At 36.0% G+C, this 120,053-nt stretch overlaps 6 protein-coding genes and 1 non-coding gene across 7 annotated transcripts; 4 read left to right on the top strand and 3 right to left on the bottom strand.

Annotated features, from left to right (window-relative positions):
• Positions 1 to 1,260: 1,260 nt before the first annotated feature.
• Positions 1,261 to 19,380, bottom strand: LOC146138216 (WD repeat-containing protein 3-like). The gene is made up of 23 exons (XM_083393189.1): positions 19,152 to 19,380; positions 18,734 to 18,943; positions 15,286 to 15,404; positions 14,557 to 14,635; positions 14,310 to 14,408; positions 13,965 to 14,052; positions 13,612 to 13,727; positions 11,639 to 11,768; positions 11,446 to 11,527; positions 10,887 to 11,120; positions 10,362 to 10,489; positions 9,876 to 10,023; positions 9,035 to 9,179; positions 8,583 to 8,716; positions 8,268 to 8,403; positions 6,344 to 6,532; positions 5,824 to 5,919; positions 5,569 to 5,628; positions 4,382 to 4,432; positions 3,699 to 3,742; positions 3,030 to 3,158; positions 2,409 to 2,502; positions 1,261 to 1,435 (listed from the first exon to the last, which is right to left on the bottom strand). Exons 1-23 carry the CDS (start codon positions 19,320 to 19,322, stop codon positions 1,274 to 1,276), a joined length of 2,844 nt encoding a protein of 947 aa, XP_083249315.1. The 5' UTR covers positions 19,323 to 19,380; the 3' UTR covers positions 1,261 to 1,273.
• LOC146138217 (small nucleolar RNA SNORD61) lies at positions 2,715 to 2,793 on the bottom strand. The gene has a single exon (XR_014501534.1). It is a non-coding gene; the product is annotated as a small nucleolar RNA SNORD61 (small nucleolar RNA).
• Positions 19,381 to 19,383: 3 nt separating the features above from the next.
• On the bottom strand, positions 19,384 to 20,677 carry LOC146138215 (uncharacterized). Its single transcript, XM_083393190.1, has one exon. The coding sequence runs from the start codon at positions 20,578 to 20,580 to the stop codon at positions 19,861 to 19,863; it is 720 nt and encodes a 239-aa protein (XP_083249316.1). The 5' UTR covers positions 20,581 to 20,677; the 3' UTR covers positions 19,384 to 19,860.
• A 10,603-nt stretch (positions 20,678 to 31,280) lies between these two features.
• On the top strand, positions 31,281 to 43,234 carry LOC146138214 (putative inactive caspase B). The gene is made up of 13 exons (XM_083393319.1): positions 31,281 to 31,465; positions 32,098 to 32,210; positions 32,549 to 32,685; positions 32,866 to 33,080; positions 33,362 to 33,397; positions 35,850 to 35,947; positions 36,065 to 36,235; positions 36,299 to 36,392; positions 36,896 to 37,036; positions 37,105 to 37,158; positions 37,254 to 37,358; positions 37,773 to 37,882; positions 42,014 to 43,234. Exons 1-13 carry the CDS (start codon positions 31,387 to 31,389, stop codon positions 42,128 to 42,130), a joined length of 1,470 nt encoding a protein of 489 aa, XP_083249445.1. The 5' UTR covers positions 31,281 to 31,386; the 3' UTR covers positions 42,131 to 43,234.
• Positions 43,235 to 63,711: 20,477 nt separating this feature from the next.
• Positions 63,712 to 67,830, top strand: LOC146138213 (SPRY domain-containing SOCS box protein 1-like). Its single transcript, XM_083393387.1, has 4 exons — positions 63,712 to 63,856; positions 65,559 to 65,924; positions 66,119 to 66,708; positions 66,941 to 67,830. Exons 2-4 carry the CDS (start codon positions 65,689 to 65,691, stop codon positions 67,069 to 67,071), a joined length of 957 nt encoding a protein of 318 aa, XP_083249513.1. The 5' UTR covers positions 63,712 to 63,856; positions 65,559 to 65,688; the 3' UTR covers positions 67,072 to 67,830.
• Positions 67,831 to 85,430: 17,600 nt separating this feature from the next.
• On the top strand, positions 85,431 to 99,708 carry LOC146138212 (pre-mRNA-processing factor 19-like). Its single transcript, XM_083393328.1, has 12 exons — positions 85,431 to 85,554; positions 85,747 to 85,895; positions 88,071 to 88,206; positions 92,127 to 92,294; positions 92,735 to 92,874; positions 93,407 to 93,486; positions 93,650 to 93,770; positions 95,015 to 95,117; positions 95,478 to 95,600; positions 98,195 to 98,280; positions 98,467 to 98,637; positions 99,098 to 99,708. The coding sequence occupies exons 1-12, from the start codon at positions 85,536 to 85,538 to the stop codon at positions 99,302 to 99,304; spliced, it is 1,503 nt and encodes a 500-aa protein (XP_083249454.1). The 5' UTR covers positions 85,431 to 85,535; the 3' UTR covers positions 99,305 to 99,708.
• A 2,459-nt stretch (positions 99,709 to 102,167) lies between these two features.
• Positions 102,168 to 118,628, top strand: LOC146138211 (furin-like protease kpc-1). Its single transcript, XM_083394776.1, has 18 exons — positions 102,168 to 102,601; positions 102,670 to 102,783; positions 102,854 to 102,958; positions 103,096 to 103,242; positions 103,387 to 103,552; positions 104,087 to 104,212; positions 104,718 to 104,880; positions 105,402 to 105,498; positions 109,476 to 109,798; positions 110,446 to 110,631; positions 111,222 to 111,347; positions 111,544 to 111,641; positions 111,978 to 112,135; positions 112,519 to 112,648; positions 112,792 to 112,879; positions 113,450 to 113,668; positions 114,436 to 114,545; positions 117,065 to 118,628. The coding sequence occupies exons 1-18, from the start codon at positions 102,353 to 102,355 to the stop codon at positions 117,322 to 117,324; spliced, it is 2,865 nt and encodes a 954-aa protein (XP_083250902.1). The 5' UTR covers positions 102,168 to 102,352; the 3' UTR covers positions 117,325 to 118,628.
• Positions 118,629 to 120,053: the final 1,425 nt, after the last annotated feature.

Here is a 120,053-nt window from a genome sequence, read left to right as displayed (position 1 = left end):
GACTGCTATCGCCGCAAAATTGGAATTGTAAAGGTGAAATAGCATATGGTGTACTACTTTCCAACCAGGTATTGTGAGTGAATAAATTATACGACACCCCTATAAGTTGATTGCTGAATATCCACGTTATTTCAGTTACGTAAATTGGCGTAATACATGCTATAGAGTCAGGGCTGGACTCGGGACTCGACGAAATTGCACATTTGACCGGAGTCGGACTCGGGTTTATTTTTTTCGCCGGAGTCGGACTCGGGTTACTTTTAACCGACTCCGCAGCCCCGTCACTAACTCCTATAATTTCTATTATATAATAACCCAAACCCAATTTATCACACCACCCATTACCAACCACTAACACCAAACAGGTTTCAAAACAGTGGAGCCATATTCCGATAAATGTTGAAGTTATTCCGACATGGTCGCATTCAAATTTTAGACCTTATTCTGTCACGGATATACCTGCGTATTTTGGTTTTATTGCGACCTTGGTCTTAATACTATGGTATTATTTATTATTATTTTGTATGAAGTGTTCCTGTCGCAACTACCGTAAATGTAGTGAATTTCAGCTTGTCTTAAGGCGGATTAGAAATGTCCAATAATATCGAATCAGGCCGATACCCGATGCCAACTGCCAAGTTGTAGTATCGGTACTCCTCCGATATTAAGGTTGTAATGTGGCAATCCGATAAACAATTATTAGGTAATTTCAAATAAGATTTACGAACAATGCAATGATCCACCCTGAAAGCTAAATTTATCAAAAAATGGAAGGTTACGAACTGGTCAGAAATATACTTATTAACGCTAAAACACGTTGTGGCCTTAACAGGGAAAACATGCCTTTAAAAACGTTCGATCTATCTCGCGTGTCATAGTAATGGCGTCATTAAGAATAGGATGGCATAGACATTTTTGGCCTAAAATATCGGGTATCAGATTAAAATGTCAACTATCGGACATCCCTATTGCCGATTATGTATTGTAAATGAAGTTTTTTTCAGAACATTTTTTACACGTCAACGGGGTAAAAGTGTATTTTTTTGATTTCAAGCAGATTGACCAAAGATATAGTTTCGAACCGTAAAACCTGTGTTTTGCAATTTCAATTCATCACTAAAGAAATATGTTATTCACAATACCATGATGAAATTGCCAAAAATATATGCTAAGCTGCTAAAACATTCATCAAGACATCTGTTGAATTTCCAAACAGCAATCAAAAAAATTTAAAAAACGAACACAATATACATCGACGAAACTGTTTTATTTATCAAACCGCAATAATGGCACGCTGCAACTTTTCACGTTTGCGTTTCTTTTTGCTTTTTTCTTTCTGCAGCTGGGTGGCGTCAGAGAAGAGCGTGACGTCATTGCGAGCCTCGATACGTCGCCTCACGTGATCAAGGCCGGCCAAGTTAAAACCGATGCGATCCTAGAAAGCAAATAACAAATGAAGTTTAAACAGTACTTAGATACAAGTTACTTCAAAAACAATGTGTTTGTTCGAAAAATTGAAAATCTTGGTCACCACTGACAACAATCAAATACCTAATCCGCCAGAAAGTTTTAAGTGCAAAAAATCCATTTTGGGCCATTCGCCAAGCATCTGTAAGCATTTAATGCAGTGTTCGGCAAGCGTTTTATGAAGCGGCAAAAATACTCTTTTAAGAGCTATTGAAAGCCCACTACGTAAAGTTTTGTGAAAACAGGGGCGGGGTATAGGAATTTTGTTTGGGTTGGCCTGACAATTTTTAAAATGACACTACAAGATATGTCGTAACCAAAAAGGTAATCCTAATAAAACCGGTTGTTCTCTAGAACTCTCGTGCGCTGCTATTCAGCCTTAAGGCCAGTGTCATAGCGCAAAAAATTGCATTTATTCGCTTTAAATTCGAAAAGCTATAATTATAAGGGCATAAGTGAAGCATGAGGTACAGGAAAGAGATTAGCCATTTGCTCGAAAAAATGACCTTTATAGTCTAATCTAATTTAAAAAAAATTGCACTTCGTACAGAGGTTACGAGCCATGCAGCGCAATAAGCCACAGAATGCGTAGCGCCTTTAGGCTGAAAATAATTAATTAAAATGGAGAATAGTTTTGCGAGCTTTTTTAGATGGGAGGGGTGCATAGCTTTGTTAGCCCTGCAATGAAACAGTGAGCCAAGAAAACTCTTAGGTACACCAAATTTTACAATAGTTCAATGAATGAACGGCTCTTAGCAGTCCACAACAAACTGAAATCTGAAATAATAAAAAATAGCTCGAGGTTTACTAAAAATTGCTGAAAGGCAGACATTTGTGCCGAAGCCCACAGTTTGCCGACCACTTATTTAATGTATTCAACTTTTTAACGTCGTTTTTTTAATTTCCAAACAGCAGAAACTCAAAAGCGATAAATAAATTACCCTCAGTTGGCCAACTTGACGTTCTGTGTTAATTCTCAGATCGTCCATTACGTCGATCAGCATCTCATTTGACGTGATTCGACCATGATGAATTCTGGTTAGAAATTTAAACATAATATGAGAGTTATTAAGTCAGCAGGTAAATGTAGTCTTTAACACTTGAAAGCATTAATACGAGTTGCAAAGCCAAAAGGTCGAGTAAAGGTCGACATCATCTCGATACAGATCCGTGCACACTGCACAGTGTACCCATGAAAGCATTGAAATATCAGAAAACTTTTTATTATAAGTTCAAATAAATTCTTGGAGCTCAGAACTTCTTAGAGGAAGGATATTTTTTGCATCATACGTTACTCAGATGAGTAAGGAAATTGGTCATCATTGCTCCGCTAATTAACGCGAAAGGCTTAGTAGTTTTTCCTGGGCAGTAGTTAGGCGGTATTTTATAGATATTGAATTTTTAGATGATAACGGGTCAATAAAGACTCGATAATAAACGGGTGAATAAAGACTGGATTGTGTATTACTACGGCGACTTGAAGTGCCAGTAAAAGTGTATTTGGTTCGAAACGTAAACAACACGACTTTAGGATAAAGCAACATGTGGCAAACAAATCTTACCGGAGCAGAAAAAACATCGATCGGCACACGAGCTCCACTTCACGCCCTCTTGTGACGAACTTGTTCAGCAAGGTCAAAAGGTCAGGAACGTATGAGAAGGGAAGTACGAGCAGAGATTCCTCCAGTTCACTGGATATTCAACCGTACAAAGGAACAATTATAATACTGGGTAATGTTAGAAAAGAGGTTAACAGCAAGAAATTGATATATCTGTAAAATACGCCCAGTGTCAATAAACCAAGACGTATTAACTTTTTCGCTTCCAAGCTCCGATTAAGATTACCGTTTTGTGGACACTATTATGTGTCTCTTTAGATCGCATCTTTGTTATCATTTTATACAACAGACGCTCCCAGCTTTTCGGGAGTGGTGACTAATCATAACATACTATTTCGCGTTAATTTTTCAAAGGTCTTTACGTCAAATAATATCTTTTGCCTTGTGTGCAGGTCGGTTTTAATCATACAATATGTATACTGGTAAGTGTTATGGCAATTTCGCAAAGATAAATCGTATGTGATACACTAAATAACGTAAAACTAAATGTTGTAGTATTCATAAAGCAGTTTCGGTAATGGCACGATATATTGATTAAATAAAAATATATTTAAAAAAAAAGAAAAAAAAAAAAATATATATATAGCCTATTTAAAATAAAATAGAGCGAACCTTGATTTGATTTTGCGCAGGACTTGAAGCGCGTAACGATCCACCTGAAATATATTTAATAGGCAGTATGAAGTAACTCAATATTTAGTGCTTATAGTAAGCCACTTAGCCAGGGGTTCCCAACTTGTGTTGCGCGTACCCCTAGTGGTATGGGAAGGTTTTTCAGGTGGTACGCGATTAGCTTCCGTTTTTTTTCACAAAAACCAAGGTTCACAACTTTTTATTTTGTTAACAAGAACAAAATTTTCGAGGCCTAGTCTTCTGTTACGTAACACTGTTTCGTATCATTACGATCTTCAAAATACAGGTCATGTGATTTGTCAACAAGGAGCACAGTTGCTTTGGAAAGCCGTAGAACGCTTTGGGACAGTGGGCGTTAATTATGTCTCAAATGGTTGCTCTTGATAGATACCATCTACTGTTTTATGGCGTAAGCTACAAACAGCGTTGAATAATGCTAGGTGTAAGCTATTTTTAGTAGGCCAATATGATTCTTCTGAATAAAATATGATTCGATCAATTAGTTTTTCTGCAAGAAGTGGTACGCGTGGCAGTACAGAGCGTCCAAGTGGTACGAGATCGTAAAAAGGTTGGGAACCCCTACACTAAGCAACACCAAGAAACAGTTAGCCGTTAACCAATGCATAGTTCGATGTCATAAAAAAAGAAAACAAACTACTTACAGAAATATTTCCGTAGGCTTTTAGGATCGGGTGCTCGGAGACGTAAGGCACCTGCCAAAGAACAAAAGTAAGGGAAAATGCTAATAGACAGTAGGGCAAATGCTGAAAGATGTTGAAAAATAACATTAAGATTTCGATCGGTATTTTGAATTTTTTTACCCGACGCCATTACTAGTCATTAACAAGTTAACTATAAACTTTCACGAAACAAGGAAATTGTGACATGGGCCGATGTCCACATTTTAGCTGCGATTTCGAACTCAGGCTGGTGAGCAACACACACATTTAAAAAAAACTACTTCCAAAGAAGTCAGTTTTCTTTTTCAGCGTGTTTTTCACCAGTTTCGGCGGGAAAAAGCACCGCTGGCGCTTGCGTAGGTTTACAAAACGTGGTTCACTATTATGCCTATAAGGTTGCATTCTGTGTGTATGCCGCTAAGGTTTTGGAAAGTCCTATCTACCAGAGCTGTGGAGTCGGTTAAAAATAAACCGAGTCTGACTGCGACCAAATGTGCGATTTCGTCGTTACCCCGGCTGCGACTCCAGGTGCGACAGCCTGTATTTCACCCATTTACGTAACTAAAATCAGATGAATGTCCAGCAATCAATAGGTGCATGTCATTTAATCCATCAATTTACAATACATAGCTGGAAAATATTCAACCATACACGATATTCAGCCTTCACAATTTACAGTTCGCTGCCGTATCAGTTTCGAATTTCGGTACTGCGCAGGCGCACTTCGGATTCGGGAATCCGGTAAACTAACGCTAGTCCCGAACCCGACACAGACTTGCATAGCTTGATAATTCTAGTCTTCTTATTTAATGAATTAGAGCAAAATGCGACCAATTCCAATTCTAATCTAATACAGCCTAAAAGCCAAAACCGTAAAAAGAGCCGAGATATATTTGAAATTTACATTCTGATTAGAATAAATTGCGATTTAAACTAAATTTAATGTGAATAATTAAATGTAATCCTAGGTCAAATTCTAGTTTATAGGCCTCCTTAGTTTTTTGCAAGAATTCAGTAATTCTAATTCTAATCTAATTTGAGAATACTCAAAATGATCTAATTTTAATTCTAATCTAGTTTTGAAAAGTTAAAATAAATCTGGTTGTCTTAGTCTGTTCGCCGTTCCGCTATTTTCACAGATTCATTTAATAATACGAATCGATTCTTACGTCGTGGTCCTTGTGTTCTTTCTTATGCTCGGCTTCTCGGTCGCATTCATCACGGTAAAGCTAAAGCAAAAAAACAACATGAAAAATCCATTAAAGTAAATTGCATAAAAACTGTTTCTGCTGGTTTAGTTACAATTTCATATTAAGTAAAGCAGTCCACCTATAACTGTTTTGTTGAAAATCTTTAATATATGCGTGTCCTTTTATCTTGTGAAAAACAGCACTAAAATAAAATATTTGAAAAATGTAAGGGACCTCGATTGATTCCATGATCCTTTCGGCCCCTTTGACGCTCTCAATTGTTGTCATGCTTGGAAGACCAACTTCCTGATCCACTGCTTCTCCGGGAATCTAAAGGGGTTTAAAAAATGAGCTCCTATTCGTGAATTTCTAGTTAAAAACTGGAACTTTAATCTTTAGCAAATTTTAAAAATCGGACTAAGGGTACTTTTCGTAATTGTACCTTAAGAGTTGTGCACATTATATTTGTTCAAAACCTGGACACTTTAATACAAAAAGACTTGAATGAGCAAACTCAATATCTCAGATGCAAATCTTTTAGACGTCTCGTGTTTTGCTTGAACTCGTCGGATAAGTTAACATTCGTGTCCTCTTCTTAATATCTTTAACGTACAGTAACAACACACCACGGTACAGAGAAATAAAAAATCAACCAGTGGGTGAGTTATTCAGGGGTTGTAATTTCGGTTAGAGATCGACCGATATCACTATATCTCTAATTTCTGCCAAACAAAAAATACACTTTAACATTTACTTGCGCTTCCTGACTCTTCGGAAGCACAGTCTCCTCTTCGGCCTCTTCTCTTTCCCTTTCGCGCTCCTCATCCGGGATCACAACTTCAAGCGACCTCTGCCAGAAGCGAAGGGATCGATCCTTTCCGCTCGATGCCAAATGATCGCCATCATGACTCACTGCAAGCGCCAAAACGGGTCCGATGTGACCCTGGAATAATGAATAGGTTAAAAATATTTTTTCTACTTTTTATGTCAGCATGAACACTAAAAACTAATGGATCTGATCCGATACTGAAGTCTTTATCAGTGTACAGGAATTTATTAAAACACTAGAGCTTACACACGTGGATTCATATATTAATTCGAATGAATACAAAACAATGTTATTGAAACAGAAACAGCATCATTAAGCCCGTTTATACGCACCTTTCGCGAAAAGATTATATTAAGGTTCAATCCGGATTGAAAAGTAATCCGTTCCAGAGACGTAATTACATGGCGCAAAATTCAAGCCAGCTCCAGCTTGAGTGTACAAACTGCACTGATACGCATTATTACGTAATTTTCTAGTAAACCTGACGCACAACCGATTTTTCGGTTTAAGCTACTCCTTACGGTCTATTGCTGCTTGTTCGTTTTTATTAACCTAAAATTGAAAAAACAAAAACAAGAATCACTTGAGTTAGGTTTGCCGATTAAGTACGTTTTTTACTGAATAGTGCTTCTGTTTACCTGGCACACAGAATGCAAGAAAGTTAAGCTTAAGTGTGCTGGTCAACGCTATATACAAGGCAGAGTGGACAAAAGAAGGTGATAAGATGTACCAACCATGGCTAATGAAAACGATATTTGGCGCTGGCCTAGAATCCTATCACAGCGTTGAGACAATTATTAAAGCAATGTACAACATTTGGGTGAAGTTGGGCCAAGTATTACTATTTAAACCTACCCAAACCCGCATCCTAACCCAAATAATGTTCGATTTTGATTATTTTTTTTTGGATTCTAAACCAGCGCCTCAGTCACAAATTAGTATCTAACGAGTGAACGTAATAATCTTTCCTTATGCGCTAAACTTGTTGTTTTGTTTACGACTAGCCGTTCGTGTTACGTCATAATGTCCCAAAAGTGGCGTGATGTTTACTGCGATAAAGCAGGTCATTCTACATTAAACGATTTCGGCCGTCAGCGAAACGAACAGATTCAGCGGCGAACGGATTGAAATCACTCCTTTTGACCGATTAAGAAACGAGAGAACTTAATTCATTCCAGCGCCAAAACGAGAGTGAATGAAATAACGAAATACATTCGAATCCGGCCTAAACGTGCATATAAACGGGCTTTGTTAAGCATAATCGCCCAACTCCTACCATGAAAATGTAGAAAAAACAAATGCCGTAGAGACAACTACAATGTCAAGGCACCATGTGTTCAGTGACCTTTGACCATTTGACCGCAAGTAATAGAATGCTTACACAATTAAATAAAGCACTTGCATCAAAAAATCCTAAAGTAAGAAGGCTAGCATTTCGTCGCAAAACTGTTTTGAAGCTAGGCGCGTGGTTTGACGTTTTGGTAAAATCCTAAATAAATTTTAATATTTTCGAAACGTTCAAATATACCACCTAGTTTTGTAAGGGATTTATATTTAAATACAACCTTTAGCGGTTATGCTCAAATAATTTGAAACTGCTTCTCAAACTGTGAGGATATTATATGTCTTACTGTGAGTGAGTAAAATGCATGTTATCTGTAAAAATTAGCCGGATTTTATGTTGAATTTAAGCAGAGTTTCCTAAATTCGAAGTCGCCAGAGGGTCACGCAAAAAGTTATAGGGTCGCACCGTCGCAAGCGTGCATTAGTTTCTAAATAAATACTTTTTGTGAGTCTTTTTGCAGCAACAAGAAAAAGTGATTAACAATTCTACTTTAAAAAATCAAACCTTCAAAATCTGTATCAATGTAAACTTGTCTGCATCCCATTGTTTGATGACGCCATCTTTGCCAGCGCTGAAGAATAAGTGAGTGTCGGGAACAAACTGCACGCTAGTGACGTCATCGTCATGAGCGAACAATGACCTGCAAACCAGATATGTATTAAAATACGCTTAGTTCGTATTTTATGATTTTTTTCATTATACAATAAACAACACTTCTCTGAATGGAAGAAATATTTTGAGAGCACTATTTATACAAAAAGCACGACAGATAAAACTTCGAGTCAGATAAAGTTAAAATGTCACCTCCTTAAAAGTTACCTGTGGCAGTCACCAAAGTCGAGACCCCATATCTTAACATTACGGTCGGTTGAACCGGTGACGATAAGGGTAGAGTCGGAAGAAATACTGATGCTGCGAACCGGAAGAGAATGGCCATACAACGAGAGAAAAAACTGTAACAATAATTCGAGAGCAGAATATTATATTTCTCCTGAATCTGTCTATATAAAACGTGGTAACGATTACACAACACAAACTAAATGTTTCACAACTTTTGGTTCATAATGTATATTGTACTTGTGCTGTACAGTCAAGTCTCGAACGTTTGCTTGTATGTCTATTTGTAATACAAATTGGTCACTATTGCAAAATTACAAAAAGTTCCGCGGCGGCGGCGGCAGCATACTTGACAATCTTTTGAGGCAGTTTGAGAATCACTGGCATAGCATATGCCTATAAGCAAGCAGAAATATCTGGTAAAAATGTTTTACCTTAAGCGTGTCCACGTAGAATATCGTAACTGTGCAATCTAACAGGGCGACCGCTATGTGCTTTCGGTTTGACGTCATTGCCACATCAAGCACTTGATCATCCAACTCCAATGTACGAGTGTGGCTCAAGGTCAGGCGCTTTGACCTTGACAAATATCAAATTGGTTTCTTCGAAGTTCAATTTTTTTATTTTTTTAGAAAACAACTTTTAAACACAAAATATTTGAGTAATATTGTATTCATAGCGAAGACGTGCTTTTTGTTAATAGCTGTAAGCACTAGGTAAAATATTATTAATAATATTAAAACATTTTAGTGTGTAGCAATCGAGTCAACGCATTAAGATTGTAATGCGGCGCTCGAGTTGCCCGCAACTGCCTAAAGATTGTGTACAGCAAAACGCTGAAACACATTAGAAAGTTGCTGATTTGATTTTGCAGGTACTGGACGAGGCCAAATTCACTGACGGGGATCTGGCCAACCTGGTACCCTGCGTGAAATGTAGTCAGCATGATTTTTTATTTATTGGTTGATGCGGCAAACTTCGTATGTTGGCAACAAATTCAAACGGATCGAACACGTAGTCCCTTTTATATTTTATAAAACCTGATAAACGAACATTTTATAAGGGATACGCACACCGATAACCTTTGACATTGGGGTACGATTTCACTATGAAGTATTAAAAACAGAACAAACAAGTTTTAACATTTAATCTATATGCAATTCTAAATAAAATGGCAAATAATGTAATGCAAGATGCCAGTAACACCCCAGACGAGGACTCACTAAAAATCATAAAAGTAACCTTTTTGTTTGCTATAATCAACAAACGACATACCCGGGGCGGTTTTCGTCGGCAAGAAGATCGAAATCCCAAAATTTAATGGTCTTGTCTTTTCCGCCAGTCACAACTCCACTTCTGTCAGGCGCAAGACACATACATGACACACTACCATTGTGTGCTGCAATCGACTCCAGCAAAGCGCCTGAAAACATTATCGGTTGAAAGAGAAAACGGAAAACATTCAAAATGCGATTTATTACAACTGTAAACACATTTTTCGGTAACTGCAATAAACTCAGCAAATACATAAACCTAACCATGCGAATTGCACCAAAAATTTATCCCGATGTTAAAATAAAATCATACCAGAATAGGGTACTACGACCAAAGGTTTATGCTCCGTGTTACACACAGCAAAGTAATATAAATAAAATTATTTTTAGAATAGATCTGTATGCCATTAAGTTCGGAAATGGGCTTTGGGCATTGTTTGATAAATCTCCACGTCATCACAAGTATAAGGTACAAACCGTTACTCACCAGAGGCCACGTCGTGAATTTCAATAGAACCACTTTGCGAGGCGAGTAGCACTTGTCGATTGCCAGGAACGATAAGACAGCACTGAACATGGACACTTTTCACCGTTCGGATGCATTGGTTGCTATTCCTGTGTAGATTGATTCGCATTATGTTATGTATTTTATGTGTGATTGATTAATCATTAAAACAAGGTTTAAATCAGGTTGAGTTGCAGATTAGTCGACAACGTTCGGTTGGCCATCTTCAGAATATTAAAAAAACGTTTTCGCCTGTGGTATTCCCTTATTAATAAATGGTAATTGTAAACTAAGAACTCTTACTTTTATTAGAAAAAATAGTGTTGTTCAAACCTAGTGATGTTTATGCTCAAGTTACATATTAGGAAGTTTCAACCTGTGATGAAGTGTAAAATTATGTCCACTTCTATCGGTAAGGAAATTTTAGAGCAACTGGACAACGGTGGTAAAAAAGGAAACTACTGGTTTTAATATCCTACGAAAAAATAATAGAATACTTTCAAACACCTGTTCCACAACTTGGCACTTTGTGCAGCAGCCGAGAGCAGAGCCAAGCCGTCTGATGTAAAGCACAAGGATCTGCTCTCCGACCGATGGCCAGGCAATGCAAGCCGCTTCAAACCGGTTACAACTGGCTGCGCCGACTGGGTGTTGGCCACAAAAGTTTCGGTTTGGTTGTTGCGGAGCAGTACGGACAAAACCACTTCATCCTGTGTTTTGCCGTCCGCAATGTCGATTGAGCTATAATACATTTTATTATATTACATCTCTTAACAAGATCTCAAGGTTGTGCTTCAAAGATACTGTTCAAGCTAACCTCAATATCTATGCTGTCTATAGTAAGACAGTCCTGCGTCAAAATTAATAACATATACAGTTTTTGGCCTGTTACAGTAGGTAACGTAAATTTATAAAAAAAAGCCTTACAATACGACAAACTAAAACTGGAAACTTTTTGACTTCTTCAATGTTTTACTAATTTACATGAAAAGTACAACATGTCTCCAATGCTTATTAGTTATCGAAACTAAATTATTTTCAAATTTAATGGGTTATATGAAATTACCAGATTTTTCCTGCACATGTACACATGCCAGAATGTGTCATTTCATCTTCAAGCTCTCTCTCAACTACAATATCCCCAGAAACTGAAATAAAACACTTATTTAGTTTTGGCATTTGATTGTTGGCATGTCTAATACTTTAGCCATAGTTGTATTACAGAGAAATATTTCCAAATACTATTACAAATATTTCACCTTCCATTCCTTCAGCCGAATTGGTAACTTGTTTCATTTTTTTTCTTGCCCTTTTCAGCTTTTTTTTAAGCTTAAGTTCAACTTCTGCATCCGAAAAAAGGTGAAAGAGTTCCACAAACTTGTCATTTCCCTATAGAACACAAAATATGAACAAATTTTATTAGACGATGTGCAGAACTATTTATAAACCAACAGTAATTCCATAAAAACCTAGCAAAATTCAAATCATGCGGGTTTTTCTGGTCTAAATGTAAATCAATGGTTTTCCAAACTTTTTTAGGTTACAGCCCAGTCCAGGGGCGTATCCAGGAATTCAAAAAGGGGGGGGTACGAGTTTTCAACTTAGGGAATTCCCCGTTGTTTTTTCGTCTGACGTTAATGACGTCATAAAATAGTGACGGATAGGACGTCATAAAATAGCGATGGTAATGACGTCATAAAGAAGAAAAAAAATCATCCGAAACAGCCAATTAACGTCCAGCAAAAGCGAACATTTAGACGGAAAGCGAACACGTGCGTTATCGACAATCCTGCCAGGCGCCAGCTGCGACACCGCTTTAGTGTGCAATCGTAACCTCAGGCGGGTCCATGTACGGGACTAGGCTATATTACAAGCACGTCTTTCGCCATCTGCAATACTAAACGGAGATCGTTTTTCCCGGGTGTTTTTTCGATTAGCGCGATATATAAAACTATTTCGAAAATACGGTCTAACTTTAATAGTTAGTCAATTTAGTTCAGCGTTTGATAACCGTTTTAAGTTTGGGCGCACCTGGCGATCGAAGCGAGCGTGATTTTTTTTTGGTTATGACGGCGTTTCTTTAAATTTCTTGCAAGTTTTTATTACAATGCCGAAAATGAAAAATGTTAAAAAATATATGTCAAATATTTTTGAATACGTTTTTGGTTTGTCCGCGACGCAATTGGTAGCTTTCCATGGCGCAACGGTTAAGAAGCGCTGATCTAGTTCAAAATACAGCAGTAAAACGTTAACAAATGGGACGTAGTAAGATCACGCGCGAAGCGCGAAAAATTTTCGCACTTGCGTAGTTAAAATAGTCAAAAAGTATTTGAAACAGGCCCGATACAGTAGGTTGCCGACCCCAGTCTTACACCAACATCTGATATTAACGCAGACAACAAGCAGCGAGAAACATCAGCACCGTCTAACTCGATGTTTTCAGAGAGAAAAAAGCGGAAACCGCTTGATTTATATTATTAATTGTCAAACACACACTTGCTGATTGGCCAACCCGAACGAATAACGAAAGGCGAAAGAGAAAAACTATCTAGCGTTTACGGTCGACCAAACAAAAGACGAAAAACGGCGTTTTGCTTTTGATTTTGGTTTCGCAATAGCTTAAGACGCGTGACCCAATTACATTTAAAAACACGCAGCTTCGGACGGTGAGTTTAAACGCTGACAAAAACGAACAAAAAACGATATTGTCACTTACGAAAAGGGTGGGGGGGGGTCCGAACCCCCAACTTTTACCTTTTTTATTATTTAATGCGTCAAACAATAAATGTGGGAAGTTCAATAAAGTTTCAAGTTAGTAACTCTAAAAAATTATCCATATTTGCTACATTGGTGAAAAAAGTCTAATTTAAATTGGTATCGGATTGGCAAATAATCCTACATTTAAAATATTTGGTTTATGTTGCAGTTCAACGTCAAAAGTACAAGTAACAGGGTAATAAAAATGTGATAATGTTTTTTTATTTTCTAAATTTCTGTGGCACACAGTTTCTAGCATCGCTGATCTAAGTCATGGATCTCCGTTCAAAATATAGAGTATAAATTTAAATGATAAAAACCCTGCATCGCTGATCTAAGTCATGGATCTTCATTCAAAATGTAGAGTATAAATTTAAATTATAAAAATTCTGCATCGCTGATCTAAGTCATGGATCTTCGGTCGAAGTATAGAGTATAAATTTAAATCATAAAAATCCTGGTAAGTTCATCTTACATGACATGCAAGGTGTTTTCCGTCTTTACTTATGGTCAGGCTGACAACTCTATCCCGGCCTTTACGCATCAGAGAACCCAGTTTAGTACATTCCACATATCGTTCGCTGGTTTGTTCTGCAACAAGTTTAGTAGAATGAATTCAAATATCGTTCATAAGACCCAAATTTTAAGAAGGATAGTCAGCATGTGTGACTTATTAAGGGCAAAATCAGTAGTAAACTTGACGGTGTGTGCAATATCTGGATATATTGCCAGTTCTGCCAAATACTAAGGTAAAATATGTATATGAAAAAATCAACACATTAGTATGTGATAGACAGTTTACTACAAAAAGCAACTTTGTCAACAAACCATCATTATCGCTGTCAATAGTTACTTCCTTGTTCTCTGCGTCTTCAAAGGTTTTATGGATTTTAGGTGCAGGTGGGGCTGCTGGATCCTTAATAAATAAAATTAAATTTACAATTAAGCAAACAACAAATAATTATGTTGATAATAAGCTTTGTCTAATGTTAACAAATATATAATTAAAATACATTCCATTGAAAATAAAAACTGGTGATGTTGTTATTATACAGGAAAATATCTAAATTTGTTCGGAACGGTTCCTTGCCAGTTCCTTAAATTATTAGCGATTGTGCCACTGAAAACATCCATCAATTTTATAATCATCAGATTGAAATATAATGTTCTCACTTGGTCCTTCAATAATTCCAAACTCCACACACGTAGTTCACTGTCTGCACTTCCCGTTATTAATCTTCTACCATCTGGGGTAGTTACAAATGCCCAAACCTTTGTTAATCGAACAAATTATTGTTACAATTTTTGTGAAAACAACGATAAACATGCAATAGAGAAAACTTTCTTAGAAAGTATATTTTATTATACTAATCACATATAACAATATGTTTTGTAATGTTGAAAGTAAAAAATAACTTACTTCAGCTCTGTGAGTCACCATAGTTTTGAAACAATGTTGTGTGTTCAAATCCCACCATTTAATGAAAGTATCTTTCGAACTGGTAAACATAGTTAAAATTGAAATAAATACTGAAGTGATTTTATATCAAATCACCCAATTTGAATCACATATCTGACCTGGCCCTTTTTAAATTAAATGAGATTTACAGCAGGTCAGGGATAATAAAATAAACTAACATTTAAAATTAAAAAAAATATTGGTCAAATAGTTTTTAGGATATCGCACTTTGAAATTAACATGAATTTATCACTAGCATGCAATATTCATTTGTTGTTTTTGCTAATATCTTACATATTTAATATCGGATTTTTACAAATTTGTGCTCTTTTTGAAGGCAAGTGCAAAGTCAAACTATTTGTACTGTTGGTCATTTACAGGATTACCTAATAAAATTGTATTTGCACCAAAGTAAACAAAATTTTATTATCAACTTTTCAGGGTTCATAAAGAAGAAGTATCATCTTAAAAATTAATCTTTTTTGACAAAATTTTGACTTATCATATTAATGCATGGCACACAAAAAATTGAGTGGAATAATAAAACCTTGATAAATAAGAAGCAAAGTTATCAAAATTTTTTAACAATATATATGTTTATACATTTAAGTTTACTATTATTCACATGTTATGCAAAACTAAGTAGTAGTAGTACTACTATATACCACTCTACCAGTATTAAGACCATACCTTGATATCAAAATATTTCTGCTATTAAGAAAAGCACAATGTGTAACAATTCCTTTGTGTCCCTTTAAGCGATAAAGCCCACTTTCATTGACCAAATCCCAAACCACGATTCCTGTGTCCTAAAAAATTTACAAAAATGGCATTTAAAATATAAAAAATAGCATACATTTAAATAAACTCCATATTATCATAATAGTTAATGTATTAAGATTTAGGAACTACCAAAATTTGGAGAACATGAGCGAAATATTTGCAGAAATGTGTGATGTAAAGTAAAATACATAACACAATACACTTTGTATGATGAAACATTTTAACCAAAAAAAAAATTTCCCAACAGTATGATTAAAAAGTCCCTAAATAATTTGTCCCAACCAGTGTTCCCGCTATTTTTTTACTGTGTGCGCAGGTGCCCAAAATTTTGCGCACAAGCCGAAAATAAGTGCGCAAAGTGCCCAAAATTTTCAACAAAAAAATGGTGCCCAAATTGGATACGCGGGAGACCTTTTTTTTCTTTGGTCTTCACTATTTTCAGTCTGTTAATATTGCCAATTTACGTTCCTTAATAATAATTAGTTGTTTTGTTTTTTTAGTTTTTAAATGTAATCTGTAATTATTTTCCGCTTGCTTTGTCGGACGGATGCTTTCGTTGCAATGGAGAGGAGCAATCTGCGCGGGAGAGCACGAGAGGCGTCGCAATAATCTTAATTCATTTCTCCCAGACACAAATATGAGTCTCTTTATTTGGAGAATTGCGCTCGCTTGATACGCGATTTCGCTTGGTAGTTTGTGTGGCGGACTTAGCCAAGCGTAGCGCTGTGTAACCGCCTAATGGTCGAGGTAATTATCAGGTGTAGTACAGCCTTTTAAACGGGTTACGCATTTTTTTAAAGTGAAAACTTTAATTAGAAACCTATTTGGCCTTCACGTCTTTGCTGTTCATATTAACATAACTTTGCTTATTCGGGGTATATTGTAATTTGCTTTGTCCTTCACGTCTTTGCTGTTCATATTGACATAACTTTGCTTATTCGGGGTATATTGTAAATTTGCTTTGTACACTGTTTTACCAAAAAATAAGCCTATCTTCAAATTTTACAGTTACCAAACTACCACCCGATATGTCAGGAATTAGTGGAGTTCTTTGCAAAGGTATACAGCAATTAGGACATCCAAAGAATGGAAAAGTCTGACTTTGAGACTTTGAAGTCTTGGGACAATGTACTAATTTGACTTAACAAATCTGCTTAAGAAGATTAAATTTAATAATACCTGCCAGCCGAGCCCATACGCTAACGAGCACCCTAACCCAAATAATGTGCATTGATTTAGGTATGATATAAACCAGCGTGGTCCAACTTCTTTTCATCGCGGGCCAAAAACAATTTTTTTTATCTTGCGGGCCAAAGTTTTTAAATAGCGATTCTGAGGCTTATTGCTGGCAAATTATACATAGCCTATGGCAGTGGTTTTTAACCTTTTTTCAGCCACACCTCCTTTGGTAATTTTCCAATGCCTTTCGCCCCCCTACAAAAAGCAATTCGGAATTTTCACTTAGACAATTTGAAAAAAGGAAAGCATGTCGTAGGTGGCGCAAAGCGCGAAATTCTTTTTAGTTTAATTGGTTGAATTCGCGCTAAACTGTAAATTCAAGAGGCTTTTCGTATTGGCCACACAACAAATTGCTCGTGCTCGACACATTGATTTAAATAGTACGTTATCTTGTTTCAAAACATGACCACTGACCAGGTTACGAACCGCTGGCCTATGGCATATATACTAACTTTATAGATGTACACCTTTGTTCAGCTACGGTAGTTATGAAATCACAAAGGATCATTCACGAAGTTTTTTTGTTATTTACAATAACAAAAATTGAAGTGATATTGCTAGATAGAAGCAAATATGGCTATCAGTTTGCGGGCCAAAAAAGCGGTAATAAACACTTTCGGTCCGAATACATCAATGTGTGACGTAACAATCCTATATATATAACCTGGACTAGAAATTATCTTATGCCCACCAGAGTTTGGGCTTTTTCCTAGCATTTAAATAATTATTAAATTAACGCACATTATTTGAGTTAGGGAACTGGTTATCATTTGGGTTCTGGTGGGTCAAGTATTATTAAATCTATCTCATAGTTTTTAGTGAGTTAATATTTATAGCAGAACTTGCGACGCGAGAACTTGGGCACTTTTTTGTTCCGTACGTAGCTCAAACAAAACTAATTTAGGCCCTTTTTTGGTCGTATGTAGCTCAAATAAAACTAACTTGGGCAATTTTTTGGTCGTACCTAGCTAAAACAAAACTAATTTAGGCACTTTTTGGTCGTACGTAGCTTGAACAAAACTAATTTAGGCCCTTTTTGGTCATATGTAGCTCAAATAAAACTAATTGGGGCACTTTTTTGTCCGTACGTAGCTCGGATAAAACTAATTTGGGCAATTTTTTGGTTGTACGTAGCTCGAATAAAACTAATCTGGGCACTTTTTTGGTCGTACGTAGCTTACATAAAACTAATTTGGGCACTTTTCTGTTCGTACGTAGCTTAAATAAAACTGATTTGGGAACTTTTTGGTTTGTACGTAGCTCGAATAAAACTAATTTGGACACTTATTCGAAACTTTCGTGAAGCAAAAATGGGGTACATAAGGTATTATATGTAATAATCTTGCAAAATAGTGATAATGGGGACTTGAGGAGACGACTGGAGGTCGAATTGAAGTAAAAAAACAACTTTCAATTTTTTTTTTTGCTTGCACACTTCCGTGAAAAAAAGTGCAAGTGCCCAAAATGTTGCGCAAAAAAATACGCTTAGCGGGAACACTGGTCCCAACTACATATGATAAAAGTGCCCAAAAGAAGTTTTATTTGGGGCATGTCCATATACATATTAGTTTTATTTGAGCTACATGAGGTTTGAGCTACTTAACAAGCAATTTGCTGTGGTTTTTTGATATCATACATACATGTTATATGTGGTTCTATTGAAGTTTTTCACATATACTTGGTCTTAAAATTTGTGACGTACGATAAAGTCCTAAGTAGACCATTAACTCTATGTTAAGTCACAATGCTGCCAATTAAAGAATCTGGCAAAGTTCTAAATTTGATGGATTAGCGCCCTTCAACATCTTGTATTTTGCAAATTAGACATAAAATTGCAATATATTTGGCAGACCGGCGGTTAAAAACCACTGAACTAATTATTTATGTTAGTGATTGAAAGAGAGTAAATACCAAAAACAAAAACTATCCTTCACGCACTTTTATGTTTGTCAAGTTGAGCAAATACCCACTGTTTTAAGGTTTAAGCGCTTTTGGGCAGCTTAACATACAGTCAAAACAGAAGGGTACCAAAATCTATTAATTATTTAGGAGGGGTTCCGCAAGCCATAAAAGGTTGAGAACCACTGGTATAATAGATAACAAATTTATATCTTACATGAGACCCAGAAGCTAATCTCATTCCATCCTTGTCATACGCCAAACACGAAATTGGGGAGCGGTGCCCCGTAAAGGTGACATTTGACTCTCCTGTTATAAGATTGAATATCTGAATTGATCCATCAGTGCATCCAACCGCCAACTGGCCACCCTTCGGACTTGCTGCAAGTTGGGAAACTTCATGGTTTCCACATTGTAGAACTAAGACCTAAAAACAAGCAATATGTAGTTTTTCAAAAGTAGTCGATGAATGCAATTAGGTAGTATCAATAATGCAAATGAAAGTATATATATCACATTTGCTCTTAAAAACTTTTTAAAAAATTTCAATTTTGTCCAAAATTTATCAGGAATATAAACTGATATATGTATTGTCCTTATTGTTGAGATAAGGTTAATTTAGCTAAATGTTGTACCTTTTCTTGTGTTCTTGTGTCCCAAATATTGACATTTTCACATGCACCAACGGCAACATATCTTGATTGTGTGTTTCGGATGTTTAAAAATACAATGTTTCCACGCTGACTTGCAACCACACCAAATTGAGCAGATGGATTGTAACGAAGGTATTGTTTTGTCAAACCCATTACTGCAACCAACTAGTGCAAAAATCTATAGGGGTCTTATGATCTATCTATAGTTTAAATCTCTAAATCAGACAAAAGTTAGTGTAAATGCTGAAGGATTTTGTAATGAATTTTAAACTTAATCAGTCAATACACAATATATCATTTAATTACAATGTCAGATATCAAAAACATTGAACAAAAACTGTAAGCAGCATATAATGTTCCTTTTCACAAAAACAAGGCACCAACAGTTACACCATAGTTACTATACTTGTCAGAAAAAAATGTTGTAATGCACAACATTTAATAAAAGAAACAAATAAATATCATTACTTATTAACAAACGTTAAACATAGAAAACACATCCAGAGCTTAACATAAAATCAAAATTTATATCTAGTATATCTAATGTTTAACTCAATGAGAAAAAATTGTTAAGAATACATATAGTTTCATAAAAAAAATATTTATGAAATGATTGAGGTTTTAGTTTTACTTTTCTTTATTCAGTTAAACATTGCATGAAAGAAAAACTGTTCTAAAAAACAAAAATCCATCAGTTTAAAACTGCAACACATTTAGCAAAGGTATTAGATGATTTTTTTGGATCAATTCCAGTAATTCTTGACACAAGTGTTATTCGTTTCTTTCCCTTTTGAATTCGTTTTTTAACTGAAGGTACATAACCAACCTCGTGCACTTTCATGTGTTTTTCAAGGCTGTGTTTGTATGCAAACTTCTTATCACAATCTTCGTTAGGGCAGGGAAACAGCTTTTGCTGATCATGAACAACCCGGATATGATATTTTAAATTACATTTTTTTACAAAAGTTTTACTGCAGTTTGGGCACTTAAATACACTTCGTAGTTCATTGTGAACTTCTTTGTGTTCTTTTAATCTGCAAGCAATTTTAAATGTTTTTTCACATTGAGAACATTTGTATTGTTTTGGATGCGTGTTGGCAATATGGCTTCTTAGGGCAGTCCAGGTTTCCAACACGAAGTCACATTGACGACAAGGGTAGCCATTGTGCACTTTTGTGTGCCTGTTTCGGTGACTTTGCGTTCTAAATCGTTTGTCACATTTTTCACACTTAAAAGGCAGGCGACCAGTGTGAACAATTGAATGTTGAGTTAAAAACCGACGTTTGGCAAAACTAGCATCACATCCTTCGATCGCACATGAGTAGTGGCATTTCGTCTTTTGCGAAGATTCGTAAGTCAATTTGTTTTCCTGGCGAGATTCTTCAGCGCAGACAGCTGGACTAGGCAACATGACGGACACAGAAACATTAAGATAACAGTAATAGGCCGTTAGGAATTAGAATTTAGCGTTTATACGTTCCATTCTTCTTTTTATTAAAAAATAACAAGAGCACATGTTTACACGCTTGGGTGGTTTATCATATAACTATGAATCCATAGAGATCAGTGTTTGACGCCCAGTTTAATTATGGAAACCTTTTAATAATTCAAGTGTGCAATAAACAAGGACTTATCTAAACGAATAGAAGACTGCAACCAGACCCGTAGAGTTGATTCAATGACACACGAGTCGGAGCAGCAGTCAAATAAAAAAAAAATTTTACTTAACTCTCTCGACTGCGTCATTGAGCATTAAAGAATAATCCAACTAATCGGCAAATGGAAACTTGTAAAAAATTTGCAAAAATACTAACGATAAATATACGCCACCACGATCTTGTAGGCCAACAATGCAAAATTTTCTAACTTGTGTTCTTCCAGAGACAAAGGTTCCTAAGTGTGTTATTGAGTATTATGTGTTTTGATTCCATTAGCCTACAATATTGTATTTGAAATATTGTAATTTAATTTTAACTTTTATGCTCCATTACAACAAAAACTAAGTCTGTAAATGACGTCAAAAAAACACTAAATGACGTCAAAAAACGCTTTAGGATCCATCTGTGTTCCGAACCGAGCGCCAATGAAAACTTTAATCAAATTACGATTCAGTTTAGAACAATGATTCTCATTCTTTTGCGTTCCATTAACCATACTTTTGTTCAAATTACTCGATGGACCACTTAGCTGCGCTGACACCCAATGAGCACTACTACACTGTATTGTACATATAGAGCAGTGTGTAGCACAACAAAGTAAAAGTGTATAATATAACATGTAATGGAACATTTATCGTATCGCGTTAACTTCAAATGTGTTGCTGTTTACGCCCTTTCGCGCTGTAAATGACCACTTAAGCGCTATTTATGCCACCTTTGGATGCTACCTGATGGAAAATTACTGATAACTTCTATAGAGCAGCGGTGGACATTAATTTTCAAACGCGGGCCGCATGAGACACTTAAAATATTGTGGCGGGCCGGGTCAAAAATAGGATCTCAAATACACATTAATACTCTGACGGTATAAAACAAATAAGCTAGCGACCTCGTTATTACGTTTGTAGTTGTGCGAAAATGTGCAAATATACGTCAAACTTAAAGAAGCCCACAAGACGTCATTGTTTGATAAATCGGCGTTTATTAGGTTGCGGGGAACGTTGACCCAAAGGTTAAGATTAAAATACATAAATATTTCGCACAAAAAAAAACGAAAAATGTTTTGTACCGGTATAACTTATAAGGCTTTAAGTTACCGATTTGTTTCTTGCGGAACAACGGCCATATTGCAAAGCCGGTATATATCGGGAGAAACACACATAATGACATTGAATAATCGGTTTGACAAAATGTGAACGACGGTACATTTAAGGGTTTAGAAAACCGTCGGTATTTTGTTCTTATTTTAAAGATGAAACACTTTCAACCGAAGCGCTAAAAATGTAGACAAAGTTTGTACCGGTAATACTTTCGTTGGAGAGAGTGCCATAGTGCATAGGGCGCTGTTTGTCTTTAAAGCTACTAAAAAATCGCGTAAAATATACGAGAAAAACAAATTTCCGTTTTAGTGTTTAAAAGTTAAAACAGTCTTAACATAGAGTTTGGCGGGGTCATGACTAGATCCCTCCCTGAAAAGAGTGTTTAAGATACAACCAAACACAGAGAAACTTGCTCTTGTTTTTGCTTAGACTATGTATTTTAAGAAAAGTAGGCAGCGGGCCGGATTAAATTGCTTGGCGGACCGGATCCGGGAACCCCTGGCACGCGTGCCACGTGTGGACCATTTACATCATTACTACATCATTAACATTAATATTTCATCACTAATTTCGATTTGCAGTGTCCGTGTCACAAATTAGTGTCTTAACTGTTGTATTTAACATTATTTTTGTGGGCGTAAAACTTGTTGTTTACGACTAACCGTTCGCATTACGTCACAATGCCTAAAAAGTGGCATGATGTTTACTGTGTTAAAGCAACTGATCTCTATTCATAAAATCGTTAAGCTAAAAGAGTAACTGATAGTAAACACTTAGGTATCGGCTGAAACGCGTCGAAGTACATTCCAAAATAGCGGGCAGCACAGTATTACATGCCTACCATATTTATTTTACCACTACGAAACGAGGTGTCAAATGTAAAATTATAAGAAGGCGCAAATATGTAAGAATAAATATAGGCCTAATAATAATAATACTGGACCCACCCAAACTCAAATCCAAACGCTAACTCTCACCCTAACCCAAATATTGTCAGCAATATAAACCCCCGGACAAAATGTGGTATAGGATTCTGGTCCAGCTCCCAAAATTTTACTTATGAAATTTGGTGGCGTCTCCCAAGAAACGTAAATTAGATGTCAGATCACTCGTCATTCGTAAATTAGCAGATAACAGCAGGACTACGGAGTCGACCTCAAGTAATGGAGTCGGGCTCGGGTTCAACCGAATCCACAGCCCTGTTTGCTAGTGCAAAACCAAACGTAGAAAAATGTTTGAAACGCGAGTTTTATATTTTGACATTATTTATAAACTGGCATATTGCATACGAAAGGTTGCCGATCCGCTTGCTTTTTTTTTTGCTCTTATTTCAGATTTATACCAATTTTAATAGTTTAACGATTTATTTTATGTAATAGACTTGACTTGAAGTTGACTTGCTCTATAAATGACTTGACTTCGCGGTGATTGACGCATTAAACTAGTACTTGACTTGCTCTTTTTGGCAAAAAGCTTAGACTTACATATTTTTTTTAAATTATACTTGACTGCGACTTGGATCCTTTCCAAAATGAGTTGTTTGCAATGTTGATTACGTGATATCCTCTATAATCTATATCGACAAGTTTCGGGGAAAAAGAGATATTTTATTTGCACGTTTATAATAGTTTTGATCAGAGCTTCTTAAACGTTTTTGCTTGTAACCCACCACATGTTACAAATGGCATAATTTTAAAATCCAGATGTCGTTTCAAAAATAATAGACCAAATCTGATTTTTTTTCCTTAAAAATCATCACTTTATTTTTTTGCTGAGCAAATACCAGACGAGGAACTTAAAACTGAGCACCTTACGTTCTGGTATCTACCGCACAATACCGTTTTTAACCCACATAAACCAGATAAGCTCCGCGTGGTTTTCCACTGCTCCACAAAAAGTATATGCAAGGGCCTCATCTTGCAACAACCTTGTGGGTGTGTTGACTCGATTCCGGAATTAACAAATTGTCTTGGCGGCTGACATCGCGTCAATGTTTCATAAGTGTCCGTGGAACCCCGCGAGCCCCGCGGTGCCTTAAGGTTTCTTTGGTGTCCGAATGGAAACTTGGGACCCAGCAAACACAAAACGTTATACAACCATTTTACAGCGTTACCAATTGGTTGTAAAGCGGTAATACGTCGAAACACAACATAGTAAATGTTATATATTGGTTTTTCCCGAACGTTGTTCTGTTTACCAAGCAAAAACTAATGTTCCAACGTTATTATAACGTGAACATAAAGTTTTTAAAAAACCGAAAAATACGCTTATGTAACGTTAAAACAAGCGTTTAAAATCGCAAGTCCTGAACATTTATTAGGACGTTAACGTTGCGTTTTTTATGACGTTATTGTGACTTTAATAGGCAACATTTAAATGCAAATTTTTTAACATTTTTTCCATAACGTTTAAAAGTCGTAGATTTTAAAGGTATTTAATCATACGTTAATGATAAGAATTTAATTATGTTATGTCAACGCTATAAAGCAACACATAAACAGTAGTTTTTGTAACGGAGTGTTGCTCTTCCAGCAGAATATATATAATAGATCGACGTTTTTGACGTGCTATGCAGAACGTCTTCATCAGCCGTTATATATTATATGTTATAGTTTTTATTTTTATTTTATATTACTTGAAAAAACGTAACACACTATAGGTTTTACTAAAGATCCCATTTGATTAGACGTTAATGTTATAAAAAACGTCATGTAAACCTTAATAAGTAACTTTAAATTGATATAGCTTTGTTATAATCGTTAAAAACATTTAAAATCCGTACCTTTTTAACAGAGTTGTTTAAACGTCTGAGTGAGTTGTGAATAAAATACCGTTACTTAAACGTTTATATATAACTTATACACCTACAAAATAAAGTCACGCTTATAAACGTTTTACTTAAGACCTTATTTACGTATATCGTTCAACGTTAAAGTTTTGAAAAAAACGGACTTTATGTAAACCTTGCTGAGTAATGTTATAAAATATAATATTATTCTAATTATAAATACGTTTAAAATCCGTACTCTTTCAACGGAGTTATTTAAACGTTTAAGTTGTGAATAGAATACCGTTAGCTAAACGTTTACATAAAATTTATAAATGTATAATGTAAAGTCATTCTTATATAACGTTTTACTTGGACTTATTTTACGGATATCATTAAACGTTGGAATTTTGACAAAAACGTTATTTAAACCATCGTAGGAAACATTTAAATATATTAGCGTCATTTTAACGTATGATAAACTCTTAAAAACGTTTTGCTTATGATCCTATTTAACGTATATGATTAAACGTCTATATTTTGAAAAAATATGCGTTATTTAAAGCGTTTCAACAAACAGATTTCAACCTCTTTGTTCCGAAGTAACATTTAGATGTGTAGCTCACTTTAATTTTGGGGCAATTACGTTTAGAATCCTAACAGTTGGAATCGAGTTAATTTAACATTTAAGGTGCGAAAAAAACATTACCAAATTGATTGTTTGAAAAAATTTACGTGCCATATAAATTGTATTTTTCTTATTCAAGTGATTTGTCAAACAAACACTTATTTGGTAAGTTTATGCAGCATATTGCATATATTCTGACAATAGATATATGTTGCTGTATTTAAAGATATTATATTCGTTAACCTTGCCTTGACATCAAACAAATCGCATGTAATTTTGTTGTGCCCCGCGGGAAACGGCGCTATTGGTATGAATGGCCTCCTGCTGGCTCGCAACGACCTCCCATCCCGTCCCGCTTCGCTGCCGCGCATATAATTTTACTCCACACGACGTCCGATTGGCCGATATGCGGATGACATCATCACAATCAAGTTTGAACGTGTTTTGCGCGAACATTTGAACTTTAGGGAAGTGTAAGTTAGGGCAGCTTCGCGCTGGAGTTTGCTGTCAGCGGTTTATCTTATTCGCCTAAAACTTAAACTTTATTATCAAATACGTGTTTAGGTTAATAGGCTAAGTTGTATTTCTTAGCTTCCTTTACAGGTTTCTAGGTAAAATGGTGAAGTGTTTATTGAATATGATGAATTTTGTGATGTTTATGAAAATATTGGGCGCTCTTTCACTATTGTACGTAAAAATTAATAAAAATTTTTTTTTCTTCAAATGCCGCATACCGCAACACATATTGTTTGGGTTAGGGTGCTGGTTAGCGTTTGGTTGAGGGTGGGTCAAGTTATTATTAATAATAAACATAATATTGCTTGACCCACCCTCACCCAAACGCTAACCCGCACCCTAACCCAAACAATATGCGTTGTGGTATTTTTACGTGTTTATCAACACGTTAAACACCCACATTGATTAACTGCCATAAGCCAAATCTTAGAGTTCATTAAGTGATTTTACGATGTGATAAATAGGGTTTTAGATTACGCGTTTCAGCTTTCGTTTGCTAAATATGTTCTTCAGTTACATAATATCATATTTGACGATGTAAAGTTTTCCGTATTGTTGTGTGTAAAATTCCTAAGTTTTTCTGCTTTAGTTCGCCTCGTTTCAAACTTGACATGTAACCTTTAATCTCGTAATCTATAACTGTCAGTCTTGTGGGCGATATTCTCACGTTCTGCAAAACAAGCCACTTGTTTTGCTGGCCTCTTACTCCCGCTGCAATTTGGCCTTAGAATGGCCGCTGTCATCCCTAGCCATGTTTTAGAGTGCCGGCCAGTCTTATTGGCCAAATATGACGTAACTTTTCGTGTTCTTTTTTTTACGTATTGGCTATATACATGTCGTTTCTTAACGGCTTTGGGCTTTTTTCTAGAGAAGTCTTTTGCGAAGTCTTAGCCGACAGTCGCTGCAATAGGCGGTGGCTGTCTGTCTCACATTAACTTGAAAATAACGTTCACTAATGCTATTTGATAACGTTTTAATTCGTTGTAACAATATACTTTTGATTGGAATTTTAGTTGTGGTTATGACAGATAGCATATCTGACCAGAAACCTTTGCAAACAACAAGAACTCACGCGGTTGCGTCCCGCCGGGCAACTGTATGGGGTCAGAGGCCAGGCCCCACTGCACAGGTCGCGGTGCGGCGCAACAGGTATGCAGTATTATTATTTTTTTTAGCATAACTTTTCACGTACAATAGTGAAAGAGCGCCACATATTGCAACTAGATCTAACGTTTGAAACAAGCTTTATTATATCTGTGGAAAGTTTGCATATCTGTGATATTGACAATGGATATATCGGCAAAAAGTGTCATTAAATAGAGATTGTTCTGTGGAATTTGAAGACACACATTTTAGATGTTCTTAATTAAGTCGGCTGCTAATCAAGGTAATGTTGTAATATTTTTTAATCTTCATTTACCTAAATAGCATACTTAATAAATTTATTACATAACATGTATGATTTTTATTCATTTTATATGGGCAACAGATTTTTTTAACACTTTTAAGACTTTATTCTTATATTTGAGTTGTGCCCTATTATAAGACACATGTTCATTGCCCCTTTCAGAATTTTGCACGTGCAAAATTTTTACACACACAGCATCCCTACAGCATTTACTTTTCTTTATTTTTGGATGATCCAAGCTCTCATTTTTAGTAACAGGCACAAAATGTCACCAGGATAGAAATCATGGGATGCCTTCACAAACTATGACAAATTACTTCATTTAAAATATTTTTTAATGTAAGCGTGAAGGATGCCACATTTGTTTAACTTTTACCCACAAGTAAACGTTAGGATTTTTAAATATTATATATAAATGCAGTTTAAATATTGAAAAATATACACATTAAAAGCAATCTTGTATTGCACTATATATTATAGATTTTAACTAAAATTTAAGGCAGATTTACAGGACTGCTTAACAGATTACGTTTATAACCAAGTATAGCCTACATCACAGATTACGTTTCTTACCAAGCAGCACAAAAGGCTTGAACAAAAAAAATGTGTTAATTGTGTTGTGTGGCACTTTCTTATAATAGGACAAAATGTATTTGACAACACCTAGTTATTTTTTTGTGTATTTATCAGATGATATGGCTTAAAACTGCATTTTAGTATTTTAACATTTATCCCCCATTGACCCTATTATTTAACATTTTTTCCAAATTATCAAGATTGACTTAAACCCTGACTTGAGCAAATAAATCGTAATCATATAGAAATGTATATCTAACAGATATATATTTCCGAATTTCGTTATTTTATTTGCATTATAACACAGAGTTATTTTTAGGAACATCGAGATGCCAGTATCCAGCAGCGACATGTCCTCATCCTGCACAGCAGTAGGCTATTATTCCCTACGTTGGATGAATCCGATTAAAAATGCCATTGATGAAGATTCGTTGGGCGAGACTAATATCTTTTTAGTTTACGTCAGATGTCACCTAATATGCCATCCAAACACGAATAATACCTCGGCTCTACTGTTTCGTTACTTTTCCCAACTTTGATTTGTAATAAAATTTTGCAAACACAACGTTGTGAGTACGTTTCTGGTAGTCGACACATTTACACCTTACAACATTTTCGTACAACGTTAAGGAAAGTCAGTAATAAACGTTTGCGTTTTACGTTTGTAATATTTATCGTTTTACAAACGGTAGTTAGAGTCTACACAATTACGTCCATACAACATTTCTGTACAACGTTATAGGAAAGTCAGTAATAAATGTTTTTAGAAAGGTAGAATTGACGTAATATTTATCGTTTTAGAAACGGTAATTAGAGTCTACACAATAACGTCCATACGACATTTTTGTGCAACGTTATAGGAAAGTCAGAATTGACGTAATATATGTCGTTTTAAAAACGATCTTGGGAGTCTACACTTTACGGCAAAACAACTGTCCGGAACAACGTTATTGGTAGTTTAAATAGTCCAATAAAAAACGTTTTCGCAACGGTAAATTGTTTGCTGGGTACAGCCTATTCCGCATCGAATGGGGGTTCATTTGTTTGGCGCAACGTCTTAACCAAATTGTGCTGCGTTGGCTCTGAAACAAAACACAAAACAATTTGGAAGTGACATTTTTCCCACCGAGAGTAATTTTGTTAACCGTAATTTTTACGTAGACAATTGCCTGCTATCTGCATGCTTTAAATAAAGCGACTGCTGTTGCCGTTTCCTGGAGGTCTGTCGAGCTGGAGGTATGTCCCACAGCTGAATCCTGTCGACTCCAACAAATAGTTTGTCGTGTGATACAACTTATCTAAAACCTAATTAAACGGTAGTAAAGTCAACTACGACAGCAGCAATACCGATAGGCTGCTACTGACAAACTGATCGACCACTTCGAGCATCAGCCACTAAAGGCAGTGACCTGGCTAACTCGCTGTTAATCGGAACAAGGCTTATATTCGTCAGAATAAGACCTAAACGGCCATAATGAGGCCTAGACAACGTTTTGCCTAACCCCAAACGCCACCCCTAAGTACATCACTATAACTCCTCTAATAAATTTTACCATTTAACCTAGTTTTTAGCCACTACTAACCACAAAACAGGGGCAAACAACCCAGTGCTAAAACGACGCCCCCCGATCGTCCAATAACCTTTCCCTATAGTTCAGGCATTATTTTGGCCATTTAGGCCTTATTACGATGGATTTAGAACTTATTTCGACAGGTTTAGGTCTAATTCAGAAGATTTAGATTTTATTCTGTCGTGGATATTATTGTGCATTTGGCTTTATTATGTTGTTGGTCTTAATACTATGGTATTATATTTATAGATTATTCTGCCTTAAATATTGTTGCCTTGTAGATTTTTGTGTGTTCCCGCCGTTTCAACTTGATAGCTTAAAACTCTCAATTGCCAACACTTTATTGAAAATCAAACAAAGTGAACGGTGTTGATTGTTATTGAAATTAAAGGGAAACCATTTTGCAAAATGTTTCGATATTCATTCTCCTTTTGGTATGACTTTAGCCTCAATTTCTTGCTTTTGTGCCTTTTACTGTGCAAGTCGGTGATGTATCTGCCTCTACCGCTGCTGAAAAATGAACAACAGCAGGTTTATTCCGTTTTTGTTCAAATTCTTTAACCAGCTATCCATAAATTGATAATTTTACTTATTTAGCTGTAGGATGCACAATGCACATGCACTTCTCAATTAGCATAAACTCTTAAGCAACTTTGACGTGATATGCACAAGGAGACATTTTATCCGCTTTCGATTAAACAATCTCACTATTTAAGACTTGGTCTATAGGCCTATGTACGTATACAACCTATACAGTTTAGTTAAAAAATGTTTTTAACAACTACAACAATTTTAGGAACTGCCTTTAAACTTTTTTTTATATTTTGACGGGTCAAAAAAAGTCACAATTTTGTCAAAATTATTTTAAATGAAAATCGATAGAAAATACATATAAATCGCTAAAATTTAAAAACAAACTATATTCATTGGAGCATAATGGTTGGAGGTTGTAGTAAGACGTAATAAGAATATCAAAGCCCATACAGAAGTAGGTATCATTTTGGACGTTTCGAATAACTCTTTATTCATTTTGATGTTGAAAATGAATAAAGAGTTATTCGAAACGTCCAAAATGATACCTACTTCTGTATGGGCTTTGATATTCTTATTACGTCAAACTATATTCAGCTTTTTAAAATTGTCTATCAGAAAAAAATTCGGTTTGATTTAAATTCAATGACATTTTAGGCGTATTCAATTTTCACTTAAGTAATTTACGATATATGATTCGTTTTTGCTTTATAGTATAATAAAGTTTATACAGTTGTTCCTATTGCAATTTTTTTGTGGTTTATCTTTTTGAAATGACAAAAATATTAACTAAGCATTTTCATGAGTTTTGCATAAACCTGAAATATAACTGATTTGTGTTCGACCAGTAGCCAGCAAAGCATCAAAAATGTCTTTAAATCAATGTATATCTCATAGGTCAAAATTTTGTTAAAAAAATATTTTTTAAGGTCAAAATTTGTCAAAATTTTAATTTTTCAGTTCAAAATTTCTTATTTTTTGGTCAAAAAATAATTGCCCTACTTATGAGTAATAAAAGTAATCCATGTTACCCACGTCCTGCGAATAAAATGTGACCAATCTCTTAAAATGTGAACCGCTGTATGCTAATAAGGTGAGTCGCCAACGGGAAATATTAAATGGGGAAGCCCCTTATCGTACTCTCCCGTTTTGACTTGTATGTTGCAAAGAGAGCTTTGTTGAAAAACACTAAGAGGAACCTTCAGTTGTTTTTTGTGCCAAGTTATTTGGTGCTAGGATAACGAAAATTAGTTCAAATTTAAAAAGTATAAACCTTAATTTATATGTACTGTATTCATTGTAGATAGGCCTCGTCTTTAAACTTTAAAAAAATAAAAAATAAATGTTGGCTTTCTTTTGGTTTAATACAACAATAGGTTGTTTTTCAGTTCCTTTTTATAATACCGTTTTTGAAGCCCTTGAGTAAGTTAGTGTACAAAATTACCAAGAATACATCACAAATATGGATGTATCCCTTGAGTTTTCCTCATTTATACAAAAGTTGGGTGTTCGTGGTTGTGCAGCACAACAGTTATGGCAAGGTAATATATGCAAACTATATTTTGGAGCAGGGTTTAATTTCCTAATGTGTATGGCTTTGTGTAACCATTTGTATGTTTAAGTTTAAATTTTAGTAAAATAAGCATTTGTATTTTGTAGCCATTATGTAGTTCCAATGTAGTGCAAGCTATCTAAAATCACAAGTTATGCTTAAAATCTTTGTAATATTATTTGCATTTCCAAATGGTGTCATGTAACTTTCTTGACAGCACCCCAACCTTGTACCCATGGCTTTATTGAGTTATTTTCCTTTTTTAAATTAAACTGAAAGCTAAACGAAAGTTAGAAATTCTTGTCATAAAATATTCTTTTTTTTAGCTCGTACATTACATTTATTAATTAAAGGCCAATCTTCTCACATTTTAAGAAAATATTATTCTAAAAATAGGACTTTTGATTGACTTTATATAATTGTGTCAAATACAAGGTTATTTTTACATTTTACACCATTTTTTCTATTTAATGTATAGAGACTGATAATGCAATTGGGTGTGTACAAAAAAAGTTTTTGTTTTCATAGATAATAATGAATAGCCAAATGTCTATAATGCAAGTTGTCTAAAAATATCTCAATAATCTTTGCGCTAAATTTTCTTATCTATATATTTTTCAGAGAACATAAGGACTCCTCAAGAACTTGCATGTGCAGATATCAATACAATTGAGAGAATTGTGGATAGTTCATCATTCAACATCTTTAAGCTGATTCTGCCAGTGTTGCGAAAAGTATGAATATATACAGTAATGTTAAGATCCTACAGAACAAAACATAAATAGACATTTAAGCTCACAAATTTATAGGCATTCAGTCCATATCTTGTAGCATTTACTAGAATCTAGGTGTCTTTCTGCAAAGTTTAAAAAATAATTTAAATTATAAATTGATAAATGCAATTTTACTATCCATTACTTTAGTTGCCCACAAATTTACAAACAACCATATACACAGTATTATATATTGGTGTAAAAACAATAAGGGTATTTAATTGATTAAGTTTTATATTATTAGTTATACTAAATTTAACTAAATATACATTTCCAATGGTGAAATACAATCTTGACAGGGTGCTTTTTCCATACTTTCGGCATCTGACCCATGTAAATGTGCCTTGGAAATAGTTAAAAAAGAAGGAGGGCACATGGCTACACCTGTTTTAACTGGAACAATTGCAAGTGATGCTACGGGTTTTTATGATACTAAGTAAGATTTTATTTTTTGTTTGTCTTACATTTTGCATCCATGACTAAACAACTCAGTTAGTACCAATATATAATATTTATTTATATATAGTGAACTTATGGATAATTATTCTAGACTAGATAAACACTTCTGATTAAATATAGTACACCATGGAGTAGTAAAATTAGTGTAATTGTTAAGTTCCAGTGGACCTGGAAGCAGTGTCAGGGCTGAAGGACCAGCATCTTTTGGTGGAAATGTTCCAACACATGGACAACAACATACAAAAGAAGTGTATGGAACCAAAGCTTCTGTTCAAATATCTGGTGGTACTTTTGTCCAATCCAATATCATGCCTACACATGAAGTGAAATATGACAACCAAAATGCCAAGCTTTCTATTTCCACTGTTCAAGGTAGGTGTAATTTTCTTAAAATGTTTAATCTCTTAGGAATACAATATACACTTTAGGTTGAAAACACATAAAATTTATCTAAAATTAAGATAAAATTTATCTAGAATTAAGATAATTAACAAAAAGTCTTAATGTTATTTTATTTAAATAATTACCGAAAACACAAAGTTTGATGTTTTCATAACGTTTTTTAAGGTGTGAGAAAATGTTTTTAAATATATAAGTCAAAGTCATTAATAATTTATTTGTTAATTAATTTATAAAAACTTTTTACACTTCAGGGAAACCAAAGATTCTTGAAAAACTGGATATGAATGGTAATGATTTTGTTATTTTTAGTGTACTTTTTTGTAACAAAACACTGAATTAGATTTAAAAATGCTTGAATTTATTCTTGTTTTAATGTGCAGTCTGGCTTTTATTTAAATTTATTCTTGATTAATGTACAGTCCCTAATCAGCAACATAAAAAACTTCTATATCTGAATGTTGGTGCACTTTTTTCATTACTGCTGGGTACACATATTTCTACATTTTTTTCAAATCAGTAAAGGATGCCGCCAATTCCTTCTCCAACACAGAAGTCTGTAACCACCGTTGTAAAATCAATGGCAATAAAATCTAAAATACATAGTATTAGTACTGGAGAAAAAAATGAGGTTTTCTTACATCCAGTAATTAGTTGATGAAATCCAAAGTTGAATATTATCTACAGATAATATTGTTGTTCTTTCAAAATTTACATCTAACTTTTTCAAAATTTACATGTAATTTTATTCTGTTCAAGTTAATTAGTGCTGCATTTACACGGTTGGTTTATTTTATGCACTTCAACAAATCATGTCTCGCTCTGTCCAGGTGGTTTCTTTTGTTATTGAGAAGAATTGTTACGGCACTGAGCGCACGCTCTATTAAGTATGAACTGGAAAGTGCATTTATTTCGCGTTTTGGTTTGAGTTCAAAATCATTTGCAAGGTTATAAGTTCCTCTTTAAACATCCCTTCGAAATACCAATGAATTTGCAGTCAGGAATCTCCAATTGTATTACACCCGAAAAAGAACTACCATGTCTTCATACAATTCCTGAATATGAGTTCTGTATGTCTTAAGATCAACAGTAGAAATTCCTTTGTCGCTGATAGCAAGTTGTTGCTGGAAAACTGGAAGAAAAAAAAAGCTGGAAAACTGGAACAATTCGCGTCTGGCTAAATTTTGCCAATACATCGCAAGCTTATTTTTGAATCCACACTATGCTGTGTGGACTATCTAACAAGTTGCGACATCAATTTTAAAGCAATAGTTTCTTTGGCAAATCCAGGGTCATACATTTCAAGATTCCACAACAGTATCTAACAGTGCAGGCAGTTTTCCTTGGAGAGCCATCTTACTTCAGTGTGTAGAAGAAAGCATTCAAAGGCCTTGTCGTTTTCTTTAGACAGTTGCTTAAACAAGTATGTATTAAGTGTATTAAGACCGCATGAGCTTTAATTTAATTTACTGCCTTGATGGCAGTCTTTAATAAGAGGTTAAGACGACCACTGATATGCTGGCCCATCAAATGCTGCCAATGAATCACACAATGAATTGTAAGCACATTTGGATTCGCCGCTTTTAGGAATGCCATAAAGCCACGGTAACGGTCCATCATAAATGGGTCACCTACAGTTGCACACACTGCGACAATGATAAGTGGATTGTTTTTTCAAAGTCTGGTTTAACTTCTTAAAATACTGTTTCACCCCATGTAAAACTCATCATTACCAAAACCCAAGTAATGACTCATTTCCTGGCATTCTTGATGATGCTACATAAGCTATCTTCTTTATCGGTAGCCATCTCCACCCGCCTCTGAATGACTCATTTCCTGGCATTCTTGATGATGCTACATAAGCTATCTTCTTTATCGGTAGCCATCTCCACCCGCCTCTGTACAGTATTATCACTCAGAGTCAGAGGAACAGATTTAATACTTGTAGAAGAGGCCTTGTGATGCATAACACTGTCTAAACTTCCTTCACTGATGGCAATATCAATTCTTCGCCGATCGTATGTTGCTTGCCTTTACTTCAAAGATCAAGAAAGACAAATTGTAAGATGCACAACATACATACTCCATTATTACTTGTTTAGGAAAGGTTTAAAAATATCTTGCCAACGGATTTCCGTTAAATTGTCCCAAAGCATTTGAAAAAATGTTGCATTCTTACCTACTTTCTCTTGGTGAATTTTTGTTAAAAGCTTTGAAAGTCTGGACCGCTTTATCGCTTCATTATAAAACACCTTAGAGCATACCAAATGCATCCGCTGTAATTTTGGGGCTGGAATAAATCCATACTGGTTGGGGCTGGAATAAATCCATACTAGCGATAAATTGAACTGTATTGCCTGCATTTTGGTTTGGCTGAACTCAATATTTAGCACTCTAATAACTGAATAAAATAACTATACCTAGGTACCGGTTCACTAATAAATATGACACAATAGTGTTGGAATTAGTCTACTGACGTAACAATAGGAATTAGTGGGACTGATAAATGTTATATAAATGTATTATTATTTAATTATAGGATTAACCAAAAATTCTCAGACTATGCAACCGTAAAACAGGAATGTAAAATAAGTAAATCGAAGCATGAAACTATTATCCCACACCTCAATCGCCCATTGAGATGCCAGCACCCCCTTGAGAGGTGAAGCCCTTACATTGGGAACCACTTCCTTAACCTTACATTAAAAAAGGTCTGAATAAAACTTACTTTGGTTGTTTTAGATGTGTTTTTTTCTGGCACAAATGAATTTAAATTGGACAAAGTTGATGTAAAACCAGTTGATGCTGAGCAGTATGAAAATGGATCCCGTGACAGCAAGGTGGGAGTTTACTTTTTTTCAAAAATTACTTTTTTAATAATGAACAAATTAATCACATGGCAATAGGTTTCTAATGTGCTCATAAATGGCAACACAACCAAATTTGATTTTATCAAGGTGTATCCAGTCAAAAATTGGGGAAGCAGCCGTGCACTGATTATAAACAATGTACAGTTTGGTCCACGTGTTGCAGCAAGGGAAGGTGCTGTCAAGGATTCAATAAATCTTAAAAGTCTTCTTCAACAGCTGGGCTTCAAAGTGGATTCCTATGAGAATCTTACTGCAAACGTATGGATTTCCATAGTGACCAATCAATTAAATACAAAAATCTAAAGTGTTAACTATTTCCAGGATATTCGTCAATGCCTAAAAGAATTTACATCATCAAGAGAAAATAAACTTGCACCTATGTTCTTGGTTTTCATTGGCAGCCACGGAGATCGAGGTAATCATATCAGTGTTTAGTTGCTATTTTTACAGTTGTATATATATTTTTTTGTGTTAGTTAATCGATTGTTGCCAGAGCGTTTAAGAGTGGAAAGTAATTTATAAAAATAAAATTATTTAATTTGTGTTTAATTTTCTATCACTATGCTTTTGACTCGCCAAGCCTCAGTGTGCAAACTTGTTTGACTTATTTTTTCCTGAACTGTTCTCAACTTTTATGGGTAGGCCGATATAGAAGACAATTAGCCAAAAGACTGTGGTATTTTTAGACACTCTCATAAACAAACCAGTTTCTGCCATACTGTGATCGGTTGGTCTAAAGTCCAAATAATACAAACATTCCTGTCTACAAGCTATTTTAGTAATAGTCCTACTGAATTCTTAGCCAAGGGCAGTTTTTGGAGAAATTTTGTCTGAAGTTTTTCTTGGTAGTTAGGAATAAGGACTAATTCTAAAGATGATCACTCAAACAACCAACATACAGCAGTGTTATTTACACAGATCAAAACAAAGATTGGTTTGTTGGTGTTGACAACAATCGTCTTTGCGAAGCAGACGTTATCAGTTACTTTGAAGAAGAGAATGCTCCACTCATCCAACGAGAAAAACCAAAGATGTTCTTTTTTCAGTTTTGCAGACAAGGTTTGGAATTTTTTTTCAACCGATTGCATGCTCTTTTTTTATTTGGAATACCTATTATGTTTGTTTAGTGAGGAGTGCTGCATCTGATTCCACTGTGGAAATAGAGGAGCCAAGACACTTTGGTAAGTTGTTAAACTAGACAGTGTTGTGTTTAAGCAAGTTAATAGCGACTTGCCTTCTTGTGCACTAAAATTATTTTTACCTTTATGCTATGCAGGATTTCTTGGGGGTAAAACGCAGCATGATGCTGGTCTGTACATGGATGATAAAGCAGACGCCCAGAAGTGGGCCAACATGCTGTTCGCTTTTGCTACAGCTCCAGGTAATTGAGATGGTCAGAATAGAACAACATGTTAAACAATATTTTGTACAAATCACATTCTGCTTGTACACAGAATGGTAATAAAATGTTTTGTTATGACCTATTCAGTTCATTTCCCTGACATTCAAGCAGTGTTTTTATATTTTGTTTTACCGATTCTTAGTCTTATGCATGCCATTATAAGTAGAACATGTCCAAACAAACTAGCCTTTTTTACTGTCAAAAATGAGATAAATCATAGTATTATTGTTTTAATTTTCTATCAGAGAATCAGTGCTACATCATTTCGATGAAAACGGCACCTTTCGCTACAGTCTAAATTGTTTTAATATTGAAGCTTTATTAGTCATAAAAAGACAGTGGGGAAATGGAAAGTTCCCGGGAACTTTATATTTCTTTTTTGATCCAAACTAGGCACAAAGGCATTTCGTGACACCAGTGAAGGCTCCTGGTTCGTCACGGCGCTTGTCAAGGTGTTCAAAGATAACGCCAGGTCAGAGGATCTTCAAAGCATGCTCACCATGGTAAGTGGACGTTGGCGCAGATTTCTTTCGTATTCCTGAAGTAAGTATAGACGCACTGAAATGGAAATTTTAGTCGGCTAAAACGGCGCGTACGGGTCTTAAAATCTCTTGCAAATCACATGGATTTGCCGTTCGGCTTAAATTTAAGCCCGGAAAGATCGCAAGGCCTTACTCCTAGCTATTGTGCGCCGATTTTTAAATTTCCAGAAGCCAGACATTACCAAACATTACCAAAATTCACAAAGTCATTCGGTGTTTAAGCCAGGATTAATGAACCTTTTACACGTCGCGGCCGACTTTTACCAATCTTTTAACCTACCTGCACTTATATTATTTCATGGTTCATATTAAGGTGGTAAAAATGCACATCATACTGATGCGAAACTTAGAGCTTTTTAAGCCCTAACAGTCTAGAATGCAATAATTAGCCAAAAATTGAGTTATACTTAACACACACAAACAACTTGTAGCTTATATTTTTCACAACCAAAATTAAAAAAGTTCAGTTATAGCTTCGCAGCCTAAGTCCATCCGTAGGAGCTTTAGTTTACAAGTCGATTCTACTGTTTGCCAATTACCGCATTACAAGGTGTCCAGTGGTTTTAAATAATTTCGCATAGCAGATAGCTAAATTTCAACCAAAAAAATAGTTTTGTTTTGAAGCATGCGTGTTGATTACAAGTCTCATTAAACTAATTTGCCTCGACCAATCAACCACACTATTACTTCAAGGTATTTGCTGTAGTCTGATTACAAATCCACACAGTTTTTGTTGGCTGGTGTTGAGCTGGCCAGCCAGAAGCCGGCAAGCAACACAACCGCTTACTGTATTAACTAGACAAGACTGGTTATATTGATATAAGCTTTCGCATATATAAGTTGAAAGTTTGCATAAAAGAGGAAAGGCGACACCAAAAAGCGGAAATGATTTCTAACCCGGAGCCTTTTTGGCAGCCGGGAACTTTAACAATAACGCGTTCACACAGGTGAAATACTTTTATCTATAACGGAAATATGTGTCACGATATAACATTTATCATGTGTGAAACAGTCGAATGCTTTGTTCTCAGAATGACAGCGAGTGTTTGGTAAAAGGCGTGAACAAGTGACAAATCATAAATTGTAACATATTTGATAAATACACAATACAATAAATTCCAAATTATCCACTAATTATTACTTATGACGCTACAGACACTCCAGCACAAAAGGAATTGCCGTCGTGAATGTAACACGGCGGCTGCTTTTCGCAATATTCCCGAAAGGTTGCTATTTTTAACACAATTGACTTTTGTTAGAAAGTGCTTCATACGATTTGAGCGACATGAACATGAACAAGGCAATGAGTCACACGAGTTGTAGCTTTTAGCAACACGTTCAACAACAAGATATTATTCTTCCGTCGATAGGCCAACGAACGACAGATGTCTTGTTGTTGTCTCTTTGTCTAGCTCACGTCCTATCGTCATACATGGTGAAACGTGAAACTGTGAAGACAAAAGAAAGGAGGGGCAGTTATTTGTTAGGAATTAAATTCTATTGATTTTTAACATTGAGCAACATTTCCTTAAAAGTTTGCATTTTTTTTAGTTTGCACAATTCGTTCAATGTAAGTTTTAAAATAACGACGCATCACAAGAAAATACGCTTTGAAGTTGCTGCTTATTCACTATTGCTTTCAACAAAAGGCAGGAAATGGTGTGTTCCTAAAGTTGTGATTTGAAAACTAATGTTTCGCGTGTGGATAAATCATCATGCTTTTTGATACGAGGTATTTAAACTCGTGTGTAAACGCGGCTGCGTGATGAGAGAAAAACAGAGAAAAACCCAAAACGTACCAAATGTTTAAAAGAATTCGGAAATTTAACACGAAATTATTTCGTGCACAACAAAATTAAGTCGTGATTCACAAGTTTAACGCGTTGATTTCAAACTATTGAGCTCCAAGCATAAAAATTAAACTCTTTTAAAATTTATCAAAAGATTCTGCGATCGACGTTTAAGCTTAGGCTTCATAGATATATACCCCTTTTGAGTCTTTTCATAATTTGGGGGGCGCTGAACGCACATAAGGGGCGTTACATAAAAGTACTTATATCAAAATTTTATAAAAAGTTCACATAAATATAGTAACAAACAGCACTGTAGGACGTAGGTAACTTTTAACCTTAAATGGCAACTTCCGTACTGCGAACTGTAGTAGTTTCCCGACCATTGTTACGTAATAATTGGCTTTCTTATGTAAAGCTGTTGGTTGCTGTTGCGTTCACCGTTTAATACGCGGCAAAATGTTTGTATATTTAAAGCAGGGGTCGCCAACCTACGCCCTCGACCCGCCGCCTCTTTGACAACTAGACACGAGTCCATTTTAAATACTTTTTGACTATTTCAACTTAGTACGGGTGAAAAATTTTCGCGCTTCGCGCGAATTATGTTTCTACGTCCAGTTTGTTTACGTTTTGATGCTGTCTTTGGACTAGATCAGCGCTTCTTTACCGTTGGGACGTGAAAGGCTGTCAAGTGTGTCGCGGACAAACGAAAAACGTTTTCAAAAATATTTTTTTAATATTTTTTTGCCAATGTAATAAAAACTATAGCAGGAAATTTGAAAGAAATGCCGTTATACCCCAAAAAAATCGCGTTCGGTTCGCTCGCCTGGTGCGCCAGGACTTCAAAAGATTAACAAACACTATTACACTTTTCATTAGTAGTTTGGAGGAAAAAAATCCGGGGCCCGCCTGATTCACAGTTGTTCTAACATTTTTCTAAGTTAACATTTTGTGCGGCCCACAGGGACCTTTATGAGTTTGGTTGGTGCCCGCGACTAGAAAAGGATTTAACGTCTTGGTGCAGAAAGATAGGACTTTTTCCTGGTAATAACATAACCTTGTAAAATAATGTATGTATAAATTCCAATAGTGAATGTATGTTAGACAGCCTTAACTATGACTGACAGCTTATCGAAACGAAAGTGAAGACAATATGATGTTAGGCAACGATTATTATAATACTTTACTGGGCAAGATTAGGGGGCGATATGAAATAATATTGAGCCCAAGGGGGCACTAGTGTAGAAAAGGTTGAGAAACACTGATATAGACTATAATAATTTGCGAAATGCGATACATAATGGTTTAACAAAAAGTCACATAAAAGAAACTTACAGACCTTTCGGTCGGTAATTTTACTTATTTATTTTTTTAAATATTTTCAAAAGTATAATAGTTTTCACCTGATAAACTAGGCAGAATCAGTTATTGAAATCCATGTGCAATTGCGGTTTCCATAATTCCGAGCGGTGCTGTCGTTCATCGGCAACGCTTGTTTATATTTAGTGTTCCGTATTCCAAGCAAATGCTTTGCTGACGAGATGGAGCGTCTTTCGACGTATCTTTCGACAAGATCAATTCTTCCAAACCGCAAGCAATCGTAGGTTATGCGCCTAAAGCAGCAAGAGTAATTCTTTTACCAGTAAAGTTGTGTGACGATCAGGCAAAACACTATTGATAAAAACTAAGCTCGCTCAGTCGTGCCTTTGTTTGTTGTATGTATTTTTTGTTAGCTGGACGAGATGGAGTTTTAATTCAAAACTAATACCTTTTTGCATATTTAAACACTGGCGGCAGGTCATTTAATAAAACGAAATAATGTGTGACATGTGACATGTTTTTATTTACTTATTAATATTCGTTTCGGTTCGTTTATTTTGATTTTGTGTATGAATTACTCTGAAGTCAAACCATAAAAAGCGAACGACCGCTACATATGCACTGGTGATTTTAGTTGCGAAGTTGTAAATTCTGCATTATACTGACTTGCTTGAAAATATTATCCGGTAAAGTTTTTTTGTCTGGTCCCTCATTAAGTGAAAAACACAATGGATCATAATTGCTTATTTTATGCTGAATTTACTTCTGTCTCGACAATGCGCCTGAAAAAGTATTGTTGCTAAACTTTGTTGAACTGCTAACTCGTCATTTTATGCTACGAAATATGTAGCACTATAGAATTAGTCACGGTAGAATATTCACGTTTTAAAAAAATGACGTTCACATTTTCCGAAAATAAAGACAAGCAAGGCAATTTTGTCCAAGAAACGCATGCAAGCGCCCATGGCATCATCTTTTTTAGGTTAACCAAGAAGTGATAAAGAAGGAAGCGGAAGAGAATAATGTCAGGGCCGTCCAACTGGCTGAGTTTAGATCATATTTCACCAAAAAGCTCATGTTCTATCCTGGCCTTCATTGAAAAAGTCGTAAGGAATTGTTCAAGTTGTACATATTTTATATAATTTAAAATTTGTGGTGTTGAAAAAGCTTTTAAAGTGACAGCAAAAAAATCAAAACGTTTTTCATCTTGATACAAATGACAGTATATAATAATTAACTGAACCATTGTTTTTGTATCCTTTTTATGTATAAAAGTTTTATCCGATTGTTTTGCCGCGATGTTGTTGAAATTCCATTCAATGATTCCTTTATCCCGATCGTAAATCTTCAAATTAATATGCGTTTTTTTGCTTTTGCGAAGCTTTACCACTGTTATAGTTACGCCATTCCATTTATGCTTAGGCGTCGACCTGCACAAGAAGAAGGGACTATAGTTGTCCCAAACTAAAAGTAACTTTTATTGGTGTTACAAATTTTTACTTGGTGAACTAATATTTGTATTCAAATGGTGTATATAACGGAGTGTTGCTCTTCCAGCAGAATATATAATAGATTCACGTTTCGACGTGCTATACAGAACGTCTTCGTCAGGATACTGACGTTACATGTAAAACAGATTCCTTATAAATCAACAAGTGGTAATCGGTTTCCTTCGTCAAGCGAGGTTTTTCGTTAAGCGAGGTTTTCTCGAGTCGTGGAATATCCATTCTCGCGCCAGCACCATGAACGTAAAAACTGACGTTCTAATGCCGATAAGCTATCGCGCGCTCTTACACCAACGAGCGTTTGGTGCGAGTCGAAACGTCGATCTATTATATATTCTGCTGGAAGAGCAACACTCCATATATTATGCCTGGCAACAATAGCTTATTTCATCAAATGGTGTATGTTTTACATTTGAAACAACGTTTTTTTTTCATTATTTGTTTTGTTTTAGAATTCGTTAAACTGCTGTATATATCCCTTTAAACTCCACAGAATTATAAATTCAAAAAACAATTAAACATATACATTTTAACGACGTACAATAATTGTAAAAATAATCTTTTTTTATTGTTACTGGTGAAGTTCATTGAAAATGATAAAACTTTTTTTGTTTTTTTAGCAATTGTTCTAACGACTGGTTCAAGTCGTACACTTGCACTTTTTTCGATATGCCGAAATAAATTGTAAAAATGTGTGAAAACAATTTCTCTTCAGAAAAGATAAATATCCCTACTTATTGTTTAGTAGAAGTCGTCGCGATAACGAGTGCTTGATCTACATTTTTAATCGTATATGATTTTTGGGTAACACAAAAGGTACCCGGTCAAAAAAAAACACTTTTTGTTGAGATCGTTAATGGCTCTTAAAGGGTATACGAGCGTTCTATTGCAGAATAACGTAAAAAAATCGTCAAAACAAGACGTAAACCTTTGGGAATTTGTCCTAAATTACTCGCAACGAGACCTAAATGGCTTAAATAACACCTAAAACAAGAGGCAACTAGACGGGGGTGCAGTTGTTGTATATTTTCTTGGGGGGTATATTATGCGGTTGTTGTATATTTTCTTGGGGGGTATATTATGCGGTTGTTGTATATTTTCTTGGGGTCTTAAGTGTTTATTTTATTTTCCCTAACTTGTTTCTGCAAGCAAAAACAGATTCATAAACCTCTTATGCACACCTACAGACCACTCTACGTCTTGTCTGAAAATTTGAGAATTCTGCGATGTATACTTTTTCTATGAAGGTTTGGCAAAAATCGGTCTGAAACATTTAACGGCAAAAACAAAATATGTCCGGAAAATAAATTTTCAGCCCATATAATAAAGGTTTTGGACGGTCTGGCATCGGCCGTTTTGGTATCGACATTTAAGAGCCCTATTATAAACGCCGCGTTTGGCGCCGCTGTTTTTGCACCTGACTGTTTTCTTTGTTCGAGGTTAGGGGTGAGCGTTTATAAAGTTAGGGGTTCGGTTTGGGGTTAATTTTTTGTGGTAGGTAAAAGGTTGTTTAGATCTGAGCCGTTTAAGTCCAAGTTTGACGGTTTTACGTGTTATTCCGATTTCGACCATTTCCACAACTGTTAGTCCTATATTGGTCTTCCGAACTGAACTGTGCTTTTCGCCGACAGTCGAACTAATATAATTTCGGCATTGTTTGAGCCTGAAAAAATATATTTTTTTTTCATTTACATGATAATGTGGCCCGCGGCACATTCTGCCACAATCCCCCACTACTTGCTTATTTATAGAGATTGTTTTTGTTTTCTTTGTGTTTTTAGATTCTTTGTTTTGGGTATATTTAGAATTTACAAGAAATATTTTCCCATGGATTTGCCCAGAAACGTAAGTTTGAGGAGTGTCGCGAATTTAACAAGGATTGAATGCCCAAGTACTTTTTCACTTAAATCGGCAAGAATCAGTATTTTCTTTTAAATCCGAATGGTGAAAAACAAATGATTCCAGTTGCACATCAATGGTAATAAAGAATGCTTGGATGTTAAGAGATAAATATAACTCGCTAATAAAAGCATTATCAGTATAGGGCGTTTATTTTTTGACCTAAAAAATGAAATTTTGACCTAAAAATATATTTTGTTAACTATTTTAAACAACAGCATTAGTGTCTTGGCGTCGTCAACAACACGTTTTTCATGTTTTACTGTCTATCGGTCAAACATAAATCAGCTATTTTTTCGGGTTTATGCAAAACTATTGAAATCCTTAGTTCAGTGGATCTTAACCAGGGTTCGACGCAGCTGTTTCAAGGGTTCGGCAAGAACGTCCTCTGAAGCATAAATGCTGTTAGTTCAAGCGAAATTCGAATCTCTTGTATGTGCCAAGGTGTCATGTAGCGTTATAAATTGAAAGTTTAGCCAATTTAATCTATATAAATGCAAGTTTATAATTTGATTATGACCAGTTTTAACTGCTGGGAGGAAAAATCAAATACTGAGTCAAAATGTTGGGTTCGACGAAAGCTTGCAGAATAACATAGGGGTTCGACACTTTAACAAAGGTTAAGAACCACTGTTAGTTGACATTTTTGTCATTTCAAAAAGTCAAATAACTATAAGTTGCCGAAGAAAACAAAGACGCTGGTTATTTTAGAAAAAGTTGTCAAGAGAAAAAAGACAGCAAATACTGTTCAATACATTCGTCCAAATCAGAAATAAACAACTGTATAATGCAAAAACGAAGCTGAGCCTAATGCGATAAACTTAGGAGGTGGTTAATTCTGGAAGCTCGCGTATATATAACACAGTTAAAAGTCGTAGAATATAACTCAAAAAAAAATGTAATTCATCCGGCCCGCCGCCTCTTTGAGAAATTGGACACAAATCAATTCCACATACATTTTAACTACTTAAGTTCTAAAAATTTTCGCGCTTCGCGCGAATGATCATCCTAGCTCCGGATTGTTTACGTTTTGATGCTGTCTTTTCAACTAGATTTCGCGCTTCCTTACCCTTGCGTCGTGGAAGGCTGCTAAGTGAGACGCGGACAAACGGAAAACATATTCACAAATATTCTTTAATATATATATTTTTTTATTTTCGGCAATGTAATGAAAACTTGCAAGAATTTTAAAAGAAATGCCGCTACACCAAAAAAAAAAAATAAGCTAGATTAACTTTAAATGTTATGGCGTTCCCTCAAAGTAGTTTTATTACACTTTTCATTAGTAGCATGGATGACGACGTGTGAACTCGAATTTCAAACCAAACAAACGCTTTTTTATGCGCTTTGCGTCAACACTTTAGTACCTCCTTAATATAATTAAAAACGTTTTTAAGTGCAAAAAAGACTCGAGACCCGCCTTATTTACAGTTGTTCTAACATTTTAATAACACAATTCTTAGTATACACTTTGTGCGGCCCGCAGAGACCTTTCTGAGTTTGGGTTTGGCCCGCGACTGGAAAAAGGTTGCCGACCCCTGATCTAAACAAACCGATTTTCGGTTTATAAAGTTGTACTTAGTTTGGTCGGCAAAAAAGTGTTGCCGTGTTTAACGAGTACAACGTTAATAGCTAATATGCGACAAAACGTGCAAGCTTTGACAGTACCTAATGCGACCCGCCAAGTACTTCATTTGGCCATATCTGGCCCGCCGGCCGGAGAAGTTGCCCGCCTCTGATTTATATCAACTGATTCCTAAATACACGCTTTAACTCAAAACCTTGTGACGAAACAATAGGAAAAGTACGATGTTTAATAAAACATTTAATATATAAGCGCATATTAACCGCAGTCAAGATGCAGGTTGATACTTCTCCACGTAATGTGTCCCCTATCAACGTTGTGCCGATAATATGGAAGCAGAGGAGACCCGACTTGATGGTAGCAAGCAGGTCTGAATCTGTTTTCACCATGGACAGCGTGCAAAGTAGTAAGAAAGTTTGATGTTTTGCCTGTTTAAAAATGTGGTGCGGTAAAACTGCTTTCTTAGTTTTGTCCTGGCATTGGCAATTAGCAAACAATTTCACGGTAAATGATCTGCGCGTTGGGTCGCATATCTCTTGAGCACAACTTGCAATTGAAATATTCCTTCTTAACACAAACAAAATTTCATAAAAACACAGACGACTGTAATTACAACTTATCTTTAAAAAAAATAAAAATTGTGTTTAGTTAAAGGTCGCATATCATTTTGCAAAAGTGTTTCAAAAGGGTCTCTTATTATAGGTTTCGACAAAAAATTAAAATAATAAATGAAATAACGGCACGAAAAGATGATAGGTGTAGAATCTCAAAAAAATGCAGTTTATTAGTTTTGATTATATAATACGAAAATTTTGAAACAACTTTTTTAATAAAATGTAGAAATGCAGGCCCTTTTTTCTGGGACAAAGAATTTATCTTTGGCATAGGGTCGTCCCCAGAATAGACCGCTTGAGGTCCAAAAAAATTAGTGGTAAATGTTAGTTTCCCTAATTAAATCTTTTCATGATATTTAGCTATAAAAACTGTACTTAAGTTAATTCGACAAATCCGCCTTATTATTACTTTTACAATTTTTGCATAGACCTAACGTAGGGGTAGGCCCTTCACCTTCTTCCAGCTATTTTTCTCTAAATAAGGCTATGAGCGTGCACCATGTTGGAACTTTTGCTCTATCAGTTTCCTGTTTGAAGTGCCATGTAACCCATACAACGCTACACTAATGCAGTTGAACTCGAATGGGAAGCATCTAGCTAGCTAGTACAAAACAATCTTCATTCAAAAAGTTTTACTTGTGTCACGTGGTTATGATAAAGAATTGTTTTGCAACAATTATACTTGTCTGGTACGGTCAAAGTGTAACAGACTTTTGAGTTTTGACACGCATATTGACTGAGATGTTTTGTTTAATAGCTGGTTTTGAATTAAGGCTGTTAATTAGATTGTACTGAGACGATCCGTACGAGAAAGGCGTCATTGCAATTCTAGGAAAGTTTATTTCCGAATTCACAAGTAGACAGCACTGACAAAACTGCCGTAGTTGTAGCCTATAGTAGCCCATTTTTTGGCGCTCGTCTAGAATCCTACCACAACGAACATTATTTTGGTTAGGGTGCCGGTTAGCGTTTGGGTTTGGGTGAGTCCAGTAATAGTGTTAAACAATATTACTTGACCTACCCACACCCAAACACTAACCGACACCCTAACCCACATATTATGCATTGCTTAATAATCATTTCAACGTTGTGGTAGGATTCTAGACCAGCGCCCATTTTTTTTCTATAGTAAAAGCTGAAAATATGAATTTGTGTTTATTTGATGTGCGGCCCTCCTGTAAGCATTACATTTCCTAACTGGCCCTTGTGTTAAAAAGGTTGCCCACCCCTGGCCTAACGTGTTTCAATATATTTATTATTTGCGACTTGGGTCCGTTTGTTTATTGCGACTTGGGTCCGTTAAATTCAATGCACGATACCAGGTTTTGATAAAATCGCTCATAAAGGCCTACACCCTTTTAAACCCTATCAAACTTATTGCCTTCTCATAGTTACATTTAAGAACTGTAGCTTTAAACTTAAATAAATTTGTTAATTTTGATTGACCTTGTGAACCCATGGTTGGAAGCACTCGAGTTTTATGCTTTTTTTAGACTTTTTCTTAATTTTCCAATACTGTCCATAAATATGATGATTGCAGTTTCTGTATCAGATAGTTGACATTAGTGATTTGAGCTACTTTGCTATCGATCAGTAGACTTTGCACAAAAATACTTGTCGCGTTTCGTCATGTCAAGTCGTTAGAATATTTTCCAGCTTATGTAGTCACCTCTACAATTGACCTCTATACCTGGGGTTACCAATATGCGGCCCGCGACATTTTCCCTAATTAACATAAAATACAATAAAATTGTTCTCGGGTGCAATTTAAAACTTAATTTTGTTATAATTAAACTGTACGACAATTTCATAGCGCTCACTTTAGTTTTAGTAAAATTTATATCCTTCCCGCGATTGTCGAGCAGTCATCCGACTCTTTATGAAAAACGTTTGGTAACCCTATATAGCAGTGTTTCTCAACCTTTTTTACTTGGCGGCGCATCTAGAGACGTTTTAAAACGAGGCGGCGTACTTTGCAAGCGAAGCGAGCGCGAAATTTTTGAGGTGTACCTCTATTTCTATTAAATTGCATGCAATTTTTTTATTATATAGGCTTTATAGTTGCATATCTTAAAAGAGACTCCAGCCTTGAGACCAAAATAAGAACAACATCAACTTCGGAATAAAAGACAGTTAGAAATAAGGCGTACATAAGACTAAAACCTAATAGTCGTAATAATGACGAAATCGGAATCAGACCTAAATGGCCAAAATAAGGCCTATATAGGGTAACTTTTTATCTAACCCCAAACACCATCCATAGCTATCACTAACTCCTCGAATATTTTCAACCCTAACCCAATTCCTAGAACCACCAACTACCCACCCATAACCCCAAACGGGGGCAAAAAATCCGGTGCCAAAACAGCGGCGCCCAAATGCCGACAGCAAACGGGTTTTCCCTACAGTCTTGGGCGTAGTTTTGTCTATTTAAGTCTTCCTCCGATTAATTTTGGGCTTAATTTGACCTCTTTAGGTCTTATATAGACTATTTCAGATCTTATTCTGTCGTGGTAATTCCTGCGAATTTGGCGTTATTATGTCTGTGGTCTTAGTACTATGGTATTAGGCTACAGATTATCCTGTTTAGATGTTGTTGCTTTGAATGTCTTATTGTGTTTTCTACTTGAAAGTGCTGCGGAATCAATGAGCTAAGCTTGAAAGAAAAGTAAAAATACATGTTTTATATGTTAAATTATTTTTTCCATTTGCTCGCGGCGCACCTGGCAGCCTTCCATGGCGCACCGGTTGAGAAGCGCTGCTATATAGCATAGAGTAGTCCTCTTGCTATAGGTTTCCAGACGATTTAAGAAGTTTTTTCCGATATATAAACGAATCTCCTTTGAGCGAATTTTTGATAATGTAAATGACGAAGCTATAAACAAAATTCTCAAGACTTGGTGAGAAAGGGGGCCCGGACTTTTTCGGTATACCGGTACTATTCATTCAATTCAACATTTTTCAGCATTTTCTGGTAACAGATGTCGCCAATCTGGAAGATTCTGGTAACAGATGTCGCCAAATGTGGAAAATCTGGAAAACATAGCTGCTGCACAGCACTAATTTCAGTTTCCTGTTTTAGGTTGTTTTTTGTTATGCCATGAGGTATTAAATGACATATTGCCAATATCAGCATTTTGTCGCTGATTTATTTGTACTTACAAAGAGTTAACCTACGCAAGCGAAGACGCTTCATCGGATTTTGAAAAAAGCTGGTTCGATCCACGAAGTTACATAGACAGTCGCACCGAACAGTTAAGATGTAAGCAAATAAACTAATATATGTATTTTAATTTATAGCCTCTTTTGTGAGCCACGGAGAGCCTAAGTTTAATTCATATAGTGATATCACTTCAGAGAAGCTTGCACAAACTTTTCTTATTGGGTAAACCTTAAAACTGCCACTAAAGTAGACAATAAACAATTATTTTATGATATAAACGAGAAACAATTTAAGTAAGTAAAGGGAAGCGCCTAAAATACTTAGTTGTTTCCAGAATCATCTCTTGGTTGTCATATATTTACAAAAAAATTTTTTGGAAAAATTAATTCCTTTTTTTCAAGTTTTAGTGCCCCGCTGTGTGAGTCCTTGTGTGCGTTTTGGTTAAAGGTTTGTGTAGCTACTAAAGCATTTATATTAATCACACAGGTCATCTTAACTCATTCGGAAGACAAGATCTTTCACCATCAACTATTGAGGAAGATGCATTTCGAGGTAAGCAGTATAATTAACTTAAAAAAAAGGTTCGTTTCACATTATTTAATTTTTAAGTGATTAAAAAATATTGGGACTAAGGTCACAAACACATCCGCCAGGTGTCGACAAAAATGTACTAAAGTTTAATCTGAATGTGTTATATTTCGCGATAAAGGCTTTTTTCAGCGTTTAAAAAGGAAAAATTCCTCTAAATCAGCAGCTTCTTTCAACAATCAAGTTGAATAAAAATGTGGTTTCCCATGAAAAAGTAGGGCATGTAATGTCAATGGTTCCTTGTAAGTGTGAAATATACAGGATATGTAACAACAGATGAAAATAAATTTAGCGGCAGGACATCAAAGCGAACCTTTATAATGATGGTGCAGTAAAATACGAAACAGGAAAAATTGGTTTATAGAGAAATGGAATAGGGGTGGTGCTAGCGAGCCCTGCAATCTAATTTTAACTTTCCCTGTTATATGTTTCCCTGTTTACGGAATCAAGGAAGCAGCACCGAACATTTCGAGTGTTCGGTCGTGCGTTGGCGCACGAGTGTGTTTGGGTAAAGAAATCACCTGTACATGTCTTTACATCTCTGCAATAGAAGGAATTCATGTACACTAAGTTGTGTCCGCTGGTTATATTGAACATTTAAATCCGCTGGTTATATTGAACAAGCGTATATTAAAACACCAATCATTTAATAGAGAAAATACTGTGATAGAAAACATATAGATTCATTCATAACCCTCTAATTTTCTAATAACCAAGAAAGAAAATTTTCATATTCGATGTCAGTGTCTTCTTATTTTCGGTTTCACTGGAAAAGATTTCCACTTAAAGATTTCTGGCATAAAATATCTTGAATGACGTCGCAGGACTGCGTGTTATATGCTTTATTGCGTCATGCATTGCAAGCGGATGCGGTCTCTTTTTCAAAGTATCGTGTTTTTTTTGTGAAGTCAGTCGATAGTACCAGAAAGTTTCCAGTTGTAGTGGTTGCTTAAAAAAGGAGCCACAGGAAAATGTTTGAACGGATCCTAATTGTTTAACATTGGAAAAAATATGAAAATTACCTCAACAATCGTGGCTCAAACGTTGCCAGCACGTATTTCGCCACCCAGTACTTTTCCACACATTGAGATGTTTACGCACGTCTGCCCAACGTAATCACAAGACAAACAATAGGGGCAACGGCGCGTAAAAATGCCGTTATTCGTCATCCGGCGGCGAATGGGTGAGGCGAGTTCGAACAATCGCCGTTCGACATTTGTCACGTGACAGATTGTCGGCAACAAAACCGCCGGTGCGTGACGCGTGCGTCATTCGAAACATGTGTGTTGCGTTGATTTAGCTCAACCTTTTGTTTACCACTCAACGATTGCGTCAGCAGAAGTCCAGACGAAACACTAAGCAATTTGGACTAATGGCATCCGGTGAAACGAATTTTTCCCAAAAAGCATTCCGATTTGGGTATTTAGTAGGACACTTAAATAAATCCGACGTAGCTTCATTTTCACATGTTGAAAACATTCCAAGAACGAAAACAATTTTATACAAAAAAAACCTAATATACTCGTATGACAATTAAACCCCCATATGACAAGTCAAAACTATACACTTTTACAGGTTTCGTTACATTATACTTGTGAAATTCCGAAAGGTAGAAATTATTACTATATTTTTTCCTATATATATTGTGCAATGGAAATATTCATACGTTAGTTTGTTCAACAAATCCATATGACAGCGAACGTTGTCGCGCTTCGTAAATATGACGTCAACCGACAGACTGGGTTGGTCTCGGTCCAATTCCTTTTTGGCTCACCTATATATATTCTTTAGTAGGGATTATGTTTGGCTATTCGGTCGGCAGCATGTAAAAGGTTTGTGCGATACCTCGATGTAAACGCACTGCCAATAACCCTATTAATACGTCACAATCTGATAAGTACGTGTTCCGTTGGCAGTACTTCCAAGAAAAGTAGATGCATCGTTACTCTTACGTCAGAGATGTACTTAGAGCTTTGTTATCCTACACACATCTGGTTGTAGGATCAAATACGACTCTGATTTATGCCCGTGAGTGCAAATAACTATTTGGGAGTCAAGCACTGGTTATTATTCGTAAAGTTATACTATTGCAAAATAAACAAAAACACTGGAACATCGTATTGTGCAATACTGCTGTTTGCATGTTAATATTTTAAGGGTAAAACGGTAACACTTTATCCAGAATAGAATAGTAATAAGACCGACGACATAATAAAGTCGAATACGCAGCAATAGTTAAGGCTCATTTGGACTATCTATTAGTCCTATATTAGGACTTGTCCTGAACTTTGTTTTACTACAACCTTTATGTTTTCTAATATTAGTCTAATTGCTGGAGGCCCGCAAAATGTGACAGATTGTATGTTATGGACTTTTAAAAGGATATTTTCTGTTGCTAATGACCAAATTGTATTTGTATGCTAGATTGGGTAGGTGTAAAATAATTTCTGCTGTCATTGCCATGTATAAAGTATTGATCATACACACTATCACTGACAGTTCGTACACTCTTTAACGATAGATGTAAGAAACACCATTTACTCGTGATTGAACACACCGACATGGGGTCGGGATATATCGCAGTCTGCACGCAATAAATCGTGCTGAAAATAATTTAATGGATCATGCCATGATGTTTTTTGTTCCTAAATGTAGTGATAGGGCAGTAAATTCTTGTGATTGCAAATTTGCATGCAATTAACGTGCTTAAGTCGAAACGCAGTGAAGGATTAAACATCACGACGAGTATTTTTGTATTTAACGTTCAGGGTCAATGCGCCATTAAACGTTTACCGTAAGGCTGATTCATCGAGCAAAGGTATGATATAGAAACGTGTTTCTTTAAAACAAACGTGACTATGACTCTTCAAACTTCTGACAGAAAAATACCATCAGCTAACTTCAGTGTGTAACTATGCAGGACGATTCGCAGAAGATTATTTAACGATGTACGTAAATTTAATTAAAAAAATTATTGTTAGATATACGAATTTGTTAACCTAAATTTGTAGATAAAAATCGAGCTATGGAATTCTAAAGAACGTCTTTTTGTTGTATGGTATTCTAAGGCAAAACCTTGATCATATTTAATATCGTTGGTATTGGTAGTTATTCAAAAAGATTACAAAATTTGAATCATATGATCGAATGCTTTCTGCGATTTCACCTAGCACACTTTTCGAACTGTTTGAATAAGTTACTATATGAATTTAAGGGTCAATTAAAATGGTATGTTTTCGCCTGACGTGGCAATAAGTTTTTGTTTATTAATAAATAAAATGGCGAAATAAGCACAAGGAAAACAACGTATAATAGAAAAGCTCTTAAGCAGCTAAAGACAATTTACTCATGTCCATCGCCATATTTCTTCTTTTTAAAGCCAAATATCCCTCGGAAATCGAACAAAATATAACATAGCGAAAAACCGTAACATATAGTTGGGGTACTTTCGACATATTTACATTGATAAATGACATACCTCGCACATAAAAAGATTGAATTCAGAAATATATTGCACGGTTCATCGTAGTGCACTCCGAAGAGTATAACTACTCGGGGGGGAAATACAAGTAGTTTTACTTAACCGCGCGATCACGTTTTCCCAGTAAAAAGGCAGTAAGTCCTCTGCCGGGCCGCGGCTGTGCGTTCCAGCTAGCACTCCAATCTCCAGCCGATTGCCACGAAAACAACTTTTATCGCACGTGGATGACAAAAACAACTCGTCGAATTCCGGCGTTAAAGAGAAAGGGAAAGTAATATTGGTCAGGCCTGTGTAAAGGTCGCATTTGAATCACCGCTGTTTTGCTAAGGATAAAGCATCACTCACTGAAAACAAAGGCATGGTTTGTTACCATATGACCCACATTTGCTTGCACAACTCACAGCGTAACCTATTTAAATCAAATGGCGCGACCAATAACACTTGAAAAAGAGAAAACATCTTTGTAAAAGGGTTATCAATTTCTTATGACCGCTATAGGGTTGGGTCCCAAAAATCGGATGTAGAAATCAAGTCTGTGTATAACTTTTAAATGTATGGTACATTAGCGTGTGGTTTGATAAGGTAATATACCTACTTTCAGTATGGTCTTCCAAAATGCACCTCACGCATTTGCTCTATTATGGGTGCGATGCAAACAAATAACGAATTTTTCAGTATTTCTTTAAAAGCGACTATATCACATTGGTGGGCTAAGAAAACAAAACTAAATGCATACCGTTTTAGTCATGATGACCAATATTGTTTTTTTTTAATTTTAGGCTACCAGGAAAAATTCTACTCTTTGGCAAGTCACATTTTTGAGAAAAATTTTATTTTGTTCTTTTGGCAAATCTATCACAAAAAAATCCAATATCTGATAAAAGAGTTAAATTGTTTTTTCATGTATTGTTTGTGCAAGTTTTCTGTACACTGCTTACAACTTAGGTTTTTTATTGTGTTCAAATAATAACTTGCTCTAAAAATTTAAATTTAATTTGGCTATCGGAAAATACCTCTAGTGAGAACACATTTGTAAGAAAATGCCCGGGTCTGTTAATATATGAGGATATACTATCGTTTTAGTCAAGATAATACAGGACATAAACACTCAATTTTAACATTCATACTATTGTGTTGAACACAATAACCTGTTGTTTTCTGCAGCGCACACAAAACAATTTCCAACTCAGCAACACGGCGCTATTTTTAAAGTTTAGATATTGGACCTAGCTAACCTCAGCTTTTTTTGTGTACATTGCGCATAGCTTAAACAAAGTATGGTGAATCGCCAAGGTTTAACTACCGCTTGCGGTACACAGGCGCACGTAAGCATCTCACCACAAACTTGGGGACAAAACGAATCAATCAGGCACATAGCAAACCCGTTTGGGAGCACACAATAAGACTTACACGAAACAATATCAAAGGCAGGATAATCTATAATACCAATGTATGAAGTCTAACGACATATAAAACCTAAACCTGTCGAAATAAGTCTCAAATTCATAGGAATAATGCATAAATTGAAAAAATAAAGCCATAACCGTACGGAGAGGGCATTACCTGGGTTATGTACGTTGGGTTTGGGATTAGGTCAACGGATATATAAGACTTATTCCGGCCAGTTAAGTCTTATTCCGACGGATTTATGTCTTTTTTTATTTGAATGTTATTACGACTGTTAGGTATCGTGTTGCAGCTTAATTGAAGTCACATTTTTCAAATGACTTGACTTGACTTAAATGTTTTAAACAAATGACCTTACTTGACTTAAATCTTTTAAACAAATAACTTGGGTTGAAATAATGTGTTTTCATTAAGCGATTTATTTTCATTAGGCGATTTTTTTTCATAAATGTGATTTATGAAATCGAGCTATTTAGCCTATCTCAATTTTTGCACTTAAAACAATTTGCTTGATATATGTTGCGTTTTTGTAGTTTTTAGTTGAGTCATTGCACATAATCGAACGAGTTTACCATTTTTAACAGTTTGTTGTTTATTTTGTATGACAAGGACTTAACACGAACTGGCTTTGCTCAAATAATGACTGATATTGGAATTTTAATTATAAAAAAAAAACTTGGCTTGGACTTGTTTACAATATTGGGCATTTGCTATTGTGGTCTGATTCCGATTTTTAGCAGGCAAGGATATTATTTTTAGGACCAATATATAATTGTTTTACCCAGAATCAAAACTGTTAACATTTCGTTAATACCTAGTTAATGCTAGTATATAGAGTTATTTTTTTAAATAATAATAACTTAGGGGCAAATTTAAAAAATAGTATATGCGTTAACATAATTACAAAGTTTAAAACTAAACACGCCTCTCGGTGATGCCCAAGCAAAAACGTTTTTTTTTCAATCTTTCTAAACGTTTGCGCATTTTATGTTTCAAGTTTAGTTTATGTTCGAGAATCAATTGCATTTTCCTAGAACAACGTCTCCATTACTATTTTAATTATAAACTGACCATGCTTGGAATATATGCACGTTAAAGAAAAATCATAGACTAAATCGTAGACCAGTATCAAAACAATGTACTCGCTCCCATTACCACAGGCTTGATAGTCATTCTCACTTAAAGGAAAATTACTTTGACAACAGTGTATTTTCACTTTGTAATACAGGCCGAAGCATATACCAAGTACCGGTGATATGGCCCTCGTTCCGCTCCGCTGCACCAGATCGGCGTTACGTCACGAAAAGCTGGACACAACTCCACCAAGTCAAAAGCGAACACCCGAGACCTATGGCCCAGCTGCTTAAACAGGCGGCAAGCGACAACGAACAACCGCGTGTCGGCTAAGTTAAGCAACTGCTGCCGTCCCACGCGCAACAGCTGAAACGTCAGGTTCACCATCTAGAAAGTACAACATTTAGCTATCGCGCATGTTCCAATAAAATAGCTACTTTCAGAAACCATGACCATGAAACAGCAGGGTCGCAATGAAGATGTCTTTGCACCTTCAAACCATTTTTGGAATTAGTGATTTATTGACTATTTATACTAAATAGTAAATGTCAATAGGTCTCTGTTGCAATTCTCAAAATTTGATCCTTTGAAATTCATGTTTACACATGCGCATTAAGTTAAAGATTGACACCGTTCATAAGCTTTCTGAGACCTTTCATCGTTATTTCATTGTTTTGTAAGAATTTTCTATTTGCAAAACAAAATGCTGCTTTGTAATCCAATTTGTGCCGACTTTGATTGGTACCGGTAGGTCCGATACGTACTAGTATTATAAGGGCTCATACTATACAACTTGGAATCGGGTATTGACCGTGATCCAAAATTTTTAGTTAAATGGTATTTGTAAAACAAATTTACTTGTAACAAGAAGCAAAATAGACATTGACTTTTTAAGTTCTGGAATGTTTACCGGTTTTCTTGCAATTTTACCGCCGGTAAGGTGATATTCTGACCTAATGGTTTATCAGTGTGTTTATTTAAGGTCAATGCGACGACTAAAAAGATCAGCTCTATAACCACTAGTACGTTGTAACTAAGCATTAAAAAGACAGGCCGAACCTTAAAAACGACAACATCATATGTTACTAATTGACGAGATCTAACTAGTGTCGCAAGTTTCTAGACCAGTGGTTCTTAAAGTGAGCCACTTGGCTCCCTTATGGAGTAATTTTTAAATGTGTGGAGAAAATTTGTTCCAGGGAGGATTTAGGGAGGAAAAATGGATAAAAACAGAATTATTTAATCGGTTAAATTTAACAAAAAGCTTATTTAACTGTAATGATTGGTGTTGTAAAAGTCTATTAGACCCATAATCTAATTCTAAAACAACATATGTTGGCAAAAACTGTGAAATGGAGCAAGGCTGTTTATTTTGTTCTCAATTAAAGGACAGGACAATTAGGACATGCTATGCACTAAAATTGAAATAGGTAAGTTTGCACAACTTTGATTACGAAGTTATGTTAAAAGAATTGGCCTTTTGGATTTTAAGAGATACAAACGGGATAACAGTCTCGAAAAACAAATAAGATTCGCGCAAAGCGCCGAAAATGTTCTACTGTATGTGTAATAAAAAAAGAAATATAAAGTTAGGAAAGCGGCCCTGGCTGTGTGCAGTCTTATTCAGATCATGCTGAGAAATGATGGCTTAGACTTTTCTGCAAGCAAATTCTTTCATCAAAAGAGCCATATGGCGTCATAAAAAGAGCCATATATGGCTCGCGAGGCATAGGTTCCCGACCTCTGCATTAAAGGAATATACACCAATGCCGGCATTTTATACATAGGTATTATATCAATACCATAGGTTCCCGACCTCTGCAGTTAGAAGTTCAAACAAACTTAAGTTTCAGACGATTAGCGCATCCAAATAACATCGAAAGAATAAAAAAAAGGTAGAATACCTTTTGTTTTTTTCTGGGGAGGAATTAAAAGTCGTTGGGCTTGTAAGGGCGAAATTCGAAAAAAACTTTGCGAACCACTGTTCTAAACTAAAATTTAGATTAGTAAAACACTGTGTCCTGTTTATCTGCTGACAAATTTACCCAAATTGAAATGAACAAACGCAACAGAAACCTTACTTGTTTAAAGCAAAACAGGTACCGCTTTGCATTTCAGTGTAAGACGCGCGGTTGGCAACTGAAACTACGTTATACAGATTGCAATACAACGCCAACGTTTCAACACCCACGTGGCATTTGAGCCTTTGCGTTGCGCTAATTAAGGTGTATTTTCGGAATATAGCTCACTGGGAAGGCCCGATTCTAATATAAAAGACTCAAAATTTTGTCGTGCACCCCGTTCCTCGCGAATTTTATTTTGACGTCACACCGTTACGTTAGAACATACCGTGATAAAACAGAAGAAATCCTGCTAAACTTAAACTAACTCGTATATATACGTACATATGCAACGGAAATTAAGTTAAATCGTACGAAACGCAAAACATTTGATTATTTGGTTTGCACTAAAAAAATTGCAGAAAGCCGATACCAATCCGATACCAATATTGGTGCCAATCCGACACAAATATTGTTGAAGGGATTTTAGGCATGATTTGCGATCAAACGCAGTGATTTTACGTTAAAGGTAAGTTATCAAAAATGTTAGGTTATAATAGCAACTGAGTTTAACTGAACTTTCTTCAAATTAAAGCAATTTTTTAGCTCTAAAACCTGTAAAAAATCGCCTTTTAACGATTTTCAATTTGATTTCTTGTTTTGAGTTGTGACGTCATTTCGTATCGGGTCAGATCGCGATACTTTTCGTCCAAAATATCGGGCATCCGTATCGGAACAAAATGTCAAGTATCGGACATCCCAACTAACAATAATTTCAAAATATCGCATATTTTATATAGCAATGTGAATCAAATATTTGTATTTCAATATTTTCACTTTTTAGGCTCAACCTGCAAGTCTAATTTTTTTTTCCTTGTTTTATTTCCAAGTTGTGCAAAGCGCAACGAAAAATGCATTTATATGGTTTAAATTGAGCAAACCTTCAAATAAAACGTTTGGGAACAGATTCGCTGGATATAATGGCATTTATAGTCTAATTCAGGTGTGGGCAACCTACGACCCGCGGCCCCAAACCAGGCCCGCCAATAAATATCATCTGGCCCGCCAACTCCTTAACAAAGTGGGCAAGAGGCCATTTCTCTTTTTTTTTAGCTTAATTATAGATAAATGAGAAAATTTTTTAGCCTGAAAGGATTGTAACTATCAACAATGAAAGTTTCGCCAACTCATTGTATCTGAATACATAATTTGTGAGATTTAGTACCCGTAGGGACATTTCTGAGGTTGGCTTTAGTCCGCTACTATAGGACAGGGTTTCCCACCCCTGTTCTAATTTAATATAAGTTGCACTTCTTAGAGTTTACGAGTTCGCACTGCACGGCATAATACTTTTTGAACGACGCGTTTGGACTGAGGCTCAATAGTTTGGCACTAAAAAGGACAAGAACCTGATAATAATAAAAAAGTTAATTTTTTTGCATTGACATGACAAAAGTCGGTAAAAAATATAGTTTGGGGGCATGGAATGGTGGCGCACTATCGGATCCAACCCTGGCTATGTGATACTAAACTAAACTGTACTTTGCCGCACAAAAAATCAGCTGTTTGTTATTAATTGCACCGTGCGAGGCCTGTATGTATTGTTGTAGACTTATTAGCAGACTTGTTAACAAAAAATGTATGAAAGAAGAGTATTCCGTATACCCTATACAGCCTGCAGATAAATACCGACGTTGTTTGCATTAAGAGGATGAAAGACACAGTTAAAACCACACGTTCTCCAAAATAGACAAAAAATAAACACGTATAGCCTACGATAGCAAAAATATAATAACTTACAAGAAGTAAAAATGTACAGCGATGTTACAAAACAATGAAATAACTTTAACCAAACCGGGGATTTTGAGGGAATCCTGCAGAAAGGGTCTAACATTCAGGAATTTTCGCACAATTAGGAAAATGTGGAACTTGCTAATAGGATTTTTTTGCTTACTCATATCAAAGGATTGCTCATATAACATCAATCATACCGATTAATCCTGTTGCACTGTTGAAAAAATTGCCAAGACTGTTAAATAAACTTAACCCAGTCGTTTTAAACGTTTATACCTTGCGGAACAGTAAAAAAATGTTCGCGGCACGCTTTTTACAAAACAACAATTTTATAACTTGACAATCGCCCTTAATACACAGAAACGCCTGTATGAAAATACCTTAATATTATCAGTTTTCTAGTGGATAAGTCTCATTAAAGTCTTATGCTTTTCGCATGTATAATACAGATTGGGTATTTTACGAAATAACCATAAGTTACACGGCATATTTGGAAAACTCTCAAAGCACGCTAGCCTACTGCGGCATAGAGTTAGGGATGTAGGATGTAACTTTAAGCCAGTGATTTGTGGGGCGAATCAAAATTACTCTAAGTTAATTTCTGCCTTATTTTGAAATAAAACTGTCTGCATGTGGGCGTGGGTTTTTGTTCAAATGAAGATTGGCTTTATTACGCAAAATTTAGCAATCTGCCTTTTTTAAGCTGTTAAAAATATATAGGTCTGCTGTTATTCGATCTGAACTCCCTAAATTTTTTTTTATTGAAGGTGTTCTTAAGATTTCTCAGACTTTTGGTGAGCTCCTTAACAGTAAGAAACGTTTAAATATATTGCACTATAGATTTTTTTAGGTTTGCTTTTAATGGCTACTGTTTTTATGGTTAGTTATTTTTCTAAAAAAAAACATGTGTTACAGTGAAGGATTAGCACTTTTAGTTTGGTAATAATTATATGGGGTCACTTTAAATTTAAATACCAGTAGCAAAAAATATTATAAAATTGCTTATACAGTACGGTAATATAAAGTTGGAAGATGACTCTTCTCTTCTTGTTTTTTTATTTTGTGAGCTGTTACTGAATTGACCGCATTATCACAGCAACAAGCTCATTAACAGCTTCTGTTATAGGTTTACTAAACGCGCCAGACATTCAAATCAGTGTGGGTATGACGAAGAGTAGAAAACACTCCTAATTATACACTAGCAACAAGCATGTGCTTATAAACACAAAACAGCTTCAATATATTATATCTTATAAAGCCAAAACCGGAAATTGACTAATTTTGATACAACCTATAAATCACTGGCGTAAAAGTTATATCGGAATGTAAATCTTTTCCATTTAATTTAGAGAAATAAATTAACTTTCCGATTTAATTTAACGAGACCAATTAAATTCTGATTTAATCAAAATCAGCCATCATTACTTTACGATTTCACAAATGTCAAGGCTAAACAGGCCGTTGTAGTTTAATATTGTGGTTAATGTGGGGACGGAGAAAATGCTGCAGGGAACATGCATAAATATAGAAACACTGTTGGTAAAGGCTATCGAATGCACAATGTTCATATTCCAAATCGGCCATAAGCTGCAGGGAAAAATATTAATTCAACTAATTAAGTAAAAGCAACTTTTGCTAGTTTATGACTGCTTAGTGCTTATGCTTATGACAACCTGTGAGGTCATAATTTATTGCTACTAGTTAATTAACAAACAAATGCATTTTTATGTATAACTCCTATAATCTAGCTTTTTGTGAAATTTTGTGATATCATGAACAGAAAATAATTAGGGTAGTTACAAAATGTATCATGTTTTTTTAAGGATTAAATGTAATATTGCTAAAAGCTGTTGTTAGTGACAGTATAACTTACTATTTGTACTGTGTAGTACTCATTGTTATACAGTGTATCACGTAGACCGCAGTAATTCATTTTACTAACGAAGAATAGGTAAAGTCAGCCAATACTTATTTGTTACAGCTATAGTAAAAAATGTTTAAAAAAAACATTGACTGGTTGTTTACACCTGTCGGGTGTTATCATTGATTCTTTTGCGCGCCCCTTCTTAACCCTTCGCGCATTCTAGCACGAGCATGCCCTCGTTAAGAAATCACTGCGGTAGAACAAATATCGTTAAGTAAACATTAGGTCAGTGTTGTCACCAAATTTAGCCAAGAACTCATTGCCTCGATTAAATAACTAAGATTATAGCGGAGCGAATGGGGTGAATGGGAGATTAACACAATCATGGCAAATATAGTTTATTGTTACAAAATGGTCATAGGTTTACTAAAAGGTAATTTTGGTTTATAGTAATGGTGTATTCGTCCTTCATTCATTTGGCCCTGTCAAAATATTTCATAGCATTTGGCCACGCCATTGATTTGTTGTTGTTATGAAACCTAATTGCGACAGAAGGCACATTAATCAAAAATGGGCTAGGCTGATAGCAGCTAAACACGTAGGACCTTGATCATGTTTATAAAGTTTGGTCGACTGTCGACAAAATCCGAACAACACACTGCGAGTTGCGAACGTGATCGGGGACGTCTGACGCTGGTTTTGATGGTAAACACCTCGCGACCTGTACAAACATTTACCCCAAGTTACCTCGTGAGTTCGTAAGGCAAGCTATCAAAGAGCCGTGCTTCCCTCTTCCTTTGGGGATTGTAAGGCGATCAGCAGAAGCGCTGCTTTCTTTTTAGTTCGGGATAATGTGTTAATCAGCTTGGAAACGCTCATCTGATTAGGTGAAGGGGGGATTGGACGATTTAATCCTTTTTCAGGCCAGTGCTATTTCAAACATTCCAACAAAGGGGCAATTTCAGCACGCGCGGCGCGTACTACCACACACCAAGGGCGAACAGCACAACACCATCGGGTGTTTCAAAAGTAAAATACCTGGCATATGAATCGAAATTTGCCAAAGTAGTTTATAACAAACGCAGCACAGGGTTGTCAAGGCCTCATTTTGTCCAAAATAAACTGTGGTCAGTGTAAAATTTGCTTGTAAGTATTACGGCCCTATAAAACTGTCCTTAATCATTAAAGAACTAGTCAGTGTTGTTTTGTTTAAAAAACATCACATTGAAAAATTTACATTTTACTTGTTTCCCTGCAATTACTTTTTTCTGTAAACAATTTGACAGGGATTTTGCCTGTTTATAAATAATACCATTAATCGAAAATACTTTACATTATTGTTTTTTGTTAATCAACGGTCTTGGCAAATCACAAAATAATTATAATATTAAAAATATATATCCAGGTATATACAAATAAAAAATGTAGATTTTGTCACAGATAGTAGTCTATGTTTTTGTTAGTATTGTAAATGTATTACAGATAAAGGTTCTTCTAAATGTAAAACTTTGACACGGCGTATATCTTACTACGCGCCAACTTCAATCGATTTCTCATTCCTCTTTTTCTGTTTCTTTATTGTGCGCTCGCTTTTTCACGTCGCTTATTCATTGCGGTATGCATCGTGACGTAATGGAAAATTTCTCCGCCTCTAAAATGCGATGTCTGGCCTAACGTTACCGTCACATCACCAGTTACTTGACGAGCAACGTGTCGTTTTTTTAGGCCAAATTGGACAGCTTTCACAAGATTGGTCGAACAATTTACTACTTCGGAAAGAATTTAGTTAAGGTAAGTTGGCAGTGGTGCAATAAAGGAATAGGCCTACTGTTATAGATTGGTGTAAGCACATGTTCTCCTTTATTAAACCAGCTCTATTTACCCTCAACATTTTTCTTGTTTATTTGGGAAACGACAACACCAAAGATTCTTTGACAAAAAAGTTAATCATTAAACTTTTTGCTAGGTGTAGCATTGTTGTCGGCTTTAAGCTGCTATGCCTAAAAAATAAATGTATGTAATGTAGTAAACCGTTAGCAAAACCTTTATTGGTCCTAAATATTTGCATGTTTAGAGGTTTTTATCCTAAGCAACTGTCCCAGGGTAATTTAAATCAAGGAAGAATGATTGTTAATTCTTAAAATCCTAGAGTTGGCGTTGACTTCATATTAAAAACGGGATTCCTATAATTCACCAACAGTACTCTTACTTTTACCGAAATTAAAACCATTTGGTCAAAAGCATTTTCTCCAGAGCACGCACAACAGCTCAGACACCGGCTGTTTACAGAGAAATGTGCGCGGCTCGCTGTCGCTCTGGCCTGAACGAAAATTTTCCACTAACCTTCCATTCACGATTGTAGAGTACGCGTGGCTTTACAACACACTACAGTACACGGCGACTGCTCGCAGCATAGTCGCTGGACTTTGAATGTTACAAAACGTTGGCTCGGGGCGAGGGTTATTGCCTGAACTCAAACATTGCCTTTGTTTACCGTTGTGCGAAGTGCTAGCACGTGTGGACCAAAACAATGTAATGGAAAGTTTTGTGTAAAGTTTTGAAACGTATTCCACTGCTATATGCCGCTTCTAAAGTTCTCGTTGTAAACTACTACTCCAAACCTATTTTAAAGCGATCTAAACGATACCACAGCGTACACTGTAGTGATATTTTATATTATTTATTTACTTAACCATGGATAGCCTGTCTTTCTTTATCTACATTGTACGAATCAACTGCATTTATGACGTAAAATGACACAGTAATTATTTTAAATGTTTTACTTCTATATATGCCATGAACATTAAAATCACGGTTCCAAACGGTGCTCATTATGGATGGGTTCTCGCACTCCATTGTATTCTGGCGACCTAGTTTCCTGGGAGAGCTTTATTTTGCTATCCAGATGGTCATCCGGGTGAAGTCTAGCCGCCGGCATTTATTAGGAAACGACCGTCTCTACTTAGAATCGGATATCATCCGTAGAGTTAGTGTTAACCTGAAATTCGACTTTGTATTCTCTGAAATAACTATATGTGTACGGTTTCGGCCACAAGGCATTTTCGTAGATTATTGTATATCTCGTCTAAAAACATATGCGAAAGCTGTTATGTGACAAACATATACGTTTATTTGTTGCAACCACAAGCATCGACAACTTCGGCGTTAAAACGAACCATCGCGTCGATAACTATCGGGATTGTAATCGCTATTAATCCGGCTGGACTGCGTTTTATAGTTTGTTTCAAGCGTTGGTTGCTATTATGTTGGGAGAAAAGATCCATTTAGCGCCTGTCCGCTGTTTACACTGGTCAAAACAACCCTCGACGGTTTCCAGTAGCGCGAACATATTTTAACCACTTTGTTGTAATCCCATTCTCTTCATACAGCCGGCCATTAGTTTCGGCAAAGCTGTTTACAGCGCCCTAGATAGCCCGCGCCTTTCTGCTTACGACCGTCTCAAATACGTCACTCCATTTTTTCCTTTTTACAGGCGCTTCGCTATTTATACTCGTCGCCGGCGCTGTCTGCTCAACCAGTATATCAAGCAGCATAACAACAGTGAAAAGAATCAGCAGCAAAAAGTTCGCTTGAAAGAAAGCAATTTCAACAAGTAACCCAGAATGGGTCAAAAGGCATCGAGCGACAGAAGATTACCCTTTATTGAGCCCCTGATAGCTCGCACAGCGTTACGTCACACTAATGTTGGAAATCGTAACGGCAGCCGAGACGTGACCTCGCCACCGAAGAGAAGTCGCAGACACGGCAGTCGCGATGGTCACCACAGGAGACGTACGCATTCACAGAACGGCGCCAATAGATTTTCGGCATCTGGCATGCAATCAGAATGCCCTCACAGGTAATTAACTAAGTGTGGAAGTTGACTTGAAAGAAGGCTTACTGCGTTTTAGGTGTTGTTTAAAAGTTAAAACTGCGTTGCATTTTGTTTCTAAATATTGTGAATTTCACCTTTTCGCCACAACACTAAGACTGTACTTGTTTAGTTCCCGATTTAAGCGAACGTAAAGCAATCCTTGCCATTTCTTTTTACAGGCTCGATGTTTTGCTGGACATGCCTGCTGTCGGCCCCGACGTACAAAAGCAGCACGGCTGGAACACAGAGGATAAAAGCGTGAACGTGTTTGTGAAAGAAGGCGACCTGATAATGCACAGACACCCGGTCGCGCAGTCAACAGACGGGGTGCGCGGTAAAGTGGGCTACTCCCGCGGTTTGCACTGTTGGGAAGTGACGTGGAACACGAGACAACGCGGTACACACGCAATGGTGGGCGTGTGCAGCAAGGAAGCCCCGCTCACCTGCATGGGCTACCGATCCCTAGTGGGTCAAAACAACGACTCGTGGGGCTGGGACCTCGGACGAAATAAGCTCTTCCACGGCGGCAAGGTCCACCGTAACGAGAAGAAAACTTACCCCGCCTTCCTAGAGTCGGACGAGAACTTTGTTGTCCCTGAAAAGATTTTAGTTGTACTCGATATGGACGAAGGCACTCTTAGCTTCGTTGCCGACAAGCAATACCTTGGAGTAGCGTTTCGTGGACTTAAGGGCAAAACTCTCTACCCCGTTATCAGTTGCGTGTGGGGGCACTGTGAAGTCGGAATCCGGTACATCAACGGACTCGATCGTAAGTTAACTATATATTGTTTTATACTTGTGACCTACGAAATGTTAAACTGTTAAAACTTAATTACCTTTCCATCTGATTTGTACCACTTACAACTCTACCGACTTGTCCTGAATGCTTGTAATCCGGTTTTCTAAAATAAGCTGTTACACGGTCTCGCCACTAATTTGCGAGCCTTCCCAGAAAAACCTTCCTAAGACTATTCATATTCACGGCTACCTTTCCATTACAGCTGCACCTCTTCCTCTCGCCGAACTTTGTCGTAGAAGGGTTCGCATGTCATTACCGAAGAAGCACCTTCAGCAAGACGTGGCTGAGCTTCCCCTGCCACACCTCGTAAAAGAGTACATCCTTTACCGGTGACCGCGGCTCGGACGCCTTTACCGAAGAGTTCACACGTTCTTTCTTTGCTATGTGCCCAACGGTGCTTTCTCTCTCTCTTTCCAGCAAAGCTCGTCTCTTATGTATGTGTATCTCGTGTGCCGATATTTTCCGTCGTTTCTATAGTAAACGTGCAATATGCTAAGGTCCTATGGTAGCCGACCACTCGTCCCACCACCAACCGCTCTCCAAGAGTGTTTAAAACACGACGGCAGTTTTTTAAGTGTTAGACACGTTGCTTTCAAATGTTACAATTTTATTTTTAAGGTCCTTTCACTTGAAACGGCCGTTATTGCGCCTTTATAAATCGGCTGATGGCGAACAGGTTGTAAACCAATAACATTTTATTACGCCTAAATATACTAACTTTGTTCTTAATCCTTGCATGCGTACCATGAAGTAAGCTTGTCGATACAATGTTACAACAAGCGTTTTATTGATTTAATGTTTTATCTGTTGTGAAGTAATCGCTCGTCGCAGCTTTAATAATAAGGAAGACCAGCTACTCATTCTAAACACATTTGGCGTTCTCTTACCCTTTTTAACCGTATTTTCTCTAGTTGCGATCTGGTCAAGTCGAGAACCATCCAGTAAATCTAAGACATTTTTCTGTGGTTCTATTTTCTTTATTTTGTTTTATGCCTTCTCTCTGCGAAACGTTTTTAACATTTGTTTTATTATTATTATTATTATTATTATTATTATTTACTTGTTTCTAATAATAAAGTGCCCTACTAAAAGGAGGTTACAAACATTTGTGGATTATGATTGGTTATAATTCAGAAGTAGCACTAGTATGCTTGGTAAGGTAATAATAAGCCATCCTGTATTTTTCATGGAAATTACTTAAACTCTCCTCCAATTGACGTATGTTATACACCTATGTGTACAAACTTGGTCCTTAGAACGATTTAGAACCTGTTAAACCATTCTTTACAGCTTTTGATTCCATTCCTTTTTTAACGGTACAGTTAAGGTTATTCAGGTATAAATTGAAAAGCCTCGCTAAATACTAGTATGCTAGGCCGACTGTGTTTAGACACCCTGGCATCTAATTGTACTAGCGCAACATTTTAACTCTCCGTTTCATGTCGCCAATTGTACAGCAAAATACAGTAAAACAGACTTAAAGTTGGCGCTTTCTACACTATAGTATAAGCAGGACCCGAATCCAAGGGTCAATAAAATGCTCCAGCATATAGTTCAGCCGACACGTTAATAAAAACAAATTGCAAAATGTTTTACTATTCGCAATGTTTGGGTTGGTAAATTTATGTGTCACTTCAATAGATCCACATTACAGCATGGACATAACTAAAGTAAACATTCTTTACTTTTAGTCTGTTAACAGTGTGTGGGCTAAATATTTGTTATATATAAAACACTTTCCCCTTTTTATTTATTTGTGTGTCCTTATATCAGCCTGTAAAAGAGCTCCATGCAAAACTTATACATTTGGCAACATGTATAATTGTATATTATGGCGCTTGTAAACAAGGTAGGCTATATCTAATTAGAAGTGATCGCTCCACAAGTTGGTTCTCCCTCTGAAAAAAGTTGCTTTTGTCAACCAGTTTGAAACGTCCATGCGCTGTTAGCCAAATCCAAATTAAGAACCAACAAAAATAGGCCGCACACAACAAAATCTTGTGATGAAAATCCTGATTTGATGTAACCTTCGATACCCCATTATTTTGTTCTTGTCGTAATCTTTCTACTTGCGAGAATATTGTTTGTCCGCCTCCGAAGCAAGGTTAGTAAGCCCAGGTCATTTTATGGCATCTTTTCAGTTCCCGGATATGTAAAATTTTAGCAACACAGCAAAGATTTAATTATTAGGAAGGGTTGGGTGTTATTTACGCAGTTTAAATGCATGTGACATTTGTTTCAAGAAAATCTCTTCAATAACGTGTCAAAGTTGTTCAATCTTTTTCCTTGTGGCAGTAGAGAGAGTGAGACTACGATTTGCTTGCGTCAGCAAACAGAAAAATACTGTAGTGTGGCAACGAACGCCCAGGAAACATGGTGTCGTTGAGCAAATCTGGTTATGTATTTAATTCCGATTCCCTGACGTTTACTGTTTAAATTATTAAAAATGGGGTACGAAATTGTATATTAATGAAATAAAAATTTCAAAAAAGTTTACACTTTTAAGATTGTCAATGATCATGGTTAATGCTTAGTTTTGCTATACCTGGTTGATATAACTAAAACATAAGTATAAAAAGATAAATCCGTGGGGACACATATAGCCTAGTTATTCAGCCACAATTGTTTAATGGTATACAAATTTTACATATATTAAGTGCGATTCTATCCATTTATTATTCATTGTAATGAAACTGTTGTTTTACATATATAAACAACGAGCATAAAACTTAGCAAACCCAAACTTGTGTTTTAGGTTACTTTGTTGAGCGCCCCAAAATGTTTTTTGACCTAAAAATAGTATTTTTGACAAACGTTTGACAACTAAGAAATAATTTGTTTTGATAAATACATTGTTGAATGAAGGACTGTATTAGTGTCTTGGAGTCGTCACTGTATGTTGTTAAAATATTTCTTGCTATTATGTCAACGAACGGTGGAACGCAAATCAGGTTAGTTGTCGTGTTGATTTGATTTTTTTGATGTATACACGGCAAACACTCTGGCAAAGTTTTGTAAGAAAAAGAAACGCCAGCTATCCTACAAAATTACTACAAACTATTTATTACGTTTTTCCAAATAATTAAATGCATTTTTATCTAAAGCAAACATCAAGTACGAGCTGAACCTTACGAAATAAACCAGTGCTCATAAAACTACGTCCCGTACATTGCCTTTATGGGGTTAAAATACAGTTGAAATATTGGCAATTAAAAAAATATGATGCAATTTTAAAATGAACGATAATTCCATGAAGCTTACCACGGTTTTTGTGAATCAATTATTAATATTTTGTTCGTTCAACGAGAAAATTACAGTTGTCCGGTCCTTTATTTAAAAAGATGACCTCTGCTATAAAATATAACCTATATGACTCTAAGTCTAATATGTATTTTAAGAACCATTTTGGCTTTGCAATTATTTTGACAAATTTTGACCTAACGTGTACATTATTCTTTATTTGGCAAGTCAAAAAATAATAACTGCCTTAATCATGATTCATGAATTTAGAATTGTTTACCTCGATTTAAACAACGACCGGTATCAGGTGTATAAACACGAATATGCTGTAACTTTCAGTTGTATAGTACCTTTATCTCGATCACCGCCTGGCCTACACAATTTGATATGTGGTGATCATTAGTTGGATAATGAACACTCTGTGAATAATGAGAAGCCCGCCAACATCTGACAACGGTGCCTTTTTAGGCAAACGCGAATTGCAGAACAGCAGACTTTTTGAGTTTGATACGCACTGGCAGTTATTCGTGCGTCATACACGCTATTAAAAATCTACTATCGTCACACACGCTCTAGGGAACTAACGTGACAACGGTTCTTAATCGTGACAGAGTTACGCAAAACGAAGTTTAGGAGCTAAAGCGAATTCAGCGTAACATATGTTTTAATTTGTTAGTATTGTCTTGAGAAATTGGCTTACCATGACGAAAAGTCACGAAACAGGGCAAATAATTAAATGCGGTGCGATTGTAGCAAACAACACATACTGCGTATATTCAACGATTGAACATGGATATTAATTGGAACGGACAAATCTACGGACGGTGAACAAATATGAGGAAGGTCACAAAAATTGACACGTTAAACATACATTTTACCCATGGTCATGTAAAAATTGATATTTTTTGAAGAACGACTTGATAGATGCCTTCATGTAAATTGTCGCAAATCTCCAAATCAATAAAACTGTAATTTGGTATTTATAACATCAGGCCTAATATGCGTGTTTTTACCTAATGCATTAGCTACCTTTGCGGTAAACCGATAAATGAATTCTTAACTCCTAAACCAGAGGTTCTCAAGCGGGGAGAATTTAATATTGTCTAAGGCAGGGGTCGGCAACCTTTTTGTAGTCGCGGGCCAAAACCAACCTCAGAAAGGTGTCTGCGGGCCGCACAAAATGTCAACTAAGAATTATGTTGTTAAAATGTTAAAACTACCGTGGCGGACCTCGGATCTTTTTTGCGCCTAAAACGTGTTTAATTACATTTAAGGGGGCAGTAATAAAGTATTGGCGCAAAGCGCGAATAAAATGCGTTTGTTTGGTTTAAAATCCGAGTCCACACATCGTCATCCATACTACTAATGAAAAGTGTAATAAAACTACTTTGAGGAAACGCAATAAAATTAGTTAATCTAGTTGAGTGTTTATGAACCTTTTAAAGTTGGGGCACACCTGGCGAGCGAAGCGAGCGCGATTTTATTTTGGCATAACGCCATTTCTTGCAAGTTTGCATTAGCCTACATTGCCGACAATAAAAAATAATAAAAAAATATATGTCCAATATTTGTGAATACGTTTTCCGTTTATCCGCGGCGCACTTGGCAGCCTTCCACGGCACAATTCGGTAAAGAAGCGCTGATCTATATTTCGAAAGACAGCGTCAAAACGTAAACAAACCGAATGGAAATCGATCATTCGCGCGAAGCGCGAAAATTTTTCGCACTTACGTAGTTAAAATAGTTAAAAAGTATTTGAAATGGAATCGTGCCTAGTTTGTCAAAGAGGCGGCGGGCCGGATGAATTTCATCGGCGGGCCGGATCCGGCCCGCGGGCCGTAGGTTGCCGACCCCTGGTCTAAGGCTAAGAAAATATAGTTATGTGAATTGTCTATCGTCAGTGTAGTAATAATGACAAACTAACTTGTTTTTCTTATATTTTATTAGGGAAAGAGCCATTCGTACATGCAACGTGCTAATCTTTTTTGTGTCAAAAATTTGTAATCTCTTAGTATTGACATATTTACAGGTGCTGTATTTGTAATAGAAAATTTAGTTGTGAATAGCGGTTTAGTGGCCCACACATAACGAAGTGTAAGAAACACTGTCCCAAACCTTCATGGGAAATAAAAAACACACTTTTCGTTGCGCTTGTTGTCTGTTAAAGGCTAAACAAAATTACCAAACGTGAAAAATCTGAAAATGTTTAATGACAATTAAACATACAAAGTGACAATATTTTAATGAGGTATGAACATAATCAGCAACCATAGCCACTTAAAAATGTTTTCCCTACGTCCTGGTATATAAATATCTAAGTGGTCTAAATGAAACCTAAATCTGTTGGGAGAGGGTATGGGACGATTGGAAGCCACCGGTCAGGGATCGACCGTTTTGATTTAGACGTTTGGGCGCTCTATATAGTTTGAACGGCACCGTTGGACGACGCTGTCTTGTCACCGGACTGTATGCCCTTGTCTATTGTCAAGAGCCGCTAATAAATGGACTTAGAATTTAGGTTAAAATTGTTTGGAGAGTTCGTGATAAGGTGAATTTTTTGGTGTTATGTTAAAGGTTGTTTCTTATTTTGACAGTAAAGGTATTATTTCAATTTAAACATTTATGTCGATTATATTCGGTATCAGTACTACTTTGGTTTTATTCCAAGCTGTGATTTTTGTTCCGACCTTGGTGTTATACTAATATTGGTCTTATTGCTGGAGTGCTAGGAAGCATCATGTTTAGCCTATAAGTTGTTTTTTTCGTGTAATCGAAGCAATAATATTGTTGCAGGTAAGCTTTATATCTTTTCATTGGTAGGACCAATTGTTTGCACCAGGTGTAATGCATTCTTGGTGAGCACGAACGATCAATTAAATGAGAATGGAATATTTGCTGATTTTTCTACAAACAGTTGGTCTGCAATATTTTATTTAATTTGCTGTAGGGATATCAAACCGCAATGAACATAAGTTGCAATTTGGATACGACTTAACCGTCCAATGTGGTTGGAGTGTGATTACTAGAGATTTTAAATATGCGGCAACAACGCATTAAGGTGGGTTATACGTGGTAAATTAATAGATATACAAATTAGATAATTATTCCCACCAATTGTCCAAAACTTGCTTCTGCCAATGTTCTATGCAGTGGTTCCCAAACTTCTGCAGTGGTTCCCAAACTTTTTGGCTCGCGGCACACTTTTAACAGAAAAACAATGAAGTCATTTTACGACCGCCCTTAACACACGACCAACTATATGTAAATGTCTCAATATTATTATTTGTAATGGGTAGTGCGTAGTTAAGTCTAAAATGCTTACGTGTATGCCTATTGTTAAAACAAATACTCTATTTTCCCAAATTACAAAAACACTTGGCAATCTCTCGAGGCACATTAGTGTGCCGCGGCACACACTTTGGGAATCACTGATTTATAGTGTTGGAGTAACCGTGCACGACTTTTAAGTTTCTTCAATTACAAAATATGTGGGTGTTTTGAAAGAAATGTACATACTTAGGTCATGCGGAGGCTTAGAATGTAAGAAATGAGAACAGCAGATACTGTCTGTTTGTAAGAATAAAACCAGCCATTATATTTTTGGCACATATGATTGTTACACATAATATGATACGTGAGACATGTCACTTAGGGTTTGGTAATTTCGACAATTTATCTTATCAACCGAACTACTTTATGAAAGACAATTTGTCACTGTTTAGAAGCATACTTCCTTCATAGGCCAGCAAAGAAATAGTGGATCTTTAGACTATAAATAAACATTGGCTTACATGTGCAAGTGGCGAAATATGGATTCACTAGTCTCGCGTAACAATTGCAATGAAAATCCGAAAAATATTTTTATCTGGTTTTGTTACAGGAGAAAAGACAATTCTTCGATTACTCACGCGTCCCGCATGTCGGCAGACTGGTGATACAACACCCCATGACGTCATACGCTAAGTACCCGTCGCGACGGGCCGATACGGTGTCAGACGTTTTACTGCACGTCTTAGCGGTATACCGGATGCCGATATTTTTGTTTTCGACCTATTTTTCTGAGAGGCAATGTTTGGAAGCATAGTTTATTTTTTCATAAATGAGCTTGTTAAACCTTAGCAACTATAATAAGGAAATAGGTATAAAAAATTAAAGTAACCGTTGGCCGTAATTGATTCGTAAAGTTAATCGTGTGACTAAAAACGCCCCTACTGCGTTTCTTTTATACATTTTTGCCTGCTTTGTTTTACACGTGAAACAAGTTTTTAGAGTATTCTTGGATCTTAAAATGTAGGTTAAAAAGTAGTCCCCATTTTTCATTCAGAAAACATGAAAACGACCTTTAAGTATTTTTCGTGCGTCTTTTTCTGAAATAATCGAAAGGTTGTAAATCAGGACTAACCTTTAAATTCTGCGACCTCTGCTATCATACAAACTACTCGTGATCCGTTTTGGTCAACTGTTAAACCGAAAGTTTCTCGTTGTTCACACATTTGTTAAAGTTATTTTGAAATTATATTGACGATTGTGTTTCATTAGTTCATGACCCCCTGCAGTATCGCGAACCCCAGTTTTTTAAGCCAAGTTATAGATAACCAACTCTTTTTTAATTTTTTTTTATTTGGAGTTAACATTTTTGGTATTTTATATACAATTTACACACCAAAATGTTACACTAAGTAATGCAAATCATCTAATTAATGGATGTATCATATATGCCTATATTAAACATTTAAATTTTTAACGCATATAAATTCACTCAAAAGATTTTTTGGTCAAATTATTTGAAAGAAATTTATATTCATACTCGTCTCTATTTCAATTTTTAAACGAATCTATATAGTAAAATTTTGTTGTCAAACTGGCTTGCCTTTATAATGAGCTGTAACAAGATCGATAAGAACGTGCTATACGCAATTAAGATAACTATTTTTGGGTCGTTTAGTTTAGCCCGCCTTTTTGCGATTAGCGTTGCTCACAGTTCGTGGCCATATAATTGCAGGCTACGCGTAAACGCCGGCCTATAATTAACCGTTGTAATCAAGATCTCTGAGAAATAACTTATCTTTTTCTAATGAACACTCCTTGCGTTTTATTGGGCGGGGAGCACTCGGCCAGGTTAAACACCCGCTTAATTGTTGTTTCCAATCAGCCATAGCTTCCATAAATTGCTTTTTTAAGAATGAATTATAAGACTTATCGCCGTGGATAAGGCACGCGGCATATAAATAACATGTTGTCAAAACACGTCAGCATCATTTTCTCTTTTACTACTCCAAGTGTAAAACATTTTATTTGAGATTGTCGATTCGCTTTTTCGATGTTAAATTTAAGGTCCTTCGCAATCAAACGGGAGTAAAAGCAGATCTTTACATTCTGTAATTATTTGCGTTTGTCTGTTCAAAACATAAAACAAGGTTAATAGTGAGACAATATCATGTAGACAGTAGCAGGTTAATGAAAGTATTAAAACCATCTGAATAAGCAAGACCTCATAAATCACCTGACTTGTCTTTAGGCCAAATTATAAAATAGTTGCAACGAGGTATGGACAGATGTTTGTTATGCTCAACCTATATCGTTTAATCAAGCTCGAATGGCACTCCTTAACTCAGCGGAAGCAATGCTTGTAATACCCGCCTCTTAAAAAATTTACATTTTCTGAAAACAGCTTCTTCAGGTTCGTCATTGCATGCAGTTCAATGTAAATCATTGAACCATTTGAGAAAAGAACGACCCGCTGAACACAGCAAATGTGGTATTAACCACTTGAAAGCCTTTTGTTTAAACACGTTAATTACGAAGCGCCTACTCGGTTTTAATTGAGATCCAGGTCGTCGTCTCCTGCGCATCCGCGCGATCCTCGTTTCGAAGTTCAACGAAGACGCATTTTGGAAATGTGACTTGTGACGCCCCGGGCGCCTTGCTGGAAGTTGAACCGACCGCCGTTCTTTGAAGCCTAAACAACCGCTTATGACGTATCAGGCAAGACGATAAAACATGGCGGGTTATCTTGTAGTCGCATCTAAGCATCCGAAATTCCGCCTCGAGTTGTCCTAATGGGTGTTTTTAAATGCGTCGCACAAGGTATTAGCAAAACAATAGAGAAGCAGGTGGTTTACGGACAAAGCCTTTTTTTAGATTACTAATCAGCAAAGGTTTAAACAGATTCCCGCTTCGTTGGAAAACTTAATTCGCTCAAATACAATATGAAACAAGCACTCGATGACACGCTTATCACCATACAAAAAAGTAGACCCTTTTTTCAAAAATAAATTGAGAGGAATATACATCTTATAACCAAAACATTATTTAACCATAAAACTAGTTTTAATCCTATAAAATAATTTCAATTTATTGTCTTGCCAAATGAAACCTGAATCAGGCCTTCGTGATTGAATTAATTTCTCTTGCGCCAAGTAAGGGTTATGTGAGGGTTTATTATAGTTTACTATATTTCTTTAAATTTATGATTTCCCTTTTGCCATGTATTTAAAGCACTTACACGAATGGTATGCACTGGTTAAACGATTTTATGCTGCTGACATTTGAAAGTCCCAAATATCCGAAGATTATCTCAACATAGCTGGGGAACTAGACAAACTTAACTGTTGGAATTATTTTAGGCAATGTGGGCCAGTTTAGGACATACCAAACAAATATATTTTCTTAGGAACACTAAACACGGATCTGTTCATAATCTTCAGTAGAAAGAGAGTGGCCCAAATAATAGATAAAAGATTCATTCTTTTATTAGCAAACGTTTCGGCAAGTTCTTTTGCCATCATCAGTGCGGGCTCTTTGCCCTACTTTCGCCTCGCGGGTGTACTTTTCCGTTGCAGTTCTTATCACCGTTACTTCGCGACTTTCTTTCTGTTTATATAGCGTTCTAAAACGTCCGAGCGTCCATATACTGACTCGTTTTTATCTTAGCCTCACTTATCGCACTGATGATGGCAAAAGAACTTGCCAAAACGTTTGCTAATAAAAGAATGAATCTTTTATCTATTATTTGGGCCACTCTCTTTCTACTGAATATATTTTCTGTGAAAGGAATTTACCAGTTAACTTTCTAATTGTTGTCAGTGTCACGGAACGTGAAGCATTTCTTGTGTGCCACAAAAAAGGACGTGACGTATAGCCCGAATAAACGATCGCTAATCAGTGAAATAGGATTTTAGACATACCAAATTTTGAAACATTACCAACTTTGCCAAAAAACGCAAATGGCTTTAATTTCAGACCTATTTTCTCGTAAAGGCTCCTTTTGTAGACAGTACAGGGCAAGAGTCAACGAATAATTGTATGCCGTTTCGTGCCAAATGTCGTGATTGGCAGATATCACTACGCGTCTCGTGCCGTTTCAATAAGACGTGGTAACGTAGCATAGGTAATTCACAGCCTTAATCTGAAGTCGCACACACCTATTCATTATAATCAGGGTCGGTTCAAGGATTTTTGTTTAGAGAAATGATTTTGATATTATAACAAAATACGCAATCACGTGATTATATAACTGGGAAAACCTAATTTAGAAGGAAACGTGATGCATTGGGAAGACCGTAAAATGCATATTACTTCCAAAATAATCTCGGAAACAAGTCGTTAGGGCCATTATTTATACAGCTTTGCATAGAAAACATGTAAAAGCGGCGCCATTCAATGCAAGAAGGTTTTTGCCTGACTCAATTGGGGGGACCGGGGGTACTCCCTCGGAAAAATTTTTGCGGCCACGCCCCCAAGATTGGCTTAAATGGTACCAAAAATGTTTTAACAAATGTCAACCATATTATTTTACGAATTTTTTTTTTATGATTTCCGTCGCATAATATTTAACGTTGTGAAAGCAATATATCATTTTTCATGAAAAGGGCACTTTTGCCCCCCCCCCTAGCCCCCCATAAGGTACCATGTTAAAATGTATGAGGTACCATGTTAAGATGTATGCTCGAATAGCAGGGTGAACGAAAATAAGGCTTATTAGCGACACCTTGCGGAAGATAAATTTAAATTTACCATATCACGCTGATTTTCGAAAAGTAATAATACAAAGTAAATTTGTATAGGAAATTACTTTATTGAAATGTGTTAATCCAGAATCTAACTGTAAGTGGACGATTTATATCATTCGTGTCGAATAGTAATAACTAGGGTAATTTTTTTTGGCATGTCAAAAAAGTCAAAACTTTGTCAAATTTAAACGTTAGGTCAAAATTTGTCAAAATTATTTCATGTCAAAATCGATTAAAAATGCACATAAAAATCGTTTACAAAATAAAAAAAAAACTCTAGTCAGCTTTTTGAAACTATCGTTCAGTTAAAATTGTATCAAGAAAATTTTGTCTTTAATTGTATGTAACGACATTTCAACTGTATTATGTCTTCATTAGAGCATTTTTGCTGAATTAACCCCCAGGCCTAGTTCTTCGCATTAGGATCAGCTAGAACTTCGTTTTTGCATTATGGTTGTTTATCTCTGATTTGAACAAATGTATTGAACAGTATTTGCTGTCTTTTTCGCTTATGATTTGCAATTATCCCATTTCCTATTTCGATAATTAGATGTTTTTTTAATTTTTTGAAATTATTTTTATTTTGTTTTTAAATTGTTTACACAACCTTTTTTCTAAAATAACCAGCGTACTTTAAACAACAATATGTTGTTTAAATCAATGTATTTCTAATAGGTCAAAATTTTTTCAATAAAATATATTTTTAGGTCAAAATTTGTCATTTTTAAGGTCAAAAAGTATTCGCCCTAGTAATAACTTTAAGATCCCTGACTGGTTGACCGATGCTACTCTGGGTTAAGTTTGGACTTGCTCTTGGTTGACTTGCTTCTAACGTTAAGCACATTCTGTTTATTTACCAAATTATCAAAATTGAAACAAAATTCATAAAAACAATATTATTAACATGTACATGTTGATTTAGCGTAGGTTGTAGCAATAAAGGAATATTTTATTCTTGAACCAACACGGTGTTCTAAACTTTCATATGAATTTTTTATTTCGAGAGTTTTTTTCCAAATCATATGTTTCCAGCGTGTCTTAACCTGGGCTGCGGAGTCGGACTCGGACTCGGACTCGGGACTCGGGACTCGGGACTCGGGACTCAGGACTCGACGGAGTCGATTTAATTTGCTAGGGTCGGACTCGGGACGCAAGACCACGTAAAACTATCAGCGCAGTACCAATTTAAAACTAATTTTTTGCCAACTGTAGAGTGTAAAGGCGGAATAGCATATTATGGATATTTTCCAACCATGTATGGTGAGTGGGTGAAATAAATGCTGTACAGTGTCGTAGTCGGACTCTTGACGAAACCGCACATTTGCCCGAAGAAGGACTCGGGAATCAGACTCGGGTTTCTTTTGGCCCGAGTTGGACCCAAGTTATTTTTAACCAACTCCGCAGCCCTGGTCTTAGCCCATTTTGATATATTAAATTTAGCTCAAAGAACCATATGCATCTCATTGTAAACCCTAATATGAAAGCTTTGGAATCACTACCGGTATGGGCATTTTTTGCTGGATAACACAAATGTAGCTTTTGTATTGAAAGTAACACTTACATCTATAACCATTAACTGAAGATGATACAAGCTCGCATTAAAACGTCTTAATCAAGTTGATGTCGATCTACTCGACCTTTTTGGCTTGGCAATTTATTATCAAGCTACATTACAGATCCGTGTACAACCTAAAACTTTTAACAAAATAAACAATTGTGTGGTCTTCGTAAGGTTACTTCCTTATGACGTCACGTTTCAATAACTTTACTTTGGAACCTTCCGTTATGAAGTAACTTTGTGGCATCTCGGAAAAAACATTTATGCCCACCTAACAAAATCCTAGATTCGCGCCTGGTCCTAAAAATTTTTAAATTTTCTAAAACACATCTTTAAAATCCAGTCAGTTTTGGCGGGTAAACGTCTGCCGCCGTGTCTGGCATACCCCCGACTATACGCCGGAAAAGAAAATGCCTATCTCATAAGCTACGGTATACTGCATAAAATTCAAAATATGCTCCTTAAGTATTTACATCCCTCTGCCAGCTCCACCACTAAAAACTTTATTTTGGCAATCTGTAAACAAATTATACCCTTACTTAGACGTAGGCTTACAGTTAAAAACTATAATTTTTATTGCACTTACATTTTCAACCACATTTTTTTCGGTGAATCAGATCTTTTAAACACAGAAATAAATTAACTATTAAAGTTATCGCGTTTTCTCCAAGTAGTTCTATTACACTTTATATTAGTAGTATGGATGACGATGTGTGGACTCAAATTTTCAACCAAAAAAATGTTTGTTTTTTTCGCGCTTTGCGCCAACACTTGCCTCCCTAAATGAAATTAAACACGTTTTTAAGTGCAAAATAGATCCGAGGTCCGCCTGATTCACAGAACTTGTTATAACATTTTAATAACACAATTCTTAGTTAACATTTTGTGCGGCCCACAGAGACGTTTCTGAGGTTGGTTTTGGCCCGCGACTGGAAAAAGTTTGCCGACCTCTGGTTTAGAACAAACTCGAAAAAATATCTGATTTGTGTTAGATGTTAGGTCAGTAAAACATCTAAAATATGTGGTTAAGACGCCAAAACACTAATGCATTACTTTAAACAACAATATGTTGTTTAAATCAATGTATTTCTAATAGGTCAAAATTTTTTTACCAAAATATATTTTTAGGTCAAAATTTGTCATTTTTAAGGTCAAAAAGTATTCGCCCTAGTAATAACTTTAAGATCCCGGACTGATTGACCGATGCTACTCTTGGCAATCTGTAAACAAATTATACCCTTACTTAGACGTAGGCCTACAGTTAAAAATTGTTATTTTTATTGTTACACTTACATTTTCAACCACATTTTTTGGGGTGAACCAGATTTGTTTAATAGAAAGCAGGTCTGCGGAGTCGCACTCGGGACTCGACGAAGTCGGTTTGTTTTGCTGGAATGGGACTCGGGATTAGGAACTCGAGTAAGATCATGTAAGCCCGACGTCGCATGCGCAGTACAAAATTTCGAAAGTTATGGGTAACTCGGAAGTCGAATTTGACTTATTTTTACCGACTCCGCAGCCCTGATAACAAGGATATATTAAGTTAGAGAATTCAAATTAGAAAAATATAGCCTAATTTTACGAGAGTATAATATATTTGTTGTTTTTCCGCATCCACCCAAATTAAGAGATTATAATTATAATAATACCTGCGATCCACGGCCCGCCAAGTAATTTAATGCGGCCCGCGGCTTATTTTCTTAAATAGGTACCTAAAAATACATCCATCGGCTATAACCTATTAAGCGAAAACAGAGGCTAGATTTTACATGTTTGGTTGTATCGTGAATTTTTGTTTTCAGGGACAGATCTAGTCATGGCCCCGCCAAATTCGATTTTATCCTGTTTTAAATACTAAAACGAATTTTTTTTCGCGCTTCGTGCGAATCTCTTCGCGCGACTTTTTTGGCATCTTTACAAATAAATAGCGTCATATACACTGTGGCACTTTCTCCAACGAAAGTTTTACATTGCCTAATATTTATATATTTTTTGCGCTTTAGTCGAAACTATTCCAACTTTAAAATATGAATAAAATACCGACCGTTTTCCAAACTCTGAAACATACCGATTCACATTTTGTAAACCTAATTTAGGTAATTTCATGTTGTGTGTTTCTCCCTATTTATATCGCCTATGCAATATGGCCGTTGTACTCCAACAAGTAACACATCGGTAACTTAAGGCCATAAAAAGCAAAAAAAAAAAACATTGTAAGATTTTTGAAAGCGCCCCACAACTTGATAAACGCCAATATATCCAGCAATGTACCCTTTTATCTGTGCTCAATGCGTCACGTTCCCCTCTAAATCTAAATTAAATTTTTCATTTTAAAACAAATTTACCGGTAGTCGCAATTTTTTCTCGCTTCGCACGACGTCTTCTGACCTTTTCATTTGACACAAATTGGACATTTTCTTACAACTCTAAACATTATAACAAGTTCGAGCAACATTTAAAGTTTCTCATGCGGCCCGCGGTGTAAAATAATTGCCCACCCCTACCAAGATGATAGGGCAGGCTTTGGGTTGAAATTTTGTTTGAAAATAACTCATCCGTGACTGTTTGGCGGTTCTGAAGATATATTATTTACGTGTATATTAAAAGGAGGCGTGAACAACCTAGCATGTTAATTGGCTCTAGTTCATTTTGTAATTATAATCTCCACTTCAAGTTAGGGTTCATATTTAAACGGATAAAAAATGTGTATAATCATTAAAAATGCCTTCTTTCTTTTAACTCGCTAGAAATAGATAGATTTGATTAGGTATGAACAATTCTTATTTGCCCTACTTATTTGACGTTTTGCTTTTATATTTTTACACATGTTAAAAACTTAAAACTGGCTTATTGCTTAATGCATAGTTGCCATTCTAGATTATTTTAATCTAGATTTAGATGTTTTGGTTTGAATCGTAGGATTATACAATCTAGATGTTAGATGTTTTTTTAGATTATTATAAAAAAATATTGTATAAGCTAAATTAGTGACAGATTCGCTATTGACGATAAATATTTTAGTAATTTCAAAAGTTTTTTTTTTGCAAATTGCAAAAAAAATGATGAGATATAAATTCGAAATTTCAGTAACTCGTCATGTTCAGTAAAATGTTTTATAAAGCAGAAACCTTAAATCTAAAGCATCAAGCAACTCCCTTTATGGAACTTTGGCGCTCTTTCACTATTGTACGTAAAAATTAATAAAAAAAAAACTTTCTTTAAATGCCGCATACCACAACGCATATTTTTTGGTTTAGGGTGCGGGTTAGCGTTTGGTTAAGGGTGGATCGTGTTATTATTAATAATAAATATAATATTGCTTGACTCACCCAAACGCTAACCCGCACCCTAACCCAAACAATATGCGTTGTGGTATGCGGTATTATTATTATTTTTTTTTGCATAACTTTTCACATACAATAGTGAAAGAGCGCCGGAACTTTATACGGCATTAAGCTTTTAATGTTGATTTTTTGTCCAAAAGTATTGAATATGTTCAAAAATCATTTTTAGATTATTTTTTGGATTTCTCCATAAAAATCTAGATGTTTTTAGATTATTTTTTTGGTAAATCTAGATGATTACTGTCAGAAAAATATGGCAACTATTGTTTAATGCTTATATCGTCAAACAATTCTCATACTTTGCATGTGGTTTGTGTGGCTTTCATTAACTGTGGTAATATTATTATTAGCAGAAAGACATTGACGGCGCTGGTCTATAATCCTACCACGGCGCTGGTCTAGAATCCTACCACAACGTTGAAATGATTATTAAGCAATGCATAATATGTGGGTTAGGGTGTCGGTTAGTGTTTGGGTGTGGGTAGGTCAAGAAATATTGTTTAACACTATTACTGGACTCACCCAAACCCAAACGCTAACCGGCACCCTAACCCAAATAATGTTCGTTGTGGTAGGATTCTAGATGAGCGCCCCTACCACACAACTAATTGTTTGGCCAAAATTATTATTATTATTATAGTTAATCTCCCATATTTTTTCGTCGTCGTAGTTTTACTTTTAACAACTCGCTTTGTTACTTTGTGGTAGAATTCCAGACCAGTGAGTGTGCCGCGACTTTTTATCAATCAGTCGAATTACTCCGAATATGTAAATCTGATCAAAGCAAGTTTTTTTAATTTCTTGCAATATTCCAGGTGTGATTTATGAAATTTACAACTTTTTAAAATCCTTTGATACTTTCTATCCCTGGAAATCAAATATTTTTTTTAACTGCCAACAGCTGTTTTAAAACTTCTCACTAAAGTGGAAAGGGTTTAACCATATGCTCGAAACCCAAAAATATCTTTGTAAATTGGCAATTTGTGATTGGATAATTTGGTTGGGGCAGCTGTTTTAAAAAATAAATTAAGCTAAAAAGTACAAAGTGCCAATTTCAGGTTTCATTTTTCGAACACTATAGTAAAGCCCTCTATTCTCTAGTCAGCTATTTTAAAATAACTCAATTTTCAGTACTTTAACGGACCAGACTATTTAGAACAAATTATTTTTAATCTGTTTGTGTGCAGCAAGTAAAAAAGGTTGCGGAGCACTGTTCAATTGTGTTTTCAGTTTGTGCCCTGCAACTTTTTTTTCACTTGCGGAACAAACTTCTTACTGCTACAGCACACATACTAAAATATACTTAAATAAACAATAACGCCATAGGTACAAATTACTAGATTTTTGGCACAGGGCCACAGCAAACATGCTGTGGAACATTGTTAAGATTGTAAAATTATATTTTTTATTTGAACATCAGGAAAGGTTGCCTTCCGTAGTCAAAGATAATGAAATAGGCTATTTGCTCAGCAACCAGTAATCAAATTTCAAATTTTACAGCACGATAAACATTGATTTTTCCGTATATGAAATGAAGAAATTAGCTAATAATTTATAAAAAAGTGAAATTTAAAGTCATTGCCCAGCATGTACGGTCATTTGTAACTTTTATAATGCTATTAAACTATGCTTGAGAGCTAACATGTATGTAACAGTTAAGCAGTTAATTAGGACTTTGGAATGTATGGGGAAGACAGATGGCTGACTAAGTCCCTTACATGCTCCTTGTATATACCATTATGGAAAGTACACCGGCGATTTTTTTAACAGACTAGACCTGAAACCTGCACCCCTAAGTAAATGAATATGCATCCGGTATTCCGATATGTTATAATGGCGGGTGCGCTTTTGACCTTAGTTGCACCCGGTCACCCCATTTTTTTTGGCCGTGCTCCACCGAGATCTCATCAATATATTCTTTACTTTCCAGACGGACCTGTATGACTCCAAATGAGTAGGCCACTAAAATTACCTGTCCTTAACTTCGGGAAGTCTAAACAGAGTCACTTCACATAACTTATATTATTTAAACAGTTAGAGCTGCTTTGCACGAGCAAGGTCAATGTAAAATAGTAAAAGTCAATTATTGTCCACTTCAACAAAGAAAACTGAATGAATCTGATTGCTTATCTGTCAACACATTTATTTTTATGTGACTTTTTAGCATGATACCCAAGTTAAGATGTCTTATTGCCCCATACTTTTTACAAGAAAACCAAAATCGCCTTGTTCTGAATTAAAAGTTTTGTTGATTAAACGAAATAAAACATGGTTTGAATCACTTTAAAGAATATGGCCAAAAGAAGCTTTCCGAAGGATTCTTTTTATGACATTATGGCCTAACTTTGTGACATAATTTCAAAAATTCCCATGCCCCCTCAAACAAAATGCTATATCTACCTAGGCAGACCACTTATTTGGCAATGTGTTTGTTCTATCTGCTGTATTTGTACAACCGCAAGTCATATGCAATTTAAGCAATATTTGTGAAAAACGGTCACCAAGTAGGTCTGATATTTTATAAACGTTACTTTTTTTAGAATCATTTCTGGTGTTTTTGTTTTGTACGATAAATCTGTTTGAATACATAATCTACAGCTGGTGGACAACCATTTACCAAAGGAATTATACTTCTGTGACAAAATGTCACTTGTTTGTTCAAGTAAGTTAACAAGTTCAATTAGTCAATAAGGTGCACTTTACCAGTTAGCTGTCAGGGTTCTCCTTTATGCCACCATAAATTGTTTATTGTATGATTGTATGTAAAATAATCCTAATTACTAGGTGTAAAAGTGTAATGTATAGAATTACACATCCTTAAAAATTCAGTTTCCTTAAAATATATTCTTTTTAGTTTCTGGTGAGGTCCCAGAGGTCCCCTGTATTTCACCTGTATCTGGGTGTGTGTTCGAGAGAAGGTTGCTTGAAAAATATATAAATGAGAACGGTAGCGACCCAACAAATGGTGAGCCACTGGCACCTGAACAAATCGTCGACATAAAGGTAACTCATGTTGCTTTATTTTTGTTTGTGTACGTAGTTATTATATTTTAAATGTTAATGAAGTGCATCATTTTTAGTAATGCATATTTTGAGATTTTTTTTCAGTTATTTGAGGCATGACTTAGATTGTCTTAACTTATTATGAATATGTTCACTTGGGGTAAAAAAAAATTTGTCAAAGTTGAGGTAAAAAAAAACAATGTCATTACACCTAAAGTATATATAATGTCTTTTTAATTTCTTTTTCAGGTAAAAAATACATTCTTGGCCTAACCAATAAGCCCTCAACCATTTTAATTTTTTTTCCTCTGAGTAAAGTTATGCTAGTTTAGTTCAACAGTTGTTAAATTCGTATCTTAAAAAGGTTTGTAAGACCTTGTGTAATTCCTATACAACCAAGTTTATGGTAATGGCCTTTATTCTGTGTTGTGTCATAACATTGATCTATTAAACAAAAAATACCTTACTTTCCTAGCTGTTTTAGTTTTTAGATATATTTTTTTTTACCCCGATTGATTCTATGGGAACGGCGTAAAAAAACAGTGTTTTTTATTACCCCAATGTAATTTTTTTTTACCCCATAATTCTATTTTGTAATTTTTAGGTTTAAAAAGTAAACTAAATATGCCTAGCCAATATGTACCAACACCAAAGCTACATAATGAGGTTTATTTGTAGACCGTGAGCTAAAAACACTAAGGTAGACAACTAACAAGCATGTACTTTGGGTAAAATAATCAAACTTTTTAGTTTTATTTAATGAAACATTCACACATATGTGTGTTAATAACTGAGATCTAGTCCTTCGAAACTGCTTATAACCAATGACTACGGCTTACGTAGCCTGTTTTTCTAGTCTGCTCTGCTTGCATCATAGATCAACAGATTCGGTGAGTCTGTGATGGCTTTCGGTGTACTTTTTAGTTTTATTCAGAAAATTTAAAGCTATACACCAAAATGAATGAATACCAGGTAACATTAGTGCCAAAAGAAAGTGAAACATTTGAAGAAATTAATCAGTCATGAATAGGGACTTGAAATTTTATTCTGATACTAATACCCGATATTTTCAACAAAGTGTATCGCGATCCAAATCAATACCACATGAAGGTATTATTACTCAAACGGCAAAATAGATTAAATTGAAACTTCTAGGGTTATTCTCTTCAGGTTAATAGATCAAAAGTTGCCTTAAGGAAAGTAATTAGCTTGAGATGTTAAACTTCTATAAATTTACATTAGTAGAAAAAGTAGAAAATTTGTTTTTAGTAAACATAACAAGTGGGTGGCTCAGAACCTAAACAAGTGCAGATCACAGAGGTAGACTTGAGCAATTATTTTAGACTTGTCCCATAACATAGGGAAAAGATATGAATGTTTTTGTAATGATGAAGATGAAATAAAGGCAACTTAGCAATTTTCTTCATAAAAAATAAGAAAAAGCTAACAATTCCAGGTTGTCCTCGGACTGGCTCACAAATGTTATAGAGGTAATTTACTTTTTTTGGGACCTATAAATACCACTGATGACCAGTGCTAACTGTTGAAAGGCATAGTTTTAATTTACCAGGGAGAAATTAGTTGCTAGAAATATTTTAAACAGGTGCAAATTTGGGGTACCATAATGTAATCATAAAAATTCAAAATTCTCTTTCCATTAAAGGTATTCATGAAATTTGTGTGTTGTTGTGGCTTTGAAAGAGCATTTTTAGTCTATTTACTTCAAATAAAGTCAAACCTGCTTCTATAAATTATTATAAATGGTCTTAATGTACACTTGTTTTTTTTTACCCCGGCATCGTTTTTCTTTTGCCCTTTCATCAGGGTAAAAAAAAAACAGATTTTGTAAAATATTTTTTTATTTTATACTACAATTAAAAATCCTTTATGTGATTGGGAAGGTAGACCCATAAGCTCAATAAGAATGAAAAATTACACTTCTGTTGCGAAAAAAACAAAAGGCAGACAAGTTAGCTAAAAAAAAGTTTTTCACCCCGCTTGACTATATTATACAATATTTTGTACAATCATTAAGAGTATTTTTTTTTCTATTTCCAATTACACTGTTTCTCAGCACCGTGTTCTAAGTGTTTCCTTAAACCTTAGCATTGTTTGATGATTTGTTTTATATTGTAATTTCCATTTATTAAACCAACAAATATTTGTTGTTTAAAGGCTAATCCGATTGTTAAACCCAAGCCACCATCAGCCACCAGCATTCCAGCAATTTTAAAATCACTTCAGGATGAATGGGATGCTTGTGTTTTAACAACTTATACTCTACGGCAGCAGCTTCACACCACTAGACAAGGTGGGGTTAATGTTCGTTTTTTAACAATACTACTTGAGTGTTGTTGGCAGAGTGACAATATTATTCAATTATTTCAGAAATTTATCTGGCCTTAATAGTGAGTAGCTTTCAAATTACTGGGAAAAAAATCCCATTACAATGCAAGGTACTATATGGGTTGTAAACCACTGATATATTAATATAAAGGCAAACGATTATACACTGGTCAACAGCAAATTTTAAACAGAGATTTGATAGATGGTTTCTTAATGCATTTTCGGCACTGATTCTAAAAATGCCCTCATTTTTTTTTCTAGCACATTTTGAAATATTCCTATTTTAATTTTTTCAATGTATTGCTGTATTACTAATATAGCCAAATTGTGCACTGTGACATATTCCAAATGTATAATGTTACGCACACACCATTTTATCTGATCTTTTCCCTGATATCTCTAAAAGAACGACATAGAAAAAAACTTTTATCAACGATTTTTGTAATAAAGTAGTTAATTTCCAGATGTAAAAACAGCATCCGAGATGAGTACACATGTTGTTTAAACAACTTCTTGCACTGCAGCAGAAAAAATCCAAATGATTAAATGTTCGGTAATGCCATATTTTAATCAGTATATAATGTTGTTACATATACTTTTCAAATTTTATTGACCAATGACAAGCAATGAATCACTTCAAATATCACTAAGATGGACAATTGTACTTAAGCTGTTAGATTAAGCAAGGAGACCTATACCACATAATGCCCCAATGCGAGTTTCACTTCCTTCTAATGAAAGTCATGAATTCTCACTGATAAAGTGGAAGATTAAATGGAGTTAATAAGAACAAAACGAAAGTTCAAAATCAATTCTGTTTTCCAGACAGATTTAAACAGCCTTACTGTAGATGCATGTTTTTTTTTTCAAAAGAAAAGTCAGAACTGCTTCTGCTTGTATTAGGATTAAAATAAAACCACTTGCTTGAGATTGATGTTGCACTGAATATGTGAATAATAGAAATCACCTTGACCCTTGCAAGATAAATGTCGACCTTAATTCCTGATCAGTAACAGCAAAATAATCTAGCAAAGCTAGCAATTCGGTCAGACACATTAACCAGATATTAAAAGATATATATATATTTCGCCAACTAAGGCATCGTCAGTATATCTTATTTAAATAGAATCTTCTATTGAATTGCTAGCTTTGCTAAATTATTTTGCTGTTGCTTGAGTTTGATGTAGTATTAAGACATAACGAAAATAAAACTCAGAAAACCTACAATAGATGGTCCTTCTTGCTACAACAGTTGTGCTAACAACTGCATTACTAAAAGACTATAAGCCTATAAGAAAACAGTAAGTGGCTGATTTCACAAACGTTACCCTTTAAGAAAATTTTCTTGCTTGAGGGATAGAAAAGTGGAGCTCTATATTTAGTATTTCTCAACAAAAAGTTTTTGCTACTGAACTAAGCAAAATGAAAGGAATCTTGATGGAACATAATATTAGTAAAATATCAAAGGATGCACATTGTAAAAATGTGGAATTACGCACTTGGCTGGCATTTGGTGACTGTGTGCTAACTTTTAAAAAAATTCAAATTGCATTCCTTTTCGTTCGGTGTTGATAATCTGCTTAGCTTAGCACATAGATGGGTTATTTATGTCCCTCAAAGTGAATTTTTGCACACCTGGAATTTTTTCCAGAAAACCTAGGTTTAGTTAGTGACGAACAAAATCGACATTTTAAGCAATAAAACCCCATCACCAAGGATTTCAAAAGGGGGAAAATTCCATCATAGAAGTTCTATGGCAGTGGTTCTCAACCTGGGGGTCGCCATGTAGAATTTAAAAAAAAAATCATAAGAATTAGGCAATATGAACTAAAAGTTTAGCAATATAGAAGGAGCAAAGGCAACCGCCAGTCTAACGTTTGTCTTTGTGTGGCCTTTGCTGCAGTGAACTTGTCGCGTTATACGTCACAATTACACTTTTTAATTAATGAATCCAGCCTATTTTCACTCAAAAGATGTCTAATAAAAATGAATGGACGCTCAAACCAGGATTGCCAGAAGGCCTAAATTTTGAACCAAAAACGATAAATTGTTCTAATTTTAACTGCTGTGTCCGACGGTTTGCTAATCCCTAGGACAGTAAGCTATCTGTCCCAATTTTGCCGAATTTATTTGGAACATTGGATGAAGTAAAACCATGGGCTCACGAGGCCTTCAAAATGGTTTATACCAACTTTACCAACGTAAGGACAAAAAATTTTCGCGATTCGCGCGATTTTTGTACATATTTCTACAATAATTCCTGTGCAGCACAAAACTGTCAGGTGTGGTATAGGGCGCTCTAGTTTCAAGTTGAAATTTAGGCCAACTTACAATAAAATTCGTGCTAGGTCTGCAATAGGTTACAGGCAAATTATTTCTACTTTTCATCGGTATTATACCTTTTTACATAGCCTTTTCTACAACATCCACAGAATTCCGAGAATAATATTTTGGTGTTGCAGTTTTGGCAAAAGGAAATAGAATTTACAGAAAGCTTTATTATTGCACTGCTGTTAACAACTAACCGTTTTGTAAATTTATGAAAAATTTGGAAAGAAACATTTACCTCTATTGATTCCCTTTATTCTCGCACTAGGTACATGCTAAATATTATTTGACCTAAAATGTCTGAATTTCACACCAACAATGTCCTAACCCTAAACCAAGCATCTGGCAACCCTGGCTCAAACCGTAACTTTAACTTGTTATATGCATAGCGCATTTTAGCCAAATCTTAATACAATCCTAGTCTAGATTTTTTTCTCTATTTGAAGTTTGCCAATTTTAAAATGTGTTTTTATTTACTCAGGTTTATGTATCACACTATAATTAGGTGGTCGCGCAATTTATCGAAACTTAAAAGGGGTCGCGAGAACAAAAAGATTGAGAACCACTGTTCTATGGTGATGACTTGAGTTATGTTAATAAAAAAATTTTATGCCAGGTGTTTTACAGGGCCATGTATCACAGCTGTGCATTGTTTTCAATGCGTTTTTTCGAAAAAATTTAATTTGCAATATTTTTAAAATGTGACGTGCTAGAGAAAAACTAAAGGTATATTCGCAATCAGCGCACAAAATATGTCTAAGATGAAATACTTACAATCTTGTTTAGAAAAAAAAGGGGGAAAATTTGTTGACCAGTGTTATTTTTAGGCAACACATATATCACTGCAAAACGACCCTAATCAACAAAAAAATTATGTCATGTGATGTGAAACACAACTGTATTGTCTGAGTTTCAATTTATATTGTTTTGAGTTTCCATTTTCCAGATAACATAATTTTTCTCATCCTTCAAAGTACAAAAAGCAAGCAATTTGATGCTAAAAATATGTATCTTGTATGCGCCTTGAAAGTGTAGTATAAAGTTAAATAAAAATGCTGAAGGTTGCTTTTGATATGTTATATAAGCAATTAGGCATCATGGCAAGTTAGCATAATTACTGTTGCAGTTAACAACTATTTATAGGACTTAAAAATATAGGGCTTTACAACCATTTTACATTATAGTTTATAAAATTTCAACATATTTTTAGATTGTATGGCACCCTTTAAAATGGTCTGAAAAGTAAATTTTCTAGCAACTTCCTGTTATTAATTTAATTTCATAAAAAATATATTTTATTAAGTTTACAAAAATATATTCTAAATCCCAACGTAATATTTTCCATATCTAGGTATATTCTACCTTAAACATGTGTCAATAAACCATATCCACTAGTCTCTTTTTAAATTTTTATGCTTGTTTTTTACTCAATAGTTTTACTTGTAGTTTGACAAATAAATGTTGTACTGAAGTAATACATCAAGTAAACCAAACTTATGAGGGTTAAAAACAATTTTATATATTGACACAAAATTAACCTTTTCTGAATTTTTGTAGAGTTATCTCATGCACTTTATCAACATGATGCTGCTTGCCGTGTAATTGCTAGACTCACCAAAGAGGCAACAGCAGCCAGAGAGGCTTTGGCAACACTCAAACCATCTGGAATTATCCAACCTGTGCAACCTGTACAACAAATGCAAGTGGACAAGGAGCAGGATGATGGTATTGTGTTTATTTATTATCAAGATTAAAGCATCTGGTTGTTTTTTTGTTAGATGTTTTCAATTAATGTTTGTTTAGGAACACTAAACACGGATCAGTTCATAATCTTCAGTAGAAAAAGAGTGGCCAAAATAAATGATAAAAGATTCATTTATTATTTGCATATGATTTGGCAAGTGCTTATGCCATCTTCAGTGCGGTAAAATGAGGTTGAGATAAACGTCATTGAATGAATCTTTTATCATCACTCTTTTCTACTGAAATAATCTTTGTTTTTTATGAGTTTTAAACAAAAGCATATATTGAAAATGGCACATAGGTGTTTTTTTTTGTAATTGTATAAACAGTTTTAAAGTTACCTTGTCTTGTGTATCTTTGGCTATAACAATCAGCTAATTGTGCATTTTAGATCAAATAGAGTAACTTTATATTTTTTTAAGGTGAGCCTATTGGCCTGACTGAAGATGTAATTCAAAAGTTACAAGATAAAGCGAGCGTACTTACAACTGAACGCAAAAAGCGAGGGAAGAAAATGCCAGAAGAACTTGTTGCAGCTGATGATATCAGAAGCTACAGACCTGTGAGTTCTGTGAATTTTATGAATTTACCTATCTAGTTGCAAAATTGTTTTTATGTTGCTGTTTTTTTGTTAACCTAAATCATCATATTGTCCTGAGATTTATTTCTTATCAACAGAGATCAACCGATATAACTTTTTTGGACCGATACGATATCTGATTTTTTACAATTTTGTTAATTGATACCCGATACCATGGGAAATGTTCAAAACATGAGTTAATTGAAGATAAAATCCAATTAGTGTTTTATTATATATACCTTAATTAGGTATTAAACAATTGGTTTTGCATATTAACTAATGCTAAAATCGTAATGCTAAAATCCCTTTTTTTTAAATGGGTAAGTTGTTTGTTGTACAGGAAAAATTGTATCATATTTTCGTACTAAAAATCCTAGCAACTGGGTTCAGACTAATAACAATTTGTACTGCACATTTCTGTACAAGTTGTTAATTGTTTTGCTCTCTTTACTAAAACCTAAAACAGATGTCATGTTACAAAATATTCTACTAACCTGATCAAATTTACATGAAGGTTGCAACACATCCTGGCTTACACTCTGCTTCCATTCCGGGAATATTGTGTGTTGATCTCTGTATGTCGGACACTAACAGGTTAAAGTTTTATTTTCTCCTCTCACGCTCAAAATAAATTGTAGAAAATAAGGTTTTTGATATCTGTTATATGCCTATATTTAAGTTTCATGTTTTTAATGTTTAAATTTGGACACAACCATGATTGGACTTTGAATCGTTCAACTGGGTGGATTTGCTTTAGGGTTATCACGGGAGGAGCTGACAAGACTGCTGTAGTGTTTGATAAGGAGAGCGAGCAGGTCATCAGCACACTCAAGGGCCATACCAAGAAAGTCACAAGCGTCATTTATCATCCGACTGAGGTGAAATTTTATTTATTCATTGTTGATTTAGCATGCTAACACTGGTTGTCGTTCTTTAATAACAAATTTAATATTGGCACAGAAGAACCCAATTACAAAATATTAAAAAAATATTTATTAGTAAATATATTAGTAAACTTCTGTTTGCCAAATACGATGTTTTTATTTGATTTGCAATTTGCAGTATTAATGTCATGGACGATATTACAAAAGGTAAATGACTAAAATCAAAGAATTGTCAAGATGCCAATCGTTACACTTCGCATGAATATTTTCTCTTTATGTGTAACTACAACTTTAATTGGATGTTGGGTGTATCTATAGTCAATACAACCCATGTCTAAAAAAACTAAAACTTTTGTGTTGCTGTAAAGTTATCGAAGCTTTCCTAGGTCATTAGTAAAATTGTTGTGCATCTTATTAGGAAGAATGATTTACCCAAATAATTATTTTTTTTTATAAGACTAGAAAAAATGTTGCAAATTGTTTAAATTCAGACTGTGGATTTAAAACCTAGCTCGAGACTGTACAGCAGGGGTTCTTAAACTGGGGTCCATGGACCCCTTGGGGGTCAGTGAACTAGTTTTAAGGGGTCCATGAAGGCCTAATTGAAATATTAGTGTGTATTTAAGAAGTTACCATTTTTTCAAAGAAAACAATTTAGTTAAAAATAAAACGGATTTGCACTAAATGTATTTAGACTCCATTTCACACTTTCACATTTTTGGACCGAAATCAGCAGATTTATGAAGTTTATTTGTATTGTGACGTCAATTTATGACGTAATTTTTTATTTTTTTCCCTACCGTGGTCCACGCAAGGCCAAAAAAAATTTTTAGGGGTCTGCGATAAAAAAAGTTGAAGAACCCCTGCTGTACAGAGTCAGTTTATTTGGCTTGAGCCGGAGCCAGACTCTGTTTGTTTCAAACCTAATCCGCAGTCCTGGTCTCAATCTTGGGTGGGATGCCCATGCATTCTTCTTCGGGCACAAAAACGAACTGGTTTTGTGTATAAGTTTTGGCCTTCGCCAAATGTTGCACAATTTATGCGACCCACAGCCACAGGACTATGCGCCATGCAGGTTGCCTTTCTGGTTTAAATGATAATGTGTTATTAATTTTTTAACCCTAATGTTTTACGCACTTCAGAAGTTTTATGCTTAGCCTTAAGTCCGTTAGGGCTAGGGCCGCTCAGCGATACCAGAGTTGCTGATATCTTGATTACTAATTTTTAATAATTTCCAGGACATTGCCTTTACATGTTCTCCTGATGCAACAGTCCGAATCTGGTCAGTGCAGAATGGTCATTGTGCGACAATCATCAAAACACACAAAGAATCAGTCACTGGTTTGTTATTGTTGTGTTATAAGTGTAATTTATGACAGTATTCTATAAATTGTAGCATATATGTTTTCATTCCCTGATCAAATTTCAGTGTATTTAAAATGTTTAATTTAAGTTGATTGAGCCGAAAACGCTCCAAACTTAAGTACATTCACGAGCACTTTGGAGTACAATTTACGACAATATGCTAGGTTACCTTACTGGTAGATGTATATTGTGTTTACTGTCTTTTGTTTTTAAAATACAGCTGGTTTTAAAATACATAACGTTTTACCTTGAAAGTGTCAACGCATTCCCAACATTCACATTTTGTACCTCCCGTGGAAATACTAACACGATAAAGAAATGATGCGTTTGCTCCAGGTATTAGTTTGCACGCACTTGGAGACTACTTGCTCAGCTGCAGTGAAGATCAGCACTGGGCATTCAGTGACATCAGAACTGGACGAACTCTTTGCAAAGTAACTGATGACGCCATTGGCAGTGGTACGACACTTTCGTAACGAAATAAACACATTTCAGACGTTGTCATTTTAATATATAACGTCTTTCAATTGATATAGTATGGCTATTTTTTGATATGCACACTTGCATTTAATTTAGCTTTAAATCCATCAATGCTTATATAATTTAACAACAATTTCCATTTTTCTGCATGGTATTCAGTTGCAATGCTGAAAAAAGGAGCTTAAAAAAGCAACTTAGCTATCGATTCGTTATCGTTAAAGAGATTAACAAATTCAATAATCATTTATTTAATTGGTGGGATCAAAGCCACGTCGCTTTACACAAGAGTTTTCTTCAACCTTTTTATGGTTTGCTTCTATACAAACTTTTTCTTCTTTAGGCGACGACAAAGCTTACTTTTGTAGGTCTACTTTACCAACTCAACCGTTGTAAATCGAAACCCGGTTCTGTTTTTTCTTATTTACTCAACTTGTTAAATATTTTAAAATAGCCTAATCTAATTAATGTAACTTTGTCAAACTATTTTTTATACGAATTGACTTCAAAGTCATCCATTACCCACGAAACTATATCTGAATAACCTAAAGCACATTTGTCAAAAAAGCTCAAGATTTTACTTCATAATGGAAAAGATTGCAAAACTCCATAACGTGAAAAGGTCGGCAAACAATATGTGTATCGCGATTGTTACATCTGGGATATGTGAAAGTTAATGTGACTAGCATTCAACTATGTACGCAACCAGGATAGTATTGTATTAAAAATTGAAAACTAAGGGTGCTCGCGGACTCACCTAGAACCATACACGGACAAAACACTGCTAGACGAAATACGTGGCCTTGCCCAGGTTATATAGAATATATACAAGTTTTTTTAACTCGTAAAAGACTACTGACGTTGTCCCGGTGATATTAATTAATTACCGCTGTAATAAGCGCGATTATGTGCCAGGTTCACCTAAATATTTTCTAGTTAAACAAAATGTAAGAATCCATCATGTTATGCTATCACCACTATTGCATATAACGTTGTACCATGTCCAAATTTACTAGCCTCGTGTTATAACCAAAAATTTAAAAATGATTGTTCTCTGTGTCAGTCAATGAAAAACTCAGTAAAGTACTGTGAGAAAAATCGTTTATTGGCGAGACTCATTAAGATTAAGAGAAGACCATTTGGCTGTACGCCCATGTAAAACCGACTCTTTATCGATTTGCGTGTACCACCATTTGCATGACTTAGGCTACGAACAGAAAACGTTGCTGCATAAAATGTTTCTTTCACCCTAAAAGTTTTACTACCTGGCTGTACACATTCGATAAATATATGTTTTTTTATTTGCGCATGTTTCACTGGAATACGTATTTTCGGTGCAAAATGGTTATCGGGTAAAGATTTAATGAAGCGGCGCCTTCGCAAACGGCTAATTTGATTACGGTTTATAATTTCACCCTTTTTGAAAACAGACCTTAAAAGTCTTAACTTCGCAACATTGGCTTTAATTTGAGTCCTACGGCCACGCAGTAACTGATTCTAATATAAGAAAATCCCGTAACCCATTTAAAAATAAAGACTGATTTGGTATAAAAACGCTGCAATGATCGCGGTATTTTGCAAACTCTGTCAAAATTGTGGGCTATTAAATAAACATACTGCAAATGCGATTAGGCATAAAAGTCCTAACTTCGCAACGGTAAAGGAAAAATACCAAGGCTATAACTTTTTGATATTTACGGTCACGCACATAATTGCGCTAACTATGTTTTTGGTTTTGCGCTGTTCAAGATGTGCCCGAACCCGTGTAGAAACCAGGGCTTGTGAGCCGGAGCGTGGAGCCGGAGCCGGAGCCCCGGAGCCGTACATTTTTAACGGAGCCGGAGCTCTACGTGAAATTTAAATGGCACGAAATTAAGAATTGTTGCCTCTTTGGCGCACCTTTTCTAACTAACCATTGTGGTGTTTCGTTTGTGAATATTTTTAAACGCTAGATATTGCAAATTAAGCGTTCAGCCTTAAACCTCAGTTTTTAAAGTAATGAAGCCGGAGCTGGAGCCGGAGTAGTGGTTTCAATAAGCTCCGGAGCTGGAGCTAGCCTATGATAAAAGAGAGCTCTGAAGCCGGAGCCGTTTAACATTTACGACTGCTCCAAAGCCCTGGTAGAAACTAGCGCACAGTGTGATGTCGCCGCTCCATTTGTCCGACGACGATATAATCCCTAGAAGTCCAAAGGCAAAAAAAAAACAATTAAGCGCACCTCAAGCAAACAAAATCACTGACTTACTGACTGCGGAACAAACTTCATCGGTTGTACAAATACATTTAGGCAATTAACTGTTTGCAACCGTGCATGAACTGTCTTTCGTGCTTAAATTTGTTAAGATTGTAAAATGACTCTTTGCAGCCTAGTAAAAACGTCGATTTGATTCAATGAAATCAATTAAATTTAACAGATATAATGCATATTTTCAAAAGTAACACCAAAATGCCGCCAATTTTTTTGTGTTTATGGTTTAACATATTTGTAATTAAAATACTACAGTCATCCGAAATATTCTTACAGTGGGAAATTTCTAATACTGCTAGACGATTTAATAACTGCCAATTTATTCTAGCACTGACGTGTGCCCAATTTCACCCCGATGGTCTAATTTTCGGAACCGGAACTGTTGACAACCAGATCAAGATTTGGGACTTAAAGGTTTGTCACTTGTTTTTTGATCAGGATAAGTTGTTAATCACAATGTTAAGTTTAATGTTGTAAAATTCCGTGTAATTTTGCATATGAGGTTTTGAAAAGATTTTATAAAATACCAGGGTGCGCAGATCTTAACCGTCGTTAGTTAGTGTTTCAGGCGTAATTCCTAATTGCAATATTGTTTTGCAGGAGCGTACGAATGTGGCCAACTTTCCAGGCCACACTGGTCCCATCACCGACATCGCTTTCTCCGAGAACGGGTACTATTTGGCCACGGCCGCCGAGGACTCATCCGTCAAGCTTTGGGATTTGCGCAAACTAAAGAACTTCAAGACTATCACTATGGACGAGGGATACGAGGTCTGCGGCGTTGTGTTACTGTAGAAATTGTTATTTGACCATTAACTCTGCTTGAGCGTCAACACGTTTTCCTACTCTTTTTACTTTTATGCTTATACGATATAAGTTAAATTAGCGTTTCTCAGCCTTTTATTTCTAGCGGCACCCCTCAAAAATAATAAATAGATTGCGGCACCCCTACAAGATTTTACCGTTGGTAATTCATTAGAATGTCACAACATCGGAACTGGAACAGCACACATCAACTCTTAAACAACTTTTTTTATCCGGTCTAATCCAACACAAAAAGCATTAGAAATGGCATCCAAGGGTGCTGCGCCACCCTGGTTGACAATCGAGTTAAATTATAACCCTTAGGTGGAAACTAAAGACTTTTTACGTTTTAATGTTTGCTACTTTCTTTACCCAATCATAGCATTGCGCCCTAATCGTTGTCTTCAAAAAAACACTTTTATAACAGGTCAAGTCTCTCACATTCGACCAGTCCGGCTCGTACCTGGCAGTTGCCGGAAGCGATCTTCGCATCTACCTGTGCAAGCAGTGGCAGGAGCTGAAGACCTTCACGGAGCACACAGCCCTCACCACTGGGGTGCGCTTCGGAAACAACGCGCGCTTTGTCGCCTCCTGTGGCATGGATCGCTCTCTCAAGTTCTACGGCATCGTGTGATGGGCTAACTTCGTTTGACCAGCGGCCTTTTCCACCATTTGTAGGTCACGTTATGTTATCAAAGGCGACCATCTTTTCTAGTAAAGTGTGTCAGCGTTTTGTCGCCTCTACAAAAATATCGCAGACTATCTATCTCTAGACCACTGGTGTGATCACACAAAGTCAATTTTTATGATGTATAAAGAGTAAAGACACTTCGGTATGTTCTTTCAAATGAAAATATTTTCTTAGATTCGCAACTGGTTTTCGTTGTACATATTAATCAATAATGTTTCACTTGAAATAAAAAGAAACTGTCAATTAATTACACGGCTATTACAAATGTTTTTTTAAAATTGTAGTTACCTCATAATTAGGGCGATTGTTTTTTGACCTTATAAATTAACAATTTTGACCTGGTAGGAATACATTGATATAAAGTTATAAACAATGCATTGTATAAATGACTGAATTAGCGTTTTTTTTAATGCTGAGTTGATATTTTTGGCATATAATAATAAAACAAAAATAATAAAAATGCCAAAGAAAAGCAGAAGGTTAGTTATTTTAGAAAATTGTGGGGGTTGAAATACAAGGTAAAAAGAACTGCTAAGACGGAATATTTATCAAACTAGAAAATATTTGCAATTAACCACCAAAAAAGACAGCAAATGTTGTTCACTGCATTTGTCCAAATCAGAGATACACAACTATCTGGAGACGGGGATGCCAACATTAAAATGCCTTTAAAAATGTGCGCACTTTTTTCTGAATGTGCACACATTTTAAATGAAAACTCTTCACTCTGACGTGCGCACATTATTGAGCCATTTAAAAATGTGGCACATTCTGAAAAAAGTGCGCACATTTTTAAAAGCATTTTAAAATGTGCGCACATTCTGAAAAAAGTGCGCTTATTTTTTTAACGCATTTAAAAACGTGCGCACATTGTGCAAAACAACGCCACGTCCCCTGTTCAATATCTGAAGCAAATACGGAAGTTCGAACTGACCAACTCCGATAAACCAGGCCTCCGTGATTAATTCTGCATATTAAAGTTAAAATGTTAAATTTGATACAATATTAAACTGAACCACAGTTTTTTTTTAGTTTTTTCTGTGAATTTTCTAAAAGATTTTGACCTAACGTGTAAATTTTAACAAAATATTTTTGTTTTTTTGACAAGTCGAAAATAATCGCCCTACTCATTATCAATTACAACCGGGTGATGGCGCCCCAACCCCACCAGCACTTTTAAACATATTTATTTATCGATTGGTTGGATTTGCGTGATAACACTGATAACATACAGCAAAAGATAGATGCGACTTGTCTCGGAAGCACAGGGGATTTATTGTTCTGGTATAGTCAGCTCGGGAGGTATTTTTTTAAATGTCACCCAATGATACCAAAAAAATAGTAAGTGATTTCTTTTTAGAAAACTAGACATTTTTGAAGGCCGACGCCACACGCCAACAGTTCAAAGGTCCGAATACGCCAGTTAAATATACGAAGTAAACAAGGTTCGCTTCGCATAAATGCTTTGTCGCCGTTGCTTTGAATGTAGTTTAGCCTAAGATTTCAGTTTCAAATTTGCGCACCGCATTTGCTAAGAAACCGCGTTTCTTGAAGTTGGCTGTTTTATGACGTCACGTAATGATGTATCTTTGACGTTTTCTTTAAATAATTCCATGTGTTGGGGTAAGAATATTATTTTATTTGAAACCCTTATTGTTACCAAATCAAAGTGCATCTCGGGATAATTTTGATTTTTGAATAGCCATACGATGACCATACAAAGCCAGCCTTTGTAGTATTTACTCCAACCCGCACATTTAGTTGCTTAGTACAGGGTGGTCCAAATCCATGCTGGCCGCAGGCCAGACTCAAAATATTGCTGAAGTTGTTTAAACATTGTTTTATTCGACAACAATCTAAATGACTAATCAAGGATTAACTTTCAATTAATAAATTGTGTTTAAATGGTTAAAATAAACTGCTTATACTTCACAATCAACAGCACTCTCGTGTAGCTTACTGCGTGTGTCCCGCAAACAACGCGAATAATATTGCGACCCGATATGTTGTCTTGAACCACCCTGACTTAGCTAAAGAGCTAATATCAGTATCAGTATCATAACCAAAGTTGTATTTGGCCCAGCGATCTTTCGTGAAGTTTAAATGTGCACTTATTCAACACGGTTTCCTGTGACAAGAGCCGGATTCCAGTAATGAGCAGTTCCTACGATTTTACTCAACGTTAAAGACATTTTATCCAATGTAAGCAAATAACACGTTGCTTTACCTTTAATTGTGTATTGCTCGTCGCCAGTGCTTTTACTAGTTGCCGTCTCGTCTTTCCCCCTTTTTCGTTGGTTCAATCCCTAAAAGCCATTCTCTAGGCGCGCGACAGGCGAGAGTCTGCTCCACGCAGAACGTTGTCGACAATTGACGCGAAATGTGGTGCGCTTTAAATTTGCAGGCCATTCCGAGTCGACCAGACGCCTTTGTAGTAGCCGACCGATTGAAGAAACTACAGACAGGCGTGGAGACTTTTGGTAGTGCGGGTTTGTTTTCACTAGTTTAGCTGCCGACTGTGATTGTCAGGCAACTAACTACGACCACGCATAATTTAGTTGAACATCTGATTTGACCTGCGAAGTGTGTCAATGAGGTATTATTGACGGATAAGATCGACAGATTTATACGCTTAAACATTGAAATAAATTTATTATAGTTATAACGGTTCTATCACGGGGCAGCCGTAGGATACGAAGTTAGCAACAGTGAAACAACACTCAAAATAGATGAGGATTACTTTACAGATTAACGTTTATTGCAGAAGATCAGGGCCTAACGTATATGCAATTTCATTGTCTATTTACTCTATTCCATAATTTTTTAGGTCATTGTCAAGCAAGCAGTTTGTTAACTTTCCCCTGGTAAAACCAAGAAAAGACTTCACGAGAGGAAATTGTTCAACTGATTGTAGGAAGTCAATTGCTCTGTACTATTGGAAGCAAATTGATCCTGTAAGAGAATTTTGGACTTTAGGTGACCTCATTTTCAATGGATTCCAAACCTCACCCACGTTGGAGAGTCAACATTCATTTTGCATTATTATTTCTTTCATTGTGTTTGTGCCTTGTATTCCAATCTTCTTTTGCATCCAAAAGAAGACACCACACTCATCAAAGTCTGTATCATGAAGAACAAAGACCTAACATGTATTTAAATGAGTTCGCAGTGGAAATATCTGGTGGGGAGTCTGTTGCAAAAGCTTTAGCTAAGAGGCTTAATTTTATCTATCAAACCAAAGTAAGCTTACTTTACCGCAACCTGTTTTATTATTTTTTTTTCATTACCCTTTTTATTCCATTTTTAAGATGCCAGTGTTGGATGATTGGTACATTTTTGTAAACCGAAGAATTCGAAAGCGCTCACTTGAAAAATTTAACAGACAAATACATAAGATTAAACAATTAGCAGGAGCTCCAGAGGTAACAATAAACTGGAAAAATAAGATATTTTTCCTTATTATTGTAAAACAATAACAACTTTACTTCTAAGGTAATTGCAGTCGAGCGCCTCAAAGTAGTAAAACGAGTGAAGCGTGATGCAGTTTTGTTAAATCGATCTCCGAATGACCCTTCTTGGTCTCAAATGTGGTATATGGTAATAAACAAATTTAAATTTTAGGAACTAATTTTGTTGTGTTTGTCTAATTGTGCAATAATTCATGATCAAAATAATATCAGGTAGCACATGTGCTATTCTTATTGTGTAAAAACCCATTTTTTTATCTTTTGCAGCATTGTGGAGATAGAAACTCAACTTTTTGCCCTTGTAGCATGAGAATTGTGGATGCATGGAGAGCGGGTTATACTGGAGAAGGTGTCGTTGCAACAATCCTTGACGATGGGATTGAACGACAGCACCCTGATTTACAAAAAAACTATGTTTGTGTTTATTTATTTTTTGCAAAATCCTAACTCTTTAAAAATAAATTTATTATGCACATTTCATATAATATTATAATAGGAGTTAAAATAACATTTTAAATAAGCTGGGTCAAATAAGTGTTTTATTGATTTTGATTTCAGGATCCTGATGCATCACTTGACCTCAATGAACATGATAATGACCCCACACCCCGTTATGATGAACGCAATGAAAACAAGCATGGGACCAGATGTGCTGGTGTAGTCTCAGCTGAAAATGATAACTATATATGCAGTGTTGGTGTGGCATATGGTTCAAAAATTGGAGGTACCACATAAAAATATACAAGATGCAACATGTATCTGTCCTCAGTCGTTTAAGCAAATATTTGCTTCAAGACATTGTTTATTTGAAGTAAACATAGCAAACAAGAGTTTGAAATGTCCATTCCATTAGGTCATTGCTGTCACATCTACTGCTAGTAATAGCTACTAGTTCACCATTATCACTGTCCTCTATATACGACGTTCTTTGCATGTTAATACCAGGTAACCCCATCAAGTGATATTATGCAGCTAAACCACTAACGTGTTCACAAACAAGGCGGTAGAATGGATAGTCGGGGAGTTTATAAGTAGACTTTTTACATACACGAGTGGCTAGCTCAATATTTGTAGCACTATGCAAAATTATGCATTTTGCAACCTTGCCATAAAATGTATCGCAGTGAATATATAACCATAGAGATTGCATTGCGATCCACACCTGTTTATCTGAGCGAATATCAGCGAAAAACGTCTTTGCGATAAGTGCGGCGTTTCGTATTCCATTTCCTGGCGACTTAAATATGTTCTTCAACAGGTGTTCGTATGTTGGACGGCGAGGTCACTGATCGGGTTGAAGCTGAATCACTCAATCACGCGATTCATCACGTCGACATTTACAGCTCTTCTTGGGGGCCAGACGACGACGGAACTACAGTGGAAGGTGCATTTGCCAGCTTCCTAACCGAAAAAACATGAGATTTCGTTACGCTACAAGTTCATTTTTTCGTCTTTTAACTTTGCAAACCGTCGCCGCCTAATTTACGTGAAATCTCTGAGCTGTGATGATTTGCAAGATTTATTATTACCTCGTAATGAGAATATCAAAGCCCATACAAAAGTAGGTATCATTGGGAACGTTTCGAATAACTCTATATTAAATTTCAACATAGAGAGAAGCACTGGTTGTAAGTTTATATATACTGCTGAGACAGACGTCAGAAAGACAATCAGTGCCTTCTCTCTATGTTAAAAATGAATAAAGATTTATTCGAAACGTTCAAAATAATACCTACTTCTGTATTGGCTTTGATATTCTCATTACGTCTTACTACAACCTCAAACCATAATGCTTTAAAATATCGTTATTTCACATAAGAGATGTGGACCTTTGCTGTATTGCAGCTTGACATTAAAATAATATTCCAAATTGATTACCTAAACCTCAGGCCCTGGTGCAATGGCCAAGCACGCGTTTGAAAAGGGTGCGAAAACTGGTCGAAACGGACTCGGTGCCATTTACATTTGGGCATCAGGAAATGGAGGACACAACAAGGACAGTTGCTCTTGTGACGGATATATCAACAGCATTTACACAATCGGCGTTAGCAGGTGGGTGTTTTGTGATAAATATTAAATCATGTTATTTTTATGGTTAATGCGACCTCAAACATTGGACACTTACATTAGTTGCGAGAACTTTACGGGATCAACGAGACGATGGATTTTTTCAACATTTTATCGATAAGGCAGTAAAATAACACTCCAAATGAAAAACAACACAACTTTAAATGTTCATTCTGTAAAAACATCGAACATCTTAACTTAGGCTTTTTTGTATATCTGTTTATTGTTGGTTATTCGCTTGTTTGATTTCGGTTAAAAGGTTTAGACCTGTTCCCTTGTAATGTTTATACGCGTTCCCTCAGATACAGCATAGCGAGGATTTTTGGGGCGGAACCAGCATAAAGCTTGTGATTGGCCCTTTTGTCGAACAATATTTTTTAATTGGAGTTTCGTGGAAGCACTTCAATGACGTAGTCAAAATATTATCACATGTCCAGCTGTGAAAACAAAGTGTAATCGCGAGATTAATTCAACAATACAGTATAGATTTCTTTTATTTTTTGCAGTGTTTCCCAATACGGCAACAGGCCCTGGTATCTTGAAAGCTGTTCATCTACCTTGGCCTCAACCTACAGCAGTGGGGAGATATATGAAGGCAAAGTGGTAAGATTTTTTCTGTATGGAAACCTACGATTATATTCCCAATACCTGGACCTTATTCGAGGCATCTTTATCAAATTGTGCGCCTAAACATTCTGTTGACTTAATGATGCGCAATTCACCTGTCCAAAGGTGGCCCATTAAAGTAAATATTGCCCAAAGACAAAAATATTTACCTACTTGCTTTTCGTGCGGTTAAGTCGGCTCCAAGAGCTAAATGTTGGTTTGAATTATCTGTACATTGGATGTGAGATTTGCCGACTTCCCTAATCCCTATTACCTTCGAATGTCGAAAAACTACGTTAATCACTTGTCAATTCCAGATAACCACTGCTACATTTTGATTGATTTTAGTTATTCCCTACACTTGCGTAATAATAATGAAGCCTTATTTCGCAGAATCTGCGTGTGTAAATATCAGAAGGCACGCGCGGCGAAATTCTTCGGTGGCGTTCGTCCGTTCATTCGTTGTCTAACAGACATAACTCGAGCTCCCTTATCTCGTTTTGTGTGTTTATATTAGGCTAGTGGCAGAGCGGACAAATCCGCAAAAACAAATTTCGAAGAAAGGTAACTTTATTTGATTTTTGTAGATGAAAAATATGACTTTATATTATATGCGCATTTTAACTTTTGGTCAACATAGCACGATTTCTTTGGTTGCTCAACCAGCATATTCCTTGTGACACGGAGGAACGGGTTCATTGCATCGGAATGTGGTTATATTTGAACGGAAAAGTTTGTTATACAGACTCGGCCCGGATTATCGCATTTAATGGATGACCCCGTGTCAGACTTTTTGGGTCTGTCTGCTCGAGATTTTACGTGATGTCTGCAGAACTTACTTTCTTAAGTTTGCCATACGCATTTTTACATGTCTGTAGTATGCACTGCTGTATACCGTTACTTCTACAATTTGCGTAACATAACATTTCCAGCCATGTTTACGCAACTCAAGATAAAGGCGCTTTGAAAAAGCTCCGTTAAAAAGAACCAGTACATTTGACGTACATTGCGCATCGTGAACGAGCGGTGTTTGCAATGTTTAATTAGGCTTCTAGTGTTTTCGTGCTTACCAAAAAGGTCAGCATCCTAGCCATTTTATTGCCACGACGCTGTCATAGAGCTCATTGCTTCCGCTTCCTCGAGGCCTTCGTCGGGTCAAGTTTTTTCAAAAACTTGTTGTGTTGGGTCTTTATGTTGGTCTGAAAATTTCAAAACGACTTCATTGTCGTAATCAACAAAAGTCCAGTTGAAAGTAGGAACGTTATATAACATTTCCTAAATTAATCCTATAATAAGAGTAACGAGATAAATCGCAATATGTAAATAATGTAATATTTAGGTTTGTTAAGCCTGTTGTATTGAAGTCTTTGTCATTTCTGCTATCTAAGAAACCACACACTATGACCATAAGGTTACAGCCTGTATTCCATTATAATATAGCTGGCTTGCTTTTATACAGTTTTTTTGCTTGCGTTAAATTATGTCGCAGTAGAACAGAATCACTACATTGTGTTTTGCTAATATTTACTTTTTTTCTTTATTGCGTGGTTACACGGTGCAATTGCAGCGAATCAAAACGCAATCTCATTCGTAAGCGCAGCGCCCCAAAGGATTTCTGTCGTACTATATTCATGGTGTTCTACAGACAGACTAGTGTCAATTAGGAAAGAAACAAAGAATAAACTACAGTAATTAGCTCTAGAAAAAAAAAACGAGAAACGTTTTTGCATAACATAAAAGTACAGAAAATATCTTTCTTTTGTGGCTTTGTTATCTTGCTTTATTTTGCAAGGATGGCATTTTTATCACATCAAACTGTCGTTTGTTCTTACTGGAAAAGAAATGCGTGTAAATATTGGTTTAATGTTTGCGTCGTCAATTACTCGTAAGTCATAACCAAGTGAAGGCCCGGCTTGCTATTTGCGCAGTAACATGCGACCACAATAAAGCGGGCTACGGTGTTTGCTTGTAGCGTTTGAACGAGGTTAACCTAATTAGAGCATATTAATCAAATACTTATATATTTTTGTAGATTGATGTAACTATGCCTGGTAGCAACAGCTTATTAAAGCATATCTGTTGTTCGCGCACTACCAGCAGCCACTCGCATTTTCTCCCTTCACCCGAAAAATTCCGAAATTATCAAGGAGCAGGGGGCTGATTAACGATTTTGCCAACGTTGAGTGCCACTCTTGAGTTGGCTGTCGACCGCGGCGACCCCGAAGCGGCTCCTTTGTCTCCGAAGCCCGTCGCCTGTCGTGCGTCAGAGTGCTGACAAACGCTTACTGACGGGCGCCCCGTGTCTCCTCGGACATATTATCGCCGCTTTTCTGCCTGTTTTGTCGAGCCACGTTTCTTGGTTCCGATTAATTACCTGGCCGGCTCACTTTGCTTTAAATATTTGCTGTCTACAGCGCTTTTACTATTTTGGCGTAAGTCGTATTGTTCAACTGTATGTAACTTATATTCGGTTAATTCATCACTTTTGAAAGTTTCGACAAAATTTAAAACGTTGACATCAATAGAACTTATAATGCTTTATTAATATACTGAACAGACTTATTTTACAAGTAAGTACCGTAAAACATTCTCTTTAGTATACACTAACTATGCCTGGAAGCAGCAGCATATCTATGCTTTATTAATGATTATAGGTGAAATTGTTTTACTGACATTAATATGCTGCGATTTTGGGTTAGTTCAAAAGGCGTACTTTTGAATAAATGAAGGCCAGTGCAATTTTAATGGGCCAGCACAGGCGGCCTCGTGAGGCGACGGCGACGACGGAAACACAGATTAAGCGACCGAGGAGCGACCTCTTGGCATTCCTGTGGCGATCCGCGCGCGCCAGTCTGCTCCGGTAAATACCTGTCCAAGAACGAAGGGCACGGAATTGTTGTTTGCTTCGCGTCTTGGGTTGCCGTTGCTCCATAGTCTGCGATGGACTGTATCTCTGACTCACAAAATTCCCCAAAGTTGCATCATCGCGACCGCTTTTTCTTCCTAATGCTTCTGTTAAAACGTGTTGACAAACATAAGGCTGTTTTCCGTCCGTGTTTAATAGCCATGCGCGCTTTTTGGGATTAATGAATGTTTTTGAATGAGCTGATGTCGTTTCTATAGACATTATGCAACAGAACAGTTGCAATGCCATTATAACGTACATTCGTGTTACAAGAAAACGTCCAATATTATTGTGAACGTCGTTTTCACTTTAAAGCGTTTGTTTATGTACAACGTTTTGCAGTTAAAATCAGTTGACCTTCGGGCGACACGCCGTATTAGATTACTTTAAAGCCAGTCTACTCAAATGACGAGAATAAAACCATTAACCTTGCTGCAAAGTGTTGTGGAAAGATGCCAATAATTAGTTGAAGTGTGAAGGAGTCAAGTTCGCATAATCGGCTGTACGAATGAGCACAGCAGCCGTATCTTCTCGAGTTGCATCCTCGGTTGTCACGGTTCGCACTTCACTCAATGTTCGCTCACTGTTTTGTCATTTAAATAAAAAGGTGTATATAGCAAACTATTTTGCTGACTCACATCTTTGTCAATAACATTAGGCTTGTTTGGTTGTTTTTTTTCCGAATAGCTCAAGCAGTTTTCTTTGAAGAAGAATACCGTTATGTTATGTTATGTTTGCAGACGACATTATAGTGATTTAGCGCCACGTAGTGTTTTTCTAATTCTGCATAAGTGTATTCCGATTTGAAATTTAAAAACAACGAAATTTCTACACTGTAAATAAATACAGCTACCAGAATGAATAGTACGATAGAAGCAAGACAGTGAAACTCTTTTATAGTCTCCCGCTCCCTTCAACGTAATAATCATGGTTTGGCGGTGGTAAGTTAATCACGTTCGGCCGTTCGAACAACATTCTATTAAATTTTATCGGCCTTTTCGAATTTGGTCTGACCCGCCGTTAGGTAGAAATATACAGGCGACTGATAAACGCAGCGCTTCGTTTGCAGATCACCACCGACCTTCGCCGGTCGTGCACGCACCAACACACAGGCACATCAGCGTCAGCACCCATGGCCACTGGTGTAGTGGCGTTAATGCTACAGGCAAACCCGATGCTCAACTGGAGGGACGTCCAGCACATTATTGTACGCACCTCAAACTCGCGTGGACTCATCGCCAACGATTGGGCCGTGAACGGGGCAGGTTTTAACGTTTCCCACGTTTTCGGCTTCGGCCTGCTGGACGCGGCGGCCATGACGCACGTTGCGAAGACTTGGAAGGCCGTGCCTGAGCAACGGGAGTGCCAGGGACCGGCGCAAAGACTGGTAAAGTGAGTTCGACTCTCGTCTGTTTATCTGTTGTATAATGCTCAAAATGTGTCTTCGATGTCTGCGTATTAGTCTGTGTACTGTAAACCCTACCGCCTACACTTAGCGTATACTGAACGAATACAGCGTTACATTTTACATTTACTCTTAACAAAGCCATCAGTGGTTTAAATACGTCGTTTGCTGGGTAACTTATGCCCAAGAATTATTTGCAACAAAACAAAGTTAATACCGAGCCTAGGTGTCAACTGCGCAGGTTGAGGTGCTATCCTCACTGCAAATTTAAGTCAAGCTTAAGTTAAATCATTAACATCAAAATAAATGTTAAACGGTTGGGCAACTGATTCGATCCTGAGCAACATTTCGAATAAGAAAAAACAAAAACAAAACGTTGAGGTAAATAACTATTTTTAATTACATTTGTAAAGTTTTATTTTTTTAATTACATTTGTAAAGAAGACCTTTTCAATCTAAGCCAAGTTATTTTTTTCTGAATAACTTAAGACCAACACAGGTCACTTTACCCAAAACACTCCCTATTTAGGCCAGATCATTTCAACATGGTTACTTTATTCGAATTATGTCAGGGTATTGACACGAGGCATTGCAACACAGATAACAACATTTCTCTTAAAAATATTTTTAACAGAGATATTCCACTGCATCAATCTTTAATCGTTTCCATGGATACCCGCGCTTGTTACCGATCAGACAATGAAATCGCATATTTGGAGCACGTGGTTTTGCGCTTGACGCTTATTCATCCGCGGCGAGGCGAACTCGAGATATTTCTTACGTCACCGTCAGGCACGATATCAAATATTCTGGAGAGAAGGTAAGAGTCCATCCGGAAGTGCCATGAATCTTAAACTAATTGAGAATTACAAGCATGTGTATTAATGATCCGACGAATTTGGATGGCGTGAAGCCGGTTTATCTTGCTTCTTTAGCTTCAAGCCAAGTGATAGCTCCTGGTCTGCGCTCAGTCGCCTATAGATTAGTTACCGCATTTATGGATAAAGGCATAAGTCAGAAAAACTTTGCTAGTTTAATTTAAAATTACTAATTGCTAACCTTTGCAGCACGCTAACCCCAAACGCTTACCCCCAAAATGATGATGTTTTAAAAACATACATATGGACGCTTGAGGAAAAATAATCTTCATACCAATAAAATATTCGATTCGACGACTAATTAAATTTAATGTGTATGGATCTTCGAAATTTTACTATCATCTACCAATAGACCAGTAACTGTTAACTGCTCCCTTAAGGGTCGAACAAAGGAAATTCTGCGCGACTTGAATTTATACAAAGTAGTCGGAACGAGGATTAATGTGGCTTAAAGTATAGATGTATTCCAATTTCTAACACCTTGTCGTTTAGTTGTGAGAAGCTTTGACAAGGTTCTTTGTACTATTTCTAGGAACTTCGACCGATCCAAGGTTGGCTTCCGGGACTGGGAGTTCATGACCACCCACCACTGGGGCGAGAACCCGATGGGTGTCTGGCATCTTAAAATTACGGACACCAAAGCCATGATGAGCTACAGGTACATATCAAACTATATTTTATTGTTTTCCCCGATTCATAATGGATTTTTGCGTTTCTGGTAAGTTTCTTTAGATGTGAGGTGCACATGGCCCTTGTGTATATTTTAGTTCAGCTGGGATTGCCTCGAAGTCGATAATAACAGTTAAAATAGCGCAACTGAAAAAAAATAATAAAAAGGCGTCGTGGTTTTTCAGGGATGCAAGTCGGGGTGGTCGACTTCTAAGCTGGCGACTTATTTTCTACGGAACTTACTCGCATCCACAACCTGAGTTTAATTTCAGCATGTGTGAAGGTAAAGCTTTTTTGTGATTTTTTTGTCGTTTTGGTTTAAACCAGTGTTAGGAAGTTATAATTGGATTTATTCTACAAGAGTTAAGCAAAAATCAGATTCTTAAAGATTCTCAAATATCTATTGGCACCCGTGAGTATTCGAAATGGCACCCTAGGATGCTGCGGACCCCGGTTGAGAACCACTGGTTTAAACGTTTGTAGCTATTGAAAATGTCCTGCTTGAACAAATCCAATCACTTGAAGTTTATTAAACGCGATTTTTAGGCTCTTAAATTTGATTTTCTCCACGCCCAGTTAGCGTGGAAGAGTTTTGGTGATTTTGTTTATTTACTTTAAGCTTACCCGCAAGATCATTGCCATGAGGAATGTGTGGGCTGCTGTGGTCCAACCGCACGTGATTGTACGCGCTGCCGCCATGTGGCGAGTCTGCGAGGCGAGTGTATCGCCGCATGTGAGAGTTCCCAGTTTATGGATCCCTCTAATCAAGTTTGCCAGGTAGGACGACGAATTCTGCTTCAAATTTTAGTTGTTACCGAAGTGAACGTTGATTTCTGTTGTCAAACTCCTATAACACTGACAACATTATATATTTTCTTTTTGATAAAGAATTGTTGTCTCTCGTTTTACGTTCATTTACATTTTGTTATGACGTTCGCTAGACGTAAACTGTGAACGAATAGTGACAATTGTTCCTCTTTCATACATATTGAAAAATTAAATCTAACTTCGTAATACTGAACAATAAAGCACTAAAGAGACTTGTTTTTATAGCTAAATGGTGACAATGCGGCAGTTTTCCTTAAATTTAAACGGCTACTTGTAGTGTTATGAATTAATATCTCGCTGCAATATCTGTTGCCTTGGCTAATTCATCACAGCATTGCTGGCGAAGCTGCCAGACTTGCGACGCCGAAGGTTCGCACAACTGTACTTCCTGCTATCCCGGCTTCGCCATTGTAGACGGGGCTTGCGTGCGAACTTGCAGTCAGGGAACCTACCTGGAGCCAAGTGAGTTACTTGGTTTAATTTTCGTTAATCAATATTAGAAATGTTATTAATCGGAAACCATGTGAAATTGTAGTGTTACTTTCTTCTCTTTCCGACCAAGGTTTGCATCTATTGCTTTACTCACTTTCCATTTGCCTTTGTAGTTTCACAGACTTGCCGCATCTGCGACGATGTTTGCGAAACATGTCACCAACGCAGCAGCCAGTGCACCTCTTGCCGCGCTGGATTTATGTAAGTTGTCATGAGCTATAGGCAAATTTGAAGCACCATATTTATTCAGATCAAGAACCAAATGCTTATTTGGCAGACCCGACGTAGCATAGATAAAGTAATTAAAACAAACAATGATAAAAGTAATGAGAACAAACTTACTCAAAACAGTAACATTTTTAAGAATATTAAAGCCCATACAAAAGAAGTATCATTTTAAACGTTTCAAATAACTCTTTATTCATTTTTGCCTTCTCTCTTTGTTAAAAATGAATAAAGTTTTATTCGAAACGTTCAAAATGATACCTACATCTGTATGGGCTTTGATATTCTTATTACGTCTTGCTACAACCTCCAACCATTATGCTCCAAAATTAACATTTTTATTCCTTAGTTTCTTGATTATTATATAAAACTGATATTTTCCTAATAATCAGTTTTCGAAAAGGTTCACCAAGTTTTGCACAGTAATTTTTCGGTTTTTAAATTCGTATTGTTTATCAACACGAATACGGTAATCTATTTCATAGTATTTGGGTTGGCACGATGTTTTACCAAAACGACTCTGAAAATTTACCGGCCTTTTTTCAGATTCAAAAGTGGCACCTGTCGTCCGTCCTGTCGACCTGGTACTTACCTTGTGTCGATCAAGGTTGGCTGTGGCATCTGCAACCCCACCTGTCGCACTTGCATCGGCTCCCCGAACAACTGCATGTCTTGCGCTGAAGGCTACGTTCTCTCCGGACGCCGATGCATGCAAGTTTGCCCGGAATCATTTTATCCGGACCTGCGTCGCCGTTCTTGCAGGAGGTACACTCGGCAATTATACGACATTATGGTTTTATTAATTTGGCTTTGGTCAATTATGGTCGTTTAAAATATTTTTGGCTTTAACGAAGAAGATAACGTTATATACGGTTTTATAGTCGTTTTATCCGGACCTGCGTCGCCAGTCTTGCAGAAGGTAACCTGGCTTCTACGACATTAGGGTTATCTACGACATTGGGGTTTTCTTTATTTTTCTAAATTACTGTGTTATGTAAAGGTCGTTTAAAACATTTTGGGCTATAACGAAAAAGAATACGTTATATATGGTTTATGCTCAGGTTGCAATGAAAAATGTGCAAACACCTAGGTCGATAATAATGGTTCTAATCATTTCGTAATGCAGAACACGTACTGTCGTACTTGGATTTAACTTAGCCTTCAAAGCGGGAAATTTGTTTTACACATAATTATGTCGAAACCTTTATGTGTCATCTAAACTTTTAACTGCCAGCGCACACCATTATTTTTTTACATTGGTGCAACATTGTCGTAAATAACAATTAATATTTACTATTTATCTATATTTTTGCTTTTTGTACTTTAGTTTTTCTCGTATTGCTCTTTTTTGTGTTGTGGTTTGCAAAGATATATGGATCGGTTGATTGACATTAAAGAATAAAATACCTCGGCCGACCCTGTTACAGATGACCGTTAAGTATTTGAGGCTCAAAATAAAACGCGAACTATTATTATTAACGTGACTCTATTCGACGTTCGTCAGTTTTGCTCATACGTGTTTTTTATTCCAGGTGTCACTCGACTTGTCGCCAGTGCAACGGGCCACGTCGCGGCAACTGTACCATGTGCAAGAGAGGCAGGACCTTATCACGCGGGCAGTGCAACAGCCAATGTACCGACGGTAAGACATGTCGAAACACCACAAAGCCTGGTGTTAGGAATATAAGCATTAGCTTGCACGATGCTGTTGTAGTCTAACTGCATGTAGGCCCACGATGCTCTTTAAGTGTAACTGCATGTAGGCGCTTTATCCTCTATTTGTCTGGCGCGATAGTTTCTGTCTGTCGGGTGAAAAAGATTGCCACATAAAAACAAAATATTTTTATTAGCAATATTTTAGTTTTTAATCCCGTATTAACCCATATCTAATTTGCAAAACACCTTCTAGAGCAGGGGTTCTTAAACTGGGGTATTCTTAAGGGGTCCATGTAGACCTATTGAAAATATTAGTGTATATTTAAGAAGTAATCCATTAAAAATAAGAGTTACGGTATTGCACTGAATGTAGACTTTACACTTTCACGTTTTTGGTCGATATCGGCAGATTTCTGAGGTCTATTTGTAGTATTACGGCAAATTATGTCGTGTTCTCTGAAAATTGCTTGTCAACCGTGGCTAAGCAAAAAGCCATTCAGGGGCCACGCTAAACAAAAAAGCAATTTAGGGGTCCGAGGTAAAAAAGTTTCAAGAACCCCTGTTCTACAGCCTGTTGTAAATGTAGATCAGTTTTGGTGGTGTGGTTATTGTAATGAAAATACAAACAGGGCTCTCACAAATGAAAACCAGAAAATCCCTGAAGCTATGTCAAAACATCCCCAGATGGCATGAAAAATCCCTAAACCATAATTAGCACGTTAATCTATGTGATCACATTACCTTATCTATACACAAATGACAGACAAATTAACCTTGTTTACATGCTAAAAGCGAGCTGTAGATATTCCCACTTTTTTTAATAACTGCATTGTGTAGCCCAGGGTGGTCGAAGGTTGACAGCATCGCGGGCCACGATATATCTTGCATATATTTTGCGGGGCACATAAAGTGGGCTACATGCGTACCAGAAGCGGATCAACGATTTTTGTTTGGTCGGGGTATGAAATGGTTAAATGACGTCACAAAGCATCGTTAAATACATATAAGCTCCAGAAACTTGCTACTATCGTCGAACTTGTGCGCAAATAAAATCGAGTGTTATAAGACTGGGAAAAATGGTGCGCGCAAAGCGCGAAAAATTTGCGTATTTGACAAAACTTTTAATATAGATGACTGCATTTTAAAAGCGTAGAACAGTGGTTCTCGACCGCCGGTCCGCCAAATATATTACAATCTTAAATCTCAACTACAAAATGCAAGATGTTGAAGGCTTGTCCATTAAATTTAGAACTTCGCCAGCTTCGTAATTTGCAACAGTTGTGGCGTAACATAGAGTTAATGGTCTACTTTAGACTTTATCGTACAACACAATGCAAGTGTTGTGCCCAACTGTTTAGAAGTAGGCTACAGCTCGTTTAAGTCTTTAGTTTTAGGACCAGTTGTATGTGAAAAACTTTAATAGAACCACGTATAACACGTATGATATCAAAGAAACAGCAGCAAATTGCTCATTGTATGGAAGTTTCCATATTTGCATTTTGGGTTGATTTTGATGTTTGAAGGTCCATCGGTCCGCAAAATTTGTTTTGAAATTTTACCGATAGGTAAGATGAAAAGGTTAAGAACCACTGTCGTAGAATGTTTGCGGAAACCGTGCGGACCTTACTAAAATTTTAAGACAGATGTTGCAAACTACACACTCGTCAAATTACGAAGATGTTTTCGCGCAAAAACTGGTTTATTTAATGGTATAACCCGATAGGTGTAATCATACCCAAACAATTGCAGTACTGTTCGTTGGTCACTTAGAGTTCTTTAATTCAACTTTTAACGGTGCGCATGTATACAACATTGCTTCGCGGCCACGAACAATGACGTCACATGTGGCCTGCGGGTCTGGGTTTGGACCACCCTGGTGTAGCCTACAGGTCTAGCCTACTATTGTTTATTATGTTCAGCTACTCATTTGTGCAGCAATGTGTGGACGTACTTCACCTGGTGCCATTTTAATTAAAATTATATCTTTCACCTGACCACATTAAGAAAAATTGACTATAAGTTGGTATAATGCTTAATGTACAATAACGCAACAAGCAACAAATTCATGCCAGGTTTTACATAGGCTAAGCAGTTTCAGTTACTCTTTAAACTTTTCAAATCAACTTTCAACAGAAACAAGTAGGCTCGTATATTCTGAACCTGTTTTTTTTTTCAAAATTGCAATTCGGTTAACTTTTACTTAACTAGTTAACAAATCATACAATGCGATTTGCAAAATAAGACTAAAAATCCCCCAAAAAATCCCTAGATCACCAAAATCCCCAGATTTGTCCCTAAAAGGGGCGTAAAGTTCCAATTTGAAACTAAATCCCTAAAAGTGAGAGCACCGAATACAACATGATGTATTCACATTTCTCTTCAAACATTTAAAATAACGCAGCTCCTTGACATTTTACCTATTTTAGTTACTGCCTTCTTTCTTAACTGTGCACGTTGCCTGGGCGCGTAATACCTTACTAACCGTCAGTGTTAAAACGCGTACAGATTACAACAAGACGTACGTGGCCAACCCTTGCTTCTTGGTGCTGCGCTTTCTCTGGTGTAACATGACCGTTTTCAAAGAAACCTGCTGCCATACTTGTACCACATTCGCCACCTTAACCGAAACCAACAACGATATTATAATGCAAAATCTCGTTGACTCGTTTTACGGCAAGTACCCAGATGACGAACAGTACTCTGGCGAGTCTTCAAACTCGGCGACCGATGCAGAGCCGACTGGCGGCTACCTTGGGTCAAACTGAATATAAACCCGTGATAATTTAAGCACTACCAACCGTTGCCTTGTTCATTAACTTAAGTGACTTTCGGATAAAGTTCTCTCAGCAAACTTTAATGATCATTTTGAGACAGTTTCAGATATCCTAGCAACAGAACGCTTAAATGTTGCTGCTAAGAAATTACTAATTTTGTCTTCATGACATTATTTTTTGCTTGTTTTTAGCGATTTTTCATATTCTTTATGTATTGATGGTCTACATGTGTTGTCAAAATATACTGTTCTGTAAAACCTTCTCACAAGACGAATAACTCACAGGCTTTTAATGCGCTGTATGAAATACTCACTTTTAATCTATCTGGAAAACAAATAGTTTTTAGATGCAGTTGTGGTAATTACTTGTGCTATCCACAGTTTCTTACCGGAAGCGGTTAACTGCTTTCGATTTACTATATTTTTACAACATGTATCTTTGAATTTTTGTGTATCACTTGCCTCCTCTGCCTTAACACTATCCACTTAACCAGCGATGAAATATTTCTGCCATTTTTAGTTTCTACCTCGTATTAACCGCTAGAAACCTATTTTATAAAGTTGCGATTTTCAATAAACCCTTTGCTCAGCATTTCAGAGATCTATCACCTCAATGCTGCTCTGAGATTTCTTGGTTAGCAGCAATTGGTTAAACTTGATGCTGTGTTTTATCTGCAAGCAAAAACTTGTTTTTTATAAGAACGAAAATATGTCTATTCTTCGAACCGCATCTATGATGCTTGACATGATTTAAGTGTTTTGTTTTGTTCGCTTGAAATATGTGTACAGTATTTTTTCGTATTTTTTTAATTTTTTTATCGGCAACATGTTTCTGACATCTGTGCCTTACTTTCCCTTTTGTCATATATTGAAGTTCTATTTTATATATATTCCTAAAAAGCTGATTTTTTTTTCTTTTCTACGAAATTGTGTTGGACCTAATTTCCGCACCGTTGATGTCTGCTACGATTAGCGTTTTATGAATCACATTTTACATCATTGTAAATCCTAATAAAACTTATAAAAATTTCCTCTTTCGATATATTCATTCCTTACTCTGTTCGTTTTTTCGTTACTTCAAGTTTGCATGATATGCTGTAACAGTGGCATGAAACCTTATTGACTTCGTAACAAAATGCTCCAACATACCCAAGCATGTATAAATTATAACAGGATATACTAATATGTTAAAAGACTTCTCTAGACCCTAAAAATCCATTTATACACATTTACAACTAAAATTGCAAGTTTTCGCTAAAATTGCAAGTTTACCTTGCAAGTTTCGCTGACTTACCATAGGTATCGTTCCAAAAAAATAATTGGTGAAGCTCATCGCAGAGTAATAATTGAAAAATCTTGATGATTAAACAAAAAAAGTTTGTTAACGAGTCCACATAAAGCAAGAATATGGTGTTCGAATATATGAATATAGTGTTAGAATATATGAATATAGTGTTAGAAAAATTGTACCTCATACGAATTAAAAAAAATCTCTCCGCTTGCCAACAAATAGTAATTGAAGACCCTTGTCATTGGCAGTAATTTATTTTAATATTTACAGAATGACCTATAACATCTTTCGAATTACTAGTCTAGGCCCTAAACATTATTTGTCACTAAGCCGCTAAAAACTCCTTTAAGTAGACGGAATATAAGCAAACAGTAGCTACGAGATTGCTGCGGTTGATTCCAACTTATCAGGTTTTCTTAAATGGCAATCAGTCCTCTTCGGATGGTGGAGTAAAGCTATGAATATAAGGTTTACGTTTTACAATTTAAATTTTAAGCTCAACTGTTGTCAAATCGCCATTTACCCTCTTTTCCATTTCTAGCCGCCCGCCACAGGTACTCCCGATTTAGCACCTGCGAAGTTGTCCGAGCAAATGGTCTTTGCACTCGTCCTTCATGGAGGTGGCAATGCTGCGGCACTTGCAACAACGGTCTTTTATATGGATAAATTTTTGAGCGCTTTGCCTTTTCAAATGCTTGCTGCTGATAATCTTTTTTTTAAATCGTAAGATTTTGTTGGTAAATTTAATTTGTTTAGTCAAGTGGAAAGGCTGCGCGTTAAATTACAACTAATACTAAATATACTTAATTTATGAAAAAAATTATCTTCTTCATGTAATGTAAATTTGCCTGTTAATGGCATAACTTACTTCGCAAATATTTTTTTTACTTCCATAGCTTTCAACTTTCTTTGTATTTTCAACTGTTTTTCATATACACTTACACTTTTTCCCTTTGGATTTGTCACGCTAACAATTTCAACAACCACATTTTTTGACACAAATCTGGTGAAAATTACATTATATAGTTTATGTATGGATAGATACAAGTAGCTATCACAATTAACAATATACTTTTTTTTAAATTGTTTTAGGAGGGCCAATCCTATCTGGATTTGCTCTGCAATGATGGCGATTAAAGTTAGGAACCAAATTCTCATTTCATAGGTATTAACTTTACAAATGTTCACTATAGCCTGATATGTTTACCAATGATTGCGTTTATCCTATTTTAGCTGCTGGTAAGAAAACCATCTACGTATTCTAGTAGACACAAAAGTTTTTTTAGTGTTCATTATTTGTTGGTCGGTCGTGCTGGATCGCGACCAAGAATGCTGCTACGGCTGTAAATATTTTGCTGATTTTGGGTGTTTCATCGTGTAAGTTCACGTGAATCGCCTACGCTTTGCTGTGAATAACCTTTGGCTATTGC

This window comes from Ascidiella aspersa, chromosome 7, assembly GCF_963924565.1.
Source record: "Ascidiella aspersa chromosome 7, kaAscAspe10.2, whole genome shotgun sequence".
NCBI lineage: Eukaryota > Metazoa > Chordata > Ascidiacea > Phlebobranchia > Ascidiidae > Ascidiella > Ascidiella aspersa.
The sequence above is the reverse complement of the archived record's forward strand: the minus strand, read 5'-3'. Positions and strand labels throughout refer to the sequence as shown.

What these genes read in the sequence shown, in the direction of transcription:
- LOC146138215 (XM_083393190.1), bottom strand. Translation starts at nt 20,580, where the DNA reads ATGTTGCCTAGTCCAGCTGTCTGCGCTGAAGAATCTCGCCAGGAAAAC.
- LOC146138212 (XM_083393328.1), top strand. An exon ending in GCTTCACACCACTAGACAAG is followed by an intron (nt 88,207 to 92,126) that starts GTGGGGTTAATG and finishes GAATTTTTGTAG; the next exon opens with AGTTATCTCATGCACTTTAT. An exon ending in ACACAAAGAATCAGTCACTG is followed by an intron (nt 95,118 to 95,477) that starts GTTTGTTATTGT and finishes CGTTTGCTCCAG; the next exon opens with GTATTAGTTTGCACGCACTT.
- LOC146138214 (XM_083393319.1), top strand. Translation starts at nt 31,387, where the DNA reads ATGGATGTATCCCTTGAGTTTTCCTCATTTATACAAAAGTTGGGTGTT. An exon ending in TGGCAGCCACGGAGATCGAG is followed by an intron (nt 36,393 to 36,895) that starts GTAATCATATCA and finishes TTATTTACACAG; the next exon opens with ATCAAAACAAAGATTGGTTT. An exon ending in TTCAAAGCATGCTCACCATG is followed by an intron (nt 37,883 to 42,013) that starts GTAAGTGGACGT and finishes CATCTTTTTTAG; the next exon opens with GTTAACCAAGAAGTGATAAA.
- LOC146138213 (XM_083393387.1), top strand. Translation starts at nt 65,689, where the DNA reads ATGGGTCAAAAGGCATCGAGCGACAGAAGATTACCCTTTATTGAGCCC. An exon ending in CAATCAGAATGCCCTCACAG is followed by an intron (nt 65,925 to 66,118) that starts GTAATTAACTAA and finishes TTCTTTTTACAG; the next exon opens with GCTCGATGTTTTGCTGGACA. An exon ending in GTACATCAACGGACTCGATC is followed by an intron (nt 66,709 to 66,940) that starts GTAAGTTAACTA and finishes TTTCCATTACAG; the next exon opens with CTGCACCTCTTCCTCTCGCC.
- LOC146138216 (XM_083393189.1), bottom strand. Translation starts at nt 19,322, where the DNA reads ATGGGTTTGACAAAACAATACCTTCGTTACAATCCATCTGCTCAATTT. An exon ending in TGGAATTATTGAAGGACCAA is followed by an intron (nt 14,053 to 14,309) that starts GTGAGAACATTA and finishes TTATTTATTAAG; the next exon opens with GATCCAGCAGCCCCACCTGC. An exon ending in TTCGGCTGAAGGAATGGAAG is followed by an intron (nt 11,528 to 11,638) that starts GTGAAATATTTG and finishes GTTTTATTTCAG; the next exon opens with TTTCTGGGGATATTGTAGTT.
- LOC146138211 (XM_083394776.1), top strand. Translation starts at nt 102,353, where the DNA reads ATGGATTCCAAACCTCACCCACGTTGGAGAGTCAACATTCATTTTGCA. An exon ending in ATTTTATCTATCAAACCAAA is followed by an intron (nt 102,602 to 102,669) that starts GTAAGCTTACTT and finishes TCCATTTTTAAG; the next exon opens with ATGCCAGTGTTGGATGATTG. An exon ending in AGATATATGAAGGCAAAGTG is followed by an intron (nt 105,499 to 109,475) that starts GTAAGATTTTTT and finishes CTTCGTTTGCAG; the next exon opens with ATCACCACCGACCTTCGCCG.